Here is a 144,179-nt window from a genome sequence, read left to right on the forward strand (position 1 = left end):
TTAAGTCATTATTATTTTAATTACTTGTATTTCCTTTTTGGTCTCTGGTTATTCTAAATATTCCTGTTTGTTTTACAGCACAAAAATGTGCAGATTGTCTTGGTGAAGAGTTTGGAAGTAATTATTTGATTACTTCATATTACTGTTTTTAGCTTATGCTATAGGAACATGAATATTAGACTCAATTAAAAAATACAAAGGGAAAAGCAATATTTTTACTGTTACCACTGGATATCTAATTTAAGATATTGCACAAGAAAGAAAACCTTTTTTAAGTTCATGTGTAATCATTAACTAAAAGTATGCAATTCTTTGGTTATCTTGAACATTGAACTTTTGTAGATTCTTCAAAGTTGCTTAAGTGCAACCACTTATTAATCAACATTTGCTTACTAAGTAGAAATGATCCAGCATATTTTCCCCCTAAGTCACTATGATCAAATGTTCCCTTCTACTGGATTATCTCTATGAAATCAATTATTTACAGAACACACACATTTGAGTCATTAAGAAGAGATTTTTGGAAGCCATTTAGAAGAGATCTGGGAGAAATAATTTTACTTAAGACCATCAGAGCTAACACCAGAATCCAGCCAGCTTTCCTGACACCTCTACATGTTGCAGTCTTTCTTAGTACAGTCTTTAAATATCAATTATTACACTTTAAAAGAGAGAATTCACAGAATACCCTATCTGATAAAACAGAAGCATCCCTGAAAATGTGTATGTATTTGAGATATTCAGATTACATCTTCAGGGCAGTAGGAGAGTTTGTGATTTAGAGAAATCCTGTGGTATATCCCTTGGTAAAGGGAATCACCACACTATTTTTGTCTTTTGTGTAAAATTTTATTTACACTAAATTGTAACATCTTGGAGGTCTTCTGGTCAGACTTTCTCCCCAGAGCATACTTTCTCCAGTCCTTTCTACACTGTAAGAAGTGGGATGACATCTGTTGATGTTTTTGCTGAACAGATATGGAACATTATTCTTTGTAAGTTGTGGGATGTAGGACAGTTTTCTGAATGTCAGTTTCCTGGTTGGTAAAATCGGAATAAAAATGCCTACCTGATAGGATTATTGTGAGGATTACATTAGATAAAATTTTAGAGAACCTACATAGAAATATATTTGTTATTTAAGAAACCCATGTGAGGTTGACATGTAAGACGTTCATTAAATGGGTGTTCTCTTAATGCTTGTAGATCATTGATAAAAATGTTGAAGGTGCTGAAGCCACCACAGACTCTTTTGCAATGCTAATAGAGATCTTCCTCAGGTTATATCATTAATATCATTTTGTTAATTTCTTTGACTATATAGTGCTTCAAGCAATTAAAGGTCCATGTAAATATGCTCTCATTCTGTCCATAGAAAACCTGATCTATCTTGTCAGGTGTCTTGGTGAGTTCAAGATATACTATACCTACTGCCAACGTAATAATCACATCAAAAAAAGGAAATTAAATTACAAAGAGTGTCCTGCCTATTTTTCCTCTAGGAGTTTTACTGTATACAGTCTTACATTTAGGTATTAGTCCATTTTTAGTTTATTTTTGTGCATGGTATTAGAGAATGTTCTAATTTCACTATTTTCATGTAGCTGCCTGATTTTTCTAGCACCATTTATTGAAGAGACTGTCTTTTCTCCACTGTATACTCTTGCCTTCTTTGTTGCAGACTAATTGACCATAGGTGTGTGGGTTTATTTCTGGACTTTCTATCTTGTTCCATTGATTTATGTTTCTGATTTGTGCCAATACCATACTGTTTTGATCACTGTAATTTTATGATATAGTCTAAAGTCAAAGAGCCTGATTTCTCTAGCTGACAGTGTCTTTTACAGAGCAGAAATTTTAAATTTCAATAGAGTCCAGCTTGTTAATTTTTGTTTTCTTTCATGGGTCATGCCTTTGGTGTTGCATCTAAAATGTCATTTCCAAACACAAAGTCATCTAGATTTTTCTCCTCTGTTGTCTTCTAGGGGTTTTATGGTTTTGCATTTTACATTAGGTATATGATCAATTTTGAGTTTATTTTGGGGAATGGTGTATCTACATTCTGTTTTGCACGTGGATTTCTAGTTTTTCCAACATTATATATCAAAAATATTGTATTTTCTTCATTGTATTGCCTTTCTTCCTTTGTCAAATATCAGTTAACTATATTTATAAGGCTCTGATACTGGGCCCTCTTTCTGTTTCATTGATCTGTTTGTCAATTTTATCTATCATGCTCTTAAAGTCTGGTAGTGTTAGTCCTCCAATTTGGTTTTTCTCCTTCAATATTATGTTGGATGTTCTGGGTCTTTTGCCTCTCCATATAAACTTTAGAATCAGTTATCCAGAAAATAACTTGTTGGGATTTTATCAAATTGCAAAGCATTGACATCTTGACAACAGTGAATCTTCCTAACCGTGAACATGGGATATTGCCCTTCTTTGCATTTTTCATCAGGGTTTTGTAATTTTCCTCATACATATTTTGTTAGATTTATTCCAAGGTATTTCTTTTTTGAGGTGCTAATATAAATGGTGTTGTGGTTTTAATTTTGAATTAAATTTTGATTTGTTCATTGCTGGTATATAGGAAAGTGATTGCTTTTAGTATGTTAGCTTTGTACTGTGCTACATTGCTGTAATCACTTATGAGTTCCAGAAAGATTTTTGGATTTTTTACAGACAGTCATGTTACCTCAGATCATCTTCCTTCCCAGTTAGTGTATCTTTTCTTTCTTTTTCTTGTTGTTGTTGTTTGTTTGTTTGCTTGCTTGTTTTTTGATTAGCTATGAATTCTAGTTTAATGTTGAAAAAATGAGGTGAGAGGGACATCCTTGCCTTGTTCCTGATCTTAGTGGGAAAGTTTCTAATTTCTCATCGTAGGTATGATGTTAACGATAGGTCTTTTATAGACCATCTTTATCAAGTAAGGAAATTCCCTTCCTCATTGTTCCTAGTTTCTGAAAGTTTTTATCATGAGTGTGTGTTGGGTTTTATCAAATTATTTTTCTACATCTATCTATGGATATGATCATGTGATTTTTCTTCTTTAGCCTGACATAATGGATTACCTTAATTGATTTTTGAATGTTGAACCAACCTTGCATACCTGGGATAAGTCTCACTTGTTTCTGATCTGTAACTCTTTTTATACATTGTTGGATTTGACTTGCTAATATTTTGTTGAAAATTTCTACATCTATTGTTTTATGTTAAATCAGTTAAGAATACGAAAAAGGTTTTTATTTTACCTTCACGTATTCCTTCTCCAGGGGCTTCCCTGGTGGCTCAGTGGTAAAGAATCCGCCTGCAGGATTTGACCCCTGGGTCTCCCTGGAGAAGGAAATGGCAACCCACCCCAGTATTCTTGCCTGGGAAATCCCATGGACAGAAGAGCCTGGAGGGCTATAGTCCGAGGAAGCAAAAGAGCCAGACATGACTTAGGTGACTAAACAACTGCATAACATTCCTTCACCAATTCCTTCTCTTTCTTTCTTTTTCTATATCCGGGTTTCCAGCCTGTATCATTTTCCTTTTCTCTAAAGAATCTTTTAAAAACAATTCTTGCATGGTAGGTCTATTGGCCTCAAAGTGCAAGTGAAAGTAGTTCAGTCATGTCCAAATCTTTGCGACCCCATGGACAGTAGCCTACCAGGCTCTTCCATCCATGGGATTTTCCAGGCAAGTGTACTGGAGTGGGTAGCCATTTCCTTTTCCAGGGGATCTTCCTGACCCAGGGATTGAACCCAGGTGTCCCGCATTGCAGGCAGACGCTTTAGCGTCTGAGCCACCAGGGAAGTTCCTAAAGCCCCTGACATATTAATCATAGTTGCTTAAAATTCCTAGTCTGATAATCCCAACATTCCTGCCATATCTGAAGCCTGCTTCATCTCTTCAAGCTGTGTTTTTTGCCTTTAGGAATTTCCTGTAGGTTTTTCTTTCTTTCTTTCTGGCCACTCTGTGAGGCATGTGGAACTTCCCAGAAACTTGTGCCCTGCCGTCTGCAGTAGAAGCTCAGCGTCTTCACGGGGCCACCAGGGAAGTCCCATATGCTCTGTAATGCTTTCTTGATAGCTGGATATGGTGTATTGGGTAAAAGGGACTGCTGAAGATAAGCCTTTAGTAATGTGGAGTAAGAGTGAAGGGAGAGGAATTGTTCTATGATTCAATGATTACGTCTCAGCCTTTTTGGTGAGACTGTGCCTTTGGACTGTGAACTTCACAAGTGTTTTTCAGCTTCCTCTCTTAGGTGAGACAAGAAGGCTAGAGGGGGCTGGAGTTGGGTATTTCTCTTCCCCCAGGTTGGTTTGGCTTAACCCAGCAGGTTAAGCTCTGAAGGCAGACTGTTAAGAAAGAATTCTCTGGTATATTTCAAATGATTACTTTTCCCTTCCCCTTGCCAAAAACAGGAGATTTTTCTCCGATATTCACTGTGAGAACCTCCTCAAGGTAAAACTCATAGGTGTGGGGGGCTCCCCTATAACTTGGGGGCCCTGGGTCTGTTTTTGTTTTTTGTTCTTTGGCCACTCCTCACAGCATGTGGGGATTTTAGTGCCTAACTAAGGATTGAAACTATGTCCCCTATATTGAAACCATGTAGTCTTAACCCTGGGACTGCCAGGGAAATTCCCATCCTCTTGAATCTTTATGATGCCTCAGATCTGACTGAGACTCAGTCATCCAGAGATTTGTTAAGATCCAGAAGCAAAAAAAAAAAAAAAAAAGATCCAGAAGCAAATGAATGCCATCTTGGAGGGATTCACAGAACTGCTTTTTACTGATTTGATTAAAAATTTTGATGAAAGTAAACTGGAGCTGCTGATGTTCAGCCTTAGCAATGTGGACATGAATGACTGAAGACAGTATTTATTTACAAGATGGGCTGCTCCCCAGACCACCCTATCATTCAGTGCTTCTGGAAAGCTGTTCTGCTGATGGATGCTGAGAAGCACATCCAGTTACTGCAGTTTGTCACAGGAACATCCTGAGTACCTATGAATGGATTTGCCTAACTTTATGGTTCCAGTGGTCCTCAGGTATTCACGATAGAACCATGGTGGGGTCCTGAAAAACTGCCCAGAGCTCACACGCGCCTTGAATTACCTCCAAATGAACCCTTTGGAAATTTGAAAGAGCAGTTTCTCAGGGCTGTGAAGGATCCTCAGGGATTTGAAGGCGGATTAAGCGCCCCGTGCCTTGGGATGGTTGGTTGCTTGTGGAGTGAGTCCTGCTTGCACTTTCATATTTGCCTAACAGGCTTGACAGTGGCAATGGCAGAAGAGCAGTCTCAGGGAGTGACTCTTGGAGCAGAGCTTCAGCTTGTGCGCTTGCCCAAGCTCAGATGTAGGACCTCAGTCCCAGGTCACACTCTTGCATTTTCTCCCACAAATGATCAATAGGGTAATATCCACTGAATACACTAATTACGTTTCAGGAGGATTTATTCTATTGATGTTATGCCGCTGTAGGCAAGGCCCTTAATATTTTATATACTTTAAAAAAAAACCCTCTCAGTGACCCTGACTCTAAAAAACGGAACCTCTATCAATTAGTCAATTATAGTTCAGCTTTCTCTACCCTGGCGCTCGTTCTGCAGAAATTGCAGTTCATGGATTTTTGTTCCAGTAAATCATGATTCCCTGTACTCACCTGGCTCCCCAGTTTAGGGGGCAGCAGTTTGCCCTATGATCTCACTTCTCTTACCCTTCTTAGAAAAGTTGCTGACTTTTCAGTTTGTTTAGCTTGATATTTGTTAAAATGGAACAGTAACTTCAAGCCACTCACATGCCAGAACCACCCACTTCTTTTCTCATTAATATCATATGTATATTCCATCTGTGTCAGTACATATTCTATAATCTAAGCATTTGTTCTGATGAAATTTAGATCCTCTACTCTCTTCTTTTGGCTATGCAAAATATGTAAGTACCAACAAGTAAAAATCCTGCTTGTCTTGGTCAACCACAAATGGACACCTGCCATGGGTGCTTGCCATCTACCTCTATAAGAATTAAATTACATGCTGCTGCGGCTGCTGACCTCCAACACCCCTGAAGGAGTTTAGGGTGGAGAGCAAAAATGAGGCATTCTACTCCAGGAAACTGGCAGGACAGGTCTTTAGATAGATCTTCTCAGGAGCTGATTTTATGAGCCCAATTCTTGTGTCTCCTCATATCTAAAAAAGCTCAAAAGTTCTTCACAGTGATGATAGTTTCTCATGACTAGCAGAAACTTCACGAGACCAGCAGAAACTTTCTACAAAAAATATGCGCTTGACTGTATGTACTCTCCCTTTGTCAGCATCACATATTTACTGTCTGTTCCCCTACCTCTTTGGAACAGTTTCTCAGAGCTATCTCTGCAGTTCTGACATTGCCCCAAATAAAACAACTTGTAACCCTTGCATTGTGCATTGTTTTTAGTCGATAGTTTAGAGCATGATTATAATTTATGTTAGTCACCTTTGATTCCTTTTACTTGCAATAGACAGCATGAGACTTTTCATTTTATTTTCAGAAAATGATCCTGTTCACACCATACCACTCATCGGGTCTTCTCTTAAAGCCCGATGAATATTACCAAGCATAGCTAATTTGCTCTCACAACTTACTTGCTAGCCAAACTCAGTAAATAAATCCTCCTCCATTCACTCGAGAAATAGAGGTCTAACATCATTATCAGAGAATAACTTAGATCATTTGTTAGATCTGCAACAATGGTGTTGCTTTTCAATCAAATTTTTAAAAGAATAAAACTTGCTTAGAGTTTGGCAACTTATAAATCTTGATTTATGTAATGGATCATTTAAATTTTTTAATTGTCTAACTTTTAATAACAGATTCTTCCTTTGCCTTAGAGTTCTGATTGGAACTTCTTTTGCCTTAGAGTGCAAATTGGAATTCTGTGTTAATTTAGAAGCTTTAGTATGCTAGACAAGGAAAGCTGACCCCTGTATGCTTGAGGTTGTTGCTTTCAGTTTTAAAGCTCCTTGGATATTGTCCTTAATTGTCACTTAGTCACTCACTTGTGTCCCACTCTTTTGCAACCGCATGGACCCTAGCCCTCCAGATTCCTCTGTCCATGGGATTTCCCAGGCAAGCATTACTGGAGTGGGTTGCTATTTCCTTCTGCAGGTGATCTTTCTGACCCAGGGATCAAACCTGCATCTCCTTCATTCACAGGCAGATTCTTTACCACTGGACCACCAGGGAAGCAGATACTATCCTTTATCAAACCCGGAATTTCCTACCAAGATTTATGCATTTTTAAAAATCATCTCTGGTAAAGGAATTTGATTTTGCAGATGTTAACAACTAATGGGTAAACATGAAAAAAGCTAATGGTTTAGAGGGAGGAAGAAGGCTCTGAGCCTTAGAATTGCACATTGATATATATGAGGTATACACAATGTACTATAACTCTGATCAGAAGCACATGATGATAACAACTTCTGAAACGTACAGTTTTAAATGCCAGGAAATGTCACCCAGAAGGATCCTATAGGGCCTTTTTGGAACAGACCCCTCCCTTGTATCCTCTGCTGAAGTACCCAGATAATATTATCTGATGCACGTTTCCTGAGTCGTTTCACAAATGCTAAGTTGGAGAAGACTCTTGAGAGTTCCTTGGACTGCAAGGAGATCAAACGAGTCAATCCTAAAGGAAATCAGTCCTGAATATTCATTGGAAGAACTGATGCTGAAACTGAAACTCCAATACTTTGGCCACCTGATGCAAAGAACTGACTCATTGGAAAAGACTGTGATGCTGGGAAAGATTGAAGGCAGAAGAAAGGGACGACAGAGGATGAGATGGTTGGATGGCATCACTGACTCAATGGACATGAGTTTGAGTGAGCTCCGGGAGTTGGTGATGAACAGGGAAGCCTGGAGTGCTGCAGCCCATGGGGTCACAGTCAGACACGACTGAGCAACTGAACTGAAAATCACCACAACACGGAAGAGATTAACTACTTGATGATCATGAGCACATAGCTCCCAAACCTCCTGAAGTCTTAACTTCTCTGACACCGCCTTGTTACCTCACCATCAACCAATCAGAGAGTTGTGCACGAGCTGATTGCCTACCCAGGATGCCCCTCCCTTGGGTCACTTTTTTAAATGCTTTGCTGGAGCCTAGGGATGAGTTCTGGTGTTTTGAGTGGTACCTCCCCTGGGTTCCTTGCTTGACGGCCTGCAGTAAGTGCTGCACCTTTCTTCAGCACAACTCAGCTCAGTAGACTCGCTTTACTGTGCACGGGCCAGCAGACCCAAGTTTGGTTCAGTAGCAGAAATGCCAGAATTATAAGAGACAAAAGCAAATACACAAGGCTAACAAACACAGATTTCCTGTTGTCTGCCACCGGCCGCAAAATGAATTCCTGTTGAATGCCACTTGGCAGAAATTGCCACTGATGAATGGTTAGACATCCAAAATCCCACAGAGCTGGTACCAGAGGAGAAGACTAATATGGTAAACAAAAATAGGAAAAGCCACTTGGCTAGTGAGAGCCAAAAAGCCCAATACTGTTTATACCACTCACCAGAAGAGCCAGGAAAGGTGAGCTGTGGACCTCACTCCGTTGGAATGAGGTTCATTTTCAGGCATGTGCTTCTCTTGGGCTCTGATAATAGAACTCAGGTGGGAAAGTCGGTAAAGCTTTCTGGGTGGTTTACTCTCATCGCTGCTTCCTACTTTCTATTTTCTTAGAACATATTCTGCCCTGCTGCCTGCTCCTACCCCTCCATCCCCCACTTGCCCTTTCCAAGGATGGTTGGGTGGGGTGATCTTATATCCCATGAAGGTGGAATTGCATTAGAGGGGTTCTCTCAGCTCTTCTGCATCTGCCTGAACGTCCTGTGGGTGAAAGCTTAGGAAACCTCAGTGTTTACTCTCAGCTCTCCTAACTGCCTCCTTCCGTTTTGTCGTACTGTTCTCAGCACTTGGTAAGGCTGGTGTGGCAAAGAGTTGGGGATTGTGCAGTCTTGAAAGCGCCCAACTCAGGTGGGACTTGAACCCAGCCAAAACCAAGGTTGGGACTTGAACCCACGGGCTAGGACTCGAATCCACTGTCTTTTAACTGATATCGCACACCTGGTCTCAGGGCTTAATGAAGCTCAGGTTCTCTACGTTTCAGCACAGAGGAATTCAGTGAGAGGCAAAGTGATAGGTAAGAAGTGGGTTTACTTAAATACATACTCCACAGACAAAATGCTGTTCATCTCAAAAGGTGAGAGACCCTGAAATATGGGGTAGTTAGTTTTTACAGACTGGGTAATTTCATAGGTTAATGAGTGGGAAGTTTTTTCCAACTATTTTGGAGAAGGGGCAGGAATTTCCAGGAACTGGGGAAACGCTTTTGGCCTTTATGGCTGGCCTTTGTACTGTCACGGCACCTGTGGACATGTTATTTAGCATGCTGATATACTACCGTGAGGGTATAATGAGGCTTAAGGTCTAATGGAAGTTGAATCTTCTGCCATCTTGGACCTGATCAGTTCTAACCAGTTTATGTTCAACTGTGCCATTCTTGAAGGGTTGTGCCCTGCCCCGCTTTCTCCTGTTTCACTCTTTTTGGGCTCCTCTTTCTGTCAGCCCCACGAAAGACCTAGAAAAGTCTGTTAGAAAATAGACTGATTTATCCTCAACCCCCTTTATGGTAGACTTCGCCTCCCTGCTGCATTTCAGCAGAGATGAAAGCTGCTGTGGCTCTCTTCTGTCTTATAAAGGTCTTGTTTCTGAGGTTTTGTTGGCAAACTTTTCATTAAAGGGTCAAATAGTAAATATTTGGAGCTTTGTGACCCAAGAGGCAAAACTGAGCAGTCTTTTTTTTTTCTTTTTCTTTAATTTGCTGTGCTGGGTGTTAGTTGCAGCACACAGGATCTTTGTTGCTGCATGAGGGAATCTTTTAGCTTTGGCATGAGAAATCTCAGTTGTGGCACGTAGGATCGATCTTGTTCCCTGACCAGGGATGGAACCCAGGTCCCCTGCACTGAGAGCAGAGTCTTAATCACTGGACCACCAAGGAAATCCCCAAATTAAGTAGCTCTTATTGAAAGCCTGCTCATATTGAAGAGTCTTTTTCACATTTTATAATTAAAAATGTAAAAATCAGTCTCAGCTCCAGGGCCAGACAAAAATATAGGGGTCAGATTGATTTGTCCCATGGGTGAAAGCAATCTCTTGTTTGGTTCACGTAGATTTCTTTGTATCCTCACTGGTGAGTTTTTAAAAATCTATATAATGATGTCATCTTTCCAGCTTGTTTCTGTTAGTATGGTCAGAGGGCTGTGCTGAAAACCACTATGCTAATGTCATGCCTTTATCTGATCTCATTCCAAGACCTAAATCATTTTCTGTTGTTATAGACACATAGAAAAGTGTGGAAGTTCATCTCACAGCTATCTTCTCAGAAGATAACTAAATGACTGAATAAAATATATGCATCGTTCAGGTGTTAATAGTCCAGAACATATCCACTGGTACTAGTGGCAAATATTTTTATCATTTGTGAATTTGAATAACCAAATTATATTTAACCTTAGGCCAATCATTATAGTATAAATTATACACATATGTGTGTGTACATTAAAGTAGATATTATTCTTTTGTTAGTCTCTGTTGATAGTCTGTATATAACCACAGAACAAAGGGCTTTCTTGTGTTGACCACTAGAATGGTTCCACTTAATCCTCCCAATGATGGTGTTTGCACTTTAATATGTTGGTAAGCATGTCTGGCTGCCATTATTGTAGAATGTCCTAATTTTTGAAAGAACATTTGCCTTACTAGGGGAAGCAGGTAATGGGGAATGTCCAAGGAGTTTCAGTCTAGAAACACTTAGAAAAGGTTCAGTTCAGTTCTGTCGCTCAGTCATGTCTGACTCTTTGCGACCCCATGGACTGCAGCATGCCAGGCCTCCCTGTCCATCACCAACTCCCGGAGTTTACCCAAACTCATGTCCATTGAGTCGGTGATGCCATCCAACCATCTCATCCTCTGTCGTCCCCTTCTCCTCCTGCCTTCAATCTTTCCCAGCATCAGGGTCTTTTCAAATGAGTCAGCTCTTCACATCAAGTGGCCAAAATATTGGAATTTCAGCTTCAACATAGAAATGGTTAAGATGGTAAATTTCACATTACACATTTTTTACCACAACACAAAAAAATTTGCTTTAAAGATATTATTACATATATAATTGCTGACAATTATGTAAACATCAAAAAATACCAGCAAAAAGGAAAATAAAATCACCCTCAACATTTTATTGCATGATGCATAAATCATATGTAGATTCACATTTGGATTTGCTATTTTATAACCTGACTTTACACTATTTTTAGTTTAGTTGTTTTTCCTGGCTATGTTGGGTCTTAGCTGTGCGTGGGCTATATATAGTTGTAGTTAGCAGGGCTGGTGGGTGGGCTTCTCATTGCGGTGGCTTCTCTTGTGGGGCATGGACTCTAGGTATGTGGGCTTTGGTAGCTGCAGGGCACAGGCTCAGCAGCTGCAGCTCCCAGGCTCTGGAAGCTGGGCTCAGTGGTTGTGGTACATGGGCTCAGTTGCTCTGCAGCTCTGGGATCTTCCTGGACCAGGGATCGAACTGGCATCCCCTACATTGCAGGGTGACTGTTAACCATGGACCACCAGGGAAGCCCTTACACTATTTTTAACCATGTTTTAAGTTCTATGTTCTTAATTGAAAATGCAGAGAAGGAGGATATTTCACACTTCTATAAACTCTAAGACCTCAAGGCAGAAGTGCGATGGCACATTTAGGGGTGCATGGTGTCAATGCTTCTCTCTTTAGATCATGTGTCCTCAGGAGAAGGAAACTCTCCTCCACTCCTGATTTGTCTGCCAGCTCTACTGACATCTTTCAGTGGTTCCTTTTAGGTATAGACCCATCTATAGAGGCTTCATCCCTTCATTCTTTCTGGAGTTATTTCTCCACTGATCTCCAGTAGCATATTGGGCACCTACTGACCTGGGGAGTTCCTCTTTCAGTATCCTATCATTTTACCTTTTCTTACTGTTCATGGGGTTCTCTAGGCAAGAAAACTGAAGTGGTTTGCCATTCCCTTCTCCAGTGGACCACATTCTGTCACAATAAACTGTGGAAAATTCTGAAAGAGATGGGAATACCAGACCACCTAACCTGCCTCTTGAGAAATCTGTATGCAGGTCAGGAAGCAAGTTAGAACTGGACATGGAACAACAGACTGGTTCCAAATAGGAAAAGGAGTGGTCAAGGCTGTATATTTTCACTCTGCTTATTTAACTTATATGCAGAGTACATCACGAGAAACGCTGGACTGGAAGAAACAAGCTGGAATCAAGATTGCTGGGAGAAATATCAATCACCTCAAATATGCAGATGACACCACCCTTATGGCAGAAAGTGAAGAGGAACTCAAAAGCCTCTTGATGAAAGTGAAAGAGAAGAGTGAAAAAGTTGGCTTAAAGCTCAACATTCAGAAAACAAAGATCATGGCATCCTGTCCCATCACTTCATGGGAAATAGATGGGGAAACAGTGGAAACAGTGTCAGACTTTATTTTTGGGGGCTCTAAAATCACTGCATCTGGTCCCATCACTTCATGGGAAATAGATGGGGAAACAGTGTCAGGCTTTATTTTGGGGGGCTCCAAAATCACTGCAGATGGTGACTGCAGCCATGAAATTAAAAGACACTTACTCCTTGGAAGAAAAATTATGACCAACCTAGATAGCATATTCAAAAGCAGAGACATTACTTTGCCGACTAAGGTCCGTCTAGTCAAGGCTATGGTTTTTCCAGTGGTCGTGTATGGATGTGAGAGTTGGGCTGTGAAGAAGGCTGAGCGCCAAAGAATTGATTCTTTTGAACTGTGGTGTTGGAGAAGACTCTTGAGAGTCCCTTGGACTGCAAAGAGATCCAACCAGTCCATTCTGAAGATCAGCCTGGGGATTTCTTTGGAAGGAATGGTGCTAAAGCTGAAACTCCAGTACTTTGGCCACCTGATTCAAAGAGTTGACTCATTGGAGAAGACTTTGATACTGGGTGGGATTGGGGGCAGGAGGAGAAGGGGATGACAGAAGATGAGATGGCTGGATGACATCACTGACTCGATGGACGTGAATCTGAGTGAACTCCGGGAGTTGGTGATGGACAGGGAGGCCTGGCGTGCTGTGATTCATGGGGTCGCAAAGTGTCAGACACTGAGTGACTGAACTGAACTGATAGAGGCTTCTGGTACTTTGGAAACAGGTGTGTCTACCTGTCCCTGGGGCTTTTTAGTCACATGTCTATCTACTGGGGTAATGTGAATACACATCTGAGCAAGGTTAACGATTAAATTGTTGAGTTAAAAGGTCAGAAGACTTGCTGTTCATTGGAACATCCGAATAGGAGATAAAGAACCTCTTGAAACTGGCATTCTACCTTCTCTGAAGAGAAGAATAAATAAGAAACAACATAGTCATACAAGGGTTTTCATCCCAGAGGTGATCCAGGAATCATGCTGGATACTTTCTGCGGCTCTACTTTCTGGGTAAGTAAATCACACTTATTCTCACTGACTCTTCTCAGCTCAGAATAAGTAGCAGATTTGCCTAGAGTGACCACTAATAAGAACTAGAAAAGTTAGATATGCAGTTTGTCTAAAGCTCAGGGGTTTTTTTGCTTGTTTGTTTAAAGATAAGTCATATTCTATGTGGGTGAGATAATGTATCTATTTTTCTAAGAGACATTTATCGCATCCCAGACTCTTTTCTCAGAATAGGTAGCTGCAAAATTGCCTTCTCTAAAGAGAAATATGGAAAAAGCTTCTTCATTAATCTTAGGAGGAATTGTTTGTGGAGTAGGAGGAAGACGAGATGATCTATGTTTGAGTTTTATTGAGAAATGTTGATGTTGAAATGATACTGACATGTTCTAAAGGAACTGGCAATTAGTGAGATGGACTAGAAGTTGAGGCTAGGGATGCAAATTTGGGCATGAAGAGCACTGAGACAATTTTTGAACCATTAGAGCAGAGAATTCAAGACGGGATGAACAACAGTACCACATGGTTTAGTGAAACAGAAATTTAGGGATTTTGAGAAAGCCTGGTTGGCAGACTCCTAGTGTCAGAATCAACTGGAGTGCTTGTTAAATTAGCTTAACCATCTTGGTAATTGTTTCACATTCTTAAGTTAGGTAATTTTACAAGGAGAGCAGGAATGAGATAGCAGAGCACGTGGACAGCACTTCCCATCCTAGAAAGACACTGGGCCCCAAGGTGCTCAAGGCCCAGACGAGGATGATGCTGAAAGCTCAGCTTCTCTGTCCACCAGTGCCAAATTCAATCTCAGAGACAGAGTTCTGGGTGAAGTAGAAAAGAATAGCTTTATTTCTTTGCCAGGCAAAGAGGGCCACAGTGGGCTCTTGCTCTCAGAACCATGTGTCCCACCTTGCAGAAGATAGTGAAAAGTTTTATAGTAATTGTTCAAAGAGGATGTGACCAGCTCCTGGACATTCTCCTGATGGGTGGGTGGTGAGGAAAGTGGAAAACGGCATTGTCTCCAGCTGGCCTGGGGTCTGCATGCTTGTGGGCAGCATGCTATCTTTAATCATTAACTTCTCCCACCTGGAGGGGGTTTCAGTATCTGCAAAATAGTTCAAAGATATTGTTGTGTGTATCTGTTGATGGGGAAGCAAGGACCTTGCCCCACGGCTGAGCTTGACCAGTTTGTTTTCCCTCTTATCTCGCATCCCTTCCCTTCCCTAATTAAAACCTGCTTGAATCTGCCCATGGAACTCAAGGAAGTTTCTGGAGGCTGAATGAAGGCTGTTTCCTATAAGGCTTTGTGCCCAGGAACCCTACCAGGCCCTGCACAGTATCATGTACACCACAGGAAAGGGGGGCTTACCATGCCCCAGGATTGCACCAAGTCATCTCAAAAGAATTCTGAGAATCATTTGACAGATCATCTTGGTCAGGGAACCTCAGTCTTTAAAGAGTGTGCAAACAGCTGTACACAGCAAAAAATGTTTGCAAGAAGAGGAAGATCTACCCTCACGTGACTCAGATCCAAGAACTGGTGCCCCCACCTTCACCTCACAAGATACTTCTGTTTATTGCAGGATGCAAAGTCTAGTAGGAAACTTGCTGGGAATAAGCCTTCCCTCCAATGTGCTTCTGCTGCTCCTTAGCCTAAGGCCCCTTCAGGTTCCAACTTAAGCCCTTGGGGCCATAGGAGCTTAATTGCCCTAGTGTAACTAAGCACTCTGCTGCTGGCAGGTTTGGCGTTTGCCTGTGAGTTCGGTCAGTGCTACAAACTAGAGTGAGTTTTTATATCCTAGGATTATTCTCCTCTTTGGATTGTGGAATGGTCCCTCTTCTTCCCACGACTTATTTGTACAGCTGGTGGAGAAATTCACTTAGAATCGCAGAAAGAAAGGTTTTTAGAGGTTTGGTCAGAAGTCACCAACTGGCATTAAATGGTGATGTTTATATCAATGGAGTTGGACAGGAAAATACAGCTAGTTGAAGGGTCAGGCTAAATAGGGATATAGAACTGAGTTAGAACTGTTTGGAAGTGAGGGTAGGGGTGGTAGTGGGCTGGGGATTGGTATTCTGTCTTCAGAAATGCATATACCCAACAGTCATTCCATTTTGATCCCCCAGAATTCCTCGTTGTTGGATAGTCCGGAGGTGGACCTGCCACTTTGTTTTGAGCAGACTGTTCTGGTGTGGATTCCCCTGGGCTTCCTTTGGCTCCTTGCCCCTTGGCAGCTTCTCCATGTATATAGCTCCAGGACCAAGAAATCTTCTATAACCAAACTCTACCTTGCCAAGCAGGTAAGGGAACTCTACTATTTTCACACGAGTTTTGTAGTATGCAACAGAGGACATTTCTCGGTGGTTCAAGTGTCGTCTTCCCTGTCTGTGCCAGTTTTCCCAGGTTCTGCTGTCTCAGGTAGAGCCGTGCTCTGGAGGCCTCTGCTTCCACCTGCCCTGTGCCTCACTGACCCCTGCCATATTCCCTAGTTAAGATTACTTTGATTTTTGCATAAGAATGACTCCGAAGTCTTATGGATATTGGACTCCAGAAACACCAATGATGAGTAATCAGTCAGTTGAATAGCTGTCTTTTCAGCATTTGAGAAGCAAACACTGAATTATCTATCTTTGCTGCGTGTGTGTGTGCTCAGTTGTATCCAATTCTCTGTGACCCCACGGACTGTAGCCCGCCAGGCTCCTTTGTCCAAGGAATTGTCCAGGCAAGATCACTGGAGTGGGTTGCCATCTCCTCCTCCAGCTGATCTTCCTGACCCAGGGATTGAACCCACATCTCTAGTGTCTCCTGAATTGGCCGGCAGATTCTTGACCACTAGTGCCACCTGAGAAGTGCATGTATGTATCTTCAAGCTGTTCTAATTACTCAGGAGGCTATAATTCAGTTGGCATCTACCATGAGGTAAAAATGAACTACCAAAAGTGTCTGCACCACTCAGGCAATCCGAACATCATTCTTCTCCCCAGACTTGGATCTGGAATAGGGCTTCTGTTCCCCCCCAGAGTCAACCCTGGGTCTGGGTGGTCGCTCACCGTAGAGGGAGGATGGGTATGTGCTCATTGTGACCTGCCCGAGCAGGGAAATAATGGAAAGGAGCTGCAGGAGAAAGCCCAGGAGGAATGAGTGTAGGTGCCTCCCAGCTGGCTGCACTGATCAATGTAGAGAAGAACTTGTGGGAACTGAGAGATCTTCAATTGAGCTTGTAAAGCTGCCTCTTAGTAACTATCACCTGCTGCTTTTCGCTAGGGGTTTTTTCTATCTTGTCCTGATTATTAAATAGGATTTTAGACAGCCAAATTAGATTTGGTGTTCTATGAGCATACAGATCAATGAACCCAGGTTGTTGCAGCCTAAAAAGAAGGCAGGAAGAAATTTGTCCAGAGGAAGTTGACTTTGCACAGACTCTCTGAGGTGGTGGCAGGCCTTGTCTACTCTGGATAGAGGAACAGTCTGGGAGGGCTTAGAGCAGAGCCACTGTCTCCCTCGTAGAGCTGAGTGCCTGGCACAGGGCCGAGCACTTGGCATGGCATTTGCTGAACGCTGGTATAAATCCATTCTAGGAATAGGAATGGGATCAAGAGTGGGTCACTCTGAACATCAAACATCATGCTTCAGTACCTTAGGGGTGAGACAGAGCTTCTGGCTAGTCAGTTAAGTTAGAGAGCTTCTATCATTTTCTGGAGCTTCTAAGCAAAGGCTGGATAATCAGTAAATCAGTATCTCATTTCTTATCATAGCTATTAACTTTAAAAAACTTTATTGAGAAATAACTCACATATCTTATTAATACAATTTTACCCATTTAAATACAATTTTTTTTTAGTATTTTCATGATCTGTGTAAGCCACCACCCCAGTCAATTTTAGAGCATTTTCCCCCTCAAAAACAAGTCCTTTGTTCATTAACCCATATCTCCGCATTTCCCCTAGCCCTAAGCAACCAATGATCTATTCTTTGTCTCTGCAGTTTCCCTGTTCTAAACACTTCATATGAGTGAAACCCTACAATATATGATTGAGTAACTTCTTTTACTTGTTATAAGGTTTTCAAGGCTCATACATGTTGTTCAAGGCTTAACCATGATATTCCATTATATGACTGTATCACGTTTTGTTTAACTTTCATAACACAAGCCTCTAGATAAAACTCAATAGATAAAAATAAAAGCAGTGTATTTGTTTTTTTTAATTTCTATAACTAATGATCCACTCACCCTTGCTCATAGCTTATAATTTATACTTTTTTTGTCCTCCATCCTAAGAGTGAAAGGTACAGATTACCTACCTTCCTGTTAAAAATTTCAAGATTCCTCCGAAACAGTCCAAAGTATAACTCTTCAGAAAATAAAACTTCCCTACTTCTATGAAATTCACCTTCTTCTTGGCTCAGTCCTCAGCTTGACTTCATTTCTTTACTTCCTGTTCTACTTGCCTTTGGGCTGTTCCTCTCTGACTCTCTTCCTCTCTTTTTTTAAAAAAGTATTTCACTGCATTGCTTGGTATGTGGGATCTTGTTCCCTAGCCAGGGATTGAGGGATGTTAGTTCCCCCACCAGGAATTGAACCCATGTCTCTTTCATTGGAAACATGGAATCTTAACCTCTAGACTGCCAGGGAAGTCCCCTCTGACTCTTTTAAACTGTTATTGTTGTTTGGTCATTAGCGCAGTGTTTATCTTATCTGGACTAAGTCAGTTTGTTTGACTAACCTGGTGAGAGACTACCAGTTTGCTCAAAGGTGCACCCTTGCTAAAGGGACCCTGTGCCCAGCAGGTGATTTCATGAATTAAAAATGAATGAGTGAATGAGCTCATATTAAGTCCTAGAGGAACAAAAAAGGAGTTTTGTTCTAGAGGTTATAAAGTGGGCTGAGGTCAGATATGCAGCAAGAATTGGCTTAGTGTTGAGCCAGTGAGATATATGGAAGTCATCTTCAAGTATTTGTAGAAGTTTAACATAGGAGATTGTCTAGCTCATTCTGAAAGTGTCAGTCAGCAAGATTAAGTTAAGTTGGTGTAGGCTGTTCAAGGGAGCTAATTTTAGCTAAACATACAGAACTTTTTCTTTTTGTGTGTGGATGACTTAGCTTGTTATCCTTTATTCTTGTGTAAGTTTAAGGGAAATCATAGAAATTATTTTCCATTCAGCTGTATCAAAATTTAAGAACTTAAATTTGAGACAGCTTTATCAGTTGACTTTTCTTTGAGAGGGTTTTAAATAAGTTCAGTTGTAAAGACCATTACAAAGGTGGAAGAACTTTCTAATAGTAATAACTGTCTGATAGTAGAATGGTCTGCTGGGGGATATAGTTCCTGAAAATGTTGAAACTGAAGTTATACATTTGTCTGCCAGAGAAGTGATGAAAATAGACACCCTATGTAATGGGTCAGAGGTTCAATCAGAGTGTTTTCATAAAGCCCTGGGGAAAGGAAGACTGTGCAGAGGTAGAAAGATATTAAATATAGCTAAACCACTTTTTTTTTATATACCAATGAGGTTGTGTCCCCTTAGGAAGTTGAGTTCAGTAAACTCCACGTGCACTTGAAACCCCTCCAGTGATTCAGAGATGGCGTGCAAAGCCTATTTAAGGACTTGGTAATCATTAAACAGGGCTTCTCTCGTGGCTCAGCAGTAAAGAATCTGCCTGCAATGCAAAAGACGCAGGTTCAATCCCTGGATTGGAAAGATCCCCCGGAGAAGGAAGTGGCAACTTACTCCAGCGATCTTGCCTGGGAAATCCCATGGACACACTAGCCTGGTGGGCTACAGTCCATGGGGTCACAGAGTCAGATACAGTTCAGCGACTGAACAACCACAGCAATAGTTAAACAACCATAATGTTCCCTTGAATGGGATTAAAAATTGTTTCTGGTTATTAAAAATGCATTGCTGTAGAAAGCTTTATTATGTGATTACTGTAGAAATTTTGTTGACTCTAGGGAAATAGAGGATGAAATCATTGATAATTGTTATCACTCTGTACTTCTGTTTTTAACATTTTGGGATGTTTCCTTTCACTCTCTTTAAAAAACTAAATTAAAAAAGACAAATGAAAAAGACACTGCCCTCAACCCTCTACCTTCTAGTTTTATTCTCCAGAGGCTGCCATTTAAAATTATTTTGATGGCTACCTCTGTATCTGCAAATAATGTTTTCATTCCATGTTTCTTGATCCATCAACTTCAATAAAGATCTATTTATGTCCTCTATAAAAGACAAGGAATTTATTCATTGACCCAACTCCCTAGCTTCCTTTGCCTCTCTTCCTCTTTCTCTCAGTCCTTTAATTCTATGCTCTCTGTTAATTCAGTCCTTTATTTTCTGTTCTTCTGTAGGCTATACCTAAAAATCTGCCATCAATTTAATTTAATTGGCCATGCCATGCGGCCTCCAGGGTCTTAGTTTTCCAACCAGGGACTGAATCAGGGGCCACGGCAGTGAAAGCCCAGAATCCTAACCACTGGACCGCCAAGGAACTCCCCCCGCCCCATGCCCTTTTTTTCCCATCAATTTTAGACTAGTTCTTCCTTGCTTCTTTCTTAATTGAGGCATAACATTGTATAAGTTGAAGGTGCACAATGTGTTGATTTGATACATTTATATATTGCAATATGATTACCACCATATCCTTGGCTAACTAACACTTCTATCATGTCACAAATTATCTTTTGTGTGTATGTGTGAGAGACAGGGAACATTTAAGATCTAGTCTCTTAGCAACTTTGAAGCATGTAATACAATGTTTTGACCATAATCGCAGTGCTGTGTATGACAAACTTGCGGTTAGAAGATAAATTCTGGAGATCAAATGAGATTTTTTTCAGTTTATAGTCTTTTTAAAAACTGAGGCACAATTGACATATAACATTATTAGTTTTAGGTGTACAACATAAGTTTGAAATGATCTAGTAAGTCTAGTTAACACCCATCACCATACATAGTTGCAAAAATTTTTTTCTTGTAATGAGAACTTTCAGAATCTACTTTCTTAGCAACTTCAAATATGCAGTACAGTATTGTTTACCTATAGTCACCATGCTTCATTGTATTTTCCACTTGAGCCCCTTTGTGTAAGACAAGAAAATTAGTGCCTCCAAATTTCTTGGAGAACAGCCTCATATAAAATTTTCAGAAAAAAAAACAATAGTAAATAAAGTCTTTGGGCCCCTGCTTTCTGAAAATGTTGATCTGGATATGGAATGCTAGGTTGAAACATTTTTTTGAACTCTAAAGATGTTGCTGTGTTGTTCATCAAGTCTTGTGCTACCAAGTTAAAATTCTTCTCATTCCTTGTTATCCTCTCTAGAAGCTTTTATCCTCTTTATTCTTGATGTCCTGAAATTTCATGAGCATGTTTACATGGGTCTTTTTTCATTCAATGCATTCTGCACTGTTGAAGACTCATGTCTTTCTTATCTCTGGGAAATTTTCATATGTTAATCTTTTCATTTTTTTCCTCTAATTTAAAAATTTTAAAGAAGTTTAGAACTTCTTTTAGATATTGATCCTCCTTCTCAACATTTTTTTTAAAGGTACTTTTAAAAATTCTCATTTTGGCTGCTCTGGGTTTCCGTTGCTGTTCGTGGGCTTCCTCTGGCTGCAGCGAGGCAGGGGCTATTATCTAGTTGCAGCGTTGGGCTTCTCAACACTGTGGCTTCTCCTTGCAGAGCATAGGCTCTAGGACGTCTGGGCTTCAGTAGTTGCAGTGCATGGGCTTAGTTGCCCCATGGTATGTGGAATCTTCCCAGACCAGGGATCGAACCCATGTCCCTTGCATTAGCAGGCGGACTCCCAACCTCTGGACCACCAGGGAAGTCCTCAACTTCTTTTTAGAATTTCTTTCTCTCTTTTCCCCTGTGTTCTGAGAGATTTTCCTAATTTTTTTCTTTTAACCATCCTAAAGTGCCTTTATTTTAGCAATAATCAAATTCTTAATTCCTGAACAAGAAAAAAAAATTTTTTGGCCAAGCAGGGTGGCCTGTGAGTTCTTAGCTCCTTGAGTAGGGATTGAACCTGTGCTCCCCGCAGTGGAAGCACAGAGTCCTAATCACTGGACCACCGGGGAAGTCCCCTGAACACACCTTTTTCTGACAGCAACAAATTAGTGGATGTGACATCTTCTCAAGTTCTTACAGGACATTAATTTTTTAAATAATTAAAAATTCTGTTCACTTAATCTCTGTTTGTTCCACCTCGGAATCAGTTGTTCTGTTTCACTATCTTGGCTGTCTTCTTCACTAGTACTGATTTTTCTCAGCTTTTGGTGCTTATTGGTGTTCTGTTTGCACTTATAAATAGGGAACTAAGTCAATGAACGTGTGGCTGGAGTAGGTTTCCTGGCAATATCTAGATCCACTTCCCCAGGCGGCCTCTTCTTGATGGGAGGACTACCTGTGACCTCTGAGTCCTGGACAACTGTCGGTACTCACTGGCTTCCCTCAAGAGCAGGATGCTAGGCGGTACCTCTCCTCCTCTGACTGCCGAGTGAAGATGCATTTACTCTGGAGCACCATTACCTGCCCTATCCTCCTCCCAGAAAGATTCAATTTCTTTAGCAAATACTTCTGTGTGGCTCAGACGGTAAAGCGTCTGCCTGCAATGCGGGAGACCTGGTTCGATTCCTGGGTCGGGAAGATCCCCTGGAGAAGGAAATGGCAATCCACTCCAGCACTCTTGCCTGAAAAATCCCATGGACGGAGGAGCCTGACGGACTACAGTCCATGGGGTCGCAAAGAGTCGGACACGACTGAGCGACTTCACTTTCACTTTCTGTTTTGGCCAGCTTAAGGGTACTGGTGGAATATAGTTGTCTATGGACTTGCCTGATGGTTTGAGGGTGAGAGCATAAAGTGACTGATATAACTGTACCAGTTCACAGAACATCAGTGGAGACACTTTTGTCCTGTTTTCCATTCTAACTCTCTGCCAGGGTGGACTAGAAAGAATAGATTTATAGTAAGTCAAAACTCTCTCTTGCAAGTTATGCCTATTGGCTTAAGTAACACATTTTATTATCTTATAAAACAGGAAGTCCAGTGCACCTCCTGGATTTGTTAATATAGCAATTCAACAATATCAATAGGTAATTTTTTTTTCTGATAACCTCAGCAAATCAAGCCAGTTATCAAGCCAGCACACGATTGCAGGGTGACTGTAGCAGCTTTCACACACAAATGCAGTCGTACAATCTTTGTCCTTTTGTGTCTGGCTTCTTTCACTTAGCATTATGTTTTCAAGGGCCTCCTTCATGTTGTAGCATGTATCAGTATTTCATTCCTTTTTACGGCTATAGACTACACAATTGTACAGATTCGACCTCTTATTTATCCATTTATCAATTGATGGGTATTTGAGTTTTTTCCAGTTTTTGTCTATTTGAAAAATGCTGTTAGGAACGTTTGTGTACCGGTTTTTGGGTGGACATAGATTTTCAGTTTTTTTGAGTATGTATATGCTTAGCAATAGAATTGCTGAATCATATGGTAAATCCGTGTCTAATATCTTGAACTGACAGATGTTTTCAAAGTGGCTATACCCTTTTACATTCCTGCCAGCAAAAAAAAATTTGGAGCATAGTTGATTTATAATGTTGTGTTAGTTTCAGGTGTACAATATAGGCTCTAACACTTGTCCACACCAATACTTGCTATTCATCTTTTTTTGATGGAGAATATAATATATCTACTATCCTGGTAGGTGTGAAGTGGTATCTCATTATGGTTTTGATTTGCATCTCCCAAGTGACTAATGATGTCGAGCATTTTTTTTTCATCTGCTTTTTGGCCATTTGTATACCATCTTTGGAAAAATTTTTATTTGCATAAACCCTTTACACATTTTTTAATTGGGTTACTTGTATCTCTTTGCTGTTATAAAAAGTTCTTTACATATTCTGGATCTATGTATCACTTTGATCAGTAAGGGAAACCTTTTTCAGAAGCTCACACAGGACAGTCCCCACAAGCTGCCCCTCAACTTTGTCACATGTCTGTGGCAAAAGCAGTCCCAGGCCAGAGGAACAGGATCACCAGGATTGGTTTTAACTAACTTCATAGGGTTGGAGAAAGGTGCAGTTTCTACCCGAGCCTATGACTGAGCTGAGTAGGTTGATATTTTACAGAAGCGGGGGTTCTGTTAGGAAGGAAATGGCTTTGAGGAGGCAGCCCTACCAGTCAGGGTCCTCACAGGAGGCAGATGGCTGAGGCAAAGTAAAATGGTGAGAGGAGGTTGTATTTACAGAGAGACCTGGGGCTTAGCAGTGAGCTGTTACCACTCCAGGCTCGAATGGACAACGGTGGAGAGTGAATCTGGAGGGGCAGACAGAGGGTACAAGCATAGCAACCAGTGATGTCTCTTCAGGCCCCTTCACTGCTTTTGCTTGTGTATATTTTAGACCACAGTTTGCTCTGCTCTTTGACCTGATGCTATTGACACAACTGGGTTTTGTTTTCTGAAACTACCTGGTTTACCAAGCTCACTCACCCTCTTCCATTCATTCAGTCTCAGTACTACTATGGATTTACTTCTTGGGTAATTCTCTACTATCATTTCAATGGGATAGGAAAGGCTGGGAAACAAGTATACTAACCCTGATGTTTTTTTAAATGCTTTTTATTGTGGTAAAATTCACATAATATAAAACGTACTATTTTAACCATAGTTAATTGTACAGTGGTACTAAGTGCAACTCTTACCATCATCCATCTCCAGCATTTTTCACTTTCCTAAACTGAGACTCTGTCCCCACTAAACACTAAGTTCCCATTACCGCTCCTCGTACTCCCTCCTGCCCCTGGCACCTGCCAGTGTATTGGGTTGGCCAAATACTTTCCGACTCTATGAGTCTGACTATTCTAGGTACCTTGTATAAGTGGAATCAAACAGTATTTGTCTGCACCTACTGTATAGTGAAATGTATTTTTATAAACCTGATACCTTGAACTAGAAACTCCTATCTTTTTCTGTGCATACTTTAAAAACCTAATTGAATTCATTGAATGCAATGTTATGGTCTACTTTTTTGCACCTGAGTGTTAAATCACTTCAGTCATGTCCGACTCCTTTGTAACCCCATGGACTATAGCTTGCCAGGCTCCTCAGTCCATGGAATTCTCCAGGCCAGAATAATGGTGTGAGTTGCCATTCCCTCCTCTAGGGGAATCTTCCCAACCCAGGGATTGAACCCAGGTCTTCTGTATTGAGACAGATTCTTCACTGAAAGCATTGCCTAGTGTTATCAACATTATTCTTAAAACATAATTTTTCAACACAGTTTTGATGACTAAAAAATAGCTTATCACATGAGTATACCATAATTTATTTAACAACTCTTCGTAGTAGTGTCTTCTCTCAACTGTAAAGAAGAAATAACAATCACAAGCCTCCGTAAGTAGGTGGAAAACCAGAAGAGGGAGTTCTCACCCACTGTAACTGTAGCGGAGCCCAACAAGGAAGAAGAAAGCCTCTTTGTAGGCAAGGACTCAGCCAAAGAAAAACCATGGCTTCCTTCTTTACTGTAGCCCTTCCAATTTCCTTTTCCTCTTTATGAAACTGTTCTCCTTCCCATGTCAGAGGGGCACTTGCATGTGGCTTGCCATGGTTTCAGACCCCAAAATGCAATCCTCTGTTGAATAAATTGATTTTTGCTGAAAAATTATCTGGCACTTCTTTCAGATCAATACAACAAACCCCTCCACCACTGTTTTGGGTTATTTTAGGTTTTATAAATTCACTATAAAGAAAGAGACTTCAGTTAACATTTTTGCACTTAAATATTTGCCTGCAATTCAGATTCTTTCCTCAGAATAGATTCCCAGAAGTAGAATTACTATATCAATGTATATAAGCAACTTAAAACTTTTGAAACATAATGGAAAATTTTTTTAATTTAGGAAGGTTCTTAATTACATTATAATCTCACCATGGAAGTGTGTTAAAGTGCTTAGCTCTGTACTTTTGCTAGCACTGAGTAACATATTTTTAATTTTATCTGCAAAAATGACATCCTATTGTTTTATTTTGCATTGCTTACTAATGTGACTGATTTTTAAAAAATGGTTAAGAATACAACTTTTAAAAAATGCATAATGTGAGAGTTGTGGGTTGTTTTATTTGGGGCAAAATGAGGACTATAGCCTGGAAGACAACATCTCCGATATCTCTGAGAAACCGCTTCAAAGAATTAGGGGGGAATGTCAGTATATATGTGACTCTGGTGAAGTGGGAGTGCATGCAATCAAGCACATATTTTTTGCAGAAGGTTTCTTCTAGTCATGAGGAGCAGATGTCTCCATGAAGATTTTAGTGCTTTTCTAGATATGAGAAGATACAAGAATTAGGGTTCATAAAATTCAGCTCCTAAAATTATGTATCTGAAGATAGTTTCCACTGGTTCCCCACCACCACCACCACCCTGAGCACAGAGTGCCTCATTTCTGCTCTCCACCAAGAACTCCTTTCAGGGGGTGTTAAACGTCAGCAGCTGAAGCAGTATAGGATTTAATCCTTGCAAAGGTAGATGGCAAGTGTCAGTTTGTAGTTGACACTTTATTTTTAAATTGTCTGTTCACGTCAGTTCAGGTCACTTGCTTATTTTTTAAAAAATGAGAGTATTCATTTACTTTTTATCTTTTGAACAGATAATTTGCAGAGGGTTACAAAATTCCAAAGCTGCAAAAGGATATATGATACTCCTTGTCATTCATTCCTGTCTGAGGTGGCAACCATTGATACCAGTTCCTTGTATACTCTCAGAGATAACCTATGCTTTTATAAACACCTGCCGATGTATACTTTTCTACACAAATGTTAGTGATAGTCTTGTATACATCCTTCTGTGTCTTGGAGGTCCTCCCATTTTAGCACTTAAGATCTGCTTCATTCTTGTATCTTTGGCCGGGTTGGATCTTTGTTGCTGCGTGTGCTTTCCTCTAGTTGCAGAGAGCCAGGCTACTCGCCATTGCTGTGCACGGGCTTCTCAGTGCAGTGGCTTCTCTTGCTGTGGAGCATGGGCTCTAGGGTGCACAGACTTCAGCAGTTGCAGCACATGGGCTCAGTAATTACAGTTCCCAAACTACAGAGCACAGACTCAATAGTTGTGGTGCATGGACTTTGTTCCATGGCAAGTGAGATCTTCCTGGATCAGGGCTCTAACCCATGTCTCCTGCATTGCAAAGGGGATTCTTTACTACTGAGGCACCAGGGAAGCCCCTGCTTCTTTCTTTTTAATGATCACTTGAGATGCTGTTATTTGGATATATCATAATTTACATCCTCTGCTTGATAGAAATCCAAGCGGTTTCTAACTATCTGCCATCAAAAGCAATGCTGCAATGAGTGTGTCTGTAGGATAAACTCCTAGAAATAAAATTACTGGGTTAAAAGTATGTGGACTTAAAAAAACTATGTGGACTCAATTGCTTTGTAGAAAAAAATTTTTTTTAGTTGTGTTGAGTCTTGTGTGGGCTGTGTGTGGGCTTTCTCTAGTTGTGGAGAGTGAGGGCTACTCTCTAGTTGTGGTGCGAGGGTTTCTCATTGTGGTAGTTTCTCTTGTTGCAAGGCATGGGCTCTAGGCATTTGGGTTCAGGTGTTGCAGCTCTCGGGAAATAGAACGTGGGCTAAGAAGTTGTGACCTAGTTGCTCCCTGGCATATGCAATCTTCCGAGACCATGGATCAAACCCATGTCCCCTGCATTTTTATCCACTGAGCCACCAGGGAAGTCCTATAGGAATGTTTGATAATGTAAATCGGTCCTATTTGATATGGACTGCTCAGTGTGTTTCTAATCAATTTGTATGAATTTCATATAAGTAAACCTGTGGCAAAGGTTTCTTCCTTTTCCTTAGCCTGGGGAGTGGTCTGCTGGTTTGTAGTCTCTTTATCCAGGCATCCTCAAGGGTGAGTGCTTTAGCTCTAGCTTGCACTGTTTTATCTCCTAATTTACCTAAAGGCAAACATAAATTATTGTTTAAAAAGCTATGATTTTTCCCCCCAAAAAATCTTTACAGTCTCCAGAGAGGAAAGCAGAATATGCTTAAGAAAGATGCATTCCCCTTATAAACATGTCTTTGACTCTGTACCTTGCTAAGTAATAGCACTTATTAAAGGTGCTTTTGCCTTCCTTCTTGGCTGGTTTTCATAATAAAGGGCCCAGGGACTTCCTTGGTCCAGTGGTCAGAACTCTGCACTAGCACTGCAGGGGGGTGTGGGTTGGATCCCTGGTCTGGGAGCTAAGATCTTGCTTGCTGTGCAGGGCAGCTAAAAAAAAAAAAAAAAAAAAAAGGGAAAGAAGAGGTGGGGGATGATATCATTGCCTGAGCTGAACTGTTCTGGATGAATGAGGCTTATGGAATGAGTATGCATAAATGGATGGGAAAAGGAAGTGGTGAAGATGGTGAGCTGATACTAAAGATGCTCATTTTGAGAAGTAAGATACTGGTGGACCTCCTCAATGGAGGTAATAATTTTCCCTTCTGATGGGTGGGCCAAAGTTCTTTAGAACAACATGTATCATGTATGACCTCATAAGACAAATATTGACATGGTTGCAATCATTAACTTCAAAGTTTATATGAGAAAGCTGGGGATACTGACCTAGGAGAGGGAATAGTGCCATCCCAGTTGGGGTGGAGGAATTCCCTTTTTAATTCTATTTTATTAGTTACCTATTGCTATGCAATAAATTACCCCCAAACTAAGTAACTTAAGAATAAACACTTTTTTGTTTTAACTTCACAGTTTTCATGGGTCAAGGATTTGGGAGTGGCTCAGACAGTAAAGCGTCTGTCTACAATGCGGGAGACCCGGGTTCGATCCCTGGGTGGGGAAGATCTCCTGGAGAAGGAAATGGCAACCCACTCCAGTATTCTTGCCTGAAAAATCCCATGAATGGAGGAGCCTGGTAGGTTACAGTCCATGGGGTGGCAAAGAGTCAAACACGACTAAGCAACTTCACTTCACTTATCTGAGTTCAGTATCTGTCTTGAGGCTGCAGTTAATACACAGGTGAGACTAAGGTCATCTGAAGGCTTGATTGGAGCTAGAAAGAAGACCTGCTTCTGAATTGACATACCCACGTGGCTTTTGGCAGGAGGTTTCAGTTCCTATCCAAGTAGAGCTCTCCAAACAGCTACTTGAGTGCCCTCACGATGGGGCTGGAAGTTTCCCTTGTGGTGAGTGATCTGAGCAAGAAAACAGAGGAAGGCACATTGTTTTCTACACCCTAGTCTTGGAAGTCACACACTGTCACTTCTGCCATATTCTGTTCATTACAAGCAAGTCAGAGTTCAGCCCATACTCTGAACTCTGAGAAGGGGGAACCAATCTCTGATTTTTGAAGGAAGGAATACCAGGGAATTTGTGGAATGTATTTTTAAATCATCACACTTGAGACTTCCCTGGTTGTTAAGAATTCTCCTTCCAGGGGCCTCCCTGGTGGCTCAATGGTAAATAGTCTGCCTGCCAATGCAAGAGACATGGGTTCAGTCCCTGGTCTGGGAAGATTCTATACGCTGAGGAGCAAGTAAGTCCGTGCACCACAATTTCCAAGCCTGTGCATCACAACTGCTGAGCCCATGTGCTGTAACTACCGAAGCTTGTGCACCTAGAGCTCAGGCTCCACTACAAGAGAAGCCACTGCAATGAGAAGCTCACGCTCCACACCTAGAGAGCAGCCCCCACTTGCCGCAACTGGAGAAAGCCTGCAGTAAGGAAAACCCAGCACAGCCAGAAATAAAATAATGCAAATCCTCCTTCCAGTATATGGAACGTGGGTTTGATCCCTGGTCAGGGAACTAAGGTCCCACATACAGCAGGGTGACGAAGCCGGTGAGCTGCAACTACTGAGCCCACACACCTCAGCTAGAGAGAAGCCCTCACACCGCAGTGAAGACCTAGGGCTGCAACCAAGACCTGACGCATCCAAAGATGAACCTTAGAAGAGTCACACTCAACATTCCCTAATGCTTATCATAGCATACTTTGAACTTTATCCCTTTGCTTGAACTCTATGTATTAATTGCAGAAAGATTTGTTATCTTAATCACTGTTCATCATTTTTATTGAGCTATAGTTGATGTACAGTGTTATATAAATTATAGATGTACAGTATGACTCACAGTTTTAAAGGTTATACCCCGTTTATGGTTATAAAATATTGGCATAGTCCCTGTGCTATATAATATATCCTTGTAGCTTACTTTATACCTAAGAGTTTGTACCTCTTAATTCCCTACCCCTCTTCTCTCTCCCCACTGGTAACCAATAATTTGTTCTCTATATCTGTGAGTCTGCTTTTTTTTTTTTTGATAGCAGAAAAGAATATAATAGAAAAATTCATTAGTTTGATATATTGTTTAAATTCCACACATAAGTGATACCATACAGCTATTTCTTTGGCTTATTTCACTAAGCATGGTCTATCCACATTGCTGAAAAGGGCAAATTTTCATTCTTTTCATGGCTGAGTAGCATTCTATTGTGTGTGTGTGTATCGGTCACAACTTCTTTATGCACTCATCTGTTGATAGACACTTAGGTTGCTTCCATATCTTGCACTGCCTACCGTTTTTACCATCCGTTACTGGGAACCATTATGTTCTAAAGAATGATATCCTCCTAACAGTGGTCTTTTGCCTTCTCAGGTGATTGTTGGCTTTCTTCTTATTCTGGCAGCCATAGATCTGGCTCTTGCACTCACAGAAGACACTGGACAAGCCACGGTTCCTGCTGTTAGATATACCAATCCAATCCTCTACCTGGTCACATGGGTAAGGCTAATCGTCTGTTCTACCCTGTTTATCTTCTCATAGCCATCTAGCTGAAATTTGCTCTTGTGGAATGAGATTAAGTTCAATTTCCTCTACCTTTTTCAAAGGACCTATGTAATAGGGTAAGACAAATTTTAGCTTTTCATCTGCTTTTAAACATGAGTTTATAATGCTTTCTTCTTAGGGTAAGTACTAGCTTTAATGACTAAGATATGTATGTTATGGCTTCATATCTTGCCATCTAAGGATCACAGATGAAATCCAAGTACCTTGATGTAAAATAATTTCCTAAATGTTGCAAACATTATTTTTAAGTTGATTGGTGACTCTTAATCAACAGATCACTGAGTCTAGAGCTGTTTGTATAGATTTGACAAACAGGTCTTTCCTACAGGCATGGTTTTGGGGGCGGGGAGAGGGAGAGCTGTACAGTGTTGGAAAAAACTATTAAATTTACTACCATCATTTTGTTTTATTATTTGGCCACACCATGTGCCTTGTGGGATTCTAGTTCCCCAACCAGTGATGGAACCCAGATCCCTAGCAGTGAAAGTGCTGAGTCCTAACCACTGGACCACCAGGAAATTCCCATTATCATCATTTTAAAAGAGGAAGATATAACATAATTGTTCAGATTCCTAAACTATCTTGAAAAATCAGAATGCCTGGCAACTGTGGGCTAACATTCCCACAGGGCAAGTCAGCCAGGACTGAAGCAGCCCGTCACTTTAGACCAGGCTCAGTACTATCCTTCAACCTCACTTCACTTGGTAACATGGTGTGCCTGGTCCCTGCAGGTACTTTGTTTTGTTGTTATGAAACAGAGAAGGTCTAGGCAGCAGTGTACTGGAATGGACTCAGAGAGCTGACTGTGCCTCTCTTCCCAACCCCAAGTTTGGTGACATGAGGCTGAGATTGAAATCCACCATGACACTTGTATTTATACCGTGGAAATTCACACACGCCTCAAATTCATGCCTTGGTTTTCAGAATGCCAGTTTATTAGCACAGGACTGGGTCTAGGAAAACAACATTTACTTCATTATTGTTAAGTGAAATAATGTGAAGCAAAGTTTTGTTGTTGTTGTTGCTAATTGCTTAGTCTAATATTATTAGAAAATATCATCATATAGATACCCTGCACCTATTCAGGATGTTCCTCCCCCATCTGATTGCTGTAGTGCCTAAATTTATTTTCTTGGTCTTTAGAAAGATTTTTCTGGCTCCCAAAGTTACTCCATTTAGGGGGTGACCCTCTGTGTTCTTGGCTGACTTCCCACCCAAATGTGGTGAATAGAGATGGGATTCCGTTCAGTTCAGTCGCTCAGTCATGTCTGACCCTTTGCGACCCCATAGACCGCAGCATGCCAGGCCTCTCTGTCCATCACCAACTCCTGGAGTTTACTCAAACTCATGTCCACTGAGTCGGTGATGCCATCCAACCAACTCATCCTCTGTCATCCCCTTCTCCCCCTACCTTCAATCTTTCCCAGCATCAGGGTCTTTTCCAATGAGTCAGTTCTTTGCATCAGAGATGGGATAGGGAAAGGGGATTCCAGAGAAAGCACCCAGGTCCTGAAAGAGAGAGTTGGGTGGTATCGGGGAGGAAATGTACTAGTTGGCATCAGATTAGTTACAACAGTCTCCCCCTTCAGCCTCCATTTCTCCCCCTGTTCTCTGACACCTCTCTTGCCTCTTGTCCTTGGATGGTGACACTTTTTTTCGAAACATGATGTAAATTTCTATCTAGGTCCTGGTTTTACTGATCCAACACAGCAGGCGATGGTGTGTGCAGAAGGACTCTTGGTACCTGTCCTTATTCTGGATTCTCTCAATACTCTGTGGCACTTTCCAATTTCAGACTCTGATCCGGGCACTCTTAAAGGTAAGGAGGAGAGGGATGGTGCCATTAGAAGGTACTCCTGGGCAGCTGCTAAGTTGTAGTAAATGACATCAGGCAAATTGAGTTCCAGGGTAGAATTGTATTTAGGGGATTTGATAACAGACTTTAATCATGAGCATTGATACATAGGGGCTGTTTATATTTAATTCAGATAAAAAGCTCATTTTCTTTGTTTTTTCTCCCCCATAGGACAGCAGTTCTAATCTGGCCTACTCCTGCGTGTACTTCATCTTCTACGCATTCCAGATCCTGGTCCTGATCCTTTCAGCATTTTCAGAAAAAGATGACTCATCAAAAGTGAGACTTGAAATATGACCACCTCATATGTTATTTAATTGGATGGTATCTTGACAAATGTAACCTTGAGATGTCAAGGTCTCATGAAGGTCCCACAAGCCCAGAGTACAGTAATATGGATGATTTTGTGACATAAGGACACAAAGTGACTAGAATTTGGAAACGTTAACTTTTATGTTGACCCACCAAGCTTCAGCACAGACAGTTAATTTATATGTCTAGGCCAAAAAGTCTGATTATCATTCTACTGGTGACCTTAGCGTGTCCAAACAAACACACTGAACAGGCCACTTCAGTGTCATATCTAGTTTCTAGCACAGCATCTATTTAGAAACATCAATTTCTGATTTTAGAGTTTCATTGAATTCCTGTTTCTAATTGATTTACTTTCTGATTTTTTTGTGTGTCTTGCAGAATCCTTCAACCGCAGCTTCATTTCTGAGTAGCATCACCTTTAGTTGGTATGACAGGTAGGAAATGCCTGGAGTGTGGCTTCTCTCTATCCTTCACCACTCAAATCTTCGTTTTGAAAGTACCTGCCGTGGCCTCCATTTCTCCTCTACTTAGAGTCAGAGAATGTTGAAATATGCAGATCAGTTTATTGCATTCCCTTCACGGGGCAGATGGGGAAACTGAGAGGAAGGAGGGAATTTCTTTTTTTTTTTTTTTTTTGGTAGCCTGGAGTGGGGGAATTCCACACACGCTAAAAAAAAAAGACAGAAGGAAAAGGAGGCAGGAGGACAGGAAAAGGGAAATTTGGGGGCAAGGAGTGTGGCATAGACTTGGGTAAGGGATGAATAGCTGTTCTGGGCTGCCAGGAGATCCAGAGCAGCCATCCTTGGCCTCTGTAGTTGCATGGGCCCCTTGGGCAGCCTGGTAACACCCATGAATCCCTTCTCAGATAATGTTTTAAACATGTACAATAAAAGACATGAAATCATAGAGGGAAACAAATATACTGAAATGTAGTTACCTAAATAGTCTTTTAAAATCAAATCTGTGATATAGTAGCACTTGTGCCTCTTTGTGAATGCATTAAATAACGAGACCCGGTGCTAGGTTCTAGTTTCACAGCAGTGATGAGTATACATGAGCCATGAAAACATCTGTGGTGTCTCCTGGTAACAAAGGCACAAGCACTCTGTTTTACAATTGTAGTTGGTTGACTACATTCGTATTAGAACACGGAAAGGCTGTGTTTCAGTTAGAAGTGAATAGGAATAAAGACATAATCTGTTTTCCATCCATGTTCTTGAATCCCATGTTGAGAAGCCCTGATCTAGATAGACAGTATAGAGGCGGCCTCTGGGTCTGCTCATTTCCTTAAGGGCCTCTTGGAGGCCCCTCAAGGGATGCCAGGGTGGCAGAGAGGCAGCCAATATTTGAGGAGGAAGGAGCAGGATGTGGGTAGGTGATGCTCTTTTGACTTTTCATCCAGTAGAATCCCTTCTCTTTCTCTTATTGCTTTCTCCCACCTTCAATCACCCCTACCTGCTCCCTTTTCTGCTCTCTCCACTCCTCTTTCAAGTTCCCAGGGCTAGGAGCTGGGGTAGCAGGGTAAGTGAGAAGCCCCATTCTTCTGTCCCTCCATCCTGGAACTGGATGGTTTTGATAGAGGCAGAGAGGTGACCACCTCTGGCCCCCCTGTGCAGGGCCTCAGCCTGTGGCTCATTCTTGTTCCAGCACTGTTCTGAAAGGCTTCAGGAAACCTCTGACGCTCAAAGATGTCTGGGATATTGAAGATGAGGCTAAAACAAATGCACTAGTCAGCAGGTTTGAGAAGTACATGGCAGAAGAGCTACAGAAGGCCAGGCGGGCGTTCCAGAAACGGCAGAAGAAGAAATCCAAGCGGAACCCTGGAGCCAGTGTGAACGGCTTGGACAAGAACCAAAGTCAAAGCCAAGATGTCCTTGTCCTGGTAACTTTGCCATGAGTGTCTGTTCAAACGTCCTGCACGTCACTGGTGTCCTGGTGATGGTGATTCTGTCCTTACATTTTTACAGTGCTTTACACTTTGCAGTGCATTTTAGATTAGTAGTATTCACAGTTCTATCATAATACCATAGTGATGGATGCTTGGGGGTGTAATGTAGTACTGTTCTCTCTCCTTTGGGGTATATATAAAATTTTTCTCAGTGTCTTTTTTAGTAGGAAAATAAAACAATACCTTAGCATTGCTAGAATGTGCATGTTGGTGGGATTTAGTGTTAGCTAATTTATTTTTTTATTCACTTGAACATATTTATTGAGTAGCACTGTGCATTGGAGACCATTCTGGGCACAGATAATAGAGTCCTGAAGGAGTCCTCATCTTTAGAGAGCCAGAAAATAACTAATAAACCAATACATATGTTACCCTTTCAGAGCAGGAGGTGCTATTAAGAAAACATATTCATGTATTTGGGGTGAAGTGCTTCCTTAGAGTAACAGGAGAAGCTTCAGAGGAGGTGATATTTGGGCAGAGATCCAAGCGATGAGAAGAGCCCATCAGAAGGAAGCCTGTTCCACTCACAGGGGGTGGGTTGTGAGGCTGAGAGGGGAACATGGTTGGTTCGTTTGGAGAGGAGAAAGAGAGTGCGGGAGCATGGAGAGAGAGGCTGAGTCTGCAGGGAGGTGAGTGCAGGAAAGTGGGCGGGTGTGAAGTGGTATAGACCCTCATGGGCCATGGTGAGGAGTCTGGACTTTAAGTCTGATGGAAAGCCAGGAGAAAGGTTTGAGCAGAGAAGTAATGCAATCAGATTTACATTTCTAAAAGTCCACTTGGGCAGCTGCCAGGAGAATGAATGATCGTGGTGGAGGCAGGGGCAATGGAAGCTAAGACGTAGGCTGAGGCAGTTGTTCTGGCAAAGAGACAAATAAGATGGGACCCCAGTGACAGCCATTATAAAAGGATGCCACTGAGCCTGAGAATCTGGAATTGGGAGCCTGGCAGGGCGGGAAAAGGAGGTGTAGCGGGTGAGTGGTGATGACACCCCACACCGTAGATTCCCAGGGTTGCTGAGACAAAGCACCACAAACTGCATGGCTTTAAACAACAGAAATGTCTCAGAGCTCAGAAGGCCAAGAGTCTGGAGTCAGGTCATCAGGAGGACCATGCTCCCTTCAGACCCTGTATGGGAGAAAGCGTCTTTGCCTCTTCCACCTTCTGGGTTTGGCCAGCAGTCCTTGGTGTTCTGTGGCTTTTGGATGTCTTACCCCACTCTCTGCCTCTGTCACCACGTGGCCTCTTCCCCTGCCCCACCTCTGTCTCTCTTCTTACAAGGACACCAATCATATTAGAGTAGGACCCGTGATGCACTCTAATGACTTCATCCCAGCTTGATTGTATCTGCAAGGCCCTATTTCCAAACAAGGGCACAGTCTAAGGCACTGGGGTTTAGGACCTCAACATTCCTTTTGAAGGGGATTCTGTTCAACCCATAACATCGCACAATAACCTCAAGCAAGAGGAGAACAAAAAGCCTTCTAAGCATCTGAAATATATATTAAGATAGATGTTAGCATGTCCATGCCCTTCCCTCCCACAATGCCCCACAGACCCCCCTCAGAGTCTGTTCTATGTTTTTATATGCTATTTTCATCTGCTTTGTTGCCTGTTTTCCTAATCCAAAATAGATTCTAAGCCTCAGTTAAGAGGTGAGAGGGGAACAGTGAGAGCAGCTAAAAAGGTGGATGGAACCAGGCAGTGAAGAGAAGACTCAAGCCTGTTCAGTGATGGCCACAGGGATCAGGGGCTAACGCTGGGGAGCTGGTCAGTGGAGACAAAGTCTTACACCACGCACTTCTGCAAGCACTGCTTGTTTGGTTTTGTCCCCAGGAAGAAACTAAAAAGAAAAAAAAGAAGTCTGAGACCACAAAAGACTTTCCCAAGTCCTGGCTGGTGAAGGCGCTCTTCAAAACGTTCTACGTCATCCTCTTGAAATCATTCCTGCTGAAGGTGGTGTATGACATCCTCACGTTTCTGAATCCTCAGTTGCTGAAGTGAGTCCCCAGACCCTGGGTTGTCTCTTTAGGGCCTCCTCTGCCACTCTGCTTTTTGCTCCTGTACATGCAGGCAGGAGCCTATTATTAAGTTCCTAATTTTTAAAAAATGCTCATAATTTTCTTCCGCCTTTCAGCATTGTGTTCATGAAAAGCACAAGACATTTTTCAAGGTCTAAAATAGTATGTCCTTTAGCCTTCCTCTTTCCCATGTCCTTTTCCTCATTGGAAGCCGAGTACTTCTTAGGGACATTTCTTAAACAGAATTGCTGTGAGCTGAGCTGTGTCCAAGAGGTGGGCCTCATACCTGAGGAGAGGCTTGTATGCAGTCTTTGTAACATCATTGCTCCCCAGTCAGGTATTAAGTGGGCGGTTCCAGTTAATCATGACATGACTTCAGTCTGCCAGGATCTATGGAATACACTATCCTCCAGGGGAAACCCTTCTAACTCACACTGGGTACGTGTCCTAATTCCTTTCCAGGAATAAATCAACTTGCCACACATAGCTCCTTCTACCAGAGGGTAGGGAAAGAGAGGGTTAGAGAAAGCATGGCAGCGGCAGCTCCGTGGGGCACACAATATCCTTTCTCACAGCTGTGGGTCATCAACCCTTGGTCCCTGCTGCTCATCTCCAAACGCGAGAGTGCTGGATGGCTGTGGAGCTCAGTCTTCCAAGAGCATTGAACTGTAGTCGCTTCAGTTACCTCCAGGGTAGGGCAGGGTAGCTGGCTGTGCACAGCGAGGGTAAGGAGCCCTCGGAGGCTTGATGTCAGCACTTGCTTACTTGGTTTTGCTCTGGCAGGTTGCTGATCGCCTTTGCAAATGACCGTGGAACCTATCTGTGGACTGGATATCTCTATTCAATCCTCCTGTTTGTCGTGGCCCTCATCCAGTCTGTCTGCCTTCAGTATTACTTTCAGCTGTGCTTTCTGCTGGGCATGAAAGTGCGGACCACCGTCATGGCTTCTGTATATAAGAAGGTATGTGGGGTATGCCAAGGACCACCAAAGAAGATCCCCTTAGTAAACATGAGCCTTTGTTCCACGATTGAGGAAAACTTGGTGGAAGTGATAACTGACCTCAACACTGAATTTTGGCTAAACATACAGCCTTCTTTAGACATTTCTTTGAAAATTAAAATGGAAAGTGTGTATACAGACATAGAATACGTGTGTGTGGCGGGGGGTGGGTGGTGGTGGTGGAGTGTACCCTACTGCAGGGAAAAGCTGGCAAACTCTTCGCTGCCCAGGATCTGCCTTTCAGCCTTGAAGGCTGGCATACCATCTCTCTCTTTCTTCTCTCCACAAGCTGACAACACCTTAGGATGGAATGTGAAGTCAGAAAAGCAGCTGACTAAAGGCAGACTCTTAAAATCACCAACATTTAAACCAAGTACTACGTGAAACTAGGCTCATGAGACCTGGTGTATCCATCTCAAATCACAGTTTTACCATAGACTATACTCTGTGGACCAGGGCTCCATCTCCCTGGACTGCCTTTTGCCTAGTGATTTCTTTTTCAGTCTTGAGTGGCAACCAACTCCTCCTCTGCCTGATTCCTTTTTTGGATTTGTAAATATCAACACCCTCACTCCAGTTATTAAATTCTGCAGACTTGGGAGCTTTTCCATTTCCTTAAGATGATTTTGCCCATCTTCCCTCTGGCCTGTTGCTTTATTTTTTTTTTTTTCCTATTTTTATACATGCCACATGACATGTGGGATCTTAGTTCCCTGACCAGGGATCGAACCTATGCCCCTTCAGTGGGAGTGTGGTGTCTTAACCACTGCACTGCCAGGGAAGTCCCTGACATGTTCCTTTTAGTGTTTAATTTTCTCAGAGCAACTTTATTTTCCTCTGTCCTAGACACTAAGGTGAAGTCTCATTTTTTCCCTTAAGAATTGAAAATAGGCAAGTATTGTTGTTCAGTTGCTAAGTCATGCGACTCCATGAACAGCAGCACACCAGGCTTCCCTGTCCTTCACCATCTCCCAGAGTTTGCTCAAACTCATGTCCATTGAGTTGATGATGACATCCAACCATCTCATCTTCTGTTGCCCCCTTCTCCTCTTGCCCTCAATCTTTCCCAGAATCAGGGTCTTTTCCACTGAGTCAGTTCTTCACATCAGGTGGCCAAAGTATTGGAGCTTCAACTTCAGCATCAGTCCTTCCAATGAATATTCAGGGTTGATTTCCTTTAGGATTGACTGGTTTGATCTCCTTGCTGTTCAAGGGACTCTCACAAGTCTTCTCCAGCACCACAGTTCGCAACCATTAATTCTTTGGTGCTCAGCCTTGTTTATGGTCCAACTCTCATATCCATACATGACTATTGGAAAAACCACAGCTTTGACTAGATGGACCTTTGTTGGCAAAGTAATGTCTCTGCTTTTTAATATGCTATCTAGGTTTCTCATAGCTTTTCTTCCAAGGAGCAAGTGTTTTTAATTTTGTGACTGCAGTCACCATCTGCAGTGATTTTGGGGCCCAAGAAAATGAAATCTATCACTGTTTCTACTTTTTCACCATCTATTTCCCATGAAGTGATGGGACTAGATGCCATGATCTTTGTTTTTTGAATATTGAGTTTTAAGCCAGTTTTTTCAGTCCTTTTTCATCTTCACCAAGAGGTTCTTTAGTTCCTCTTCGCTTTCGGCCATTAGTGTAGTCATCTGCATATCTGAGGTTGCTGATATTTTTCCCAGTAATCTAGATTCCAGCTTGTGCTTCATCCAGCCCAGCATTTCACATGATGTATTCTGCATAGAAGTTAGAAAAGCAGGGTGACAATATACAGCCTTGGCGTACTCCTTTCCCAATTTGGAACCAGTCCATTGTCCCATGTCCAGTTCTAACAGTTGCTTCTTGACCTGCATACAGGTTTTGCAGGAGGCAGGTAAGGTGGTCTGGTATTCCCATCTCTTTAAGAATTTCCCACAGTTTGTTGTGATCCACACAGTCAAGGCTTTTTAGTGTAGTCAATGAAGCAAAAGTAGATTTTTTTTTAATTCCCTTGATTTTTTTGATAATCCAGTGGATGTTGGCAATTTGATCTCTGGTTCTTCTGCCTTTTCTAAATCCAGCTTGTACATCTGGAATTTCCCGGTTCACATATTGTTGATGCCTAGCTTGAAGATTTTGAGCATTGCTAGCATGCTTAACATTGCTAACATTGCTAACCTTGCTAGCGTGTGAGATGAGTGCAATTTGCTGTAGTTTGAACATTCTTTGGCATTGCCCTTCTTTGGGATTTTGAAAACTGACCTTTTCCAATCTTGTGGCCACTGCTGAGTTTTCCAAATTTGCTGGCATGTTGAATGCATCATTTTCACAGCATCATATTTTAGAATTTGAAATAGTTAAGCTGGAATTCCATCACCTCCACTACCTAGTGCTTCTTAAGGTCCACTTGATTTCATATTCCATGATGTCTGGCTCTAGGTGAATGACCACACCATCATGTTATCCAGTTCATTAAGACCTTTTTTGTACAGTTCTGTGTATTCTTGCCACCTCTTTTTAATCTCTTCTACTTCTATTAGGTCCTTGCCGTTTCTGTCCTTTATTGTGCCCATCTTTGCATGAAATGCTCCCTTGGTATATCTAATTTTCTTAGAGACTTTTAGTCTTTCCCATTCTATTGTTTTCTTCTATTTCTTTACATTGTTCACTTAAGCAGACTTTCTTATCTCTTCTTGCTAGTCTCTGGAACACTGCATTCAGTTGGGTATATCTTTCCCTTTCTCCTTGCCTTTCGCTTTTCTTCTTTTCTCAGCTTTGTAAGGCCTCCCCAGACAACCACTTTGCCTTCTTGCATTTCTTTCCTGGGGATGGTTTCAGTTCACCACCTCCCCGTACGGTGGTACAAACTTCTGTTCACAGTTCTTCAGGCACTCTACCAGATCCAGTTCCTTGAGTTCCCTTAATAATTGAAAATAATCAAGTAAACTTCAGCTTAAAAAATAAATGAAAAGAAAGAAATGAAAATAGAGTAGTGGCTCTAAGCCTGAGGAGAAAATTCATCCAGAAGGAGACGATACTTTTGATAGCTCAGAACATCAAACAGTTGCCTCCTCTTCCTTTTTTCATCCACCACTGAAGTGTTCCATCATGGTGATTTCTCCATTAAAGTTCCTGGTTTTCTCCTCTGCTTTCGTCTCCTAAAACTCCAAGATGACTTTTGTCTTTCCTGAGTAGATGTTGACTGGACGAGAGACCCTGGGAGGTGATCCAGATGTCTTCAGATCAGAAGACTGGTCAAGTTCTTTGAACCCCTAGATAGCCCCACACTGGAATTTGTCTGCTACAAAATTGTTAACCCCTTTATTCCTTGTGGAGTAACTGTGTTTCTGTTGGTTTGCAGGATATGAGGTCACTACCCAGGCTGTCTCAAACATATCTATGAATGCACACTTTTACAATTGTGACAATTCATTCCTGCCTCTCTGATTCTTAATATATTCCAGGTTTTGCAGTTGTCACAATTCATACAAAATGTGTAAAATAGAGCCTTTAATGAGACCCCCCAATTCAAATAAATATTCTCCTAAAATGGAATTTTAAATTGACTAATTTTATGGTTAGATTATACTTCATTTATGAAATGTTATGAAACATATTTTACATCCATTACCAGTTCATAGCTCTGTGAAGTAACTGCATCATCCTTGTTTTAGAGAGAAGTAGGGCTTAAGATCATTTTAATGGCTAGAATCGCATAGACAGGCCCTGACTCCTGACAAGGGCTATGGGGACTATATTCTTGACTTTTTCACTCTATTGAGATTTATTGAGGAAAGAAAAGTATTGCAATTGCCTTGAAGGGTAGTTAGATAAGACTTTTTCCTTCTACTTTTCAACACCAAAAGGGAGGCAGAGCAGTGGACTGATTTCTCTAGAACCTTGGTGGCCTAACATTTTGGGAAATTTACTTCTTTTTACTGTACAACAAAGCCTTCTGATATATTCTAAAGACTACATTGATGGATTAAGATGACAGTAGAGCTTTTAGGAGGAGACTGAAGGTGGTATCTAGGGCCACTCATAGCCCATACACTGCCTTGTGGAAATTAAGCTTTCCTTCCTTTGGAAAGATGTGGGCCACACCAAAGGGTTGCTTGGTGAGCATAGTACCAGCTGGTTTCATGCAGCTACCCTCTCAGCCTCCAGCCTCTTGTCTGGGAGCATTTGTACAAGACACTGCCATAAGTCATCGACTGTGGGTCTCCGTCTTCTCATCTCTCTGAAATGATGGTTTGTGATACAAAATTCAGGCATTTAGATAGTGCCCTCAAATTTCCTGACAGTAAACAAGTCATTTTGCTTCCAGTATGTGAGCATCACAGCTTTCCTCTCCATTCTGAGGTCTCTGTCCTTCTTGGGAATGGCTGCAACCTCCTCACAGTATGGCTCCAGATAACATTGCCCCATTAAAGTCTGCAAGGCCAGAGTCAGTACAGGCTTCCTCCCTTCCTCCCTCTGTTCCTCCCATCCTTCAGTATTTGATTTCCCCACTGTGTGTAGGTAGTAAATTGGACAGAGGTAGCCGTTGTCCTTAGGGTTTTCTACTGGTGGAGAAATAGGAAAATACAATTAGAGTTCTGTGTGATGAATGTAATGGCAGAGATAAGCATTTGGGGAATACACAGAAGTAGCTAACCCAAACTTGGGAGTCAGGTGGAGTCATTTTCACCTAAACTGACACTAAGGGATAAATAGGAGTTTTCCGGGTAAGACAAGTGTGTGGGGGGGAGCAGGTGTTGGGGAAGGTAGAAATAGTGGGAAAGATTGGTCAAGAATGTGAGAACACTGTAAGATTTAGCAGTCAGACGATCACAGCCCCTTGGAAGTTATGTCCATATGGAGCCCATCCTTCTATCTTTCACTGCCTTCCTGAATCCCCTCTCACTTCCCAGTCTCCTTGGCCTTGTCCATGCCTCTCAATTCCAATCTTTATTTTCAGGCACTGACTTTATCCAACCGGGCCAGGAAGCAGTACACCGTTGGAGAAACAGTGAACCTGATGTCTGTGGATGCCCAGAAGCTCATGGATGTGACCAGCTTCATCCACCTGCTGTGGTCAAACGTCCTACAGATTGCCTTGGCCATCTACTTCCTGTGGGCGGAGTTGGGACCCTCTGTCTTAGCAGGTGTTGGGGTGATGGTGATCCTAATCCCAATTAATGGAGTACTCGCCACCAGGAATAGGGCTATTCAGGTAAAGAAACAGTCACTGGGGATATGTACATGTTCTTCAAAGTCTAAAGTTTTCTTACTTTATTCTGACTGGTGATTAAAGTTTGGGCAAGGCAAGGCTCATAGGAGACTTGCCACTGTCCCACACGAACTTGGCTTTATCTTCCCTTCCCATCTTCTGACCACTTTAGGGTTCATATTTCCTGTCTTCATTCAAGTCCCTAATTGGAGAGAGAAGAGCTGCCCAGGGACCCTGCATATAACATTTACACACTGCTATGCTGGGCTGTTCTTAAAAAGTAATTATGACCCTGGTTCTCTCATAGCGTTATAAACCAGCCACACAGAGCTGTCACAAGGGCAAACCAGACTTTGTGCCTAAACCCTGGCAATCGACCTTGTTCCCACCAGGCAGCAGAGCTCCCTGTGGACCGTCCTTATCTCTGCCAGAAATCATATTCTGGATGGGTGAACTCGACTGTATATGTGACTTAGTCATTCATTTGCTTTGCATTCACTGAGTTACAAATATTGGCCAAAAATTCATTTGGGTTTTTCCTAATGCAGAAAAACCTGAATGAACTTTTTGGCCAACTCAATATTTTTAAAAATGCTTACTGTACACCCTATTTCTGGGGGAACATGGCAGCAAATTAGACAAGGGTTTTGCTCTCATGAAACTTACATTCTGCTTGGGGTGGAGATTCAGGCCATAAATAAGTAAAAACAAAGAAGGAAAATGTCAGTAGTACTATGCAAGGAATTAAACAGGGTGATGTGATCCTAGGGAGTGGTTTTAGGTCACGGGGTCAGGAAAGGCCTCTAAGGAGGAGACACTGAGCTGAACTCTGGAACCTGAGGGTGAGGGAGGAAGACTTGGGTAAAACCTGGGAGGAGGGCACAGCCAGGCCAACACTGTTCAGGCTCAGAAGGGTGGTGAGTGTGGCAGGAGCAGGGAGAGCGAGGAGGAGAGCGGGAGAGACACAGCCCGTCACTGGGCACCTCAAGTTCTCACCGAGCAACAGCCGCAAGTGCCACTGAGATTTAGCATCTGAAGCAAAGCTGGACCCACTCACGTGGATGTTTGTTCTGTCTGTTATTCTTTCCTGGCAGGTTAAAAATATGAAGAATAAAGACAGCCGTTTAAAGATCATGAATGAGATTCTCAGTGGGATCAAGGTGAGAAGCTGAGCGTGGGTGGCTCTCTGGGAGCGTGACAACCACAGTAGCCTCTTGGCCTTAACAACCTGCTTGAGGTTGTGGACTCCTGCTTCTGAGCCTGGGGTGTCCCATGACTCCTGATCCATCCAGCCACAAGTCCCCTGTTTCTTCTGCTACTCCTCTCAGGCCTTCTTTTGATCATGATTTCTATTTATGTATGTTAAATAGTCTGTGTCGTTCTTATATTTTACTGTAAAGGTTGTCCGATGTGGGCGAAAGTAGACAGAATGCTATAACAAACCCCCATGGACTCGCCACCCAGCTCCAGCAATTATCAGCAGGACCTAACCTGTTTCATCTACATCCCCACTCCCCACTTCACACCTTGCTAGATTATTCAAAAGCAAGTCTCAGATATTTGGTCATTTCACTGGTAAACACTTTGTATGTGTTTCTAAAAGAATGACGTTAACGTAACCACAATACCAATAGCATACCTAAAAACAAATCCTTCTTTGATACCATTAAATTTCCCCAATTGCCTCATACAAGCCTTTTTTAATTTTATTTTTTACTGTTGGTTAGTTTGAATAAGGATCTAAAAACTGTCCATGTGTCGCATTCAGTCAATAGCGCTTTTAATCTACAGTAGTCCCTTGCCTGCCCCTTCCTGGTCATTTGATAGCAGAGTTTGTCTTATTTCCCATGCTTGCTTGTAAATTGGTGGTTAAATATAGAAACTTGAGTAGATTTAGTTTATTTGGTTTTTGTTTTTGTTTGGGATGGGGTTGGAGGGCTAGGGGTTGGGTAGTGCTGTGTGCTTCCAAACTTAGTGATGGTCAGTGTTTTTGGGGTCCAGGCACTGTCAGCCTGACTCAGCCTTTATTGTTCTTTCACCAAGAGCAGTGATTTGTGGCCCTGGCAGCACATTTCAACCTCCTGGGAGATTTGTAAAACCCACTGAGGTTTGGGCCTTACTTCAGACCATCTAAATTGAACTCTGGGTGGGGGGTGGGAGGGGTGAGACCCAGGCATGTATATAGTTTAAAAGCTCCTTAAGTGATTCCAATATGCAGCCAAACCCACTGAGGTTTGGGCCTTACTGCAAACCATCTAAATTGAACTCTTGATGAGACCCAGGCATGTATATATTTTAAAAGCTCCCTAAGTGATTCCAATATGCAGCCAAGGTTGAAAACCACTGTCATAAAGGTTTTAGCAGCCGCTGTTGATCACTACCTTGTTCTGTTATTTCATTGCCAAAGGGTGATGCTTTAATTCCTTTGTTCCTTTGGCATTGCTCAGTGGGAATTCTATAATGAAGAATGATTTTTAATCAACTAGTTGGTTACTCTAAAGTAAAGGACAGGTAGGATAAATACACACTTCTGTCCTCTATTTACTAGCTTTCAAAATAATACATTTCATCAAATTCTTTTTTAATCTAGACATTTTTTGAATTCTTAGACTTTTTTTTTACTTTTTATTTTGTATTAGGGCATAGCCAATTAACAATGTTGTGATAGTTTCAGGTGAAGGGACTCAGACATATATATACTTGTATCTGTTCTCCTCCAAACCTCCCTCCCATCCAGCTGCCACATAACATTGAGCAGAGTTTGGCTGAATTAATGGACTTTAATATTACCCTAAACCTCTTGAAAATAAAGAGGCCCCTTTGAACGTCTGATATTTCTGCAGACAGAGCTCTGATATGCCTTACTGCCAATGTGGCAAAATGAGAAGATAGACCTGATTTTGAGTCTTAGCTCTTACCACTCACCAGATGGTGACTTTGGGCAAGTTACTTAGTCACTCTCAACCTGTTTCCTTATTGTTAAAATGGATACAATAATTCTGAAAGAGTAAGCAGCTACTTCTTCCTGGTTTGCCCAGAACTTTCTGGGTTTAGCACTGAAAGCCCCGAGTCCTGGGCAACCCCCTTTAGTGCCAGGCAAAGTTTGTCACACTTAGGATTAAGTAAGACAGAGTACATAAAATGCTGTGTACCTTGTAAGTTGTCAACAACTGCAAGCTGCCTTTCTGTTGTTGTTCAATCACTAGGTCGTGTCTGACTCTTTGTGACCTCATGAACTGCAACACACCAGGCTTCCTTGTCCTCCACTATCTCCTGGAGTTTGCTCAAATTCATGTCCATTGAGTCAGTTACCTTTCTGTGATCACCTTCTATAAGCTGAATTTGTACCTCCCCAGTTTGGGGGAGTGTTTCCTAAACCCTGTGTGGCGGGGGTCGCACCTGATTTCCTGCTGGGGCAGCAGTGTAAGCTGTGCACTTCTCTATTATTAGATACTGAAATATTTTGCCTGGGAACCTTCATTCCAAAACCAAGTCCACAACCTTCGGAAGAAAGAGCTCAGGAACCTGCTGAGATTCGGGCAGTTGCAGTCTGCAATAATGTTCCTCTTATACTTGACTCCGGTGCTGGTGAGTGACAGGAGTCAGTTGACGCGGTCAGCTTCCTGGAGAGAAAGGTCTGTTTAGATAGATGAGAGGTGCCTAGCACCCCTAGGCCTGACCCTGAAATCCAAGGAACTCTGACCCACTCCTTAAGTCATCATGCTGTCCTTCCTACCTCACGGCCCCTAGATCTAGTTTCACCCTTAGAAACAGTTTGATTACCTGGCTGCCTGGAGTAACTACAAGGGATTCAACATGAATGTGGTATCTAGGCATGGTCTGCATGGGAAGGCTTCTCGTCTGTAGGAGGAGGAATGCTGATCATAGGAGCCAGGATACTCAAGCTCTGGTCCTAGCAATGCCATTAGTTGACTTTGTGACCTCAGGCAAGATAGTTCCTCCTCTTCTGGGCTCAGATTTCTCTGTAACATGAAAGGTTGAGATAATCCCTGAGACTCCTTCAACTCTGATACACTACTTAGAACAAGGCTGCTTGATCCCTTTCGGAATAGGTCACTGATGGCTCTTCTTTTCCAGGTGTCTGTGATCACGTTTTCTGTTTACGTCCTGGTGGATAGCAGTAACGTTCTGGATGCACAGAAGGCCTTTACCTCCATCACCCTCTTCAATATCCTGCGCTTCCCCATGAGCATGCTTCCCATGCTAATATCCTCCATGCTGCAGGTGGGTAGGGCCTCTCACCGCCAGCTGAGTGTGCTCAGTTGCTCAGTCGTGTCAGATGCTTTGTGACCCCATAGACTGTAGCCCACCAGGCTCCTCTGTCAGTGGGATTGTCCAGGCAAGAATACTGAAGTGGGTTGCTGTTTCCTTCTTCCCCTGGTTAAAAACCTTAGATTCCAGAGTGACTGGTATGTCCTATCTCATTTCCAAATTCTGCTAGTGAACCTTCACTTAGAGAGATTGGTTTGGTCTCTGGAGACCAACAGCATGATTTAATAAAGTCACAAGTTCTTTGAACCCCCGTTTTTCTGACTATAAACTGAGGATAACCATACCAATCTCATACACCTAACAGGGAGACAAGGTTTTGAGAGTGTTTAGTGAGACTATTATGATTAGCTCTGCTCCTGGAACACTTCTAAGCCCTTTTCTCGGTTCAGTTTCCAGCATCTTAGGGTATTTATAAAGCATTAGGGAAATATGGCACAAAAGGAGAGAAAAAGCTTCTCTCTCTCAATTAAAAAAAAAGATGGCTACACCAAGTCTTAGTTTTTTGTTGCAGCATGCTAACTCTTAGTTGCAGCATGCAGATCTAGTTCCCTGACCAGGGATCAAACCTGGATCCCCTGCACTGGAAGCACGGAGTCTTAGCCACTAGATCAGGGGACTTCCCTTTGTCCAGAGACTTCTCTTTGTGTGAAGACACATGGTGGTAAAACCAAATGCAATCTGGGAGCCTCAAGCTGTCAGAAAACTAAGTTTGGAATCCAGTAGGCTTAAGATAGTCCAGAGGGAGTGTCTGGGTCCTGAAAACTGAGCACAGTCACTGAGATGGACCAGGTACCAGGCCTCAGGAGGATGTTCCCAGGGAGGTGGCAGACTGGCGAGGCAGCCAGGATGACAAAGTGTGGTGACCTGTGTTCATCCAGAGGTGACTGGCTTCAGAGAGTTCAGGCCCTAGGAAGGACCAGGGTTTAGGAGGAGCCCTTCTGGCCCTGGAGGATGTTAAGAAGGCTGGTAGATCTGGCTGAGAAAGAAACAACACGCTCTTTTTAGAGTCGGATGGTTTATCACATTGATAGCAAAAGCAGGATCAACAAAGGTGACAACTCTTTGCAAAACAAAGGAGCCAGATGAGCAGGCGAGTGGGCAGTGAGGCCCTCTACAGGAGCTGATCCATACCGCAGCCATCCAGTTCTAGAGCCCACAGTTGTGCTTCAAAGAGGGGGTGAGGCAGAAAGTGCAATGCCTGCTTAGCCACTCAGTCATGTCTGACTCTTTGTGAGTCTTTGAACTGTAGCCCACCAGGCTCCTCTGTCCGTGGGATTTTTCAGGCCAGAATATTGGAGTGGGTTGCTATTTCCTCCTCCAGGGGATATTCCCGATGCAGGGATTGAACCTCCTACATCACAGGCAGATTCTTTACCTGCTGAGCCATCGGAAAAGCCCCCCAAAGTGCAGTACTTCCTCGGAACCCAGGTCGTGACAAGAAGCTGTCTCGTGACAGCCTGCCTGGAAGGGAGGAAGTGAGAAACATCCTTGTAAATCCCCTCAAGTTCTCCTGTTCCGGGGGGACCACAGGGCATTCTGCCAGTGCTTAGGTCACCTGCAATTTAAGCCTGGCCTAAGTGGAGATATGCAGAAGGCAATGGCACCCCACCCCAGTGCTCCTGCCTGGAAAATCCCATGGACGGAGGAGCCTGGTAGGCTCTAGTCCGTGGGATCACGAAGAGTCGGACACGACTGAGCAACTTCACTTTCACTTTTCACTTCCATGCATTGGAGAAGGAAATGGCAACCCACTCCAGTTCTTGCCTGGAGAATCCCAGGGATGGGGGAGCCTGGTGGGCTGCCGTCTATGGGGTCGCACAGAGTCGGACACGACTGAAGCGACTTAGCAGCAGCAGCAGCCAGTGGAGATATGCCAAGTCACTGTGGTTCCATGGCCACTTCCTCCACAGAGGGTCCCAGTAGTGATTCAGGACACTGCCTGGGTCATCAGAACGTGGACTCAAAGAAGAATATGCCAGGGGCCCAGTTACCAGATTCAGACAGAAACTTCATCTTAGAAGGAGGCAGAAAACAGTTTCTGGATCTAGGTCCGAAGCCTGGAGACAGCAGAGTAGAATTAACCTCCCACCCACCCATACCACCACCACCGCAATGAGTTTTCTGAGGGGCTAAAATAGAGCCTCTTAATTTTCCTGTGTTCAGAGTAGGGTGGCTCCTAGAGCTGAGATGTGGCTGAGTCAGGGGTGAGGGAGTTGGGGAGTGGGTAGGGAGCCAGAGATTCCAGCTGTGGTAAATCGCAAATCGTAGGCAAGAAGCCTGGCAGGTTGACTGGTTGACTGTCTGATTCTACATCTAAGGCTGATGGCGAAGTCACACTCCTGTGTCTCCTTGTGCTCATCATTGAACTTTGTTCCTCTGTGTCCTTCTCTAGGCCAGTGTTTCCACAGAGCGGCTAGAGAAGTACCTGGGAGGGGATGACTTGGACACATCTGCCATTCGACACGATTGCAATTCTGGTAAATGAATTTGGAAGTTGCTTCCCATATGTATTCACAGTGCTGGCCCCAGGACTTTGATATACAAGGGCAGAGCAGCAGCAAACTGAAGGAAAGGGAGAGCCAGGGGACTTATCTTGAATCTATATTTGCACTGGTATTACTTCAATTTTGCATTTATTTAGAACAGATTTCTTAGCCAGCCAGATTGCCGAGCAAAGCTGGGCCAGCTGTTTTGAGAATAAGTGGGGAATCCTGCAAAGGATCCACAAAACAGAAGTCATGATGGAGCCAAGTATGTGGAATTGGGAGGGGAGGCTGAAGTGAAAGAACACACAGGTTCCAAAGGTTTAAGGACTGAGGGGCGTTCATAGCCAGAACGAGCCATGGTTCTGGAATCCAGGGCAGGAGTGGCGGAGTTTGTATATGGAAGTGGAATTTATACAACAGACTAGGCGACAGAGGGCCTGGGAATGAACCCAGAGTGTCTGTCGATCAACAGTCTGGGCTACCAACTGGCTTGGGACTCCTAAGTAAATAAAGGACTTTGTATGCAGGCGACACTTGGTCTCACCCCTGGGGCTTTCATTTGCCTCTTGACAGCTCAGGATTTAGCACCAGACAAAGGCAGGCTCTTCTGGAGGAAGGAACAAGGGACACATGAAGGCTGAGAAAAGGCAGACAGACATGCGGGGACCTACATCTGACTTAAAGACAGGAATTTTTCTCAACAGATAAAGCTGTGCAGTTTTCTGAGGCGTCATTTACCTGGGACCATGATTTGGGTGTCACAATCCAAGAGTGAGTTGCCTCCTTTTCTTCTTGCTGTATTTTAAGATTCTCCTTGCTGGTCTTGTCATAGGGAAATTCCATATAATATACCACATGGGGAAGCAAGCTGTGCCCATGTTCAGTTAGATACTAGTGCAGGCTAAATCCCTGGAGGGATAAACTGGCTGCAGTCCCTGTGACTGCACCTGCCCTCCTCCTGCCCCCGCCCACCGCCGCTTTCCTCCTGGGGGACAGTACAACTGAGAACCTGTGAAGACATGTGTTCTCCAGATTGTGGATGGAGGCAGCGCAGGCTGGCAGGTAGCCTAGGTCTCTGGATGTGCCAGAGGGTACTCACGAGAACCTAAACTCAAGTTCACTTATTCACTGAAGAATAGTTATCATGAAGGACCCAGAGGGGATGATGTGAGCTGCTTCTATACTCAACTTCAGATCTGGAATTTTTCATCTACATAACCCCTTCTCACATTCTGCCCTGTAGGTCACTCCCTGCCTTAAGCCAACCCTTTCTTGCCACACTGCTGCATGTAATGTGTTCCTTAAGCACTACGTGTGTGAGCACACCAGCTTCATCACGAGCACAGTGCCGCAGAGTACGCCAGGAGCCCGAGCAGGCCAGGCTTTTTCACAACTGATTACACCTAATAGTCTTCCTGCCACTTTCCACACTCTCTCTTGTTTCTCCATCCTCTAACATGGACCCTGGAGCTTGCCTCAACATATGTCAGTCCAGAAGCCCTGAGCCCTCCTAACCTGAAAGCCTCAACTGTATGAGAGAGGAGAGTGGACATAGCTCCCACTTTGCTGGTAGTATAAGTCTAGAAGGAGCCCAGCTGGGTGGGCAGGTTCAGAAAGCCTGAGAACAAGTTCCTAATGTTCTAGGAACTTTTAAATATTAGGACTAGAACGAGAGTTTCCCAGAGCCTGGCCCAGTGTGGGCCCCTACCCAGCCACACTCAGCCAAATCTCCAGGGAAGTGGGCAGGACATCTGTGCGCTCAGTGAGTATTTTATTGAATTGCTCTTCTCATTGAATAGTCGAGTTTGGGATGCATTACTCTGTCCCAGCCCCATTAGTTTAGAAATTGAGAGTCCAGGAGAAGTGAGACTCTAAGATCACACAGCTCAGCTGTAGCAGAGTTGGGATTTGAACAAATAGGGTCTTGTTCAATGGTGCCACATAGTTCTGAAATTATTTTTCCATTGGAAACTGGCTTTTTGCACAAACAACTTATAAATTAAGCCTTACTCTCTAAAGTCTTAGAGGAAAAAAAAAAAAAACATTAGAGGACTACTTTGAAACTTTGTATATCCAAGATATATTTTCCAATCTTGAAGGAAAATCTCCTTTGGCATCTGAGAAGTCCTTTGGGCATCTGAGAAGTGGCGTGAACGTCTACCCTCCACTTCCTTCAAGTACACTTCTCTCTTTCAGTGTGAACTTGGACATTATGCCAGGCCAGCTGGTGGCTGTGGTGGGCACTGTGGGCTCTGGGAAATCTTCCTTGATGTCAGCCATGCTGGGAGAAATGGAAAATGTCCACGGGCACATCACGGTCAAGGTGAGAAGGAATGCCAAGGAGAAGACTTCTGACACTCAGTTGTGGGCAGCGCTGAGTGCTGCCTTCTCATAGGGAGAAACAATTAGAATCTGATAACCGCTCCTGTCAGGCTGCCGTTGGTGGGGTCTCGGAGACATCTAAGAGACTTATAAGCTATAGATTCTTTGCCCTACCCCACATATATAATCATATTCTGGAGTAGATTTTAAAAACCTGCATTTTTAATGAGCTTCCCAGGTGATTCTCATGTGCATACTGAAGTTTGAAAACTTGAAAGATATCTTCTTTCAAAGTATAGGTAATTCTACTATAATCCATGTTTCTGAAAACCTCCTAATCTACAAAATTATGCAGTAAAAATAAGAGGACTTGGGGGAAAGAGCTGGAACAGATCATTTAAAATATATGCAGCCAGGCTACCAACAAAACCAATAAGAGCAGTAACAGTAAAAACAGTAGCATAGTAAAATCTCCACTGACTGTTGTACCCAGCTTCACAATTGGTTCTGGGCCTCTTGCCTCTTCCTTTGAGAGCTGGGTGTTGGAGGGCACTTTAACAGAGAGGAAATGTTTTCGAGGCATCTCCATCAGCACTCTTAGCTTCACCAGAGAGCTAAATTTAGGGGAAATTATAGGTACTTGGAATCATTTCACCAGCCACTACTTGCACCCAAAAGAGGCATGTCTGTAGATTTTTAGCTTTTCTTCTTAAGATCTTCATATATTGCTAAGCCATTCTTCTTTATTATAAGAAAATATGCCCCTGATTACTTAAAATTGACAAGCCTGGAAAATTTTTAAGACCCAACACTTCTTCCACGTTATACTGACATTTATTCCCTGATTTTTTGATCATTAATGAGATAGTTTTCATACTGTTCATGAATGCTACAGGAGATCAGTGGAGAAATAACTCCAGAAAGAATGAAGGGAACAAGCCAAAGCAAAAACAATACCCAGTTGTGGACGTGACTGGTGATAGAAGCAAGGTCCAATGCTATAAAGAGCAATATTGCATAGGAACCTGGTCCATTAATTAAGACAAATTGGAAGTGGTCAAACAGGAGATGGCAAGAGTGAACATCGACATTCTAGGAATCAGTGAAATAAAATGGACTGGAATGGGTGAATTTAACTCAGATGACCATTATATCTACTACTGTGGGCAGGAACCTCTTAGAAGAAATGGAGTAGCCATCATGGTCAAAAAAGAATCCGAAATGCAGTACTTGGATGCACTCTCAAAAACGACAGAATGATCTCTGTTCATTTCCAAGGCAAACTATTCAATATCACGGTGCTCCAAGCCTATGCCCCAAACAGTAACACTGAAGAGCTGAACTTGATGGTTCTATGGAGGCCTACAAGACCTTTTAGAACTCACACCCAAAAAAGATGTCCTTTTCATTATAGGGGACTGGAATGCAAAAGTAGGAAGTCAAGAAACACTTGGAGTAACAGGCAAATTTGGCCTTGGAATACAGAATGAAGCAGGGCAAAGGCTAATAGAGTTTTGCCAAGAGAATGCACTGGTCATAGCAAACACCCTCTTCCAACAACACAAGAGAAGACTCTACATCACCAGGTGGTCAACACCAAAATCAGATTGATTATATTCTTTGCAGCCAAAGATGGAGATGCTCTATACAGTCAGCAAAAACAAGACTGGGACCTGACTGTGGCTCAGATCATGAACTCCTTATTGCCAAATTCAGACTTAAATTGAAGAAAGGAGGGAAAACGAGTAGACCATTCAGGTATAACCTAAATCAAATCCCTTATGGTTATACAGTGGAAGTGAGAAATAGATTTAAGGGGCTAGACCTGATAGAGTGCCTGATGAACTATGGATGGAGGTTTGTGACACTGTACAGGAAACAGGGATCAAGACAATCCCCATGGAAAAGAAATGCAAAAAAACAAAATGACTGTCTGAGGAGGCCTTACAAATAGCTGTGAAAAGAAGAGAAGCGAAAAGCAAAGGAGAAAAGGAAAGATATTCCCATTTGAATGCAGAATTCCCAAGAATAGCAAGGAGAGATAAGAAAGGCTTCCTCAGCAATCAATGCAAAGAAATAGAGGAAAACAACAGAATGGGAAAGACTAGAGATTTCTTCAAGAAAATTAGAGATACCAAGGGAACATTTCATGCAAAGATGGGCTTGATAAAGGACAGACATGGTAAGGACCTAACAGAAGCAAAAGATATTAAGAGATGGCAAGAATACACAGAACTGTACAAAAAAGGTCTTCAGGACCCAGAGAATCATGATGGTGTGACCACTCACCTAGAGCCAGATTCCTGGAATGTGGAGTCAAGAGGGCCTTAGAAAGCATCACTACGAAGAAAGCTAGTGGAGGTGATGGAATTCCAGTTGAGCTGTTTCAAATCCTGAAGGATGATGCTGTGAAGGACTGCACTCAATATGCCAGCAAATTTGGAAAACTCAGCAGTGGCCACAGGACTGGAAAAGGTCAGTTTTCATTCAAATCCCAAAGAAAGGTAAAGCCAAAGAATGCTCAAACTACTGCATAATTGCACTCATCTCACACGCTAGTAAAGTAATGCTCAAAATTCTCCAAGCCAGGCTTCAGCAATATGTGAACTGTGAACTTTCAGATGTTCAAGCTGGTTTTAGGAAAGGCAGAGGAACCAGAGATCAAATTGCCAACATCCGCTGGATCATCGAAAAAGCAAGAAGTTCCAGATAACCATCTACTTCTTCTTTATTGACTGTGCCAAAGCCTTTGACTGTGTGGATCACAATATATTGTGGAAAATTCTGAAAGAGATTGGAATACTAGACCACCTGACTTGCCTCTTAAGAAACCTATATCCAGGTCAGGAAGCAACAGTTAGAACTGGACATGGAACAACAGACTGGTTCCAAATAGGAAAAGGAGTACATCAAGGACTGTATATTGTCACCCTGCTTATTTAACTTATATGCAGAGCACATCATGAGAAATGCTGGGCTGGAGGAAGCACAAGCTGGAATCAAGATTGCCGGGAGAAATATCAATCACCTCAGATATGCAGATGACACCACCCTTATGGCAGAAAGTGAAGAGGAACTCAAAAGCCTCTCGATGAAAGTGAAAGAGGAGAGTGAAAAAGTTGGCTTAAAGCTCAACATTCAGAAAACGAAGGTCATGACATCTGGTCCCATCAGTTCATGGGAAATAGATGGGGAAACCATGGAAACAATGTCAGACTTTATTTTGGGGGGCTCCAAAATCACTGCAGATGGTGACTGCAGCCATGAAATTAAAGGATGCTTACTCCTTGGAAGGAAAGTTATGACCAACCTAGATAGCATATTCAAAAGCAGAGATATTACTTTGCCAACAAAGGTCTGTCTAGTCAAGGCTATGGTTTTTCCAGCGGTCATGTATGGATGTGAGAGTTGGACTGTGAAGAAAGCTGAGCACCGAAGAATTGATGCTTTTGAACTGTGGTGTTGGAGAAGACTCATGAGTCCCTTGGACTGCAAGGAGATCCAACCAGTCCATCCTAAAGATCAGTCCTGGGTGTTCATTGGAAGCACTGATGCTGAGGCTAAACTCCAATACTTTGGCCACCTCGTGTGAAGAGTTGAGTCATTGGAAAAGACCCTGATGCTGGGAGGAATTGGGGGCAGGAGCAGAAGGAGATGGCAGAGGATGAGATGGCTGGATGGCATCCTGACTCAATGCACATGAGTTTGGGTGAACTCCAGGAGTTGGTGATGGACAGGGAGGCCTAACGTGCTGCAATTTATGGGGTCGCAGAGTTGGACACGACTGAGCAACTGAATTGAATGAGATAGTTTACATTAAACAAACATGCAGCATAGCAGATCAGACTACAGATTTATCTCTGTCTCCTAACTCCTTTCAGGGCGCTTTTCCCTGCTAATTCATAACCAAGTTTGTTCTCAAACCCGAGGGCATTTACCCTCGATCTTTTTCTGACATGATCAGATTCATGCATCAGCCTGGTGCCCAAATTTCCATCTCTGAATTCTTACTTTCTAAGATGTCATCTATCTGGTTTCCCCTATCAGGGCTGGCCCTGTGTTGGTCCTAGTAAACTCACTAGGGTCTGACTAAAACCCTGTTCTAGAAGCAGCATGTGCATTCATCCTTCAACTTTCAGATCATGGCTAGAGAGTGATAGTCCAAAAAGGAGACTGTGAATGATGCCTAGGATATTGACTTTTTCTCCCTAGTTGGTGCAATAAATACATGTACCTTTATAAAGATCAATTGTCCAGTCAGCCTGACATTTTTCCAAAGCTACATTCCATTTGTTCCTCCCACCTCCAGCACCCCCTCCTTCAGCCCTGCATTTCCAGAGGTGCAGAGCAGTCATGTGGTCTAATCCTTCCCATCCAGGGCTCTGTAGCCTATGTCCCACAGCAGTCTTGGATCCAGAATGGCACCATAAAGGAAAACATCCTTTTTGGATCAGAGTTGGATGAAAAGAAATACCAGCAAGTTCTGGAAGCCTGTGCCCTCCTCCCTGACTTGGAAGTGCTGCCTGGAGGAGACATGGCTGAGATTGGAGAGAAGGTACTTGGGACACAGGGGGATCCTGAAGGGTGAAGGAAAAGAGTGAGGATGGTAGAGAAGTGCATGGCGGTAAAATAGTTGATCAATTTTGGTAGTCAAGCCTGGAACAAACATCAGAAAACTTGAGTTTGCACAATATTTTGTGCAAATAACTCAGAAATTTACAATTTTGTACCTGAAAGCAAATATAAGAGTTGTGTAATCTAAAGGAAAGATAATGAACCTAGGACCTGGTTAACTAACCAGCAGCTAACATGAGGTAGATGTCTGGTGGAGGGCCAGAGGCAGACGGGAGCTGTCTGAACTCTAATTCTGTACACTAATGTGGGCCAGAGTAGGATTCTAATAATCTGCAGTGAACACATAGAAATCTAATACATTATTAAATGCCTTTCTTAAAAGTTAATGTTTAATGACCATTTCATATTATATGAATATAGTATAATTGGTCTACAAATCCCTGATTATGATTTATTTAAGATGTTTTTATCCTTTCCCCATTATTAAAAATAAATATTAAAAAAAAATAAATATAGCAGTCTTTTGCGGAAAGGTCTTGAGGTTAGGAGACTGCAGATACAGCTCTAGAGTGATTTTGTTTCTTAATTCAGCATACATATCTTGAGTACCTACTGTGTGTCAAATAGTATTTTAAGTGCTGGAGTTATATCCACAGACAAACAGAAAACCCACCCTGATATAGCTCTACATTCTCCTGGGGCAGGAAACAAAAACAACAACAAAATAAGTACATTATATGATATAAAATGATAACCTGGGCACACATTTACTTATTAGGTTTAAAGTTATTCATTTGAATCAAAGATATTGATTTGTATAAAGGAACTTGTGTTCCTTTATACAAGTCTGGCTGCCCACCACGCAACAGGGCCAGCCTACTGACGCGGAGCTGCGGTACAGGAAAGTACAGTTTATTGCAGGGCCAAGCAAGGAGAACGGGCAGCTAATGCTCGAAATACTGGAACTCCTCAGTGGCTTTCAGGAGAGGGTTTTTAAAGGCAACATCTGGGGTGAGGGTTGCAGCTGGTAGACTTTCTTCTGATTGGTTGGTGGTAAAGTAACAGGGTGCTATTTCAGGACTCTTAATCACCAACCTTTTGGTTCCAACCAGTTTCAGGTCTAAGTGCTTATGGTCAGCGTGCAGTTAGCATCCTCCAACTGCATGAGAATTTTTGTTTCTGCAGAACAATTTAGAGATATGCAGATTGTTACATATCCCCCTTAAGGAGGAGCTGGGGCTCTGTTTTATAGCTGAACTATTGTTTCTTGACTGCTTTTCCTTTGTTTCCACATTCCCTCGCTTCCCTAATTAGTAACTGCTTGGAACTCAGGAAGGCCAGGGAGACTAAAGCTTTTTTTTCTCTACAAATAAGAAACAGGGGACACAGAGGGGCTTTTGTACCCAGGAGATTGCCCTGCAGGGTCCTGCTTTGTTTCAGTCCTCCCTTTTATATTCCTTAACTTGAGGGGAACAGGTATGAGCCAAGAATGGGAATAAAGTTTTGAATAGAGATGTTTATCATAAATTCAGTAGAAGAACTCAGTTTTAGGGGGACTCAGTTTCAGTACTGAATATAAATTCTTTTCTTCCTCAGGGTATAAATCTCAGTGGGGGTCAGAAGCAGCGGATCAGCCTGGCCAGAGCTACCTATCAAAATTCAGACATCTATATTCTGGATGACCCTCTGTCAGCTGTGGATGCCCATGTGGGAAAACATATTTTCAACAAGGTCTTGGGTCCCAATGGCCTATTGAAAGGCAAGGTGAGAACTTATTTAAAGTGATGAAGACATGAAGAAGGGCACACATCTCCTAGGACTGCTGGCTCCTAAAGCAGATTCCCTTATTTCCCTGCCCTCCTGGGCTGCTGAGGAGATAATATCCTGCTGGTCTTGCAGGAAGTGGCCTGGTGAGGTCTCCCACCTAGTGGTCATAGTTTATGTGAGAACTGGGTAATTTGAGCCTTATTCTCTGGCTCCAACATTGAGCCTCTTATTAATTAAGGGTGATTAATTATGGCTAAAAAGTCCTTAGAGATCTGTCATATAGGAAGAAACATTTGGTTTTGTCACTAGTTCCTGGCATAGAACTTGCTGTTGTTCAGTTGCTAAATTGTGTCCAACTCTGCAATCTCATGGACTGTAGCACGCCAGGCTTCCCTGTCCTTCACCGTCTTCTGGAGCTTGTTTAAACGCATAGTCCACATGTGATGGGAGGACAAGTGATGGGAGGGCTGGAATTTTCAGCACCAAACACCAGCCTCAGGAGAGAGGAAGATGGGCAAGAGGTTGGATTATAAAATTGCTTGAATAAGGAGATTCCGAGAGCTTCTGGGTTGGTGAGAACATGAGGGTACTGGGAGAGCATAGAAATTCTGCACAAGCATTCCCTCCAATAGCAAGTGTAGAGTGGGGGCTGGCAGCACTCTATCTTGTGTTTGGCTTGCTCCCTTCAAGATTTTTTTGAATGCTTCCACTCAGGCTGGTCGGGTTGACAGGGCGGCTGTCCCTCGGAGGCCTTTTACCTCTCTCTCAGATCAGTGAGTCAACGGGAACTCACTTTCCCTCCTATTTTTGGTCCTGCTTTCTGTCCTTAAAGCTGATTGGCTGCATTCATTCTTAAACTGAATACCCACTCTGGGCCTGGTTCATTGCAAAGACTGGGCAAACAGATGAAAAGTTCTCGTCTCTGCTCTCAAGTGACTTATCTAACTGGCAGACATATCAAAAAGCAAGCAATAATATTATAACACAAGAATTATTTTTAATGGCAATCTATACAAATCACTATCTGGTGGGTTTCCCAGGTGGCTCAGTGGTAAAGAATCAGCCTGCAAAGCAGGAGACTCAAGTTTGATTCCTGGGTTGGGAAGATGCCCCTGGAGAAGGAAATTCTTGCCTGGGAAATCCCATGAACAGAAGAGCCTGGCGGGTTACAGTTTATGGGGTTGCAAAAGAGTCAGACATGACTTAGCAGCTAAACCCCAACAACATACAAACTACAGAGGAAACATTGGAGAAATACCCAGTTCTTGCCTGGGGACTCAGGAAAGGCTACCAAAAGGGCTGGCTTTGAGCTGAGACTCAAAGATGGGCATCTCCTGCATCTTCGTGATACGAGTGACCTAGTGTCTGTGGAGCTGTCTGTAGAAGGCAGAGGCAGTGGGCTTGGGCTATTGCACCAGAGGCTCATCTCAATACCATGACCCCTATTTGAGCCTCATTACTCGTCTGCAAGTGTTCATCTTTCTTTGAGTGGAATCCCTGTGTCAGGAGTCAGTGTGGTCCATAAATAGACAGCAATACAAGGAGTGCCAAGTCCTCCACACCAGAGAGGGCCTGGGCCAAAGACAAAGGTCCTTGACCCGTAATGTTTCTAACATGCTGAAATAATCTGGGCAGTTCTTGTTAGATCAGTGGTTTGCTGATTAGTGAGAGGGCAGTTAGTTTTGCGTGCCTCAGTTGTATTGATAGCCCTTTATCTCAAGTGACATCGCTAAGCCTGACTCTTGGCTGCCCAGAAAGCTGGAGGGAAATGTGTGCAGGGCAAACCTCACTGTCACTACAGGAAAATAACTGAATATATTCATGATGACAGGAGTCTCGTTTTACACACACAGTCAGATTTTAGGATGAGATGCTGGGAAGTAAAGAGAAAGTAAAAGAAAAAGGTTAAGTGGTCAGGGCCACATTTGGAAGCCAAGCCCCACAGTGACTCTGTTTTTCCTTTTCAAGAGTAAGCTAAAGAAGGTGGTCACAGGATCGTCAGCACAACTTGCTGTTATTTTTACAGACTCGAATCTTGGTGACACACAGCATTCACTTTCTTCCCCAAGTGGATGAGATTGTGGTTGTGGGGAATGGCACCATCCTGGAGAAGGGATCCTACAGCACTCTGCTGGCCAATAAAGGATTATTTGCTAAGAATCTGAAGACATTTGTGAAACAGACGGGTCCTGAATATGAGGCCACAGGTATGTGAAGAGGACTGGGACAGGATAGAACTCGGGTATGGAAGGGACGGGAGTAGAAAACTACCACTATTTGCCTGCTGACCTGCTCAGCACCCAGTGGACTAGATGCGGAAGTGAGTTAGCCAGAGATCCAATATCTGTTCTTCCTGTGTTTTGTGTCTCTGTAAAGAAACACAGACATAGACAGTTTTTATGTGAGCCAAACTAGGGGCCCATCCAGCTCATCTGGCCTCTGACATGCAGTCATAGGTTACTCTTTAGAAGATAGGGCTGCCCTGATAGTTCGGTTGGTAAAGAATCTGCCTGCAATGCAGGAGACTGCAGTTTGATTCCTGGATCAGGAAGATCCCTTGGAGAAGGGATAGGCTACCCACTCCAGTATTCTTGGGCTTCCCATGTGGCTCAGCTGGCAAAGAATCCTTCTGCACTGCGGGAGACCTGGGTTCAATCCTTGGGTTGGGAAGATCCCCTGGACAAGGGAAAGGCTACCCACTTCAGTATTCTGGCCTGGAGAATTCCATGGACTGTATAGTCCATGGGGCTGCAAAGAGTCGGACATGGCTGAGTGACTTTCAGTTCAGTTACAAGATGACTGGAGGTATGGGGTGATTAGCTCTTGTGGGAGGGAAGAGACACCGGGGGCAGGAGTTGACCCCCTTTTAGGGAATGTCCTGCTTCACATATTCTACCCTACCTATTCAAACTCATTAAAAGCACTTCCTGGACAGCTTCATAATACCTGGTATTAATAGTGTACTGCTAAATCATTGCTAAGCCCTAACAAAGGAATCTTGACTAACATACCAAACACCGCTGGGTGTTTCAAAGCAGAACAGAATGGTGGCAGTTGCATAGTGTCACAATATACCACAGGAACGGCCCCAACCTAATACAGGACCACTGGGGTCACTGATTAGTTCCAGGCAGTAATGGAGCCCTGGTCTCTGAGGTCCCTCCCAAGAACCTGCCAGGAGTCATCCCAGGCATGGTTCTGGGTATCTGCTTCAGGTGGCAATTACCAACAGGAGGTCAGGGCTGAGAAAGCAAGATCTGCAGGGGCATTCTGAGAGTCAATCAGAAGAGGTAGAGACTTCAGAGCCTAGAAGTGGGAGCACATTCAAGCCTTGAGGTCAGAAATATGTGATAGTTTTAAACCACAAGAGTCAGAAAGAAAAGCCTAAACCAGGAAGTCTATAAACACTGGCAAGACAGTGTTTATAGAAACGAAGACTGACCTTTGGTGTCTTCGATGACCTTAGGATGGTGTGGGCTACAGGGACTGGGAACCAGTGCAGGAAAGTTGAGCAGGGATACCAGGAGGAAGGAGGGGGTCAGAGCTTTCCATCAGCCTTTATGTGCTCCAGGGATTGGCCTGGAGAAAACAAAAAGTGCCTGCCTGGGAACTGGTCTCCAGCAGAGGGAAGGGTCTGATGCTGGATCCCCTGAGTTACTGCTCAGTCAACCACATCACCTCAACCTGTACAGGTTTCTCATTCTAATTCTCAACTTTTTTCTTCTGATTTGCCTGGATGTGAGTTCTGTTTATCTAAACCCCCAGGGGTAGACGGCCCCTTTGAAAAATCCTGTCTTTTGTGTACAGAGAGAGTTTGCAAACCCTTCGTTTGGGTCACACTGACAGGCCATTTCTGAGAAGTTGTGTAAGCTGCAGTGCCTGGCATGCTGTTGTGTGGTTTCCAGGGCTCAAGGTACAGACCCCAGACGGTAGAAGAAAGGAAAGGGCAAGAGGGCAAGGTAACCTGTGTCAGTGTGGGCTCAGTGTTTCCTAATTAGTGTAACAAAACACTACAAACTTGGTGTCTTACACAACAGAAATGTATTGTCACTCACCGTTGCAGAGGTGAGAAGTCCAAAATCAAGGTGTCAACAAGATGTGTTCCTTCTGAAGGTAACAGGGAAGGATCTATTCCAGGTTTTTCTCCGAGTGATTTGCTGGCAGTCTTTGGCATTCTTGGCTATAGATACACAACATCAACCTCTGCCTTCGTCTTCACATGGTTTTCTCTCTTATGCGCATTTGTGTCCACGTTTCCCCTTTTCACAAGGACATCAGACGTATTGGATCAGGGGCCCATCCCAGTGGGCCTAATAGAGATGTTCTCTATTTGGTGAGAACTTCCCTTTAGAGACCCAGATCCAATCCCTGGGTGGCGACGATCCCCTGGAGAAGGAAATGGCAACCCACTCCAGTATTCTTGCCTGGAGAATTTCATGGACAGAGAAGCCTGGTGGGCTACAATCCATGGGGTCACAAAGAGTCGGACATGACTGAGTGACTAACTTTTTTTTCACTTCCTTTAGATCTTGAGACATGGTTTCCTGTTGTTCTCTGAGCATACTTATCATAGCTGATTTAAAATCTTTGTCAGTAAGTCCAACACCTGTGCTTCCTTGAGTACATTTTCTGTTGACCGCTTTTTTTTTCTCTCTCCTGTGTACAACCCCATACTTTCCTGCTTCCTTGTCTGTCTCATTTTTTGCTGGAAACTGATCATTTTAATTAGTCTAACAATTCTGGAAATACAAGCTCTCTCCTCCCCTTCCTCCACCAGGGTTTGTTGTGGTTCCTCTTCCTAAGGCTTAGTTTCCCGAGCTAATTCTGTCACGTCTCCATGCTTTAGTTCATGTGGTCACTGATGTTCCTGCTTGGTTGGCTTAGTGGTCAGATGGTGACCAAGAGGTTAGAGGTTTCATTAAGTGCCTGCGACCAATAAGTCACTCAGCCTTTGCTGAGAGACTCTGTGGGGATGAGGGGTGGGGGGCATGTCTTTTTTAACAAGCCAGCAGGCAGTTTACAGTTCCATCTCAGTCTTTGTTGCCTGCTTGCCCAGAGTCTGAAGTTAAGCCAGAGGTAAGGGAGTAAGACATTCTCAAGTCTTTCTTGGGTAGGTGTGCAACCCTGCACATATGTTTGACATACTTGATTGCTAGGAATATACTGAAGATATCAAAACTCCCTATGAATATCTTATTCCCCAGATTTTTTTTTAAGTTCTTGGTCGGTTTCTTATTTGCCCCAGCTGTTATCACTGACACAGGCAGCTGAGATGTTAAACAACTGCTGATTATTAGAGCCAATGCCAGGTCAGGCCCAGTAAAGACAAGCCCTGTGAATGGGGTTTTCCAGAGGACTGCCAGGCTGTCAAATAATGACAATTGTCCAGCAATGAGGTTTTGGGCATGTTCTGAACCCACACTGTTCCCTCCAGTAGCTGCTAGGTTACAATAATTGTAATTGGTTTGCTGTTGGTTTTCTAGACTACAGCAGATCTAAGGAGAGGGACAGGGAAATAGGGTAAATTAAACTATTACAAAGCTTACTGTTCTTTCTGAGATTTAGCCTTTTTTCCTAAATAAATGCTCCTTGGAGTTTTGCAAGCCTTTGGTTAACTTCAAAGTTATGGAAAATTTGGTTTTGATCATTTCTGACCATTATGCTCATTGCTTTTACAGAAGTCTCAATTTCTGGAGGTCATTACGATTTTCACAGCCCAAGCTGTTTTACCTTTTCAGGGTATGCTTTTTTAAAATGCTTTAAATTATTTGAATTTCAAGCAGAACATTTTAAATTTACACACACCTTTTTAGTCCTGAGGATTATGACTCTACTGTTTGTCTCCTATAATACTTAAAAGTTCTTTCCTGCTCCAAAGGAACTTAGAAGTTTCTGGAAATATTCTCCGTTTTGCCTTTTCTCTTCCAGTGAAATATTAACTCATCTTTCCTGCATTCTGGTATTTCTCAAAGAGATGCCCTAATAAATAGTATTTCTGGAGTAAAAGATTCCAACCTGTATGTACATCTGAGATCTATTGTCAGGCCAGCAAAATCAGAAAAGACTTCTCTCCTTGTTCATGGGGCTATGACAGCTCCATGCAGCTCTCTCCTTAACCTTTGATGTGTCTCCTAGTCAATGAGGACAGTGAAGACGATGACTGTGGGCTGGTGCCCAGTGTGGAGGAAATCTCAGAGGATGTGGCCTCCTTGTCCATGAAAAGAGAGAACGATCTTCATCGCACACTGAGCCGCAGGTTGGTCATCTGTTCAGCTGGCAGGCCGCATTACTTCCGTAGTTCCCCTTGATCATTCTCTTTTCCTCTTTTTTTTCCTGAGTGTCCACGTGGATGCTCCCAGCTCTCCTTTTGCTTCTGAGCATGCGGAGTAGGGTTGGGGTGGTGTGTTTCCCCTATGATCATCTGCTCTGAAATGCACCGTGATGCACACAGAACGACCGTGACACCTGCTTCCAAGAAGACACTTGGAAGGACAACTTCCCCTCTCAATCTTTCAGATCTAGGTCCAGTAGCAGGCGTCTGAAGTCCCTAAAGGACTCCTTGAAAATTCGGAATGCGAATATCCTGAAGGAAGAGGAAGAACCAGTGAGAGGACAAAAACTCATCAAGAAGGAGTTTGTACAAACTGGAAAGGTGAATGTCACAGTGAAAAGTACCATTCATTAGAGGTGACAGAAGGCTTGGGATTCGAATATTTTTAAGTTTGATGATTTGAATACATATCTGTAGAGGAATATGTCTTATGTGCACTGCCAGTCTTTAAATTTATCATTGAAATGTTAGCAGAGGCTCTAGGCTCTTTATCAAATCGTACTTCCATGAAGAATGACACACGTCCTGTGAATATCGTCATACCGCACTTCACGTGTGAAAGCAACAAAAATGAGATGCGATTCTGGGAGCTGGAGAATACCAACCTATCAGACTCATAGCACACTGTTCAAGTTAATAAAACTTAAGACCAAGCTCCTAAATTTAAGTTCTTAAACATTAATAAAACACGGTCTGTGGTATAGCCTTATCTGTCCCACTCTGTTTTTATATCTGTTGCTCTTAATTTCATCTAGAAGTTCATTAATAATCTGATGGTTATTTATCCTGCATTATATTTCAGCATTGATTATTATCTTGCCCGTATAGAAATGTGACCCCTTACCGAATTTTGCTACCTGCTTTCCACTTTTCCGAAGCACTGCATTCCCCGATGATTGATATTCCTCACCAAAAGTCAATAGTGTGTGTTAGTTGCTCAGTTGTGCCCTACTGTTTGCAACCCCATTGACTGTAGCCTGCCAGGCTCCTCCCTCCATGAGATTATCCAGGCAAGAGTCCTGGAGTGGGTTGCCATTCTGTTCTTCAAGGGATCTTCCCAACCCAGGGACTGAACCTGGGTCTCCTGCATTGCAGGCAGATTCTTTACCATCTGAGCCATCAGGGAAACCCAAAATGCCAGTAGGACTTCTGCTAACACTGAGGTGGGGGCTTTGCAGGTGAAGTTCTCCATCTACCTGAAATACCTACAAGCAATAGGATGGTGCTCGATAGTCTTCATCCTCTTGGGGTTTGTGATCTATTATGTGGCTTTTATTGGATCAAACCTCTGGCTCAGTGCTTGGACCAGCGACTCTAAAAAATACAACGGCACCAACTATCCATCCTCTCAGAGGGACCTGAGAGTTGGCGTCTATGGAGCTCTGGGAATAGCACAAGGTATGTGTGACGGCTACAGCAGCTGTCCCTGCGACAGTCTGTCAGGTCCCCTTCCTTTGCCTCCACTCGGGAAAGCATTTGCCGCTGTGTCCCTGGCGCGAGTCTCCAGGGGTCCCTGTGCACGGTGCTGACTACACTGCTTCCGTTTCTAGGTTTCTTTGTGTTCATAGCGAACATCTGGAGTGTCTATGGTTGTAACCATGCATCAAACATCCTTCACAAGCAACTGCTGAACAATATCCTTCGAGCACCCATGAGTTTTTTTGACACCACACCCATAGGTCGGATAGTGAACAGGTTTGCTGGTGTAAGTATCTCAAGGGCTGTAAGATGCGTTTATGGCTGAGGTCTTTCTGTTTCCAACAGGGAAAGAATTCTCATTTTCCCCCTAGACAACACTGGGCCGTTCCAGTTCTTTAGTCCCACTCAGCATGCAGATGTTTCTGGAATATCTTGTGTGTGGTACTAAGGGTCCTGAAGATAAAGGGATGAACCACTGTGGCCCTTTAAGTAGGTCACCAACGAGTGAGGGAGACGGCCAAGGAAATAAAGGATGATGGTAGAATATGGGAAAACCAGGAGCAACAGTGCACACAGTGGCTTTCTGGGAGTATGAAAGAGAGACAGGAAAAAGGTGCCAGCTGTGTCTGCATGACCGAGGGTGGGAAATGTCAGGAAGGGTGAAATTCAAGTGGTAGAAGTTAGCCAGAGAGATGGCGGGGGGAGGGCTGGGCCGGTGGCACTGGAAGCAGGATGTGAAGGGTTTCTCTGCAGAGGGAAAAACACAAGTGAAACCAGAGTCCTGGTTGTGACAGTGAGTAGAAGTGACAGCGGGGCAACCCTTTGCGTGGTTGCTGCTTCCAGTCCTGAAACTCCCATTTTTGATGCTTTACAAATAAGTAAATGAGGTCTGGATTATAGAATCTTGTGATTTGAATGGAGTTCTGGAACACTGTCTCCATCGGCTGTGGATTCTTGAACCCTTAGCATTTGTTCATTCAACATTTATTGGGTACCTTCTATGAGCCAAGGACTGTACTGAGGATTGAGATGCTCAATAAATCCAAAGGTCATAGATGGCTCTCTACCAAGGACCGGACTGAACTCATTGATTCTTAATGAATATGAGATGGAAATTTCAGGAACAGAGGAAACCAGACAATTCAGAGTAATATTCAACTATCACCAAGAGAATTTTCAAACTTCTGTTTGTAGAAGAGGGGCACATTTTTAAATGTCTTAGCAATTCTGAGCCCTACATAAGGGTAGGGCTACACATAGTTTGGTCTTGTAGCAGACACAGAAAGTCTAGCTCCTAGCCTACAGCCAGGTTTTGGGGACATGGCGACTGCTTCAAAAGTGGGCTGACCCCCACTTGTCACTTTCCTCTGCAATAAAAATGGTGGGCATGATGTCATTGGAGACAATTTACATCAGCTTTCTGCTCTTTATTAGAGCCTTAAAAAGGACATAATTTTGAATGGGGAGATTTCTCACAGGAATTTTGCAAAGATTGCCCACGCTTTTCCAATGTTGTGATATATATATATGCATATGCATGCTCATGCACTTCAGTCGTGCCTGACTCTTTATGGCCTGTGGACTGTAGCCCATCATGCTTCTCTGTCCGTGGGGATTCTCCAGGCAAGAATACTAGAGTGGGTTTCCATGCCCTCCTCATAACTGTATCCAGGGTTGAGAGAAAAAAAGACGTTCTCACTATCAGTTCTGTGCAGATTACTTTTGACCATTAACTGGCATAGATTCTCCATCCTTCCTCCCCTACCTCCGTCTCTTCTTAAAGGCTCAGCCATTGGCTCCAGGGCACCTGGGATCTAACTCTCCTTTATGATCTGAGTCACCTTCACCACAAAGCTCAGCATACAATTAATGATAGTTTCCTTCTTCATGCAAAAACAGTTGGCAAAATATGACTGTTGCCTAAGTAACTCAATATAAGTTCTCTGTGTTTTCTTTTTCAGAAGATTAATTATGTACATACACATATAATTATTTATATATGTGTGTATATATAAAATACATATTATATATGTTAAACATATATATCTACATTTTATAAATATAAAATAGGTATTATATATAATAATACACGTCATTGTTTATTTGGAACATGGGAAAAAGGAAACTATCATTAATTGTATAGTGAGTTTTGTGAGGGAGGTGGCTCAGACCATAAAGGATAAATTAGATTCTGGGTCCTCTGGAGCAGGCGGCTGAGCCCTTAAGAGGAGATGAAAGTAGGGCAGGAAGGAAGGATGGAGCATTTAAGGATCAAAAGTAGTCTTCACAGAACTAATAGTTGGTGAGGGTTTCTTTTTTTGCTCTCAGCCCTGGCCAGCTATTTGCATTCTGGTGTGATGAAGCAAATCCCCTGCCGCAACTGAGAAGGTGTAAAATGTCCCAGGAACTCATGAGCACACCGTCTCTCCTCCTGTGTCCCTAGGATATCTCCACAGTGGATGACACCCTCCCCATGTCTTTACGCAGCTGGGTCTTGTGCTTCCTGGGCATCGTCAGCACCCTGGTCATGATCTGCCTGGCCACCCCCATCTTCGTCGTCGTCATCATTCCTCTTGGCATCATTTACGTGTCTGTTCAGGTAGGTTTGGAAATGGCTAGGTTCCCCTTCTTCTCTACTCATAAAAGCTTAAGTTCTTCTCTCGTGTTTATGGCTAGTCACTCCCCACCCCTCTAGCATCTTTGTCATTGAGTCAGATATTAACATACCATCTTCACAATGGTGAGGTTGGTGGTGGCTTCTAGAAGAGCTGTGCTAAGGCTGCTTCCTTGGTTGGCTTAGGTTGGTCTACTTGGAGATGTCCGTCAGCAGGAGCCCAGTCTCTTCACTTCAGGGCAGTTCTCCTTTCACTGGGGTGTCTGCGGTGGGGCGGTGAGTGGGGCGGGGTGGGGGTTCAGGCTCAATTCCAGTGTGGTCTTGAGGGCACAAGCAGTTTGATAGCCAAGCCTCACGGAAAACTAGAGCGAGTAGAAAGGGCTCCGTGCCTGTAATAAGGGGAGGGAATGAGGGGAAGGAAGCTGTAGAGAGAATTCTTGTCCCAGCAGCTACATTTGGGATAAATTGATCACCTTGAGAAACCAATCCTGAAGCCCTTCAGTGAAGGGCAGCCTTGTGGCTGTGGCAAGTTTACACTGCTGGGCTTTGTGTTGAGTTCCTCAGGTACATTGTTATCTCTGTTAGTAACAAACCAACAAATAAGAGGCAGGATATTTAAGGAAACATCCACGTATAACATTTTGAATTCTGACTCACCCATGCCTAGCTCTTCCCTAATTTCAACAAATCCTCTGGGTTTCCCTGGTGGCTCAGTCAGTAAAGAATTCACCTACAATGCAGGAGACCCAGGTTCAATCCCTGGGTTGGATCCCCTGGAGAAGGGAATGACTATCTTGCCTGGAAAATTCCGTGGACAGAGGAGCCTGGCAGGCTACAGTCCATGGGGTCACAGAGAGTCAGGCATGACTGAAGCGACTTAGCATGCATGCATCAGCATACCTTTCTTGAGCCACTTATTGCCCATCTCTCCTGTCTAAACCCCTTGTTCCCCAGCTGCATTTATCCCTTTAGAGACCATTTTTCTCACTACAGTCATTTAGAAATATGTGCAAAAAGAAAAAATATGTGCAGATTCTTGGGAGCATATGGATTAGGCTGACAGAACTCCTTGGAATATTCCAGCCTCTAGGGCTGTGGCATAGTGTCTTGCTTTCGTGCTCCCCTGTTTCCCACCAATCCCAGATCCTCGCATCATCCTCTTTCTCTGAGCCTCTCTCATCTCTCCCCTAGTGAGAGACCAGACCAGAGCTGCCTCTTGTTCAGATGCAGGCTCTGGCCTCAAAGTAATGACTGCTGGTCACAGCCACGAGGGAAGAGCTAACAGCATACGAGACATGGTCGTGTGACAGTCTTCTCTTTTCTGGGTCCAGGTATTTTATGTGGCTACTTCCCGCCAGTTGAGGCGACTGGACTCTGTCACCAGGTCCCCGATCTACTCCCACTTCAGTGAGACTGTGTCAGGCTTGTCTGTGATCCGCGCCTTTGAGCACCAGCAGCGATTTCTAAAGCAAAGTGAGGCAGCAATTGACAACAACCAGAAATGTGTCTTTTCTTGGATTACCTCCAACAGGTGAGGCTGCCCCCAGATATTCACCCGGATATGTGTGCTTTGGAGTTCTGCGCATTTGACATTAGCTGTGGGAGGGTAGGCGTGGCCCGAAATGTGGAATTCACTCTGGCCAAACACGCCTATCATGTGAGAAGAGAGGAGAAAGCCTGAGCTTCGGAGTCAGACTGGCCCCTGTATCTGCTCTGCTCCTTCCCAAGCTGGGGAATTGTCTTGACCCCTCAGGAAAATCTCTTTTTTTGTTGTTTTTACAATGGCTGGAACACAACCTGTCTCATGGGCTTATGGAGGAAGTCACATGACGCTGCTCAGCGTTTTGTAACACAGATTCTGTCCAAGTGCTGGGAGAACCAGACACTCTGTTTGCTTCCCTGAGAGTGGATGTGTGGTTGTCCATAGGCAGGACAGTTTCTGTAGGTGGGAAAGAAGCAGAAGTTGGAGGGAGGAGAGCTGGAAAATTTTAGGTAAAATCAGTAATGACAGAAATGAAAAACTCAGATCCTGTGAGGTGAATCCAAAAAGGCTGAGCAGTCTTGGTTCCTCCAGCTTCATTAGACCTTGGCGTGTCCTTGGAGGAGGAAGATCTTTTTCAGGAAATGAAAGCTCTTGAGTGGTTTCTACACTGTCTTGCACTGTGCAGGCGGGGCTAATGCTGCTTAGTATTATTTGGAACGTGAAACAGTCAGAAATTTGATTGTGAAGATATTTTATATCTTAGATACTTTCCAAGAAGGAAAGAGTCATTTTTCTGTTGGATGTCCCTTGTAAAATATGTATCATGTTTATTTGTAGATATGCTAGAATTATTTGTATAAATTTAGGTAAGCACATTTTACTGGGAAAGTCAGTTTTTATAAATTACATCAATCTATATACTATTTCAGAGAAGGCAGTGGCAACCCACTCCAGTACTCTTGCCTGGAAAATCCTATGGATGGAGGAGCCTGGTGGGCTGCAGTCCCTGGGGTCGCTAAGAGCCGGACACGACTGAGCGACTTCACTTTCACTTTCATGCATTGGGGAAGGAAATGCAACCCACTCCAGTGTTCTTGCCTGGAGAATCCCAGGGATGGGAGAGCCTAGTGGGCTGCCGTCTATGGGGTCGCACAGAGTCGGACACGACTGAAGCGACTTAGCAGCAGTAGCAGCAGCATATACTATTCAGTTCTCTACCAAGCCCGACATATCTCTCTGTTATCAGCTCATACCTAACTTCTCTCCACCTCCTATTTTTTCTCCATCTTTTTAAAATCATGAAATCAGACAGGGTACATTGAACTTTCCTGTGGTGACTTCTTTCTAACCTTACATATGAATTCTTTATCCCATTGTTTACCGTGCCTAATCAAAAGAACTCATTTGGAACATTTTTTAAAATGCAGATTCCTAAAAGTCATTTCCTGAATCTCCTGGGGAAGAGTCCATGAATTTTTCACACAAATTTGTATATTTTTAACAATTGCCACCAGATGATTGCTATGATTTGGCAAGTTTGGGAGGATTCCCTTAGTTTAGCAAACTATAGGATTCCCTTAGTTTAACAAACTCTTCCAGTATCTTTAAAAATGCAATTTATTTTCCAAAATCCAAAATTCAAAAGACTTTAAGAAAACATGGCACAGTTAAACTGAAGCACCTCCTAAGAAGACAGTCCTACCAACTCAAGCCCTGTCAGAATGCTCTGGGAACCCCGTGCTTGCTGGGTAAGGTTAGGAAGGTCACACCTCTCAGTGACACCTCTTTCTCTGGTTCTGTTGCCCTCCAGGTGGCTTGCAGTTCGTCTGGAGCTGATCGGGAACCTGATCGTCTTCTTTGCATCCTTGATGATGGTTATTTATAGAAGTAACCTAAATGGGGACACTGTGGGCTTTGTTCTGTCCAATGCACTTAATGTGAGTCTGGTTGGGAGTTTGGTTGAATTAATGCATTATTCTTAAATGCATGGTATATCCTAGACTAATTTAAGAATTAGTCTAGGGTATACCATGGAGTCCATGCTCTGGATTCCTTTTTAGATCCAGATAGACCAGGAGAGACTGAGGTTCAAACCCTGTCTCCATCTCTTACTAATTGTGTAATTCATGAACATGCTCCTTAACCTTTCTAAGTAGATGCCAATGTCATCTGGGAAGCTGGATATATATTTTGTTGCCCTGGGGAGTTAAGAAAGCAATCTCATGTGATTCAATCTAATAGTTTCCCATCTCTTTGCCTCTTTACTTGATTATAGTCAAAAGAAAAAATTACTATTTCTTTTATAATATAGCAGTAACCAGAAAGTCTTTTGAACAATAACTTCTACGTTTATTTTGTTAAATCGCGGAATAATTGGAGTTCACTTTAATGAAGAATATAGAATCTAATAGAACTATATAATGCATCCCCCACTTGACTAAGGGGTAAATATCAGACATTATTTCTTACCACCTAAGACAGAGACTGGTACCACAGTAAAAGTTTAATGAGTAATACTCATTTAATGAGTCATTTGGCCATCTTTTGCGGGAACTTTCTGAACTAATATTTGGGGGGTCTGCATAGCCACCAGCAGACTCTACATGGTGCTGTTTTCAGTTGGAGTCCATAAGACCCAAAGGTGATCATGGTGGAAAAGGACTTGTCATTCACCAGAATCACTGGGTTCCTTGTGCCACTGCCCTTTCATCCCCTCAATTCTAGGCTTATTAACCTAGAACAGACAGGGCAAAGAGTTGGAGAACTTTAGACTGAACCAAAAGAACATCATTCAGATATCAGCAATTCATGTGGTCCAGCCGATGCCAAGTGGTTGCCCTTAGTCCCCAGCCTCCTGAGCTTTCCCTGTCTCTACCTACCATGTGCTCAACAAAGATTCCTGAGAGTATGTGCCAGGCCTATGTTTTTGCCTGTAAGAAGACTGCATCTGAGAAGCTTGCCTCTGAGAGACCCACAGATGCCCAGGACTCTGGCCCAGGTCATGACAGCCATCTTCCTGTTGGTTAGATTTATCTCAGTAAAGGCAGGAAGGCACTCGAGTTTACTGGGGTAACAGAGGACAGGGGTCCACGTGGATGTCCCACCTTGAGGGTTGGCTTCTCTCTCAATCAAGCTGTTGTTAATTGAGAGCAGAGAATGGCAGCAGCTTTTTAGAAGACCTGTTCCTACCCCACGTCTTTCCTTATGCTTTCCCCATTGGAATGCTACCCCTAAACTCCAATGACTTACAGGTGGGAGAGCCAAGTTCGAGTGCCACTCTACTAACAGCCAGCCTATCCAGCCTCAGTTCTGGCGCCAGGCCCCTCCAAGCCCCTGGTGTCTTTCCTGCGAGCACCGCAGAGTAGAGCACTCCGTTGTCCTCCCCCCATTCGATGCACTGGCCTCATTCCCTCCTCCACGGAGGTGTGGATTCTCTTCTCCTCCTTGCTGTCTTGTAGAGCCCGGCTTAGTGCCAGGTACCGAGGAGGCACTAGACCTTGCGGTTTGACTTGTTGGGTTGGTTTGAGCCTCAGATGATCATCATCTGGTTTCTCTGTAGATCACACAAACCCTGAACTGGCTAGTGAGGATGACATCAGAAATAGAGACCAACATTGTGGCTGTTGAGCGAATAACTGAGTACATAAACGTGGAAAACGAGGTAAGGAGGAGTCAGAGGAACCCAGGGACAAGGCCAAAAAAAAAAACAAAAGCTGATGCTTTGAGAATGCAGCTTCACTTTATCTAGAGATTTCACACAGGGTCATAAAGGTTCTTTGGAAGTTTCCCTTGCTCTGACAGAAAGGACCTAATTTTTTTAAACCTAGAATAGGTAATGGTTTGGGAGAAGTCAGGTCTTGGGATTGCATCAAGTTAAATGGTGGCTTCATTTTCAGAGCAACCTCGTAGCATAGGGTTTCTTTAATTGAATAAGGTAAAAACCTTCTCAGCCATCCTGGTGGCTCAGATGGTAAAGAATCTGCCTGCAATGTGGGAGACCTGGGTTAGATCCATGGGTCGGGAAGGTCCCCTGAAGAAGGAAATGGCTGGAAGAACCAGTCTAGTTCTGTCTGTTCAAAGCAGATGCTCATAAGTGGCTGAGACACTGCTGCTTGCTCTGTTCTGTGACATGAATCCTAGGGGGATTGTTGAGTGAGCTGTCACCACGTAAAGCACTTTTCTTCCTGTCTCCTGGCCAGGCACCATGGGTGACTGATAAGAGGCCTCCAGAAGGTTGGCCCAGCAAAGGGGAGATCCAGTTTAGCAATTACGAAGTACGGTATCGACCTGAGCTGGATCTGGTACTGAGAGGGATCACCTGTGACATTAAGAGCGCGGAGAAGGTAGGTGGAGCTGAAGGAAGGCCTGGGTGAGTCCCGGTGGACATAGAAAACCATTTCTTCATTCAGTTGAAGTAAGAAGGTGGGAACACTTCCGATGCCCTGAGGTGTAGGGACACAGTGCCACCACTAGAGGGCAGGATATCCACACAGGATCAAACAGTCTTACTAAGCTTCTAAGGGCTTTCTTGCTCAGCCCTCCCCTGCCTCCCAGCCGGCATCCTCTCCTCCTGTGGCAGATGGGCTCGTTTCCTATTAGCCTCAAGGCTTACAGAGGGGAAGTCAGGAAGCACAGACTTGGGGAGGGAACTGGTGGAACGCCAGTGTGGAGGTTGTCCCTGCAGAGAGAGTGGGCTGGTTCTCCTTCTGGTGAGCAAAGTCCTAGTATGGTGTTCGTGTTCTCTGAGGACTTGGGGTCTGACACAGGGCCCAAAAACTGGGCAACAGTGCTTAGGTCTGTGACATGCTTAGGTCCACGTTCTCAGACCTGATGGTAGGCCCAATCCTTCCCTTCTCCTCGCGTCTAGACAAGATTCTTAAAAGTCTATTAATTTCCAGGAATAATTGTAACAACAGATGTGTACATTTCCAGTAGTTAATGTAGCCGTCAGCCAGCTACAAGTCAGGGGGTAGGGTGGGAAGGCCATCCTTTTCTGACATCTAGGCACTTTTGTTTTTTCCCCCACCAAAACCACAAGTCAGTCTAACATCTTAAGAGATGCAGTGAGTATGAGTATGGAAACTCACTCACAAGTGAGTTTCCACTTCTGAGTATGAATGCCCCAGGCTAAATTGTTTTCCCCAAGAATTATACGATGAACTAACATGCAAAAAACTGTATTTACAGATTGGCGTGGTGGGCCGGACAGGAGCTGGGAAATCGTCCTTGACAAACTGCCTCTTCAGAATCCTAGAGGCCGCAGGAGGCCAGATCTCTATTGATGGGGTAGACATTGCTTCCATTGGGCTCCACGACCTCCGAGAGAAACTGACCATCATCCCCCAGGTAAACTCTAGGACGTACTCACATGCAGCTTGTTCCCCAGGAAACGTGTATCATCTTCTTGATGTATGTTCATTTAGCAGTGTCATTTCTGTCGTCTACCTGGGATACCTAAGCTAGTTCCCTAAAATACACTGCTTCCAGAACTTAACAAAAAGAAGTTTTGCATTTGGGGGGTAATATCCCAGGGACAGGGGAGCCTGGTGGGCTGCCGTCTGTGGGGTCGCACAGAGTCGGACACGACTGAAGCGACTTAGCTTAGCTCTGCTTGTGTGACTCAGTATCTAAACAGTAGGTGGCAGCATCACAACAGAAATCAAGTGGAGCAGATGATTATCTGTAGCTCATCATGGTTCGCAGGACCTTTGCAATCAGCATTAGCCGTTTTGCCACTGGAGCTTGAAACCATTAAGCTTTATTCTCTGCATCTGATGTGGTTACAAGAGAGGGGACGGAATCTGCAGCAATTTTTTGCCAGTAAGTGGAACAGTTAGTGTATCAGCAAGAAAGTCTTCCCAGCAGCTTTGCTCTCTGGACCCTTCCAAACAAGAATGCCTTGCAGGCTCTGGGTGTGTGGGCCTCACCAGAACCTGTCTGCCTCTGCTTGCTGCAGCCAAGTGCGGGGGCGGCTTTGGCTGGTCTGGTGTTTGCTCCCTTTGTTACACGTTTCTGCAGCCTCTTCAAGAGCGTAAGAAATTCTTTTTTGTGACTGCAATACCCTTTCCTGTGCATGCCCTGATTCCCTCCACCTTATTCACACCATGAGTTTTCAATCTGTGTGTGGAGGGGGTGGGATATTTCTCTCATCTTTTTGAGAAATGCTGAGGCAGACTTGGAGATCTATAAATGAATTTCAGAATGAAAACAAAACCAAGGACTCCACTTCTTTTCAAATAAATATTTTATTTATTCGGCTGTACCAGGTCTTAGCTGCAGTACTCAAGATCTTTGATCTCTGTTGCAGCATGGGGGATCTAGTTCCCTGACCAGGGATCAAACCCAGGCCTTCCTGCATTGGGATCACAGTCTTAGCCAGTGGACCACCAGGGATATCCCCCAAGGACTCCCCTTAATGCTGTGTTTAGCTCAAAGCTGTCATCGGGAAAATCGTGCAGAACCTTGACCACTAATCAGCTTTCCATCTGAGACCAGTCCTGCCTGCTTTCTTGGCCACGAAGACCTGGTTCTTTTTCTGACACTGGCCCCAGTAACTGCCTGGTCCCTTGACTTGCAGGACCCCATCCTGTTCTCTGGGAGCCTGAGGATGAATCTGGACCCCTTCAACAACTACTCGGATGAGGAGATTTGGAAGGCCTTGGAGCTCTCTCACCTCAAATCTTTCGTGGCTGGCCTGCAAGCTGGGTTGTCCTACGAAGTGACAGAGGGTGGTGACAACCTGAGGTAAGGGTTCATAACCCACTGCTCCCACAGGCTGTGGAGGTGGCAAGGGGACCACTCCTTCTGTTGCTCATTCTTGGTGGCACCTGGCAAAGAACTTTCACTCTCCAGGTCTAATTCCTAGTGTATAAAAGGAACCTGTTGTGAAGATTAAAACAGAAGTGAATATGCTTGAAAACCTTTGTTAATAAACAAACCCTCATGAGACATTACAAATGTGAGTTTGCAGATCCCGCCCTTGTGCGGGTTCTCAGGTGCACTCAGGCTGAAAACAATCCCCGATGCCTGGGCCAGCCCCAGAGAGTCTGATGTAAGTGGTGTGAGGCACTGCTGGCGGTGTGAGTTCTAAAGGATGCCCAGAAGCCCTGATCTAAGGGGCACCTGGATGATGGAGACGTGGAGTCTGCAGGGTCCTTGTAACACCATAACCCAGCACCAAGATTCTTTTGGCTTCACAATTCTTTTTTACCATTTCAAAGCTTTTCTACACATGTTGACACTTCACAGTTCCTGTTGGCTAACAAGTTGACCTGGCATTTCCCCTTTGACAACCTGTTTTTTCCCCTCTACAAACTGGTGGTCAGTTCTCAGCCAGAGCCAGCAGCTCAAGGGTGGGTCTTCCTGCAGTCCCTGCGTGGTGAGCAGGGCTTAGCCCATTAGCAGCTGAAGCTCAAAAGAGAAAGGAAGGCTCAGAAGCTCGGTTAATGGACCTGGCGCTCTGGCCTCACTTGGGAGCTTGTTGTAAACGCAGAATTTCAGACTCTGGACCTACTACCTGGAATCTCCTCTGTAGCAAGTCCTGGGTGATCTGTGTGCACACTAGAGCAGGGGAAGCAATGACGAGCAGGTTGAGCTCTTAGTAGGCGGCACGCTAGCATCACTAGGCAAAGTCCCATGCCCAGGCTGTACCCCAGACCAGTGGGACCAGGGCCCCTGGTGATTCCAGTGTGCAGCCCCAGGGAATGCCTATGAGCCCTGGTGGAGAACACCCTATGTTTGTTCTCCTTCAGCCACAGATCTGGGAACTAGCAGAACTGAGGTAGGTCTTCAGGCCTATTAAAAATGCTGTTCAAACATTCAGTCAACAAATATATATTGAGCACCTACTGGAAAGACAGAGGAAAATGCCATAGACATACCCGTGCCCTCCTAGAACTTACGTGCGATGGGAAAGACAGACATTAGACAGGTAAATTCTGCACAATAAATGCCTGAGGTGTGCAGGGCTGTGGGGGCCGAGCTGGCAGGATCTGATAGGGCCCAAGAACAGAATCATACCACCCTTCTTGGACCATGCTGAGACATATGGCATTACCAGTGCCTTAATTTCAGATCTGGGGTAGCGGGTGTTGAAACTTAAAATCCTTTGATCAGAAACTAGAGATCAGCTTGGAGATCAAGCTGTCCACAGCTAAAAGCCAAACCAATGCCTCAGCAGCAGCCTGTTAAGTCCAAGTGAACCAGGCAGGATTTGGGGAAGTTAAGTAAACAGTTTTGCAGTATCTGTGTTCTTACATTACAGAGAAAAACTGGAAGTTCATCTTGGGTGACTTCTCATCTCCTGCAGAAACTTTCTTGCAGGGAATTACAGAACTTTGGTCTAGCCACCCTCTGTTTAATATGTTCCCTAATGGCCACGGCGGGAAAGTACAATTAGCAAATTCCCGAATATTTCCTCCACATCATTTCCCAAAGCTTCTTTATGTAAGTAAGAGGTCCAGCCTTCATTACTGGCTTTTAGCAAATTAAGGCTATTTGCATCTCGCAGGCATATTCGAATTCCACATACACTGCATCTCACACCAAGACACCATCGTGTTCATTAGATGTTCATTAGCAATGATCTCCAATCAAGGCAGAAGGCCCCAAACAAATAATTAGACTTGAGGCTAGAATTACACATTAAAATAAGGAATGGATTTACTACACTAAGAAATGCCACTGGGGCATTCTTGTGTGGTATCATCCTATAGTAATAATGTCAGGTCAAATACTGCTGAAGCAAGCTTGGTGACAGCCATCTTATTTTGAAATTGTTGCTGGTGTACTGAGATATCACTGTAGCTAAAAGCAAGTACCAGTCCTGGGCTAGTGTTTTCCAAACTTGTTAAACATGAAAGTCTCCTGGGGTGTATTCAAAATACATGTTCCTCAAAATCGTGCAATTTGCAGAGATGTGGGTGGACCCAGAGACTGTCGTACAGAATGAAGTCAGCACAAAACCTATCACTTCTATGTGGAAGCTAGAAAAATAAGACAGATGAACTTATTTGCAAAGCAGAAAGAGAGACAGATGTATAGGATGGACGATTGGATGTGGGGGGAGACGAGGGGGTGGCGTGAATTTGGAGATCGGGATTGACATATATATATATATATATGCTGCTGCTGCTCAGTCGCGTCAGTCGTGTCCGACCCTGCACGACCCCATAGATGGCAGCCCACTAGGCTCCGCCATCCCTGGGATTTTCCAGGCAAGAACGCTGGAGTGGGTTGCCATTTCCTTCTCCAATGCATGAAAGTGAAAAGTGAAAGTGAAGTCGCTCAGTCGTGTTCGACTCTTCGCGACACCATGGACTGCAGCCCACCAGGCTCCTCCATCCATGGGATTTTCCAGGCAAGAAGTACTGGAGTGGGGTGCCACTGTCTTCTCCGTATATAAAATAGCTAATGAGAACCTACTGTGAGGACCTAAATGGGAAGAAAATCCAAGGCAGAGGGGATATATGTATATGTCTAGCTGATTCACAATGCTGTATAGCAGAAACGAATACAACATTGTAAGCAACTATACTCCAACAAAATTTTTAAAAATATATATTCCTAGGCTCCTCCCCATTCTCAGAATGGGGACCAGAAGTATGAATTTTTCAATTAAGTACCTGTGGTGAGTCTTCTAATTAATTAAAGGTTTGGAAAACACTGCCCGTAGCAGCAATGAACACCTAGTTGAGAGGGTAACAGGCAGGAAGGCCAGGGGTCTCCAAACGGAGGATATGGCCTGCAAGTGTCAGACATTTTTATCTCTCTTAAGCGGCAGGAGGAAACAAACTAGCGGTATTTTTTCCTTCTCTATACAAATTTAAAAGGAGGTTTCTCTCAAAACACTGTGTTGCCATAATGACACCTGGTTTCACCTGAAGTTAACTGTTCTCAAACCTAGAGATAACCAATGCCTTTTTCTTATGGAAATGTTTGTCTTAAGCTATACTAATGTACTATGCATTTACCTCAAACTCTGTCTTCAAGCTGGTCCCACCTCTTGGCTCTGAACCTACTTGACAAACCAGTATGTTATACTCAGATATTGTTTCTCTAATCTACGTAAATGATTTGTATGGTGCTCTGCGCTTCTTCAAGATTCAAGTTAATCACTTTATGGCCCAGGATGAACCATTTGGTGCCAAGATTATCCCAAACTGCATCTTATGGGTGAGGGGCCTGGTGCCAGTCTGAGTTTTAAGACATTCCTTTCTTTCGTTAACAGACTGCTAGTGACATATAAAACATCCAGCTGAAGACTAGCAGGGGGGCACTCTTTCTGCCCCCTTCTGATGCCTATGTCAGAAGCTTTCTCTATCTCCTTCATACTTTAATAAAACTTTATTACACAAAAGCTCTGAGCAATCAAGCCTCGTCTCTGGCCCCAGATTGAATTCTTCTCCTTCAGGGCCAAGAATCCCAGTGTCGTGATTCAACAACCACCTTTCATAGTGGAAGAGGGTAAGGCATTCTAACAGAATAGAGGTGTGTGTGGGTTTTGAAAGTCTGATCTGGAATGTGAAATGTACCCTCTCAGACCCTCAAACCTGGTTACTCCTTGGTCCTTAGGGGCTAATGCTGGATTTCTTCCATTGCTGCAGCATAGGGCAAAGGCAGCTGCTGTGCCTGGCCAGGGCTCTGCTTCGGAAATCCAAGATTCTGATCATGGACGAGGCCACTGCTGCGGTGGACCTAGAGACAGATCAGCTCATCCAGACGACCATCCAGACTGAGTTCTCCCACTGCACAACCATCACCATTGCCCACCGGCTGCACACCATCATGGACAGTGACAAGTGAGTAAGGAGACAGCCTCAGAGCCTGGCTTAACCCTTGGTCAACAGTGATAGCATCAGTTGTGAGATATCTTAACAGAAGGCTTAACCACCAGCATTTTACTGTGAAGAAATAGAGGCTGAGAGATTTTAAGTAATTTGCCCAAAATTATACACCAGGCCGGCGGGGTTAAGGGAACCATCTTGAAGGTAAAACAGGACACTGTGTGTAACTATAAGCCAAGTATGGGCGGTGGAGGCCCAAGCCAGCAGTGGCGGATGTTGATCCGGAGACCTTTCGGACTATATAGGGTCTCAGCTCCTCCCCAGTAAACAAGCTTTCCATTCCTTCTATCTCCGATGATTGAAAATGGGGATAATGTCAGTAATATGGAAATTAGAATAGACTCCCTTTTTAAATCAATGTGTTGGTGATGGACAGGGAGGCCTTGCCTGCTGCTGTCCATGGAGTCGCAGAGTCGGACATGACTGAGCGACTGAACGGATCCCTAAACAATCTGTATCCTTACAAAAAGAAAAAAGGTGACATGAATAGACACACTGCATCTATTCCTACACTAGTTTGTTCGGTGTTCCACACAGAATCCACCTGTGCTGACGCAGATGGCTGTGGTTCACCCTCGCTCCTTTGTAGCCTGGAATGAATGAACATACTGCTACCGAATTGGCCACCCTAACCTGTGCTCGTGTCCTAGTCCACAGACTCCTCGTCTTGGCCAAGGAGGTTCTTTCTCTGCTCAGATTCCCAGTCAATAACAAAAGTGATGCTAAGGCTGAAACAGCATAAGCTTTATTCGATAGCCAAAGAATGGAGACGTGGAAATTAGTTGGTAAATCAACCTTCTCAACCCCCCAAAAGACACCAATTACATAGGACAGTTGAGGTAGAAAGGGAAAGAATTGGAAAGAGTGGGAGGAATATTCATGACTTATCTGAGACCAAGGTTGTGGTTTGGAGCCAAACTAATGCAACCCGCCTTTTCAGTCCTTTCTGGTTGTTGTCATAGCAACTGTCTTTCTCAGGTGCTGGTAGGTATATCATTTAGCATATGCTAATTCAAACCAGTCAGTCAGTAAAGGAAATCAACTCTGAAGCTCCAATACTTTGGCCACCTGATGCAAACAGCCAACTCGCTGGGAAAAACTGAGGGCAAAAGAAGTGGGCAGCAGAGGAGGAGATGGTTAGATAGCATTACCAACTCAATGGGCATGAATCTGAGCAAACTCCAGGAGACAGTGAAGAAGGAGGAAGCCTGGCATGCCACAGTCAGCCCATCGGCTTCCAAAGAGTTGGACATGACTTAGCAACTGAGCATCAATACTGTATTACAGTGAGCACATAAGAAGACCCAAGGTCTACTGGAAATCAAATCTTTCACCACCTTAGGTCTAGTTGGTTCTAACCAGTTCTTGTTTTTCTCTTCGCAGTGTCCTCCTGAAACTTAGATAAGAGCAATTGGTTTCCATTCAAGGGAGGGGCAGGGGTATGATTCTGGGGCAACCACTTTGGTAACAATACCATGACTTAATAAGTCCTGGTTATTCTTAAAAATGCCAAGGTTTGAGACGCTGCTTTCTAAGACTTTCTTTTCTGTTTCAGGGTAATGGTCCTAGACAGTGGCAAAATTGTCGAGTATGACAGCCCTGAAGAACTGCTGAAAAACCCTGGCCCCTTTTATTTTATGGCCCAAGAAGCTGGCATTGAAAATACGAGCAGTACATCGTTCTGAGGGCAAGTCTTATGGGTTAGAGGACTATTTAGAGCATTTCTTATTTTTTGTGAAGCATATCATACATATAAAAGTGTGTGCTAAATGTATGTTTTAAAGAAGGATTGTAAGTGAGCACCTACATCCTTACTAAGATTAAAAAAAAAAAATAGTATTACTAGCAACATCAGAAACCCCCCGATGATTCCACTTTGATCATTCCTCCTTGCTACCCACCCACTCTTCTCCAGAGAAACCACCATCTGAATTTTGTGATAATTATTCCTTTGGTTTTCATTTTACCATTTTTCCTAAAGATATATCTTTTTTAAAAAAACTTAACGTGAATGGCCTGACTCACACTGCATGTATTCTTGCTTCTTTTGTTCAATATTATATTTGAGATTCATCCATGTCCAAGCACGTAGTGAGGCTGCTTCATTCTCACTGCTCTGGAGTACAGCAGTATGTGAAATAGGCCTCAGTTTATACAAGTTAGGTTGGTCAGCAGTGGGGTGATTTCCAAGGTTTGTTGTTTTTCCTTTTATGAACAGTACTGCTGTGAGCATTCTGGTACACAACTCCTAAGACATGTGTAAGAGTTAGGCATAACGTATAGCAACAGGAGGTATGCATAGGTTTAAATGCATATAGTAGGTAATGCCAATTTAAAACTTTTTTCCTCCCAACCTGATGAGTGTGAATTGATATCTCCTTGAGGTTTTTAAATGTATATTTCCCTGGTTACTATTGAGGTTTCCATATGTGGTATCTGCTGGTTCTGGGGCATAGTGCTTTATCTTCTTGGATGCCTTGTGAACGTTTAAACTGCTAGATCTCCTAAGCATTTTTTAAAAAACTGAAGTATAGTTGATTTGCAATATTGTGTTAGCATTTTACCCGTGGACACGCTTTGAGGCCTGAATTGAATCTGAGCTCTCTTAAGAGGAACTGTGAACGTTTTTGCCTGCCACCTGGGGGCATTACCCAGAAACAATTTGAGTTAAATACTCCCAAGAGGTTTCCAAACAAACATGGTTGGTGGGACTTCAGACCACAATCCTGTGTGAGAGCCAGCTTGCACAACGGTCGAGGTCTCCAGGTTTCAGAAGTCACTGGGAGCCTTGACACATGACCCTTCTTCTCCTTCCAGGCTTTTTTTGTGTCACATTATTTTGGGTTCAACATATTCCTTACCTCCATTTCAGCGATGCAGTTTTGGAAGATTTTTATTCATTCATCAATGTAGCCATTTGTTGACTGAGATGCTCAGAGACTTACACTTCCTAAACGAGGGACTTGGACGACTGTGAGGCAGGATTAGGAAGAGACTTCTTACTACTATTTGCTGCTCCCATCAGCATCGCTCTAGCAATGCTCGTTTCCCCACAGCAGCAGTTTTTCTAACACTCATAAAACCGGGGTGGTCGTGACAGCACCCGCCGAGCAGCGCCCCCTTCTGGCAAGTCTGGGTTTCAGTCTCAGTGCCTCCAACCTCTGCCTTTTTGTTCCCACGGGACTATGGGTCATGTCTGCTTTTGCATTTGCTAGCTCTCTGGCCCTTTCTCCAGTGCCTATTTACTGATTCTTCGTGTCGTTCTGTGAACCTATGATTTCCGTCTCTTGCCTAACCAAATGGGTAGAACCTTGGAGATAATGCAGTCCAAGTCTCTTATTCTTCAGCTAGGCACCAGACTGAGTGGTTATATGAGATCCACAATCAAAACTTTTTTATGGCAGAGGCAGGACCAGAAACCAAACTCCTGATTTGATCTAATGATTCCTTTTTCTCCTCTAACGGGAGAGGGTTTTTCATCTACCTCCTCCTGTGGATGCATATACAAGAGAGGGGAAAGCAGTCTTTTTTCTCAGTCATGCTGACTCAGACTCAGTGAAGGTGGTGGGAACCAAAGCAGCCTGGATCCAAACCTTTGGTGATGACTCCTCCCCTCCAAATCTTCTGTTAGCCTAGGACTCCGTAACCCAGTCCACACTCTGGACCCACTTACCGTGATCACTCATTCCTACTTGCCTCTGAAGTCCTCTTTTTTGCTTGCCCTTGAAGCATTAAGATGTCCCTGGTTTTGTCCTTGACCCGCCTCCCCCAGTTCCTCTCTTTTCTCCCTAACTGATTTCATACACTCTGTGGTTTCAACTTCTAAGCATACGACTCTCATTTCTAGCCTCTCTTGCTCCAGTGTTGAAAGATTCATATATTCTGCTGCCTCTGGCACTGTCACCTGGATATCCTTCAGGCATCTGACAGGCGAATCACCCTACTCTGACAGATGCTCTTCTTCCTCTGTACTTTGTAACTCCAGTGCTGACACCACTGTCCACTCAGTCCTACAAGATGAAAACCTGTGTAGCACTCTCGGGCTTTCTTTCCGGATCAGTCGGCCACCAGGTCCTTGCAGTTGCACCCCTGTTGCTCTTGCCGTGGTTCAGATTCTTCTCGCTGCCATCCTGGGCTAAGGGCAGAGGCATCCTTGCCTCCAGGACTGTTTTCCTCAGATACACCCACCCACAGCTACCAGAGTGATCTATTATGAAAAGCTGACCAGGCTACTCCTCTGCTTAAACCCTTCATTCAATAGCAACCAGAATAAAGTTAAAATCTCCTAGTATGGAATAACAAAGTGAACATCCAATCCAATCTCATGTTAAGCTCCAGTGACATTCAAACACATTTAGGATCCACTCACACCCCCTGACCCCCCCGACACACACAGACAACTACTAGCCTTTTCCTTTTCTATCCCCTCTGCTTGGAATCTCATGATTACCTCTAACTCACTAAGACCCAGTAAGAAGTCATCTCCTGAGAGCCTTCCCTGATTCTGTCTCTCAACCCCAGGGCTAGCTTCAGCACTGCAGTGGATTTTCAATCTGTGGGGCAGCTCTGCATCTGAAAGTCAGTTCCCCATGGGCTCATCCAACTTAAAGATTCTGCGTGGAAGCCCAGGGTACGGCCCTGTGCCGAGCTTCCACTAATCTGATACACCTGTGCCAGATATTGATTCAGGTGCTGGAGACACAGAGTGGGGGAATCTCTCCTGGCAAAAGTAACAGGCACTGTCGTCATTCGGGGTAGCAGTGGTGGTGACTACAGCTGGGCGCAGTGACGCTGTGGGATAGCGAGCACCATCCCTGGCTTCGAAGATTCAAATTGGCTTTCTTACCCTCCCAGAGGGCCAGTGAGCTACGTACTATCATTTGAAAACTTCCTTTCTGCTTAAGTTAACGAGTTGGGGGGCTGTTGTTTACAACTAAATAATGCTCTCCAGCACACTTAATTTGCTTTTACTGAACTTATTTTGTTAGATAATTTTCTGTTTGCATTTCTCTACCCAGCTGTGAGCCTCTTGAAACAAACAATTTCTTACTGTTTTGTATCTCCAGTGGCTGGAATATAGTAGGTCCTCACTTTTTCTTTTTTTGGAAAATCAAAAAATTATAAAGATTTTCAAAAAATCTTTATAAAAATATAGCAACAGGGTTGATGCACACTGGTGGACTTTAAAAATTAGCAAACGATATTACACAAACACTGATGATCCCTAAACTGCTACAACTTAGTTAGCAAAAACCATATTCAACTATCAATGTGGATTTATGTTTTCCACATAGATTAGATACTAAACTAGCTTTTGGAAAGGTTTTATGGTGTTTGAACACTAGACAAAAGTTGTAAAAATGCAGGAAAGAATTGGGTTGTAAGAACACTCCATTTTCATAGTATTCCTTTTTACTTTGTATGCAAGTAACTCGTTATGCTATAGAATTTAACTGTTTCAGTATAAAAAGCAACTGCTTAGGAAAGAAGTAGAAAAAAGGGGAAAAAAAAGAAAAGAGTATACAGTATTTCTTTCAAGACTACTTTGGTTCTCAGTGAATGAAGAATAGTTTTCCTTTCTTCAACTCTAAGTCAAGCCCTTGGTTGACCCACTGGTAGGTAGTGTCCTGAATGGACAGTCACCTTGGTCCTCGCCATGACAGCCACCTGGCCATTCTGCCTGATGACTGCTGATTTCAGGTCCACTTGTCCTCTGGATGTCAGGTTCCACCGGAGCAGCAGTCTTTGGAACATTTATCTGTTGCTCAAGTCCAGAGCCACTTGCTCCTCTTTGGGGAACAACCTTATTGGTATCCATCTATAAAGACTGTCAAGGTATTTTCTGGTTGTACCCCTGGTGCTTGGTGCTAACACCCTTGACTGCTGGCACCCAGCAGCAGGTCACTGTGATCTGGTTTGTCAGGGTTTACATTCTGGCATCATAAAGATGCCTCCTGGTTCCATAAACATCTGCTGGGCTGATCCATCTATTAGTTCCAATCTGTAAACAATTCCACTTTGGCTAGCTTTTCATTTTCCTTCATTAAAACGTCTAAAGTTTTCTGCATACTTGGCTGTAGTGTTAATGGGCTGAACAGAATCCTTTTGTTTTACTGGAACCTAGAGTTAGGGGTATGGCACAAGGGCCAAATTAGGCCTGCTATTTTTATAAATAAAGTTTTTGCAACACAACCATACTTGTTTCTGTATTTTCTTTCTTTTTTTTTCTATATTTTCTATACCTGCTTTGACAGTGAAGTTGTGAAACTCTCTGGCCTAAAAAGCCTGAAGTACTTACTATCTGGCCTTTTATGGAAAAGGTTTGCAAATTCCTGCTCTAGAATCAAGTGTAGTCTGGACTGGATCATGTTTCCATTCTCAGATAATTTGCCTCCAAAATGTCACGTGGCTCCATACCTGCAGCAGATAGAATGGTCCCCAAAGATGTCCACGACTGAATCTTCAAAACCTTAAGGATTTACCTAACACAACTAAAGGGACTTCACAGATGTGATTAAGGACAAGATGGCAGATTGTCTGGTGAGCCCAGTGTTACTACAAGAATCCTTGTAAGAGAATGAAGATGATGTGATGGCAGGAACACAGACACTGGAAGATGGTGTGCCACTGGCTTTGAAGATGGAGAAAAAGACCATAAGAAGCCAAGAAACATAGGTAGTTTCTAGAAGTCGGAAAAAGGCAAGAAAACAGATTTCCCCCTGAAGACTCCATAAATAATGAGCCCTACCAACCTTGACTTTGGCCCAATGAAACGGATTTCAAATTTCAGACCTCCAGAAACAATAAATTTGTTTTACACTACTAAAGTAGTGGTAATTTGCTAAAGCAGCAATATGAAGCTAATACAGTAAGTCCAAGTAGCTCCGATAAAATTGCTAATATTCTATAACTGAAGTCAGTTTAATAATTCATTGACCTTCACTGAATCCCACTGTAGTGTGAATTTGTAGGGGATTATGTCATCTTTAAAGTCCAGTGAGGGACTTCCCTGGTGGTCCAAGGAACCGGTCCCTTGGTGAAGATTCTGTGTTCCCAGTACAGGGGGGCTGAATTTGATTCCCGGTCAGAGAGCTAAACCCCACACACCGCAACGAAGAGTTTGCATGCTGCAACTAAAAATCAAAGATCCCACATGCCACAACTGAGACCTGGCACAAATATACATTAAAAAAAAAAAAAGCTACCTTTTAAAGCCCAGCTGGAAGTGGGTATTGAATTCAATGCTCATGGCTCTCACCCCTTGTATCAAATTGCAAAAATCTTATTCAGCTTAATCCTATTTGGAGGTAAAGTTTTGATCTCACCTGAGAGATGCAGGAAGATCCTTTTTTCAAGAATTGCAGTGATGCCGATGACAGGAGGCAATCATGAGATCAGGGATCTTTCAGCTTCGCTGGTGCTGGACCTGGAGAAGGGCTGCCACAGGGAAGGATGAGAGCTCGACGCCTCTTGGAGTCCCAGGGGACACCCCGACAGGCAGATAGCCCTTGTGACACAGCCCTGCTGATTCTGTAGCCCCTGCAAGTCTGCTTGCTCCCAAGAAACGCTCCTGAGTGGAGACACTGCTTGCTCTTGCCACCACCCTCCTCACCTCTGGGAAAGCACTGTCTGCTCCTTCAGACCACCTGTGAGTGGTGGTAAGGAGCAGATACTCCTCAGCAGCTTGCAAGGGCGGCAATCTGTTGTAGAAAACTCCCATACTGATACACGCAAAGCACTGCTGTGGATCTCCCCTGACAACCACAGTGGGCTGCATGAAAGGAAACAACGCAAACTAGAGATTGGAGAGACGAGCCCTGCTCTGTGGGACTGAACCGCCTGTCTCACCCAGCCCAGGTGCAATGTGAGAGCTTCATCAGTACAATGCACTAATAGATGCGAGAGTTTAAAATCCTGTGAGTTGGGCTTCCCTGGCGGTTCAGTGGTTAAGAATCCGCCTGCCAGTGTGGGAGACACAGGTTCGATCCCTGACCCAGGATGATCCCACATGCCACAGAGCAAAGCCCATGCACCACGACTATTGAACCTGTGCTCTGGAGCACCCAGAACAGCCAAAAAAAAAAAAAAAAAATCCTGGGAGCTGTAATGACCAGAGAGGTGCTACATGATACTCAAGGTTTCTCAGTCCTTAGGGCTAAGGTTCTGCAAGTGAAACACAATTCAGAGCACAACTATGTTCTTTTACAGCTTGTTTGTACTCCTGACCCTGAAACAGAATGGTCACAGAGTTCCAGCTTCACAGTTAATTAAAAGAGTGAAACAAAATTCAACTTTTATTAAAACCATGTAATTCTAGAGCTCACAGTTCACAAAAGTTTGCAGAATCATCTTGAGTTCTCACAATAATCTTGAGAGGGAGGTCCGGAATCTACACATTATAGACAACAGGAGATTCCCACCATCGCTCCCTGTCCTCCAAGGACACTTGGGAGAAAGTATCACTGAAGAGCTGCCTCCAGGCAGGAAAGGGAGCACATTCATGACAGGAAGCAAGCAGGCAAACCGGATTTGGAAATTTCTGTTGTGTCAGAAACATATGACACCCTTTCCTTCCTGGTGTTTTTTTTTTTTTTCGGTAATTCCTACTCTTCCAACGGTAGGCTTCCCTGGTGGCTTAGATGGTTAAGAACCTGCCTGCAATGCAGGAGACCTGGGTTCAATCACTGGGTCAGGAAGATCTCCTGGAGAAGGGAATGGCAACCCACTCCTGTATTCATACCTGGAGAATTCCATGGACAGACCCGACTGGTGTGCTATAGTCTATGGGGTCACAAAGTCAGCCATGACTGGGCAACTAATATACACTTTTCCAATAGTGAAGTCACTCAGTCGTGTCCAACTCTTTGCGACCCCATGGACTGTAGCCTATGAGGCTCCTCTGTCCATGGAATTTTCCTTCACTTGTGGCTTAGCTGGTAAAGAATCCGCTGCAATGCAGGAGACCTGGGTTTGATCCCTGGGTTGGGAAGATCCCCTGGAGAAGGGAAAGGCTACCCACTCCAGTATTCTGGCTTGGAGAATTCCAGGGACTGTACAGTCTATGGGGTCACAAAGAGCCAGACACAATTGAGTGACTTTCCAATAGCAGAAAGTTATATTTAAAAAAACAGATTATACAGGTGGTTCTCAAGTTTAACGTGCATACAAATCACCCGCAACCCTGACTTAGTAAGGTTAGGGTGGGGCCTGCCTTTCCAGTGAGCTCCCAGGTTACACGGGTGATGATGATGCTGGTCTGGAGACCACACTTAGAAAGGCAAGACCTAGCAGCCACTATGGAGAACAGTATGGAGGTTCCTGAAACAAACTAAAAAATAGGGGGAAATGCGCAGGCTCCTCACCTGAAGGTACGTACAGGACGGTAGGCTGGCAAGGAGCACAGCCTGGCCTGCTCTGGGAGAAGCATCCACCAGCATGGAGGGGAAAAGGACGGTAAGCGAGCCTGGCTGCAGTTCCAGTAGGTGGAGCCCTTGTTCTCCCAGCGCAGCAGCAGCGGCTGCTGGCAGTGTGCAACCTCTGCCAGAGAGCCCTGGCAAGGTGGGGGGCAGCCTGAGCCAGCAAGGACAGGAGCCTGCTGAGCAGGGAAGAGACACGCAGCTGCCCTTCAGAGCAGAACCCAGAGAACTTCCTGGCATCTTCATCAGCCATGGACTGAAAACTCACTAAGGACACCTACCTTGTCTGGTTTGCACTACCCAGGCACAGGCGGCTCAGCTTGCAGCCTGGCCAGCACCTCATCCTACTTACGGTACATGCAGTAAATGGGAGAACCACGCCTTGCAGCCCTGCTCTGCCATTTGCTAGCTGTGTGGTCTAGAGCTACTTGCTTAACCTTCCTTAAACTTCCATTTGTCATCTTCAAAATAAACAGTGATATATAAAAAACAAACAAAACTAAAAATTGGGCTTTCGTATGACCCAGCAATCCCATTTCTGGGCCTATGTATCTGCAAAACACAAAAACTCTCGATTCAAAAAGATACATGCACCCCAATGTTCACAGCAGCACTATTTACAAAACAGTCCAGACCTGGTAATAACCAGTGTCCATCAACAGATGAATGGGTAAAGATATGGTGCATACATACAACAGAATGCTACTCAGCCACAAAAACAGACTGAAATAAAGCCATTTGCAGCAACACAGAAGGACCCAGAGAATATCATATTAAGTCAGAAAAAGATGAACATCATACCATATCACTTATACGTGGAAACTAACAAAATGACAAACTTATTAACAAAACAGAAATAGACTCACAGACATAGAAAATAACTTATGGTCTACCAAAGGGGAGAAGGGGAGAGATAAATTGGGAATTTGGAATTAACAGATACACATCACTGTATATAAAACAGATAAACAACAGGGACCTACTGTATTAGCACAGAGAACGAAAGTCAACATCTTGTAATAACCTATAGTAGAAAAAAATCTGATACATAGATAACTGAATCATTTTTCTGTATACCTGAAACACTGTACATCAACTACATTTCAATAGAAAAATAAAAAGACCTAGCAGACATGTTAAACAATACTTATCTTCTCATAAACTTGCTCCCATCCCAATGATCTCCCCTTTGTTAAGGATTCCATCATTTCTCTAATTTCATATCTTTATAGGATGCTGCTTTTTTCCATTCACAAGCAATCTGAAATCTAAGCCAGTTAATTTTTTTTAATTAGATTTTTCTAACCTTTGATCTGTCCTCCCCTCAAATCATCCCACTATCATTAAGCTTTCCTATAAACAGGCAATCTGCTCAGGAAGCTTAGGTAACAAGGAGTTTCTCATCAAATCTAAATTCCCTGATGTGGACCTCCGGGGCTCTTTAGTTTATTGTCTGCTATGTGCCAGGCAATGTCCTAGCACTCTCTATGTATTAACTCATCCCACCCTTACCACAACCCCATGAGGCAGATAACAAGTATTATCTCTATGTTAGATGAGGAAGCTGAAGCCCAGGTTGGGTAAGTTGCCAAGGTCACAATGCACTTGAGTGTCTGAAGTCAGTCTGGCTCCGAACAGGGTGGAAAGGCTCAGCCTGACTCAAAAACTTAACATCAAAAACTTGATGTTAAGGTTTGGGCAGGTCACAATGTCACTGGACCCCATCTTCCTTCTTCGTAAAATAAGAGTTAGCCTCGCTGGCCTGTAAGCTTTCTCTCCAGAGTCTACCTTTCACCCGCGTTCTCTATTCCTTAACAGTCTCAGGCAACTGCTTCATGGGCACCCCCTTGGCCAGCGCTCCTGCTACTTCTCCCTCCCAACACCCAACCTGGCTTGAGCTGCAGTCTGACTCTATGTTAGCTCAGCACTAGTGCATCAGTTTCCATATCTGTAATGGCTGCGAAATACTTACCTCTCAGAATTCCCAGCTCTTCTGTTCTGCTAGGATTTTACTGCACGAAATGGCTTAAAATGCAGCATGGACATATTTTGAGTATAGAGTGTTTCTGCTGAAATCATATTTGAAAAGGAATTCCTGACTTGAGTTTCTTCACTTAGCCTCTCCCATTTCTTAAAATCTGAGCACCACTGAATCGTCAAGAAGGTACCCCCAGAAACATGAGGTGGTTCAGGCTAAACCAGGAAGAAAATCAAGAAAACATACTTATGGCCCTTGAAATGCTTTTATTTATAAAATAACTACTTAAATATAAACATCTCTAGGTATAAACACTATTCACGAGAGACTTTTGCGTTGCTGCCTTCTGATTGACCAGCAGACCCCGGGGTGGCCAAGGAGCCCCCAGGTGTCTCCTGACTCATGACTTTAAGGTAAAGGTGCATTTGGAGGAGCAAGGGCTGTAAGCTGTTCTTTATGCCCTTTCTTGCAAGACAAAATTCATGATTTCCTATTCCAAGGCAGGCTTTCAATCTGGGGCAGACCTTAAGAATAAGAGCCCTGCTCACATACAAACTTCAGGGGGGAATCTTAGTGTTAGGATCAGGAAACATCTTCCTGAGGTGGAGGAGGTACAATCAGGCACTTTAGATTCTGTTTGGCTTAGACCATGGTCTCTGAAGCAGGGGGGCTGATGAAACAGAGAATGCTTATTTCCAACTCTAGGATAAGCTACTTCTGGACTGTTTACCCAGATTCAAATGAGATAAACGTGCATTACGGTCTCTTCATCTGTGGACAGTAGTGTGGAGGAAGGGGAGAGGCATCCAGTCTCCCTCTGGGCTGGACTGGCTTCAGCCCACTGCAGAATGAATCCCCCAAAGGGAACAGTGGGAGCTCTGATCCCGTTCTCCCAAAAAAGTCTATCAGCTATTCAGCTTCAGGAAAGAAGCCAGGAAAAATTACTGTACACAGACAGTACAGAGATGGTGTCAGCAAGGTGTGGAGGATAGCACCTAATGGGAAGTGAACCTTTCATATGAAAGTTCAGGGGAAAGGAAGATTCTAAACATCTTTTAAAAGGAGAAAGAAGTACTAGGTTGGCCAGAAAGTTCGTCTGGGATTTTCCACTGGATCTTACAGAAAAACCCAAATGAACGTTTTTAGCTGACTCAATAGTTGAATTTTGCCCAATCTGGAAATATGGTGAAATAAATAAGAAAAAGATTACAGATGGCAGTGTTTTAGGGATGTTTAGAAATAAGGGGTGTGTGTGCAAACATGTGCCAGACACTGAGGTTTTAAAACACCAGATTTGGTACAATGTTGACAAACTTCTTGCCACATTCAGAGGCACAGCCTGAAAGGGCTCCCAGAGAACTCATCCAAGTTGGTTTCCGGTCAGTCGATCATGGAGCATGGGGCCACCCCACTCAATATGGCACAACCAACATCAACTTCTTCTAATGCTATAGCACAGCTTCTAGCATATATTGGATACTGGTCTTCTGATTGGAAATTTCTCATTTCCAAAGGCTGACCCCAGGACTTGCTTCTCTTTTCACGGTCACTGAATCACTTGCAAGCACCAAGGTCCATTTCAAATTCTAGAGATTCTAGTGAGCATCAAGGCTGACAACCCAATCAGAGAACAAGACTTATGCCCCACTGTGCCACGATTAAGCAATGTGGCAGGGCTAGTGTCTCAGGAGCAGGAGCCCTCTTGGCGGATACCAGAACCCTTCAGCAGAAGGAAGTGAAGGCAGCAAGGTTGAGTGGGAAGCAGAACAGGCTCAGGTGTACTCAGCTTTGCGGATATAATTGGATGGAACGTAACCCTTTTTCCCATTGACTTCAGCTAACCACCATTCTGTATTTCCTGTAACATCTTTAAACTCTAGGATCTTGAGTCTCTGATTGGCTGACACACTCAGCTCATTTGGGTTCCGTGCCTTGAAGGTATAGACAGCAAAATAGACCTATGAGAGGGAGAGAAAGTGAGTTAGGAAATGGGAAACATCTGAGAGCAAAGCTACCCAACAGAATTTCCCAGGGTGATGGGTACCGTCTGTATCTGGACCATCCAATATGGCAGCCCCTAGACACACGGCAACTGAGCACTTGAAATAACAGCTAGTGAGATGAAAGAACTTAAATTTTAACTTTACCTAACTTAAATGTAAATTAAATATGGCTGATGGCTACCATAATGAATAGGACAGCTTTAAAGAAAACCAAAATTTACTTACTCTTTCAGAGTTGCCTTAAAAGGGGAAAAAAGCTTCAGTCAGTAAGGAAGATAGATGAGACATGAGGATGCTCTTTCATATACAGAAATTATGTATTTAAAAATCTTTACAAAACAACAAAAAACCCACATCTAATCCCAAAGGAAGAAAGGGTGCTCACTAGGTGCCCATAACAGAGCTAGCATGCAAAGCGAGGGTGGTGGTCAGTGATCAGGAGGAGGAACCATGAGGCCCACAGGGGCACAGAGATGAACACACACCCAAGGGTGCTCAAGGACTGGAGCTGATGAGGCCAGAACTGAGATCCTTGCACAAAGTCAGAATCTCAGAAAGGGTCATTTCCTGGTCCATGTCCACCAGCCCGCTGGTGGGGCCAGAGCTGGGGTGTGTGTCCTGGGCTTGTCAGAACCACAGAGAGCTCTCCGACAAAGGTAAGACACACTTGGAGACTCATTGCTGCAAGTGAGCAAAGGCAGGTGGCCAGGGATTCCTCAGCTGTGGATGTGAAAGTGGCTTTAAAATATGTAGGTTTAAAATGTTTATGATACAAAGAAGGGGCCATTACAAAAAGAACAGGAAAAACTGAAACAATCAGAATTCTATTCCTGAATTCTAGAAATTTAGTTACTTGAATGAGAAGCTAAGTAGATGAGTTAAACAGCAGACTTTATACCAATGGAAGAATCATTGGAAGTGCATTGGAAAAGTGTGAAAAGCTTCATGGTGACACCTGGTAAACGCCCCACAACACTACAGCCTGCAAAATCAGCCACCGAAGGTCCAGAAGAGTGGGGCTGCCCACTCTCACAGCAGTGAGCTTCTGGAAATCCTTTAAGGATTTATCTGTGGGCCCATCTCCAGGGTCACCCCCAGCCGGGTCAGGCCTTGCCCACTCCTGAGAGCTCATCACCTGCATCCACACACAGCGCAGTAACCATGGAAACCGAGCGCACTCACCTGGTTGCCTTCTGCCTCGCTACTCTCTGGCTGTTCATGTCTGTCATCCAGAGACAGCGCTGTTCTTGCGCCTGCTTTTATGAGGTCTCGACCCTGCCCGTTACGCCCTGACATGGAGGAACCAGCCATTTCTGGATGCCTAGAGTTTCGGGAGTTCCTCAGGGTAGGGGCAGGCTGGTGAAGGTCTCTGACCGCATCACCCGAGTCCCACGGCCTGTGCTGGGAGGGGGAGTCTGGGTCCGAGGGGCATCTGGAAGGACTGCCCTCTGAGTTCAAGGATGCGCTGAGAGTTCCTTGGTCAAATTCTGTCTGGGAAGATGCATCTGGAGGCTGTTTCTGGCAAGGCCCTGAGCTAAAGGACACAGCCATGCTGCTGGGGTTGAAGGTCAAGGTGCCGCCACTGTTCTGCCGCCGTGGCAACCTGGGGGAGGAGCTGCCGTGCTCCGACTCGGTGGAGGAGTGGCTGCCCACGGAGGCGTCGGAGTGGCTGCGGCGCGCGTTGTAGGGCTTCAGGAAGGAGCTGTACACAAAGCCCTTGGTGACTGCGGGGAGGAAAAACAAACACCAAGAGCTTTTCGTGGGAGGAGCCGGGAGGAAATCAACAGAGGGGAAACTATGGCTTAAGGTCAATACTGAGAGGGAATAAGACGTCAGGAGACGAAGAGAACAGACATCATCCCAGGGCACAAAGCGGATGGCAGAGACCAGACACTGTGGCTGTCGGTCCAACAGGTGAGTGACGAGGGGCTTTGCTGAGAACTGAGAGACAGTAACAAAAAGAACCACACGCCTGAGCATGAGCAGATGAAGACATTTTAACAAGAGCGCCAAACTATGGGAGCAAAGGTAAGGGGAAGACTTCACTAAGGATGTGTTCAAGTCCGTAGAGTGTGGTTAAAAAGGATTTAAAAACCGTCCTCAGCCTGACAGAGCCCCTCCCATATGCCTCCCTGCCCTCTCCACCCCTGGTTTAGGAATGCGGTGGGAATACTGAGAACTAGAGTAGGAAACTGCTTATATTAGTTAGAATACACACCAAACGTGTTCATGTCAATAAATTTCCTAAGATGAGGACAGAGAGGGCCTTCAGCTAAAATCTTTAGCACAAATTAGGAACTGAGATCTCTAACCTATAGGAAACACTGTTATAATACTGAATAAGAAAGTATTATCTGTTAGGCAGGGACCGGGAGTATGTAACCTCCACTTGAGCAAGGGTCATCTGTCTTGACCGTCAGTGTGTTTCCTGGACCTAAAAAAAAAGCCAGCTTGCATGTGTTCTCTTTTCTGAGTGATGGCGAGAAGTCCCCTAGGTAGACAGCAAGGGGTGGAGCGTCTAAGAGCTGACCCTGATGCTGTGGGCTTCCTGCTACGCCTTTAGTCATCAGGACTGTGGAGCTAGGAACCCAAGGACAGAGGAGCTCACACAGTCTGAATCTTCACCAAGAGGCCATCGGTCTATCAGTGGCTCTCACCTGCCATCGCCCTGGGGGCCCCTTCCTTTGTCCTGCCTTTCCCACTTCAATCTTTATTATTTTGGGTAAGCAGAACAGGGGGCTGGGAAAGGAGAAAAAAAATCCACAAGACACTTTTAAAGAAACTGAGAAATATTAAAATTTTCAGTTCTCATGGTATGAATACAGGTGTTTATTATAGAAGCCACAATCCTTCTCTAAAACTTTTGGGGCCAGATGTATTATGGGATTCAGATTTGGAGATTTAGGACTGGGTCAACACCCCATAGTCAAACCCATTCAGGTTTCTGTAGCAAAACATGACTAGTCACACCAAAAGGGAAAAAGTAAGCGTCATAAACAGCCTCTCATCATCTGTTCAGGTTTGTCACCAAATGAGTTCAGATCATGGGAGGTTTGGGCAAACTAGTTCTTTAAAAAAAAAACAACCCTCTGATTTTCAAAGCTTTTCAGATTTTGGAACTGTGGAAAAAGAATTATGGATTGGCATTATTCTTTGTATTTTACAAAAACAATTCTGTACCCCTTCCCTACCCCAACTCCCACCAGAAAGAAGGGGGGAAAAAAGCTGTGAGCTGTTTTTAAAGTCATTTCCTAAGTAGTCATGAGATAAAATTATGTTTGGGGGGGGGGCGCAAAAAATCCTATCTTACAAGTTTTAAATTCATATGTTCACAAAACACATGTAAAGAACTTATGGTTCACTCAGCGATGCAGAGGGCAAAGGACCCTTCAGGCAGGATTCAGTGCCTGTAAATGTAAAACAAGGCATCTTGCAAGTGAAGTAATTCCAGAGTCTTCTCTAGAATTTTTCAAAAAATAAAATAAAATAAAAAACTGGTTTTGCTCTATAATGACTTGAGCATTAGATGGAGAAAACTTTTAAGGTTTGGCTAAGATCAAGTGGTGGCTCAGACGGGAAGCGTCTGTCTACAATGTGGGCAACCTGGGTTTAATCCCTGGGTCGGGAAGTTCCCTGGAGAAGGAAACGGCAACCCACTCCAGTACTCTTGCCTAGAAAATCCCATGGACGGAGGAGCCTGGTGTCCATGGGGTCGCAAAGAGTTGGACACGACTGAGTGACTTCACTTTCTTTTTCCCTTTCATCAAAGACTCTCATATTTTCTGCTGGCCTACACAGGACTCAGGCACAGCCCAAACCACTCTTTTCCTCATTTAGAGTCATGGTAATCTGTGTCTGGGGCTTCTCTGGTGGCTCAGCAGTGAAGAATTCGCCTGCTGGAGACACAGGTTCGATCCTTGGGAAGGTCCCCTGGAGGAGGGCATGGCAACCCACTCTAGTATTCTTGCTTGGAGAATCCCATGGACAGAGGAGCCTTGCGGGCTACAGTCGATGGGGTCGCAGAAAATCAAGACACAACTTAGCGACTAGACAACAACAATCTGTCCTCTACTGTTCTTACCTCCGTTGTCAATCAGCCAGCGGTTCTGACTGCCCATGGGGTCCTTCTTCTTGATCACACCCACTAGGTCACCTTCCAAAAGTGAGACATCCAGGTCCTGGGCTGCATTGAAGTTCCGTTCTGCCTGGAAGAGCTTCTCAGGGGGATACCTTGCCAGGAGTGAGGCTCGAAGTTCTTCCGACTGGAGCATGTAACTTGGCTGACAGGAAATACGAGAGATGCCATCAGCTAGACCCCTCCCTGGCTGTTACCCCAGTAGCCGTATGTGATCACGCATGTTGTCAGTCTCAGAAACGGAGGCAATGACAGCCAGCTGCTCCCAGCTCCCATCACATGCTTTTGCACTGAGTCAGCCTATGTGGCTGGGGAAAACCATAATCTCTTAGGTCATGTTTTCGTGCCTTTACAGCTAGAGTAAGAAAATGTAACACATCCTTAGTTTTAGCTCTGTCCTGTGATTAAAATATGTGGTTAAACTGCCACCTAAAGAATCAAAATATCTAAGTGATATGAGTAGGTCTCCTTGTATTCTGCTATATGATTCTAAACAACTGAGACTTTATCTTGGCTTCTCATCTCTAAAAACAAATAATATTCATAAAATAAGAAAAAGTAAAGTGATAAAAAATGTGATACCCTTTTTTAAGATCACTGGAGACGGAAATGGCAACCCACTCCAGTATTCTTGCCTAAAGAATCCAATGGACAGAGGAGCCTGGCAGGTTATAGTCCATGGAGTTGCAAAGAGTCGGACATGACTGAGTGACAGACACTCACTCACTTTAAAATCATATAAAAATTTTTAAAATTATTTTTTAATTGAAAGGTAATTGCTCTACAGTCTACGGGATTATATGGGACAAAAATACTGAAGCAGAGACAGATCAGCAGTCTTGTAGATTATGACCCCACATGGTTTACCCTACTTTTCAGAATGTAGAACTGGGTTCAAAACGAAAATAACTCCAGGTAAAAAGTGATCAGCCAATAACTATCTGGCAGTTTATCAGATGATAATTTTTCCAATACCTGATCAAAAATAGGGAGCCTGGCAGAATTAACATATCCTTAAACCAGTTCCCTTAACTGACTGACCAAAGTATTAATATTAATCCTTTATTAGCTTCTTTCACTGTAGAGACTAGGCCCCAAGAATGCTTTGCAGAGGGCATTTGAAGTCTGTACCAGCTGGCATACTGCTGATGCCTAGTGATAGTAAGTAAAGAAAGAATGAGCACATGACAGATTTGAACTCAATAACCTTTGTTCTCCAATTATTATAAAATATTTAAATTCATTAAATTGTTAACTGGTAGAGACAGAGCTGAGTCAATCAATAATGTTGATGATAGCTTACTCGAATAATGCTTACCATGTACCAGGCTAACACCTAAGTGCTCTACATACTTTAACTCGTTTAACTTGCAAAACAACCCTATGATGTACCTAGAACGATTATTGGTGCTTTAGACATGAGGAAACTGAGGCTCAAGGACACAGAGTGAGTCACTGTCAGAACTGTGATCTGAACCAAGGTGGTCTTGCTCAGGAGTTCACAGCTTAACCACCAGGCCATATGAGCGTCGCTGGTTGCACTCACCATGCCGAGGAGCGGCTTTCGGGTGGACTGGCGGTCCATGGTTTTCCTCTCAAATGGTCTCTTGGTGGTGGGAAGAGACTCTGGGAAGAAGGTGAAAACCTGGAGCTGCTGCAGGACCCTGCTGTGCTCCTCGTGGAAGATGGCAATCAGGTTCCCCTCCCTGCCGGTGACTTTAAGTAGCTTGAGTCCAGGCACAAGATCAGAGACAGAGGGGAGAAAAGAACACACGTAAAAGACCCCAGGATTGGCACAGTCTCCTTGAAACTCCTCAAGTGTGAGCCACCAACACTGTAGCCAGGGGGCCGCAGGCCCAGCAGCCCAGCTCCTCCAGGGTGGCTCAGGGTGGAAAGAGACCATTCAAGGCCATGGGATCCCCAGCACTGTCAAGGCATCAGGAATTCCAGTTCCCAATGAGCTTGACCCAGTGACATAGTTAACCTGCCTAGCTTAATAATGGCTTGACAATCCTGACATGCATTGCCCAAAAAACTTGGGGAGAACCTGGGAGTCCCCTTCTCCATGGGGAGGGAGGGTCTCACCGAGAGCAGCGGCTTCAGTTGCTCCAGCGCCTGACGCACAAAGTCACAGTGGGCCTCAGCGTAGCCATGCACGCAGTTGCTAAAGAGGCCCTGCGCGTACTGGTGGAACTTGGGCAGCTCATCTAGCAGCTGGGCATTCAGGGCCTCATAGTTGTTCCGCGCCGACTGCAGCTCCTCCAGGGTTTTCTTGTCCTTCAGCTTCTCCGCCCGTTCTGTACAGTTATAGAAGTCCAGAAGCTTGTCGAAGCGTTTCTGCACCAGCTTGTGGGGTCCTGTGAACATGCTCAGTAACTGATTCAGGGGAGAGATGACCAGCCGCTCTGTCCTCTCTTTCTGTGAAAAAGAGAAAGGCACAGTGTTCAGTCTCAAATTTGTTATTCTTAGAACACTCTCCAGGTGGCTTTTGTTACATCCTGGACCACCTGCTTTGCTCCAAGCTAAACCTGTGCAGATCCAACAGTGTTCTGCCTACCTGATACCAGATGTCTGCACACAAAGCTTCTCAGCTTGTAACTCTTCACCCAACAATCTGCACACACCAAAGAGTATGCAAAACAGCTCCACAGTTGACAATAAATGCCCAACTACATACATTAACATGATGTTGCATTATAACCCAGATGTGACCATCTGTCTGGTATCACTTATGTGTACATGTCTATACATAGCCTGAATTTAACTTAAGGTTTAATTGTTAAAAATAGAATTACCATATGATCCAACAATCCCACTCTTGGACAAATATCCAGACAAAACTATGATTCAAAAAGATGCATGCATCCTCATGTATTCATAGCAGCACTATTCACAATAGTCAAGACATGGACACAACCTAAATGCCCTTCGACTGATGACAGGATAAAGAAAATGTGGTACATAAACACAGTGGAATACTACTCAGCTGCAGCAACATGGATGGACCTAGATATTACCACACTAAGTGAAGTGAGTCAGAAGGACAAACACTGTATCATACCACTTATATGTGGAATCTAAAATCTGTCACAAATGAACCTATCTATGACACAAAACAAAATCAGAGACAGAGAACAGGCTGCTGATTGCCAAGGTAGAAGGGGGTGGAAGAGGGAAGACATGGAAGTTTGGGATTAGCAGATGCAAACTGTATATACAGAATGGATAAACAACAAGGTCCTGCTGTATAGCACAGGGAACTATATTCAATATCCTGTGATAAACCATAATGGAAAAGAGTATGACAAAGAATATATAAATATACACACACACACACATATAAAACTGAGTCACTTTCCTATACCGAAGTAATTTACACAATATTGTAAGTCAACCATAATTCAATAAAAAATAAAAAGATTTAGTGGTTACATAAATCTGGGGTACAGAAACTTTCACACACCCATCGTATCTTCTACTCATAACTACTTAATAATTGTTTCCACTTTTCAAAGATTTTTGTCTAATTCTAAAGGGATAGATATCAAGGGCGCAATATGGATACAAAAAGAACATAAATAGGCACTTAGTAAATTTTTACTAAGATGCTACTGTCAGAATATCTGTAAGCTTCCCAACTATCATGTTTTCTTAGCCTCAAGCATCCAGAGACCTCCAAGATACTATCAAAGCCCATTCATTTCTACTCAGGATCTCTCTCTCTCTCTCTCCATTTAGAGTTTCCCAAGCAATCTGACATTTAGTAGTCTTCATAAAGTAGTTTGTGCCATTTCAAAGATCTACTTGTTAAACTATTAACTGTGCCAAAATATTCCTTTTAAAATCATTAATCCTTTAGTTGTTTTCTTTTGGTCAGTTATCAACAGTGATACTAGATTAAATTTCCTAGTTTTCCTCTGTCCCCTGAAATTGGGCTGGTCCCTAGCTATAAAAAAAATCTCTTTGCATATATGCAGGTCCTACCTGTCCTTTTAGCTGACTGACTGAAAGCCACATTCTGAATATAAAATCCTGATATGAATTTAACTAAAGGGCACTGGGACTCCTGGTCCATGGAAGCATGTCTCTATGGCATGAACTTCGCCAAGAGCCGGATATTAGAGAGAAGCCTTGGAAAAGGGCCAATGCAAGAAAAGTGGGCTGAAGAGTCACTTACAAAGTTTGTGAAGAGCTGGTCACTGATGTAGCGATGCACCCTCTCGAACTGTTCCAAGTCTCTGTGTCCCTTCTCCATGCACACGTCCCACATGCTCACGGCAGCCACCACCTTCACACATGCCGATTCCTGCGGCCAGGTACAAACATGGGTAAGACCAGACAGAACTTCCGGCTTCCATCATCCACCCGAGACAGCAGTTAGCAGTCAGAACCAAACTGACCTGCCCGTCCAAGGGCTATCACCCACTGCTATGGAGACAAGCCTTTTAAGACCTGGGGGCTCTGGTGTACACTTGCTATGTATTTAGAAAGCATGGGGGGGCGGGAAATGGTCAATAGGGAGACAACAAAATTAGAGGAACTGTAGGGAAGAGCCCTAAGGCAAGGGAAATACACTTGGTCAAATCTCTCACTTTAAGCCAGTGTGCTCCTGAAACGTCTTATAAGCTCCGATCTTTACTTAATCCAATTTTTATTCTTTTTTTTTGGCCACGCCCTGCAGCATGCAGAATCTTAGTTCCTCAATTAGAGATAGAACTCATACCCCCTGCAATAGACACGCAGTCTTAATCACTGGATTGCCAGGGAAGACCCCTTAATCACAATTTTAAAATAAGGAGAGTTTGCTATTCAAAAGAAATGTAGGAAGCATATCAAAAAGTGGGGATTACTCAATAAATGCTAATGACAACTAGATAAAAAGCAAAAAGCTGGATTCCTACCTCAAACCTTATGTGCTAATGTAAATTTCAGCTAGATTTATGACTTTAATATAAAATGATAAAAGTACTGAAACATAGGAGATCTTTTAAAAATTACTTGGAATGGAAAAGACCTTTTAAAGTATGACATGGAATGAAGAAGCCATAAAAGTTTTATTAGATTACACAAAAATAAAACTTCTACACACAAAAAAATCTTAAGTAAATTCAAAAGTCAACAAACTGGGGTGTGTGCATGTGTGTGATATTTGTAAACCATCATCTCAAATAAAAGGCTATTTCCTCCAACATATACAAAAGTACTGTAAGTCAATAAGAAAAGAACATTAAATCAATAAATAAGTGCCCCCAGAATGTAAAAAGATACAGCCACTGTTGAGAACAATATGAAAGTGTTAGTCACTCAGTGTGTCTGACTTTTCCCCACCCTGTAGACTGTAGCCTGCCAAGCTCTTCTCTCCATGGAATTCTCCAGGCAAGAATACTGGAGTGGATAGTCATTCCCTTATCCAGGGGATCTTCCCAACCCAGGAATCAAACACAGGTGTCCTGCACTGCAGGCAGATTCTCTATCATCTGAGCTACCAGGGAAGCCCAAGAGACTAGTATGGAGGTTCTTTAAAAGACTAAAATCAGAATTACTGTATGACCCATGAATCCCATTCCTGGGCATATTCTCAAAGAAAACCATAATTCAAAAAGATACACACGATTTGTATATTCATTGTCCCACTATTTACAATTGCTGGAACATGGAAGTAACCTAAATATCAACCAACAGAGGAATGATAAAAAAGATGTGGTGTATGAAAACACATAATGGAATATTACTATCTTACTCAGCCATGAACGGAAACAAAACTGTCATGTGGAGAGACATGGATAGACCTAGAGACTATCCATACGGAGTGTGCTTAGTCGCTCAGTCATATCTGACTCTTTGTGACCCCATGGACTGTAGCCCACCAGGCTCCTCTTTCCATGGGGATTCTCCAGGCAAAATACTGGAGTGGGTTGCCATTTCCTCCATACACAGTAAAATAAGTAAAAAACTGAAAAACAAATATCATATATTAACACATATATGTGGAATCTAGAAAAATGGTATAGATGAATTGATTTGTAAAGAAGAAATAGAGACACAGATGTAGAGAACAAATGTGTGAATACCAAGCTGGGAAGGAGAATGGGATATATATATATACTACTATGTATAAAACAGATAACTAATGAGAACTGACTGTATACAGTCAGGGAACTGTACTCAAAGCTCTGTGGTGACCTGAATGGGAACGAAATCCAAGGAGGAGGGGACACACATCTACGTGTGGCCGAGTTACTTTGCTGTACAGGGGAAATGAACACAACACTGTAAAGCTGCAATAGATAACTAATGATTAGTAGATAACTAATGATTTAAATAATAGAAATGCCCTCATATACACCCTAATCACAGAAAAAGAAATATAATGACTTAAGTTAATAGCATGTAAACCGAGAACTTCCAGATGTGCAAGCTGAATTTAGAAAAGTCAGAGGAACCAGAGATCAAATTGCCAACATCCATAGCACCATAGAAAAAGTAAGAGAATTTCAGAAAAACATCTACTTCTGCTTCATTGACTATGCTCAAGTCTTTGACTGTGTGGATCACAACAAACTGGAAAATTCTTAAAGAGATGGGAATACCAGACCACCTTACCTGTCTCCTGAGAAAACTATATGCAAGTCAAGAAGCAACAGTTACAACCAGGCATGGAACAATGGACTGGTTCACAATTGGGAAAGGGGGTACATCAAGGCTATATATACTGTCACCCTGCCTATTAACTTATATGCAGAGTACATTATGCAGAATGTGGGCTAGATGAATCACAAGCTGGAATCAAGACTGCTGGGAGAAATACCATCAACTTCAGGTATGCAGACATTACCACACGAATGGCAGAAAGTGAACAGGAACTAAAGAGCCCCTTGAGAGTGGAAAAGTTTCCTTAAAACTCAACATTCAAAAAATGAAGATGATGGCATCTGGTCCCATCACTTCATGGCAAATAGATGGGGGAAAAGAAGTAGTGGCAGATTTTATTTTCTTGGGCTCCAAAATCACTGCGGACAGTGACTACAAAATTAAAAGATGTTTGCTCCTGAAAGAATAGCTATGACAAACCTAGACTGTATTAAATAGCACAGATATCACTTTGCCAACAAAGGTCTACATAGTCAAAGCAATGGCTTTTCCAGTAGTCATGTACAGATGTGAGAGTTGGACCACAGAGAAGGCTGAGTGCCAAAGAACTGGTGCTTTCGAACTTAGTAATGGGTAAGACTCTTCAGAGTTCTTTGGACAGCAAGGAGATCAAACCAGTCAATCCTAAAGGAAATCAATCCTGAGTATTCACTGGAAGGACTGATGCTGAAGCTGAAATGCCAATACTTTGGCCACCTGATGTGAAGAGCTGACTCATTGGGAAAGATCCTGATGCTGGCAAAGACTAAACGCAAAGGGAAAAGAAAGCAGCAGAGGATGAGACGGTTGGATAGCATCACCAACTCAATGGACATGAATTTGAGCAAACTCTGATAGATAGTGATAGACAGTAAAGCCTGGTCTGCTTCAGTCTATGGGGTCACAACGAGCTGGGCATGACTTAGGACCTGAATGACAACAACATTCCTTTGGCAGTTTTTAAATTCTGCACCATTTTACTTAGTTAAAAAATGATAATAATAAGAAAAAATAATTTTTTTAAAAAGCAAAGGATCTCTTTTAAAGGAAATTACTTCACAGTATGAGATTTTCCTGTGTGAGGGAAAGCGGTATATGGTATATTTATTTAAACACTATTCTATTAAATCTCCAGCGGATCTTCTTGACCCAGGAATCGAACCAGGGTCTCCTGCATTACAGGTGGATTCTTACCAGCTGAGCTACCAGGGAAGCCCTAATTTCTATTAAATCAGCAGTGAAATTACAGCTTTAAGAGAAAGTCCTGGATCTGACTTCATGAAGGAAGCCCTGCCTCAGGCAAGGAAGACGGGGCCTCCATGATCTCCTAAGTTCTTCCAACTCTCTAGACGTGTTAGTGGCTCTAACAGCCTTCGAGGGCCACGGACAGTTGTAGATGAATATGATTATTAGGAAGTACGCCCCCCTCCATAGGAACCATTCTCTTACTATTTGATCTTCAAAATGATTCTGACAAAATGAACTATGATGAGTGCTTCTTATGTAACTGGATACAGGAAACAGGGAAAAAAGGGTGAAGACTGAAAGAGATGAAGGAAAGAGCTAGGTCCCCTTATTATGAATACAACCGTGCTGATCTTCTGTTTACCTTTCAAATAATCTGCAAGAATCCCAATAAAAAGCTTGTCATGGTATAATGGTCATTTGAGTCCAGATTATTCCACGTTCATTAAGCAATATGCCGGATGAATAGGAGAATGGCTGGAATTACACTGTCAGCAATTCTAACAAGGTCTTTACTCACCCGGATGTGCTGGAGGTAGAGAGACAGGTCTCGGATAAAAGATTTGATTAATCTTTCTTGCATGCGGAAGTTTTTCTCTGTTTCTTCAAATACTTCATCTTTAATCTGTTCAAAATAAGTGCTGTTAGCAAATTTGGACTCTCCCTCAGTTGATTTTACTAGAAATGCATCTTTCTTAAGCACATCTTTTGTGTAAATTTTAAGCCTTTGATGTTTCTGAATCATATGGAATTGGATTTAAGCACTTCTCCAGGCTTTCACAGAGCTCCTGAGTATACACAGGCACACCTGTCTCCACCCAACCCCCCTCTATTCCTGACAAAAACCCCCTGCTGGTCAGGCTGTTGGCTTCACCGGTGCTGCTAACTGGCCAGGTTTGCCCTCCCTCTCCCTATGCCAAACCTGCCCATCTCCTTTAAAGCTCAGATTAAATCTTGCCAACATGAAGCTCACTCTCACAGAGCTCCTGTTTACTTAAGTAACATACTGTGTAGAGATCAAACTGCAAAGCTTAGCAACTGATTCTTTAGTTGGTATTTTCCACTGACTGTAATCACATTCACATGGTTCAGCACATGAAGTTTGGAGACTCTGGATCTTCTCTGTGGCTGTTTTACAAGTCACTCAGATTTTAGACTTTACATTTCCTTACATGTGATGTATGGCGTTGAACTAGGTGATCTCCTAAATCCCTTCTACCCTCACGTGTCCACAATTTTGTCTCCCCAAACAGATGATAAACTCCTTATGGGTGTCAAACCATGATAACTCTTACATGGTGACAGACTTGGCTTCCTGATTTGTCTTTGTACATGTTGTAAGCAGCTTAAGGCTCAGATGGAGGGTTGTGGGGGGCAGTAGATTTAAATAAACAATCAAGGAACTTCCCTGATGGTCCAGTGGCTAAGACTCCATGCTCCCAATGCAGGAGGCCTGGGTTCAATCTCTGGCAGGAAACTAGATCCCACATGGCACAACTAAGACCCAAGGCAGCCAAACAAACAAATAGTAGCTGCAGGATGTTTTATCTCCCAGCTAGCAAACACCAAGAGGATTCTAAGAGGGGAATCTTACCAATTCACAGCATGTAGGCTGCCCTGTGGAGCCCTGAAAAGCAGCCAAAGACACGGTGAACCTTCAAGGGCAGTAACCTCACCTGTGGAGCAAAGCCAGTGAGATGCTTCAGATGACTGCTAACCCGGTTGGATTTCTTGATGATGGAGTGGATGTTCAGTTTGGAAATTTTCTCCATGAGGCTATCTTCATCACCCTTTCGGTACTTGAGAACTGGGGAGTGAGTCAAACTGGTGAGTGGAGAAAGCTCTCTTCCAAGCATGGATATAGGCTACAAACGAGACTAACAACCCAAACTAGAGCTAGTGCTTATTTTCAATGAGCTTATGACTGAGCCCACAAAATATTAATCCAAATCACCATTTATGGACAGATCGGATACCCAGAGAACAGCAGAGACTGGAGAAGATTAGAGACAATGAAGGAAGGTCGTGGAGGTACAAGGGAAAAGGCCTAAGATCTGGAGTCAAGGCAACCTCTGAGTTCAATGCCTGGGTCTGTTGCTTCATCAAGGCGTGGCCTTATGGAATTCCCTGATGGTCCAGTGGTTAGGACTATGCACTTTCACTGCCAGGGCCCAGGTCCAATCCCTAGTCAGGGAACTAAGATCCTACAAGCTGTGAGGCATGGCCAAAAAAAAAAAGTGTGGCCTTAAATAATTCACTTAATTTCTCTGAGCCTCATTTTCCTTTCTAATAAAATGAAGACCGTAACAGTACCTGCCCACTTTAAATGGTCTCATACACAAATGAGATATTTATATGCAATCATCTCACACAGTGAAATGCTATGCAGGAGTTGTCTGACTGTGTGTCATACATCAGTCAGTCTGCAGAAAACCCCAGAAATAACAGTAGAAAGGTAGCAAGGGAAGTCTGGGTGGGAGAGAAAAGCACACTTAACTGTTGCAGGAGATGAAGATGACATTATATGACGAGATATGAACCAAGACCAAGGGCTCGATGGCCAGAGGGCTTTAACAGCCACAGCCAACATTACACATAAACATGGGTGACATAGCTGAAGCAGGAGGGGGAAATGATTTTAGATAAATATGCAGAATAGTGGAGAGACAGGCAGAGAGGCTACATTATAGATTCTTTGAGTATATGAGTGATAGACCAGTTTATTATAGCATGGTAACCATGCTATACTCATTGAGTATTCAAAATCAAAGTTTTGATGAGAGATTTCACGAGAGAGAAGACATGGTTCAGTTTGTCCTCTCTCATAAAGAAAGAGTGGGTGTTTTGTCAACTGACCGCACAGTTTTAGGGGTGAGGGGAGGGGCTCAGAACAGAGGCAGGACTGATAGGGCCAGAGAGGTGGGCGGACTGGGGTTTTCTGAAAGAAGACAAGAAACTTCTAGCTTAAGTGGAAGCAAACATGCAGAGCAAAGATGCAAGAATGGACCCAAAGGGATTCCCTTCAGTGCGATGAGAAGGCAGTCACTCAGCTTGGAGGAACTGCCCTGATCAGCCATTCTCTAACTGGTCTTCCTATCTCCTGGGAAAGACTCATTGCTATAAGCTTTGTCACAGATGCCTTATTTGCAACATGCACGGCTGTGCTTTTATTATCATCATTGCTATCTTTCATGATCTCATTTTCCCCAAATTCTATTGCCATTTCTTCACCACAGCCCTACTACCATCTGCCTGTCCACCTCTGGTTTAGTAATTAATTCTTTTCAGGAGAACATTCTCAGGGGCGTGCCTCCTTTTCAGCAAGTATGCTTTTCTTACCTAGGTCCTTTCGACGTTTATACTCATTAATGTTAACGTTGATTTCCTTGACTGCAAGGACTGCACTGGTTAAAGGCACTTTATCTGGGTGGGATTCAGGGGTAGAATTCAGTAACTCCATCAGCAGCAATGGGTAACGCATTACTCTCTGCACTGGTTTGATGAGGAAGGAGCCCAGGTTAATATAATTTGTGCATCCCCTACAAGAGAAGGGAAAACAGAGACTCTGGTCAACTGTCAATAACGCCGGGCCTGTAGCCAGTATTTGTCATTCCTAATACAGCTCCGTTCTCTCACCTTGCTTCCCAACTTCGTTCATTCACATTTACCAGGCACCTAACAAATATCAGGCAGTGTTCTAGGTGCTGTGGATTTAGCAGTGAACCGAAAGAGTCCCTGCCCGGTGGGAAGAGGCAGACAATAACCAAACCAACATTATACCAAGTGTCATTTGGTGGTAAGTGCTACCGAGGAAAATACAGCAGGGTAGGTCTACTTGTAGACCTGCCTTGACCTCTAGCTTCTGTCTATGAAAGAGGAAAACAAAAAAGAGGCAGGAACTCACCATTCGTTGTACAGGCTCCTATAAGGCAGTGAGCATGGAAAGAAGAAACAGCTGATTAGAGAAAATACTGATGCTGATCTTCACATTCCTCCCAGAACATGTTAGTCCAACTAATGCCTATTAGCTGGGCAGACAAAAAACACTCGAGATAAAAGGGGAACTGTGAATGTTTATGGTGGCATTTCTAGTCTATTTAAAAAGTCAGTGAGCCCCTAACTTCACTCTGACCTATTCAGACACATATTACATCCTCATAACCTGTCTCCCTAAGACATGAGACGCTCACGATGGTCAAGAAGACCAAACTATCTTCCTGGCAGCTTCTTACCTGAAAATGCTAACCTTGTATTATAAATAAAACTGATTTTAATGGATATAACTACAAGCAGGAAGCTACTTAAGATTTCCATGATACAGAACCGGAAAAGGGCAAGTTACACAGAAGGATCTCCAATGATGTACTGCTTATATTTAAAATATGACAGATTCATAGATGTCATAAGAAGTCTAGAGAGACATGGGAGTGACTTCCTACAGGCAGAACTAGAGCTGTGATGGAACGAAGTGCTCAAAACTCCTACTTAAGATCTGCCAAGGAGTCCTGAAGATGCTTCTGGATCTTCTCATCCTTCTCATAGATTTCCAGCAATGAGATGGCCTCATCATGATTCTGGCAGTAAACCTTGTATGTTCCTTCAAGCTCATCTCGGTGATCAAGAAACACAGGTCCTGTGGAATATACACAGAGTGTTTTTAGTAACTCTCTTCTCAGCATCTTAAATGGAAGGTATATAACCAAACTTTAATACCAGATAATCCTATCCCTTAATCAAGAAGCTGTTTCCCTGTAATAGCTTAAAATTCTACTTATTTAATGCAAAATTAAGAGAACTATCTCATCCATGTTTTTATTTTTCAGAACCTATACACATGCACACACACCCACATACCCAGTTCCTGAAACAGCCTTCAGTCCCTTTTCAGTCAGGCAGAGTAATCAAGTACTCTCTACATAGTCATGTGATCAGAACCTATAATAGACCTCTTAGCTCCCAAAGCCCCAAATCTCCACAGAGATAAAGAGATCCTTCTATGGCAGCAACTTCTAATCTTTTCTTTGTGCATAAATTAAATACAAGGACTATAAATGACGTTTATTATATTAAAATATCCATAATATAAAACTCCCTGAATCTATGATATAGTAATATATGTACTTCTTGACAACACACTGAATAGCAAAACACAGCAATGAATCGAACACCCCATAATTTCAAGTATGATGAGTGACATAAGAAACTGGTAACATGGGTTGTTCCTGGGATTTCTAGATACCTGCAACAACTTAATGTAATACGAGCATGTGACTTTAGTTGGTGAGAAAGTCATTGTTCCCTACAATCGTATCTTAAATCAGTGCTACATTTTTGTTATAAACTCTTCCTCTTGCCCCTCTTCCCTCTCTCAGAGAACCTGCTCCTTCCTTCTTCAGCTTGCCCTGCTCCCCCAAAGACAACATCCTCTCATTCTTGAGCTTCTCCCTCAACATTTGGCCCTACTTACTGCTTCCCCTACAAGCACCTCCCTCTCCCAGCTGCTCTGGGCATGAGCCACTCCCTCAGGGAGCCCCATCTCTCTCTACAAGGTCACCTCTGTTTCCTGCATGTTATGTCCTATGGAATTCCCTATTCTCATGCAGAGCACTTTTTATTTAAATGAAATCTATTTCCTTAATTACAGCTCCTTCCTCCAAGAGCCTTGCCTATGTCCACACACATCACACTGCCGCTGCTGTCTCACTGGCAGCCTTAGGCTAACCCTGTGCCTCAAGGGCCCAGGAGTTTAAGAGTGGGGCTGCTTCCTCTTGACCTTCAGGGCCACCGTGGAGACCCTGAGCCACCAGTGTCTCCATTCAGTTTCACCAGCTGATATTCGCCTGGCTTCTTCCCCTCGTATCCTCCACCCCCCTACCCCCGACCCAGCACTGCTAGAACCTTCATGCTGACACCCATGACTCTGCACACTCCTCCATTCAAGGGTTTCCAGCCTCCCCAGTTGTGACTCTTCTATATCAACTACAACCTAGCAAAGCTCTGCCTTAACTTACAGTGTCTTTTCAAATTCAGGTCACAACCCATGAATAGGTGATGGACTCTATTCTATGGGTACGATCAGCACATATCTGAGGAAACAGAATGGAACAGAAACGAACAGAAAACACTGGACACAGTAAAAGTAAGCACAGACAGACACGCACAGACGTGGATCCTGGCCGTTCTGTAAAATATCTTTCTTTCTGTGGGACATGTTTAAAATAATTAAAAGCCAGTTCCTTACATATTACCAGATATTCAGAGTCTCCTGGTACTTCTTTCTCATCTCAACCTCCTCATGTTCTAAGTCATCCAAGCCCTGAACACCGACCATTCTCTCCTTCCCTGTGGACCCTTGTCCTGCCTGTACTAGAATTCTTCTCCAGTCAGGCTTACAATTCAAAGGTGCTTTCTCCAGCATCCTGGATTACCTTGGAATTTCACCACATTATCCACTGTATACTTTTTTCATTTCTATTCCTAGGTGATTAAAAACTGCTTGGGAGGCATACTTTTAAAAGGGGAGTCAAGCGTACTGCAGAGCAGTTTTGAATAGTATGCTGCTGCTGCTGCTGCTGCTGCTGCTGAGTCACTTCAGTCGTGTCCGACTCTGTGCGACCCCATAGACAGCAGCCCACCAGGCTCCCTCGTCCCTGGGAATCTCCAGGCAAGAACACTGGAGTGGGTTGCCATTTCCTTCTCCAATGCATGAAAGTGAAAAGTGAAAGTGAAGTCGCTCAGTTGTGTCCAACCCTCAGCCACCCCAGGGACTGCAGCCTTCCAGGCTCCTCTGTCCATGGGATTTTCCAGGCAGGAGTACTGGAGTGGGGTGCCATTGCCTTCTCCAGAATAGTATGCTACTGTTTATCTACTTTTTTTAAAAAATGGGGTTGGGGGACCAGGGTAGAGAAAATACATATGTAAGTTCTGTTATGAATCTCCAAAAGGAGATATAAGAAAATTAGTAACATTAGTTGTTTCTGGTTGAGAAGAGCTAAGTGGCAGGGACAGATAGAGTTTTCATTAAGCAGTTCTTTCTACCTTTCAAATTTTATGCCATGTGAATATATTAAAAGTAAGTTACATGTAAAATATATATTTATATATCAAAATATATACTACATATTAAAATAAACAAGAAAAATAAAACACTGCTTATGCAATTCAAGTCAATCTGCCCTTTGCAAGTGGCTGAACAATGCTTTAATTTGCCTTCCCTGACTTTCCAGAACCTTCCCTTATCAGATATGCAAAACCTTGTCCTTTATTAATTCCCCCTGACTGCACTGCCTAGCCTCCTGTTGACCAAGACTGAAGCCCCCCAGCCTGGTGTGCTCATTCAGCCTCAGTTTCGCCTACTATATATCATGGTCACTGCACACTGTCCCTCCTTGTAAAGTTAACCCTCTTCCCAGGCCCTAAGCCCTTTGGTTCCCAGGCCCTCTCCTCCCCCATCCTCTGCGTGCCTTCAGCTCATCTCAGTCTGCTACCTAAATTCCTGGTGTCTTGGGGCAAGAGGGGAAGGGGAGAAATAAAATGGCTAAAATCATACGGGGTGAGATTATGGATATTCGGTTTTCATTTCTTCTTTTACTGTTGTCATAATATACAGGTAATAATATCATTCTTTAAAAATGGGGTCACCATGGCTTCCTCCAGTCAACGTGTGCGTCTCCTTCCTCAACTTTTCTGACCTCTGGCCTCTCCAGTGAGGCTGAGAGCAGGATCCCAGGCTTCAGTTTCTCTTGCCATTCCATAAAGTACTATTAATACATAAGCAGCTTCCGTACAGAGGCTAACAGCATATGCAGAGACAACGGGAAAGACCTGAGTTTGAATGTCAGTCCAACAGAGTACTAGCCATGTGACCCTGGGCAGATTACTCTCCTGCCAAAGTCTCAGTTTCCTCACCTGTAAACTAAGGTTAATAGCAGGTTAAGCTCACAGGGCTGTTGTAGGGAACAAGTGCAGTCAAGCTCGACATATCTTGAAAGGGTGTATGGAATACAATAAACCCTGGAGAAACATTAACCAAGCTGCACTATCACCTACCATCCCACAGCCACCATCCCTTTCTGCAGGAGGGCAGAGCCCCGACTATTCTTATATCCACTTCTCTCCCTGGTGAGTCAGGTCAACACCACCTAGCTTAAGTCAACATCATGAGCCCATTCCCCTCTCTAGTGATCTATGTAGGCATATGCATGTGACCAGTTCTGGCCAGTGGAAAATAGAGAGAATTCCAGTGAGGGGACTCTGGAAAGGTCTGCTTATCCTTAAATGACACAGGGTCGCTTTTTCCTTCTGTTGGATGTTGTGATGTGTGTAGTGGGATGGCTAGAACTATGGTAACATCTTGTCACTTTGATTCTAATAAAATACCAAAGTGACAGGAAGTCCCCTCCCACATGGTACCAGAGTTGGTCTGTATGACAAGTAAAATACGGCAGAAGCGATGGTGTGTCACATTTGAGAACAGGTTATAGAAGACACTGGCTCCCATCTCAAGCCTCGTCTCTCTCTCGGATCACACAGTTTGGGGAAAGCAAGCTGCCACCGTCATGAAAGTGAAGAGGCCTACATGGCAAGGAACTGAGGACTGAGGATCTGAGTGAACTTTGGGACCAGATCCTTGATTGAGCCCCAGATGTTGGCGGCCCAGATAACAGCTCGACTTCAACCTCATGAGAGACCCAGAGCCAGAATCACCTAGCTAAGCCACTCCCAGATTCCTGAACCAAAGGAAATGTGACCTGTTTCTGTTTTAAGGCACTAAATTTGTTTCACGGCAATAGATAACTAACACAATTCCCTTGTTTATAAGAAACAGATAATTGTTTTCCAAATGTTTTTGACAATGACCCACGTGAATAAACACATTTTAAATCATGACTCAGTGGACACATATGTAGAACTGAAATAAAAATTTCAAAAACTGTAGTTATTATTTACAGTGCATTCTGATATTTTCTATTTTATTGGAAATATATATATATACTGGGTATTAATTTTTTTAAAGAAATCATTCAGTAGATTTCTTTATTAATAAGAGTAAAGATAAAGAAAGGCAACCTTTTGAAGATCAATTCTCCATGGCACTTCTATATGATTTGGGACAGTTCTTATTCCAGATTGGATTCCCAAGGATGTTTGTATAACAGAAAGCCTTGGAGGATAGAGACAGATTCCCCTTCCTAAGCAGATGGCAGGTTTGTTCCTGACCAGATTAACAAAGACAATGTCTTCTTCCTGCACAAAGTTGGACGAATCTGCCAGCAGCCTACTGTAATACTGGGGTTTATCTAAATGTGATTGGTTCCTTAGCTGTGAGATAAACCCACTGAGTTACTGGGTCCTACAATGATCTCATGACCCACTAAAAGACTGCAACTGTCAATCTGAAAAATATCACACAATGTAACAACAAAAATTTCTTCTATTGCAAGCATCCTATATCACCACAAAGTAGACCAAATAACCTTGGAACTAAGTAACTAAAACTTCATTTTCCTAGTAAAACTATTAAATACCAGTGCTCTTCTCTGTCTCCTACAAAAGAAAAAACAAAAAAACAAAAACAAAAAAAACCACCTGTTTCTGAAATAACAACAGGGGCTCATACCTATGTTATCGCTGATTTCCAGATCAGTCAATAATTGTTTTGAGACCTTAATCACCATCTGCATATTTCCAAAAAGTCCCTCAAAATCAATGTTTGGTATCTGAGAAAGGAAAACAAAACAAAGATGCATAGAAATAAAATTTATAGCATACCATTCACATTAGGAACATCTCTTCAAGGATGATACAAAAATTGCTCAAGGTTATCTTCACCACTGTCATAAGGTTTCCAGAATGGGACCATCTAACATCACCTTCCGTGTCACCTTTCGTCCTTGATCCAACTACTTTCTGCTCCCCCATCCCCATTACCATAGTGAAATGACTGCAGAACCAATTTCTGTAACTGTATAATAACTGAGACAGAAATTCCACCCAGGACCCAAAATCTGATAGCACCATCCACTTCCTAGAGTTCTTATGAGTGACTGCTCCAGGAGTCCATACCCAAGCTGAGCCCAGGTGGTCAAGTAACAAGCAACAGGACTGACTGTAAATCCCCAGGATACTGTTAACCTTCCTCCCTGCCTCATCTCCAGCATTTAAGAGAGTGTCTAGCATACTGGGCTGCCGTCTATGGGGTCGCACAGAGTCGGACACGACTGAAGCGACTTAGCAGCAGCAGCATACACATATTAATAAGAGTTTCTTACTAATAAGAATAAACCTGTAAATCAGATGCTACAGCCAGGTAAACCATCACCAGACTTCATTATATTAATATTACTGCACAGCTTCCTAGTAAAGTGTAAAGTGGTAACTCTAGACTCACTGGAACTGTTCTCGCCACAGAAACAGTTTGGAAATGTCCTAGGAGTTACTGCAGTAACTTAAGTTAGTAAGTTAATAATGGACTTAAGTGACAGGATGGTGAAGGCTTACGCTGATGACATGTCAACTGGAGCCCTTGAATTAAGAGCAGCAGTCACAACCTTTATTTCAAACCCAATAAGTCTTTGTGGTGAAAGCTCCCGTACCCTAAGCCTTAGGCCTAGAGAACCATGTTCATGGCAAAGCTCACTCTCTCCCACAGTTCCCACCTGTGCCTGTTGCAGGGGTACCATGATCCGCTCAATACACATCTCCAGATCCCGGATGTAGTCTCTTTCCGTCTGAAGAAGTTCCTCTATCACCTTGGCTCTCTTTTCTAGCATCCTTTGCTCTGGGTTTTCAGTGGACACAGAACCAGAAGGGGCCATCAGTGATGAAGACTGGGAGGAGAGAAGCGTCATTTCTAGAAGGAACAAGAGAACAGGTCAGCAGCTATGAAAGCAGGCCTCTGCAACAGTTTGAGTTGAAAAGAGCACATTCTTTGAGAACCGAAGGTCTCATGGTTGTTGACCATCAGGAAATCTGAATCCCTAAGTCCATTCTAATCACGAAGATGAAGAGCTGAGCAAGCTTGGAGACAGAACTTCTATCCATGAGATACCATTTTTAGAATCTGTCCTAAAAACAAGCAGCTGGCCCTTTTTATGAGGACAAACCAGTGGCCAAAGACACCTTGCAAAAGACGCTGAAGGAGGTGCTGTTTTTATAAAGAACTGCTTTCACTTAGTTAGGTATAAAACCTGTTTCAGGAACTTAGCAGCAGAGATACCAAGCTGGAAGTTATGAACACTGATATAGCTAGCACGTGTTAAAAAGAATATTATGGAAACATAACAATGCCAGCTAAAGGAAAGACAAGAACTAGGTAGGAATTATCTGTCTGAGATCTGGGTGACTGCATGGCCCACCTTAACCCAATTACTGTGATGGCAGATTAACATTAGTATATAATAAAATATTTAAGAATTGTTTGGGCTTCCCTGATAGCTCAGTTGGTAAAGTATCCACCTGCAATGCAGGAGACCCCGGTTCAATTTCTGGGTCGGGAAGATCCCCTGGGGGAGGAAGAGCTACCCTCTCCAGTATTTTTGGTTTCCCTTGTGGCTCAGCTGGTAAACAATCTGCCTGCAATGAGGGAGACCTGGGTTCAGTTCCTTGGGTGGGAAGATCCCCTGGAGAACGGAAAGGCTACCCACTCCAGCATTCTGGCCTGGAGAATTCCATGGACTGTATAGTCCATGGCATCACAAAGAGTCAGACTTGACTGAACTACTTTCACTTTCTTTTTCCCTATCAGAACAATAGTGAAGACTCACAAGCAAGTTCTGTTACTTCAAATGTCCTGGAAAATACAAATGTACTATAAATTTGAAGTTCTTTAACAGTATTTTCAATTAAAAAAAAAAAAACCTCTGTAGCCACACCACATGATCTAAAACTGAAAACTAACGCACATTGTCATTAGCTTTTACAAATACCTATTACTTAGATGTATATGATGAGAGCTCTATTATCTTATATATAAAATGAGATGGCATTTGTTTATTTTAAATAGATATGAAATGCTAAAATAAACAACTGAGACAATTTCAACAATGAAGCAATCTCTGTTGTTTATTTCAAATTCCTTAAGATCCACTTTAAAAAATGACAACTTTGGTAAGTAAACATACTAGGAAGTCTGAGTTGGATTACAAGAATATTTTTACCCAGATCTAAGAAGTGAAAACCCAAGTGTTCAAACTATTAAACTTATGTAAAACTAAGTTTTCACAGCAGATTTTAGTCTTCAAAATCCTTCCCCACTGCCCCTTCACTAAGAATTTAGGAATTCTAATGTTTAAAAAGTGTTAACTCAGATTCTGGTTTCTAAAACCCATTCTCCAGTAAAAGAAACCAGAGTTCTTTGGAGAAATGGCTCTTTCCAAGGCAAGGGAAAGGTAGATGAGTCTGAAACCTCTTATGGCAGAAAATAAGGACATGCTGAAGAAAATGATGGGACTGTGTTGAAATGGCATGGAAACAAATTGAAGGGGCTCCCACTGGCCAAATCTGTATAATTTGAGTATCAAAATAAATAAGCACAGCAATGAATTGTAATCTGTTGACTAAAATAAGAACCCATGAACTCTCATCAATAATATATACATACCTAAATAAATGGGGGAGAAGAGAAATGCTCTTTCTTATGGTAGAATGTCAGCTAATAGATACAGAAGAGGACTTCCCGGGGGTGCACTAGATAAGAGTCCTGACAACGCAGGGGACGTGGGTTCAATCCTTGGTCTGGGAAGATCCCACATGCCACCAAGCAACTAAGCCTGTGTATCACAACTACTGAGGCTGTGCTCTAGAGCCAGCTAGCCACAACTACCAACCCCGAGTGCTGCACCTGCTGAAAGCTGGGTTGCCTAAAGCCTAAGCTCCACAAAAGAAGCCATCACAATGAGAAGCCTGCCCACCCCAACAAAGAACAGCCCCTGCTCACCCCACCTAGAGAAAGCCTTCACAAGGTAATGAAGACCCAGCACAGCCATACACAAATAAATAAAATCATACATATATATATACATGTATAAGAAATAACAGAATTAGAAAAAAAGTCAGTATTTTGCAGCCATCAGGCACAAACCATCAATGGATGATTCCAGTGTCAGTGACAGGGTTTTGATGATGATCAGGATATCTGCATAGTTTTGAACGAGTTACTATACATTACTTATTTCAAAAATGAAAAAGTGACTCTACAGTGGAGAAATGGGTAACACCAAAACCTACTAATAAAAATTAACACTACCAATTAAGGAAACAGACATCATGCGCTTCCAAATATCAAGTCTAGAAACAGCACAATATCCCTTATGGGGTATTCCAGTCAAAAAAGCATAATCTGAAATGAATCTTGAGGAAACGTCACACAAACATAGGGATCTGTAACCTTCAAAACGTTATGTCATAAAAGACAAAGGAAACCTGAGGACAAATCCCCAATTAAAGATAACTGAAGAGATTACAGGTAAAGGCAATGTGTAATCCTGAACTGAATCCTGATCTCAGGGGAAAAATGTTACAAAGGACATTAACAGGACAAACTGATGAAATTGGAATATAGACTGTAGATTGGGTACATGAGTAAACCAATTAAAAATTTCCTGAAATGGACAGCTACATGCAAAAGAATGGAATTCGAACATTCTCTCACACTCTATAACTCAAAATGAATTAAACATCTAAATGTAAGATCAGATATTATAAAACTCTTCGAGGAAAACACAGGCAGAACACTCTTTGATACAAAGTACAGCAATATATTTTTGGATCTGGCTCCTAAAGTAAACAAAAGCAAAAATAAACAAATACAACAAATAGCTTTTGCACAACAAAGGAAATCACCGACAAAATGAAAAGAAAATATATTGAAAGGAGAAAATATTTGCAAATGATATGACCAAAAGGGATTAATATCCAACACATATAAATAGCTCCTACAACTCAATTTAAAAAAAAAAAAAAAACAATTTAAAAATGGGCAGAACTGAATAGACATTTTTCCAGAGAGGAAATGCAGATGGCCAACAGCCATGGGAAAATATGTTCAACATCTCTAACCATAAGGGAGATACAAATCAAAACCACAATGAGAGATCACGTCACACTTGTCGTAATAGCCATCATTGAAAAGAACAGAAATTAACACCTGTTGACAAGGATGCGGGGGAAAAAAAGGAACCCTCCTATACTGTTGGTAGAAGTGTAAATTAGTGCAGTCACTATGGAAAAGAGTACAGAGGTTTATCAGAAAACTAAAAATAAAACCACCACATGACCCAGCAATTCTATTCCTGGGTATATATCTGAAGAAAAAAAAAAAAAAGAAACCCACTAACTCAAAAAGATACATGCACCCTAGGAATAAAGCATAGCAGCATTATATTCCATAGCCAAGGTATGGAAGAAACCTAAGTTCCCATCAACAGATGAATGGATAAAGAAGATGTGGTATACACACACATATATACACAATGGAATACTACTCAGCCGTAAAAAGGACAAAATTTGCCATTTGCAGCAACATGGATGGACTTGGAGAGCATTATGCTAATGAAGTAAGTCAGACAGAGACAAATACCATAGGGTATCACTTATATAATGGAATCTGAACAATACAACAAACTAGTGATTATAACAAAAAAAGAAGCAGGCTCACAAATATAGAGAACAAACGAATGGTTACCAGTGTGGGCAGGGAGGCATGAAGTAAGGACTGGAGAATAGGAAGTACAAACTACTGGGTATAGGATAGGCTCAAGGATGTATTGCACAACACAGGGTATGTATTCAGTATTTGGTAGTAACTGTAAATCGAAAATCATGTTTAAAATTGAATAAAAAATTTTAATTAAAAAAAATTCTTGAAATGGCATATTTATTATGGTCATGTATGAAAATATCCATATTATACACTGTGCTTACCAAGGAGCACAATATATGCAACTTAGTCTCAAATAGTAAAGAAAAAAAAAAAAGTGCATGTGTGGGTGTGGGTAGAGAAAGTGAGAGAATGAAAACAAAAAATGGCAAAATGTTAAATACTGGCAAATACAAATAAAGATCTGTATACCACTGCAATTTTCTATAAATTTGATACTATTCAAGATAAAATTTAAGAAGACAAAATTAGAAATCTTCTTTCTGGAACTACTTTTTTGGATAGAATGAATGACAGAATTTCAAATCTTACTTCAGAGTGTTAAATGATGACTAAATTAATTGTAGTCTACATAAAATTTTCAATGGCCTTATTTTAAATTTTATTTGCAATTTTAAACCTATGGAATTTCAGTCCCAAATACAGTTGCCAGAAGCAGCAAGTTGAGCAGAGAAATTTATTTTCAACAAAGGACTAAAAAGCTCTCAAAAGGGACACTTACCGAATTCCCACCATGTGTCAGGCACTTTATATGTTATGTCCCTGTACTCATTTAATATTCACACCAAAACTCTAAAGTAGTATTATTATTCCCATTTAACAGATAAGAAAACCTAGGCTTTGAGAGACCAACCAATTTGTTCCAGCCTCTGTGGTGAGTAAACAGCAGTTCTGGGATTTGAATCTAAATATATTTAAATCCAAATCCTGAATTAAATCCACTTAATCCTGTATCATTCTTCCTCCCTTGCCTGGAATTTCAACTAGAAAAGGTCAGGGCTTATTTGCATTGAATCTTAAAAATTCCCCTGAAGCTATTATCTCCCAGGTATCAAAAGTGAAAGTGAAGTCACTCAAAGTTCTATTAATTATACTACAGGAAAGCATAAGATGCCAGAGCACTCATCAATTTGAACCCAGCAACCTAAACTGAGACTCAGATTTTTATTTATATTTAAAAAGGGAAAGAAATGGTAATAGTTCTTTTAAAATACCACAAAAACTTTTTTGCCCTATAGGTGGATTTATAAACTGTAGAAAAGACTTTAAAAAACAAAAAGAAAACATCCCTGTGGGATGTTTTTGCTAATTTGTGGTTTTCTGGGCACCACCCCCTGGTGGTTCAGATGGTAAAGAATTTGCCTGAAATTCGGGAGACCTCGGTTCGATCCCTGGGTTAGAAAGATCCCTTGGACAAGGGAACACCTACCCACTCCAGTATTCTGGTCTGGAGAATTCCATGGGGTCGCAAAGAGTCGAACACGACTGAGTGACTTTCACTTCACCCCTGATAAAATGCTAGGCGCTTTTGAAGATGCAACTCACCTTCAGGCCCCCCATAAACATTAACACTCAAAGATTAGGTCCAACTAGGAACATCTGGCTTGAAATGGCTCCAAATGTGAAACTGTTATTCCATTACTCCAAACACAGTAAGGGGGAGAAAAAGATCTACAATTACTTTGCCAACAAAGGTCCATATAGTCAAAGCTATGGTATTTCCAGTAGTCACGTATGGATGTGAAAGTTGGACCATAACGAAGGTTGAGTGCCGAAGAACTGATGCTACTGAACTGCGGTGTTGGAGAAGACTCGAGAGTCCCTTGGACTGCAAGGAGATCCAACCAGTCAGTCCTAAAGGAAATCAACCCTGAATACTCCTTGGAAGGACCGATGCTGAAGCTGAAACTCCAATACCTTGGCCATCTGATGTGAAGAGCCAACTCATTAGAAAAGACCCTGATGCTGGGAAAGACTGAAGACAGGAGGAGAAGGGAACAACAGAGTAGGAGATGGCTGGATGACATCACTGATTCAATGGACATGAGTTTGAGCAAGCTCCGGGAGATGGTGAAGGACAGGGAAGCCTGGCAAGCTGCAGTCCTTGGGGTCACAAAGGGTCGGACACGACAGAGCAATTGAATAACAAGTGAGAGAGAGCCCCCTGGCTCCCCTCCACCCCCCCGGCTCCCCTCCACCCCCCCGTGAGCCAGTGAAACTCACACTCCCCCATTATTTAACTGGAGAGCCTTGAGAAAGTCCATTTTCACCTCTGGGCCTCAACATCCTCATTTGCAGAAATGCTGAGCAAATTAAACAAGGTAATTTACTCAACACAAACTAGTCCTTTTCCCACGATGGGCCAGAAGACGCCATCTGCGCTAAGTTAAGGTAAAATGCACCAAGGAGAAATGGTTCAGGTACCATAAAATTCCACTTTTCTGTAAAAACAATAAAATCTGGGGCTGGGGAAGCACTCCAGAGGAAACTGAGGCCCAGCGGCACCAGCTAACAACAAAACCCGCAGACTAGTCCCACTTTCCTCCTCGGCGAGCCCTGGAGGTGTTATGGAGCTGGAGCTGGCAGCACAAACTTATGACTGTGATAAAACCAATAGGGAACCAATGGGTGTTGTTTTTCTTTTTGTCTCATTAACCCCCCTGCCCCCCCGCAAAATCCCAAGACATCCTCATGCCCTGAGGTTAGTGCACGGTCCCAGGCTCATTCTGAAGAGTTCCTAGGAAGCGATTCAGTTAACCGGCAGCTTCCCACAACTCTACCCACATTCCAAAGCAGAGTTAAAGAGAACAGCCACTCACTCTTCCCTTGCCTCTGAAAGCTGGCTCTTTGCTGGGGAAACGCTCTCAACTCCTGGCGAGGTTCCAAGCGGCACTTGAACGAGGCGGCCAACTGTTTTACCTGCTTTCGTGGGGGTTCCAGCAACCCTGGACATACCTGCAGCACCAAAATGCTGGTGCAAGAGTTCCCAGGGGTCTAAGGCCAGGCTGGCAGAATAGAATCTTCCCAGCGCTCTGGAATGCTCCACAACCCCCTAAAATCCTTTGAATAGGGTAGGCATTTCCCCCAGGCTTTCCCATATTTACATATGAATCGTTCCGAATCCCCCAGGCTATCACAACAGGGCCTTTTCTAAAGGATGGAGCTGGAATCCTCCGCTTCCTGGACTGAGATGCAGAAGAGAGGGCCCAGCTCGGCTCTGACTCAACCCCTTTTCCCTCTTAGCTTTTCTTTCCTAGTCCTAAAACTGCCACAATTTCACTTCAGGAGTTTTTAAATCAAGAGTGTTATCTCCTTTTCCTGCCCCTTTTAATGTGCTGTTTTTGGATACTCTTTTCAGGGAAGTCTTATGATAAGAGGCAAAGGTGTAAAGAGGGCAGCATTTGTCTACCTTTCTGCTCAGGACCTCTTGTTCTGCAGTCCCTCTCCCAGGCCCCACACAGCCTTCACCTTCCCCAGCGTCCTGCTACTTCTAGGTACCTTATCCTAAAGCCATCAGAATGCAGATCTCACCTAGCTGGTCCCAGGACAGCAAGAACTGCTAACATTTACACTTTAAAAGGAAGTGTGGAAAAGAAAGTTGCAGAACAACCTGCCACTTCTGTTTTTAAAAAGAAGGTGGAGGAAGAGACGGAGAGGGAGAAAGAAAAAGGTGAGAAACATGCCAAAACCTCTACATATTTCCATATACACACATATAATAGGTGGCTTCCCTGGTGGCTCAGAGGATAAAGCATCTGCCTGCAATGCAGGAGACCTGGGTTCCATCCCTGGGTTGGGAAGATCCCCTGGAGAAGGAAATGGCAACCCACTCCAGTATTCTTGCCTGGAGAATGCCATGGACAGAGGAGTCTGGCGGGCTACAGTCCACAGGGTCGTAAAGAGTCGGACACGACTGAGCGACTTCACACACACACACACATATAATATGTAAGTGCACAGAAAAAGGTATCAAGGGAGAACACACTAAACTCCTCAGACAGGGAATTGGGATTGGGGACGGAAGGATTCATGGAGACTTGAGCTCAATCAGTACTTTTAAAATTTCCTAAGAATGTAGTAATGTACTACCAGTAATTTAAGACAAGCTGTCATGCTAGCCAAGATTCATCTCTATGGGTGAAATTTTAAGCAAGCTGAGAGAAGAATTTCTGGGAAAGAGCCATCCCACTGCGAGGATGACACCATTGCCTAACTCCAGGGTTCCTGCTTCCTTCCACCATCAAATGGAGCTCTTTTTGGCTTTAAATTTTAACAAATATTTATGTGACATTTACTCTGCATGTCAAGCATTGTTCAGGCACTTTACAAATACTGGTTTATTTAATCCTCATAACAGTCCTCATATCGTCCCCATCTTACTGATTCAGAAGAGAAATTTGTAACTGGCCCAGTATGTGGAGGACGAGAGCCCACATGGGCTTCAGAGCTACAATGGCTACTCTGCCTCTAGCGCTTTTTCTGGGCAGGCAAATCTTGGCAACTGTGACCTGGAAATCTACTTGTGGGTTTTAGTGACTGCCTGGTAGCTAATGACAAAATTGTGATTTTAAAGCACACTTAACTTCTTGTATAGCCACAGGTCACCCACCCACCATTTCGACTGTGAACAATTACACATTTAAGCATGTATACTATATGTATGTCCATATCATTACCTCTGTAAAACCCTACTCAGGGGACTTCCCTGGTGGCAGAGGACATAAGAATCTGCCTGCCAATGCAGGGGACACGCGTTTGATCCCTGATCTGGGAAGATTCCACATGTGGAGCAACTAAGCCCATGTGCCTTGAGCCTATGCTCTGCTACAAGAGAAACCACTGCAATGAGAAGCCCAAGCACTTCAGTGCAGAGCAGCAAGCAATGAAGCATTCAATGAAGAGCTCACCGCAACCAGAGAAAGCCCACGAAGCAATGACAATCCAGTGCAGCCAAAAATAAATTAAAAAAAAAAAAAAAAACCACTCAGTATAATGCAAATAATTCCTCAGAGAGAATCAAATCTAGCAGTGTTATACACAGTAAATATTCAGTTTGTTGTTGGCTTAGTCCCTCAGTCATGTCTCAACTCTTTGTGATCCCATGGACTGTGCCCACCAGGCTCCACTATCCACAGGATTCTCCAGGCCAGAATACTGGAGTGGGTAGCCTTTCCCTTCTCCAGGGGATCTTCCCAACCCAGGGACTGAACCTAGGTCTCCTGCACTGCAGGCAGATTCTTTACCGTCTGAGCCACTAGGGAAGCCAAATACATATTCAATAGTACTCCAGATAGTTTAGGGCAGAAATCATGTGCAAGTGAAGGGATCTTTATCAATCCGTAAAGAAAACTTAAGAAACAACAAAAATTTCTCCCCAAAGGGGCCTGTTAAATAAATTATGGCATATCTGCATAATATCAATATTGTACTATGACAACCACTGAGATACAGATTTATATTCGGTAATACAGAACACTGCCTACTGTGCATTGCTAAATGGAAAAAGGCTACAGAAGAGTTTGTGAAAGAACTGCCATTTTGTTAAAAAGGGGAAAATATTTTCAATGCACATATCTGAAAATGAAAAGTCTTGAAGGGGACAGGAATTCTGATCTTTTTTCCTTTCTTTTCAACTTATTGTATTTTCTACTTTTACTCTAGTGAACATTCAGTATCAATACAACAAAGAACAATAATGGGGAAAAAAGAACACTTGCTACGAAAAAGAATATTCTACTACTTAGTCCTCTCTCAATAACCTTGTTAATCCTTTTCAAATTTTCTTCACTTTTCAATAATCTGAGATTTCTTTTCTGACCTAATACCTTTAAAGTGCTGAAGAAAACTGGTAACAAAACACTGATGAAACAGCAATTTGCTAGTCTAATAAGAAAAGCAAAACCCCCTCCTGCTTAGCAATCTGTCTACAAAACTCCAAAAGGAAGCAACTTTTGTTAAGTCTGCGTATATTCCCAGCAGGCCAAGAGGAAGAATCATAAATCCTGGTTTTCCATGTGCCCACATCACTCCAGCCAGCCCACCCAGCCCCCACCACTTCTTTTCCTTCAGCACCTACTTACGAGTATTTGGAGAAGGCTTATCTGGCCAACATTAAACTTTCAGCACCATGGTCCCTGGCTTTTCTGCAGGACTCACAGCCTCTTCCCGATCACCAGACCTCAGGGAGGAATCTATTATATTTTGGACTTCAATCTCAACAGTAACTAAAAAAACTTTCCCCTGGGCCTTTTGCTCAGTGACTGCCCTGACTATTTTGGCAAGTAGCCTCCAGTACAATCCCTGCTGGGAGGGTTTCCACCTCGGAAAACCCAGCTCAAAGCTTCCCACCTCTTCCTTCTTCTACGAGAGCCTACCCAATCCTTTAGAAGAGCACACAAGAGTCAAGGGACCAGAGCACAAGAGTCTGCAATTTCTTACGTGGCCACGATAGTGAAATTAATACTAGATTCTTTGAAACACCATTTTTGAACACACGCCAAATCCGAGAGAGATGTGCTTTAAACTATGAAGTTATTACTACTGTCAAATCTTTAGGCAGCAGAAGGAAATAATCAAGAAGGCAAAGATAGTTTTTGTTAACGAAAAAAAAAGAAGAAATAAACCTTCACTGTTTAATAAGCAAATTTTGATTACAGTCAGGCAACAAAACTACACAAAAACTTTATTTTCTAAACAGACATACATCTGATGTTTTCTTTACCAGGCCTCTTGAGGGAAGGTATAATTGCTCTAAATGAGAGCACTAAACAATGAAATGACTTGCCTGACACCACACAGCTAATAACTCTTCAAAACTAGCATCTCTAGCTGGTGCTTTCCATCAAATGTCAAGGCCTGTTCCGGGTTACGTGGTTTTTCGATATGAGTGTGGCTGTTTCGTACATCATATTTCCATTTTTGATAATTAATAACACTACCGTGAAGTCTCAAATGTTGTTCACTAACAGGACCCTCCGGTTATTTTTGTCCTACCCCGTAAAACCCAGACCTCCTGCTTCTATTAGCTAGGTTACTTTTGCTCCTTTCCATTTGTTCTCATAACATTTTATGGATCTTTTAAGACTGTGCACAAAACAAAACAAAAACTAGTTGATCTGAGTTATAATTCTGCACAAAGTTTTAATAACAAAAAAGATGAATACTGAATAGAAAGCTACCAAGCAGAGTACTCCAAGACGGGGCAAAGTATAGAAAGTTGGAAAGCCCTCCACAGCTTTCTTCGGTTTCAGACAAGTCATTTCATCTGTCTGATACTCAAGAACAGCAAACAAAGTAGGGAGAAAGTAGGTGGTCTTAGACATAAATTCATGAAACAGAGCAATTAAACAAAATGAACTTAAGCACTGTGTATTTTACTACGTTAATTCAAAGGAGTGAACCCAGTCTTTCAAAATAAGGGATTCTTCCAAGTGTGATCCAATATTTTCACAGTAAAATCTGATTAGGCCCTAGGATATCAGTCAGTACGATCTTATTTTCTAGCCGAAACTTTGGGGGAAAAACAAAACCTAAATATGAGGGAAACTAAACTGGGTTTTCCCTGGACCCCAGTCATTCATTCTGTACAGGCTAAAATGAGCTCTTGGCACCCCAACAGTGACTCTATTTCCCCATATCTCCTTTGGCTTTCATTTCCAGGGACATACGTGGAGCTGCTTCTAGATCCCGAGAGGGCAGTAGGCATAGGAAGTAAGGCACTCAGACTACAAGTCAAAAGACCCAGAATCTAGCCTTCACTGTATCCTGACACATTACACAGCCTCTCGGGTTGTTGTTTCCGGGTGTGCATTACAAAAGCATTGGTCCTCTTTGGTTACTTCCGGGCTCTAAAATCTTCTGTGCTTTCTGACTCTTGTTTCTTCACTTACTCCTCTCAGTCTGATAGAACTCACACTACTCTCCAACTAGCTCCACAAGGAGTGTGGCTCGTGTGTCACTTAGTGACTAACCTGAGAAGTTAGTCACTTCCTGTCTGCAAGCCTAGAGGCCCATGTACAGGCTGCTATTACGGAGCCTAGCACAACATAATTTAAACATTTGTTTCTTTATTATTCCTTGAACCTAACAAGAAATAGGTTTGTCTCTGTGCCTTTCAGCTCAACTACGTCCTTTAAGCCCAGCTAGATGAAGGCTTCTTTAGTCTTCGGATTACCCTTTACTCTAAACTTCACTTCTTGAGTAACGACACAAAATAATACTATCTATCTTTTGATATACATGACCTGTGCCCTCAAATAGAGTATATTTCATTGGATAGCAAACATTCACTGAGTATTTACTATACACTAAGCATTAATGTAAGAGTCTAATGTACCTAATCTACACTAATCAGCACAGCAACCAGCACTTAACAGATGACAGCAACTATTATTATTTACCCTAGGTACTGCTCTGGGCTTCCCTGGTTGCTCAGTGGTAAAGAATCCGCCTGCTGATGCAGGAGATGCAGGAGACATGGTTCAGTCCCTGATTGGTCAGGAAGATCCCCTGGAGAAGGAAATAGCAAAACATTCCAGTATTCTTGCCAAGGAAATCTCATGGACAGAGGAGCCTGGTGGGCTACAGTCCATGGGGTCGCAGAGAGTCAGACATGACTTGGCGACTAAACAACAACAAAAACAACAACTATTACTCTGCTGTGATTATGACAGAAAACACTACTCAAGTTTTAAAAAGTCATTAAATATCCTAGCTTTTGTTTGTCTTAACCAATGAGCTGCCACAACTATGATGTTAGGGTAAGTTAGGTTTCAATCTTCCCCTGAGAGGTAGGGGCTGAAGAGCAGAGGAAACTGAATTCCAGATCTTCAAAGCACTGAGGAAAGGACAGGAGGAATTCTAGATCAGTGGGAAGTGGAAGCATCTCCATATCTCGGTAGACTCTAAGATACATATTTTTTCATACTTTAACATCTCAGAAATGGAGATGTATTTTTCAGAAAATAGCATGTTAATCAGTCTTCCAATTAGAAGTAGTCTTTCTAATGTTACATAAAATTATTCAGTGTCTTACAACAGAGGGTTTTAGATTCAATGAAATGAGATACGTTTTATCTGTTTGCCTCTCCTCAGCTTATGATTTGAAGAAAGGATTTTCCTGATACCATGGAATGACTTCTGTGACCAAGAATCTAGCCCTGCCCTCTGCTGTGGGGCCAGGTATACAAATGTGTTTCTTCCCACCAGAAATGACTCTGTGTTGAACTGCCACACTCCTCTTACTTGACAGCTTGGGCACTTTCTGGTTTCTCAGGAAATATTGGAAAACTGTGGTGTCCGGGTGGGAGCGTCAAGTTTCTGAGCCCCCAGCACGACATTCCTTTGAAGGCTGGCCCTGCCATGGCACTGCCAGTGAGCCAACTGGATTCACCCCCTCTCCTGTGCCCACTTCAACATCCTCAGTACCACAGGAAATATGATGCCCAAGAAGACTGCCTCTTCCTATCCAATCTCAAGTTCTTGCCTTTCCTGGTTTTCTTTTTGCTTTTACAGAAGCCTGGAATCTCCCCAGACCAATATTCCCATTTATTGCTGATGAAATATTTTCTAAAAATAATGTAGGTAACAGTTCGTGGTTGAATAAACTCCAGGAGTGGGTGATGGACAGGGAAGCCTGGCATGCTGAAGTCCACGGGGTAGCAAAGAGTTGGACACGACTGAACTACTGAACAATTCGTGGAGAAAGCAGACAGTCTGGCTCATGTAAGAATGCCAACTCATAATCCCAGAAGGCAGGACTGCCTTACCTTGTCTAAAACTTTGATGATCTCCCAACCCTTGACAAAGCATGGTCCTATATGTATTTCCTTTCACCTCCACAGATTTTCTCTTTCCCTCTTCTTTGCATCCTACCTACCTATCTTAATCAGCCTGTCAGTACAGCCTGATTTTAAAAAGTAAATACAGGAAACTTTGTTCAACTCTGTGCCCCCTCAGTCACAGTCACCTCTATTTCACTCTGTGTGTGAAAGGTCTTGAAAGAGTGGTCTTCATGCAAGAAGACCTCCTTCCAGGCCTCTTCCCCCACCTAATTTCTAATTAATGAATTAATTCTTCCTAATTAATTCTGTGTCATTACTGTATTTCCGTCAACCAATAACCTCAGCAAGTCCATGGCATCCTCCTTGACTTCCCTGGGGCCTTTGAAAGTGCTGGCCATTCTCTCCTACTCTAAGCCTTTCGGTTTTCCTCTGCCCTCCCCACAGTGCTCCCTTCTCCGGCCCCGTGCCGTGGGCATCCCCTAGGATGGAGTTCTCAGATGCCCACCCTTTCCACAGCGATTCTGGTCCTCAGAGACGTCATCAATCAGTGTCAGTGATCACATCTCAGAGGGGGAATCACCATGTGCAGGGCCAGCTCTGACTTTCCTCAGGCTCTGGCCCAAACTCCCATTTGGTTTCTAAGATTTCCATACACTAGTTCTTCCCCACACTGTATTCCTCTTTGTCATGACAACTTTGCATCTTTCCTCATAGACTTTCTCCAACCAGAAATGTTCTCCTTGCTTCTCTCTGCCTATCTCAACCCCACTACTCCTTTAAGCTTTAGCTAAAATCCAAGCATCTTCCTAAAGTCTATTCCATTCACTCAAGTAAAAACTGAGCTTTTCCTCTTCTGATTGTCCATAGCATTTACTAAGTTAGACACTTCTGTACTTTATTTAATTATTCCTATGTTTACACTTTGTCTTTTCAACTTATCTAAAAACGCCTATGGCGGTGAGGGGTATGGGGGGGTATCTTTCCCAGCATACCCCAATGCTTGGTACAGTGCTAAGTACAAAAACTAGTTAATAAACACCTGTGTAATCACATTCAAAGGGAATATGGGATCTATGTGCTGGAATAATATAATTGATGATGATAGTAGCAGATTATGTTTATTTAGCATTTACTGTGTGCCAGGCTCTGTTGCACTACTCTAAATATTTACACATCTAAACTCACCTATTTCTGATAATACTATCATGTATGTCAGTTTTCATACAAAGAAGAAGGGCAAGGCCAAAGGATGTTCAGACTACCACACAATTGCACTCATTTCACATGCTAGCAAGGTAATGCTCAAAATCTTTCAAGCTAGGCTTCAACAGTACATGAACCAAGAATTTTCAGATGTACAAGGTAGACTTAGACTTCGAAAAAACAGAGATCAAATTGCCAACATTTAGTGGATTACAGAAAAAGCAAGAGAATTTCAGAAAAACATCTATTTCTGCTTCACTGACTACACTAAAGCCTTTGAAAGCGTGGATCACAATGAACTGGAAAATTCTTAAAGAGACGGGACATACCAGACCACCTTACCTGCCTCTTCAGAAACCTGTATACAGGTCAAGAAGAAACAGTTAGAACTGGACATGGAACAACAGGCTGGTTCCAAATTGGGAAAGGAGTAAATCAAGGCTGTATATTGTCACCCTGTTTATTTAACTTATGTGCAGAATACAACATGCAAAATGCTGGGCTGGATGAAGCTCAAGCTGGAATCAAGATTGCTGGGAGAAACATCAGCAACTTCAGATATGAAAATGATACCACTCTTTACAGACAAACTTCTGTCTAGTCAAAGCTATGGTTTTTCCAGTATTCATGTATGGATGTGAGAGTTGGACTATAAAGAAAGCTGAGCACTGAAGAATTGATGCTTCTGAACTGTGGTGTTGGAGAAGACTCTTGAGAGTCCCTTGGACTGCAAGGAGGTCCAACCAGCCAATCCTAAAGGAAATCAGTCCTAAATATTCATTGGAAGGACTGAAGCTCAAGCTGAAACTCCAATACTTTGGCCACCTGATGTGAAGAACTCACTGGGAGAGATTAAAGGCAGGAGGAGAAGGGGATGACAGAAGATGAGATGGTTGGATGGCATCACCAGCTCGAAAGACATGAGTTTGAGTACATCACCAACTCCGGGAGGAGAGTGAAAAAGATGGCTTAAAATTCAACATTCAAAAAACTAAGATTGTGGCATGTGATCCCATTACTTCATGGCAAACAGATGGGGAAACAATGGAAACAGTGACAGACTTTATTTTCTTGGACTCCAAAATCACTGCAGATAGTGACTGCAACCATGAAATTAAAGGATGCCCGATCCTTGGAAGAAAAGCTATGACAAATCTAGACAGTGTATTAAAAAACAGAGATATCACTTTGCCAACAAAGATCTGTATAGTCAAAGCTACGGTTTTCCCAGTAGTCATGTACAGATGTGACAGTTGGACCTCAGAGAAGGCTAACCGCCAAAGAATTGGTGCTTTTCAACTGTGGTGCTGGAAAAGAGTCTCAAGAGTCCCTTGGACTGCCAGGGGATCAAACCAGTCAATCTTAAAGGAGATCAGTCCTGGGTGTTCATTGGAAGGACTGATGTTGAAGCTGAAACTCCAATACTTTGGCCACCTGATGCAAAGAACTGACTCATTTGAAAAGACCCTGATGCTGGGAAAGATTGAGGGCAGGAGGAGAAGGGGACGACAGAGGATGAGATGGTTGGATGGCATCACCAACTCAATGGACATGAGTTTGGGTAAACTCTGGGAGTGGGTAATGGACAGGGAGGCCTGGCGTGCTACAGTCCATGGGGTCACAAAGAGTTGGACTCGACTGAATGACTGAACTCCCTGAAGACATTTAGCGTCCCTGGTCTTTGTCTCAAAAACACAAGAAGTCCTCTGCATCCTGCCACTGTGACAACCAAATGATACCTCCACCCATTTCCAAATCAGGGCTGTGCTCACCAAGCCTTAGAAAGCCTGTTGCCTCCAGCGCCCTTCACATACCAAATCGGCTCTATCAACACCCCCTACAGCTAGGGTTTAAACTAGGTGATTCCCCACCCTAGCCTTTACCACTGCCATCTGGATCATGGATGGGTACCTAATCAGTGAACAGTCAGTTCATACGATGTGGCCTAACTAAAAAATTCAAGCTGAACCAATTATATTCTCTCCTGGGAATCTGAATTAAGAACTATCATGCAGATTAGAAAGAACAAAGGCAGAAGCAATGGACAACTGTGGTTATGTGTAATCTAGTAAAGGAGTAGAAACTGTAAGAGGAAGGTGTCGGTCTCAAGTCAGAGAAACTAAAGCAGAGGCCCAGAGAAGAGCAAAAATGTCTTGAGGAAAGATGGCCTGTGAGAGAGAGATACAGAGAAAGGGAGCAGCTGGTCCACAGGGTACCTGGCGTCAGTCCACCTATACGAGAACAGCCGCCTTAGCCCTCCCCAGGGACCTTAAGGTTGTCTCTCTCCAACATAGCACAGTGTTTGGTACTCAGTACATTTGTTAAAGGTACATGAATGGCTCATGCATGTTAAAACAGAATGAAATCAGAATAAAAGCTGTAAAGTGAAAGTCAGTACTCAGTTGTGTCTGACTCTTTGTGACCCCATGGACTATAGCCCATCAGGCATCTCTGTCCATGGAATTCTCCAGGCAAGAATACCAGAGTGGGTTGCCATTTCCTTTTCCAGGGTATCTTCCCAACCCAGGGATCAAACCCAGGTCTCCCATATTGCAGGCAGACTCTTTACTGACCAAGCCACGGGGGAAGCCCCAAGCTGTAAAAAGGGCTCTGAAAACTATAAAGCATGTAAATTTAAAGTGGTACTACTATTACTTCTGCTGATGATAAAATGTCATGGTTCATTCTGCTGACCTTTTGTTCAGTTCAGTTCGTCCGAACTCTTTGCGACCCCATGAATCGCAGCACACCAGGCCTCCCTGTCCATCACCAACTCCCGGAGTTCACTCAGACTCACGTCTATCGAGTCAGTGATGCCATCCAGCCATCTCATCCTCTGTCGTCCCCTTCTCCTCCTGCCCCCAATCCCTCCCAGCATCAGAGTCTTTTCCAATGAGTCAACTCTTCGCATGAGGTGGCCAAAGTACTGGAGTTTCAGCTTTAGCATCATTCCTTCCAAAGAAATCCCGGGGCTGATCTCCTTCAGAACGGACTGGATGGATCTCCTTGCAGTCCAAGGGACTCTCAAGAGTCTTCTCCAACACCACAGTTCAAAAGCATCAATTCTTCGGCGCTCAGCCTTCTTCACAGTCCAACTCTCACATCCATACATGGCCACAGGAAAAACCATAGCCTTGACTAGATGGACCTTAGTCGGCAAAGTAATGTCTCTGCTTTTGAATATGCTATCTAGGTTGATCCTAACTTTTCTTCCAAGGAGTAAGTGTCTTTTAATTTCATGGCTACAGTCACCATCTGCAGTGATTTTGGAGCCCCCCAAAATAAAGTCTGACACTGTTTCCACTGTTTCCCCATCTATTTCCCATGTTGCCCAGTTAATTCTAAAGAGCAGGCCCCTGCTCTCTGGAAGGGCAGAGACCTCTTGGCATCTTTATACTCATTGCTTGTAATCAGCATATGAAGTGAATCAAGAAAAAAACTAATGCCTTGGATTGATGGGCAGATATTTTATTCTAGTAGCCTGAATACAGATTGTAGCTATAGGTATGTATTCACACACTTGCCGTGAAAACAAACCTTGACTATATGAGAGTCCTAAAAAATCTTAACTCTCTGTATAACACTGGCAAAAGTGCCTTCAAATTGAGCAGTTTTTACCTTGGGAAAAAAATAAGAGTTTCTTGTTCCACTGCAATTGCTGTCCAAACTTTTAAGGAATCGCTTTTACAGTATGCCCTCCATATCCATGGGTCCTGCATCTGTGGATTCAAACAACTGCAGAATGAAAATATTCTTAAAACTCCAGAAAGTTCCAAAACACAAAACTTGAATTTGCCCTACTGCCAACTGTCTACACAGCATTTACAACCATTTACAAGGTATTAGGTATTATAAGTGGGTGATACCTAGTGGCTCAGACAGTAAAGAATTCTCCTGCACTGTGGGAGAACTGGGTTCGATCTCTGGGTCGGGAAGATCCCCTGGAGGAGGGCATGGCAATCCACTCCAATATTCTTGCCTGGAGAATCCCAATGGACAGAGGAGCCTGGAGGGCTACAGTCCATGGGGTCGCAAGAGTCAGACGCGACTAAGCACAGCACAGCACAGATTCTTAAGTAATTAAGATGATTTAAAGTATATGATTTTAAATATATGTGCATAGATTACCTGCAAATACTATGTCATTTTATATGTGACTTGAGTATCTGTGGATTTTGGTATCTGCAAGGGTGTGAGGGTGGGGTTGAAACCAACGCCCGCAGATACAGATACCAGGAGATGACTGCATATCCCTCATTGCCACTTCCCTCCCAAACTCCCTGTAATACATCTTGTGCCTCTGTTGCTCCTGTTCTTTACCTCGTGTACCAAGTGAAAAGTCTTTCCTCAGAACACATCCTCTCATATCTCTGCAGCATGCAACACAGTTGAGCCCATTCCATTTGGAGCCTCCTCCCTGGCTCCCCTAACACAATACTTTTCTGCTCTTCTAAGTTCATTTACTCGAAATGAACCTAAGCCTACATTTCTGGCTTCAACTGTGGTGCTGTAGTAAAAGCACTGGTCTGGGCATCCAGAGATCTCCTAGCCACACGGTTCAATTTCTCTGAGCTTTGTCTCTCCATTTAAAAACTGAGTGGGTTGGATCTAAGTTTTTTTTTTTTTTCATACTGTGACTCACATTTTACGTTGTGGTTCAGTATATACATACGTGCATTTATGTAATCCATGTATGTATAGGTATATACACACAGAAGTAATATAGAAGTACTACATACTTTTACTACATGAGATGTACTTGAAATTTTCTATTCACTTCTATTTTATTTTTCAAAAAATGCTAGTTACAATCCACTAAATAGATTTCAAACTTAACCATGGGTATTTACCCACATGTAGAAAATAGTGGACTTGCTGAAATGTCAGGTTCCTTCTAGTAATAATATAAGAGGATTTTGTGTTACAGCCTTCCAACTTTGAACCATTAGCCTTAACTTGCATCTGAATTCAGCCTCCTATTTCTCTCTGTAAGAGTTCTTCATATAGGTATCTTAGTATCACTTAAATTAACCTAATTAACATAGAATTTGGAACACTAGGTCCCCTTCCCATTGTAACTATTTATGGTCTTAAGTAAGTGTTAGTCACTCAGTTGCACCCAACTCTGCAACTCTGTGGACTATGGCCCGACAAGATCCTCTGTCCATGGGATTCTCCAGGCAAGAACACTGGAGTGGGTTGCCATTTCCTTCTCCAGGGGATCTTCCCAACCTAGGGATCAAACCTGGGTCTCCTGTACTACAGGCAGATTCTATACTGTCTGGGCTACCAGGAAGCCCAGTTATGTTCTTGGCAAGTGTAAAATATTAGTGTTGACTTTTTGGTCTAGTAATGATAGAGTAGCTTACATTGTACTAACTTCCCTACTGAAAACTAGCAGCAACTCTGGACAAGATATTTTTGAAAATAACTATGTGTTGGAAAGCCAGCAAAAACAGCCAGAAACTAGAGGAGATACAACTCAAAACATGGGAAGAAAACTAATTAAGATCCTTGTTTATCTGATACCCCATTACCCGCACCCCAAGAGAATCCCCAGTGTTTTAGCATGCGGGGAATAAAGCAAAAATTGAGAGGCAACCAATGGTAATCTTATTTGGCTACAGAATCAAAGGTCGTGGACTCTGAAGTGACTTGATATTAAGGAAGAAATCCTGAAAAAGAGGAAGTTGCAAAGAGGATAGCCCCAAAAGTCTATACAGAAATTCCCTTCAAATCCTGAACTGTGCATGCAAGTGATGTGACTAGGGAACACAGCAGAAAGCAGCAACTGAAGGCCAAAGAGCCAAGCAGACATTCACAACTCTCTGTGAGTTGAGACGGAGTTTGCAATCTGAGTCCCTTCAAGTTAGGAGGTTCAATAAACACGTCCAGTTGGAAACCTCAGCAGAGCTGCACCTTAGGAGCAAGGCCCACCTGCCGGGATGAGGGGAGACCCCCTAGGACTAAAGGCAAAACCATAACAGACCTGCCCTAACAAGAATCTAAGCTTAAGGCCTCCACAGAATGAACTGTTAATATGGATCAGGGGAAGGAAAAATCCTGGCAGAACAATTTGGTTTCTAGCCTGGGAGGTAATAGCAACCCACTCCAGTACTTTTGCCTGGAAAATCCCATGGGCGGAGGAGCCTGGTAGGCTGCAGTCCATGGGGTCGCTAGGAGTCGGACACGACTGAGAGACTTCATTTTCACTTTTCACTTTCATGCATTGGAGAAGGAAATGGCAACCCACTCCAGTGTTCTTGCCTGGAGAATCCCAGGGACAGGGGAGCCTAATGGGCTGCCGTCTATGGGGTCACACAGAGTCGGACACGACTGAAGCGACTTAGCAGCAGCAGCCTGGGAGGTGGTCAAGGAGCAGGCACTGAACAGCACTTCGCTTCTCAGATGCAGTAGGTGGAGGGTGGGGAACGATGGGAGAGAGGAAGGGATGGGCACTATACCTGTCAACATAGGGTCCGAGGACAGATGTCTGTCCAGTGGGGGGTCAATCTGGGTCTCAGAAGGGAGGGGACCATGCAGTGACAGTTGGGGAGGGGGAGGACTTGTTAGGGGGAAGGGTGGTGGGTGGATAAGAGATGAAGAAATCACAACTTATGAGCACCTACTATGTTCTAGACATGTGATGTTTTATTTATATTATCTCACTATGAGACAGATATGATCGTCTTCATTTAACAAATATGAGACAGATATGATCATCTTCATTTAACAAATAAGGAATCCAAAGCTCAGAGAAGTTCAATAATTTGTCTAAAGCTACACTACTAGTAAATGGGGCAGCTGAGATATGAATTCAGGGCAGAAGATCAAACGTGTTCCCTTCTGTAAGCACCTGTTGTGACTGTCTAACTTTCAGGAAGGGCAGTGGCACCTATGGTGTGAAACAGCTAGCAAAGTTAGAAAGCAAAAAGATCTCTGGGACAGACTAAGATATTGTTACAGGTCAAGGAGGGTATTAGAGGTGTGGAAAGAAGTGTTAATGTGAATACACTATCAAAAGTTAAGTCCTCAAACAGAAAGACAGTGAGTTATAAAAATGGAAATATTATCAGGTGGAACTGAGCTGGTCTCAGAGAGCTCATTGGGTACATTACAACACTCCAGAGAGCACAGTTTGACTCCTAAGTGAAACAATAAACAGGAGGCTTCATACAATAAGGAACTAACGAAAGGAAACAAAGTTCACAGCTGTGGGGGAAGGGAAAAGGAGTGACGCAAAAAAACTAACCTAAGGAATCACAGAATCAGACATTTTTTAAGCTGGAAAGAATGTAGAAGTCATCCAATCCCTATCACTTCAAAGTAAAAATGCACCCAGGAAAACATAGCTAGCTGCTTAATATCTCAGCCTCCCAACTAAAGCCGAGTTTGGTTTCATTCTTTATCTTTACAAATGCAGGTAGAGCCTGCGTTGTCCAAAACAGCACCCTGGAAATTCAAGTTATGTCTGTGATGAAAGACTCCTGGATAAACCACGAGCAGTTCCAGGATCACAAAAGGGACTTAGCTTTTCAGTGGCTCCCCCACAATTCCAACCACCGGGCCTATTCTGAAGGAGACCTGGACAAGAAAGCTTCCACTTGGGAGGAAGGTGTGAGATGGATTTTCCAGATCGTTCACATTTTCTGACTCTAATCTTTCTTCTCTCATCATGTTCTGCACTCTCCCAAACTGGCCAAAACCATAAAGTCTGCCTGACATGAGTATAACACACATAAAAAAACAAAGATTTAAAAGGAAGTCCAGTAATTGCAACAACAAAATAAAATAAACACGGTTTATTTCAGAGACCTGGAGAAGACAAACTGGTAAGAAAGAAAGAACCTCTGATGATAAAAGACCCTTAATATCTCCATTTTACAGATACCTTAAAGTTCAGGGAGACAAATTCACCTGAATAGCTAACATATACAATGCACCATTAAAAACATACTTTTCTCATTTCCACAAGGTTTGGTGTGCACCATTCACTTAAGATTCCTAAATGTCAAGGAATGAACCATCTGTAAAACAAGTCTTCTTCCCCCTAATGTCTAAAGTGCAGGGATTGAGAGAGAGAACAGGCCAGGAAAATAAATTTTCACTTGGTGCCCTGATAAAAGCTTGCCCGGGCTCCGTAAGATAAACAAAGGATACTAAAGTAAAAATGGAAAGATCTTTGGATTACAGCCCCCAACAAAAACCAACTAAGGTAAAGGAGAGTTCCCATGAAAGCAGCCTGGTTTTGAAAGCCACCTTGCAAATTTACAGCCCTAGGCATGCTCTTGGCTGTTCTTACTCAGGATACACTTATTAAAAATTTGGGGCCAGTTTCCTTAAGCTTACAAATGTTCCCGGTACCTAGAAGAACTATCCCTTTTATTTATTCCCAGGTCTTATCCTCTGAGAAGCCTGTCCGAGTTCCTACCTTCGGCTCTCCTCCTGTTCTGCACAAATTCCGAGCGTCTCAGGGTGCTTGGTGCTGTGCGGCGGAAGCAGCTATTCCTCTTCCAAGTTTCTGAGCCATTTAATCTTCTCTCTTCCTCTACATGCCAGGTATTCTTCTCTAATGAAGTGCCCCGAGGAACGCCACCATGATGTTCTCCTTGGTTCCCCCTTGTCCACTGATTTCTTGGACCCTCTGGGAAGACCCCTCTGCTCCCAGGTGCTATCATCCCTGGTCTGTCGATCTCATTACATTCTAAAGTCTTCCTCTGGTGGAGAGAATCTGCTCCTCTGTAATTCTGAAATTTATATTCACAGTTTGCAAATGGAGAATCAGAGCCTCTATTCTCCATATCAAAACTACTCTGATCCCCAGCATGAATCTTGGTTTTGGGATCCATTTTATCATTTTGATAAACATTCCTGTTCCCGCCACAGTATTTGACAAATTCATTACCTTCACTGACACCACTCAAGTCTGGCAAGTCCACAGACTGATCATTAGTATAATTCTCAGGAACATGATCTAAATCACTGAGGTCTCTATGATAAAAATTAGTTTCTTTACAGTCCTCAAGATTGTAATTATGATTCCTGTGGTCTATATGCTGGGTTTGAGGCTGACCAAAATTCCCCACAGAATCGTTCAAATCCTTGCAGTCAGTCCACTGTCCAGCTTCTTTAGAGCTCTTAGGATTATGATTCAGATTCTGATGATTTACATAGCCATTCATCTCCCAGTATTCTCCAACTTTCCAGGTTACAACTGGGCTTCCTGTAAACCAATCATCTTCAGTCATGGAGTTCGGATTCCCACCATCTACATTTTCTGAATTATAATCACCACAGCCTGGAGTCACACTTCTGTTGTACATACAGTCCTTTCTACTTTCCTTTGCTTCCTCGTCGTCCACGTAACTTGGTTCACTCTGTTCAAAATCCCAGTATCCACAATGCCTTTTTCTGTAGGGCCGATTCTGCCCTGTGGTTTGGTGTCTGGAATCCCAGTCATCCTCTCTGTAAAGTCCACTCAGCGCAGGAAGGTCCCTTTTCTGTAGACTCCTGCAGTCTTCATATTCCCGGTTGGAGCTCCAGTCCCCGTTCTTCTGCAATTCTTTTTCTTTCTTCATCTCGTGGGTTTCACACATATTCACTGTGCTCAAAGACACACGTTTTCTCTCTCTCTTCCATGGGTCTGGGTTGAGCTCAGACGAGGACAGGTGCAGAGTAGCCCATGGTGGTCTCTGTCCTTAAAATGTCTCCCAAAGCACTTCAAATGCTCTCCTTGCTACTCTGGTTGGAGCACGAAGAGATGTGGAGTAATTTCTATCTCAGGATCCAATCAGTGAGCTGCTCTAGCTTTCCCCACGGAGCCCTGAAGGTAATTAGTAACTAGCGTTCTCGTGATTGGAGTTGGCAGTTTCCTTCAAGCTGGTCAAACTGGCTTGACTGCTTTATGAGCTGAGGGCAGAAGCATTCTGCTGCTCTAAAGGCTTTGCAGAAAAAGCAGAGTGAAAGACAAACAGCCCCCTCTAACAGCCCAAGGTAAGATCATGTAACACTTTCATCTGCCTCTTTAATCCTTTAGTAATCAATCAGGGCTATGAATAAATGCTTTCATGTGCAGCGCAAACTGGACCTCCACTGCCCGCCCTCTGAGTCTGGCTTAACTCCTTGGACGTCTGAAACTCTTCGGGACACCCTTCTCTTTAGTTAGAGGCAGGACTCTTCCGCCTTTGAGAGCTTTGCTTTTATGGGATTCAGGTTACCAGTTAGTGTATACTCAAATCACAAGCTGTTCAAGCTCCTGTCCACAGACACATTGGCTATCCCACTCAAGGAAGAAAAAGTACATCTTTTATTCCGATTTGGTGTGTGGGTAATTTTATAGTGTAAAAACTCTTCCCCAGAGGAATACAGTTATGTATGCTTTCACATTTTCCTTGACACTTGTCATGCCAGAGAAGCATCAAAACCATTCATCTTCTGGGACTTTCCTGGTGGCACAGTAGATAGGAATCTGCTGCCAATGCAGGGGATGTGGGTTCAGTCCCTAATCTGGGGAGATCCCACAGGCCACAGAGCAATTAAGCCCGTGTGCCACAGATACTGGGCTTATGCTCTAGAGCCCTCAAGCCACAACTAGTGAGCTTGCACGCTGCAACTACTGAAGCCCAGGAGCCTAAAGCCCGTGCTCTGTAACAAGAGGGGCCACTGCAATGAGAGGCCTGCACACTGGAATGCAGAGTAGCCCCTGCTCTCCGCAACAAAGACCAGTGCAATCAAATAAATAAATTATATATTTCAAAAAACTCATTCATCTCCTAAATCTCTTTTCCACCTAATTCATGTAGCATACTTAGGAACTGGAGAGTGAGACTGGAAATCAGAAAGGTGGGTATAAAAATACCATTTTGAATTCATCCAATAACAGATTATTTTATGTGAAGCACTGTGGAAGAGAAAAGGATGAAGTTAGTCTCTCTTATGATGCAGGAGCAACACTCTATAAAGTATGACTGGAGGTGAAAAGCACCGTAACAAACACAAATGGTGATGGCAAAAAGCAGAGTCTCTGGTGGGGCAACTGCAGTTTCACAGCAGTAGTGTTTGAGCTGTGCTTTCAAATAAAAGTAGGGTTTCCAAAGACTTTCCACACATGGGAAACTAGGAAAGGGGGAACAGTTTGAAGGGTACCACGTGTGGAAAAAGTAACAAGGATCATGCTTGAGGGGTAGGTTCAGGCAGATCTGAAAGGACTGAGGCCACTTCTTTAATGAATAATGAAGAGTCATTGAAGGGTTCTCAGAAAGACAGTGATATGCTAAGAGAGTCTTTCGTAAGATTACACTTTCACCTATGGTTATCTATTAAGTGTCCTTGAACTTTTATCTAAACCCTATTTGTGAAACAATATAAAGAACTCTAAGGAGACCAGGGTTTTAAGCTTTGTCAATAATTAGATGTTTACTCTTGGATAAACAAACTGGTTCCATATAAGGAAAGGAGTAGTCAAGGCTGTATATTGTCACCCTGCTTATTTTATTTACATGCAGAGTATATGATGAGAAATGCTGGGCTGGATGAAGTACAAGCTGGAATCAAGATTGCTGGGAGAAATACCAATAACCTCAGATATGCAGACAACACCACCCTTATGGCAAAAAGTGAAGAACTAAAAAGCCTCTTGATGAACGTGAAAGAGGAGAGTGAAAAAGTTGGCTTAAAACTTAACACTAAGAAAACTAAGATCATGGCATCTGGTCCTATCACTTCATGGCAAATAGATGGGGAAACAATGGAAACAGTGAGAGACTTTACTTTTTTGAGCTCCAAAATCACTGCAGATGGTGACTGTAGCCATGAAATTAAAAGATTCTTGCCCCTTGGAAGAAAATTTATGACCAACCTAGACAGCATATTAAAAGCAGAGACATTACTTTGCCAACAAAGGTCCATCTAACCAAAGCTATGGTTTTTCCAGCAGTCATGTGTGAATGTGAGAGTTGGACTATAAAGAAAGCTGAACGCCAAAGAACAGATGCTTTTGAACTGTGGTGTTGGAGAAGACCCTTGAGAGTCCCTTGGACTGCAAGGAGATCCAACCAGTCCATCCTAAAGGAAATCACTCCTGAATATTCATTGGAAGAACTGATGCTGAAGCTGAAACTCTAATATTTTGGCCATCTGATGTGAAGAATTGACTCACTGGAAAAGACCCTGATGCTGGGAAAGACTGATGGTGGGAGGAGAAGGGGACGACAGAGGATGAGATGGTTAGATGGCATCACTGACTCAATGGACATGAGTTTGAGTAAGCTCCAGGAGTTGGTGATGGACAGGG

At 43.2% G+C, this 144,179-nt stretch overlaps 2 protein-coding genes across 2 annotated transcripts; one reads left to right on the forward strand and one right to left on the reverse strand.

Moving 5' to 3' along the window:
- Positions 1–13,412: 13,412 nt before the first annotated feature.
- On the forward strand, positions 13,413–87,008 carry ABCC2 (ATP binding cassette subfamily C member 2). Its single transcript, XM_068961577.1, has 32 exons — positions 13,413–13,532; positions 15,651–15,824; positions 30,181–30,306; positions 32,057–32,191; positions 32,399–32,506; positions 32,921–32,976; positions 34,190–34,424; positions 36,324–36,487; positions 37,292–37,469; positions 42,451–42,705; positions 43,797–43,862; positions 46,153–46,290; positions 46,801–46,947; positions 49,388–49,472; positions 50,186–50,252; positions 51,678–51,804; positions 56,182–56,358; positions 57,975–58,142; positions 60,172–60,352; positions 64,281–64,401; positions 64,662–64,797; positions 65,655–65,874; positions 66,027–66,181; positions 68,339–68,494; positions 69,841–70,040; positions 71,803–71,929; positions 73,552–73,653; positions 74,192–74,335; positions 75,180–75,338; positions 76,570–76,736; positions 80,597–80,791; positions 82,392–87,008. The coding sequence occupies exons 1-32, from the start codon at positions 13,500–13,502 to the stop codon at positions 82,519–82,521; spliced, it is 4,632 nt and encodes a 1,543-aa protein (XP_068817678.1). The 5' UTR covers positions 13,413–13,499; the 3' UTR covers positions 82,522–87,008.
- Positions 87,009–92,570: 5,562 nt separating this feature from the next.
- DNMBP (dynamin binding protein) lies at positions 92,571–141,483 on the reverse strand. Its single transcript, XM_068961297.1, has 14 exons — positions 140,319–141,483; positions 116,902–117,095; positions 115,863–115,962; positions 110,729–110,876; positions 110,148–110,165; positions 109,583–109,782; positions 107,920–108,050; positions 106,764–106,868; positions 102,546–102,674; positions 100,454–100,786; positions 99,915–100,094; positions 98,315–98,513; positions 95,416–95,957; positions 92,571–94,188 (listed from the first exon to the last, which is right to left on the reverse strand). Exons 1-14 carry the CDS (start codon positions 141,481–141,483, stop codon positions 94,003–94,005), a joined length of 3,630 nt encoding a protein of 1,209 aa, XP_068817398.1. The 3' UTR covers positions 92,571–94,002.
- Positions 141,484–144,179: the final 2,696 nt, after the last annotated feature.

Source organism: Capricornis sumatraensis, chromosome 23, assembly GCF_032405125.1.
Source record: "Capricornis sumatraensis isolate serow.1 chromosome 23, serow.2, whole genome shotgun sequence".
NCBI classification, from domain to species: domain Eukaryota; kingdom Metazoa; phylum Chordata; class Mammalia; order Artiodactyla; family Bovidae; genus Capricornis; species Capricornis sumatraensis.

What these genes read in the sequence shown, in the direction of transcription:
- ABCC2 (XM_068961577.1), top strand. Translation starts at nt 13,500, where the DNA reads ATGCTGGATACTTTCTGCGGCTCTACTTTCTGG. An exon ending in TAGTGAACAGGTTTGCTGGT is followed by an intron (nt 66,182 to 68,338) that starts GTAAGTATCTCA and finishes CTGTGTCCCTAG; the next exon opens with GATATCTCCACAGTGGATGA. An exon ending in TCTTGGATTACCTCCAACAG is followed by an intron (nt 70,041 to 71,802) that starts GTGAGGCTGCCC and finishes GTTGCCCTCCAG; the next exon opens with GTGGCTTGCAGTTCGTCTGG.
- DNMBP (XM_068961297.1), bottom strand. Translation starts at nt 141,483, where the DNA reads ATGTGTGAAACCCACGAGATGAAGAAAGAAAAAGAATTGCAGAAGAAC. An exon ending in TACCCCTGCAACAGGCACAG is followed by an intron (nt 115,963 to 116,901) that starts GTGGGAACTGTG and finishes TTCCTTTCTCAG; the next exon opens with ATACCAAACATTGATTTTGA. An exon ending in ACCAGCTCTTCACAAACTTT is followed by an intron (nt 100,787 to 102,545) that starts GTAAGTGACTCT and finishes TCTTTTTCACAG; the next exon opens with AAAGAGAGGACAGAGCGGCT.